The 144,179-nt window shown below is 41.4% G+C and overlaps 3 protein-coding genes and 1 long non-coding RNA gene across 6 annotated transcripts in view; 1 reads left to right on the top strand and 3 right to left on the bottom strand.

Annotated features, from left to right (window-relative positions):
* LOC118173196 overlaps positions 1 to 20,473 on the bottom strand; it is a 76,641-nt gene extending 56,168 nt beyond the window's left edge. Inside the window, exons 1-2 of the long non-coding RNA XR_004754080.1 lie at positions 20,376 to 20,473; positions 3,721 to 3,806 (exon numbers count right to left, since the gene is read on the bottom strand). This is a non-coding gene — a long non-coding RNA (uncharacterized LOC118173196). The remainder of the gene's footprint in view (positions 1 to 3,720; positions 3,807 to 20,375) is intronic.
* Positions 20,474 to 28,282: 7,809 nt separating this feature from the next.
* Positions 28,283 to 63,893, bottom strand: PPP4R2 (protein phosphatase 4 regulatory subunit 2). Of its 2 annotated transcripts, XM_035337270.1 has the most exons (11): positions 63,888 to 63,893; positions 62,977 to 62,981; positions 55,428 to 55,565; positions 54,679 to 54,760; positions 39,375 to 39,545; positions 34,382 to 34,475; positions 32,929 to 32,966; positions 32,612 to 32,686; positions 32,059 to 32,202; positions 31,186 to 31,454; positions 28,283 to 30,634 (listed from the first exon to the last, which is right to left on the bottom strand). In XM_035337270.1, exons 3-11 carry the CDS (start codon positions 55,459 to 55,461, stop codon positions 30,321 to 30,323), a joined length of 1,221 nt encoding a protein of 406 aa, XP_035193161.1. In that variant the 5' UTR covers positions 55,462 to 55,565; positions 62,977 to 62,981; positions 63,888 to 63,893; the 3' UTR covers positions 28,283 to 30,320. The 2 variants fall into 2 exon arrangements, with proteins under 2 accessions (XP_035193161.1, XP_035193160.1); XM_035337269.1 differs by lacking the exons at positions 62,977 to 62,981; positions 63,888 to 63,893 and having other exon boundaries at positions 55,428 to 55,722.
* Positions 63,894 to 63,930: 37 nt separating this feature from the next.
* On the bottom strand, positions 63,931 to 88,917 carry GXYLT2 (glucoside xylosyltransferase 2). The gene is made up of 7 exons (XM_035337268.1): positions 88,553 to 88,917; positions 81,344 to 81,533; positions 80,995 to 81,126; positions 73,881 to 74,132; positions 72,700 to 72,823; positions 69,324 to 69,496; positions 63,931 to 68,220 (listed from the first exon to the last, which is right to left on the bottom strand). The coding sequence occupies exons 1-7, from the start codon at positions 88,738 to 88,740 to the stop codon at positions 68,038 to 68,040; spliced, it is 1,242 nt and encodes a 413-aa protein (XP_035193159.1). The 5' UTR covers positions 88,741 to 88,917; the 3' UTR covers positions 63,931 to 68,037.
* Positions 88,918 to 93,674: 4,757 nt separating this feature from the next.
* On the top strand, positions 93,675 to 139,599 carry SHQ1 (SHQ1, H/ACA ribonucleoprotein assembly factor). Of its 2 annotated transcripts, XM_035337911.1 has the most exons (13): positions 93,675 to 93,685; positions 94,329 to 94,511; positions 95,409 to 95,473; positions 96,286 to 96,408; positions 97,487 to 97,641; positions 98,963 to 99,075; positions 99,360 to 99,483; positions 106,500 to 106,658; positions 108,414 to 108,467; positions 110,409 to 110,532; positions 117,955 to 118,075; positions 138,677 to 139,015; positions 139,304 to 139,599. In XM_035337911.1, the coding sequence occupies exons 2-13, from the start codon at positions 94,369 to 94,371 to the stop codon at positions 139,323 to 139,325; spliced, it is 1,542 nt and encodes a 513-aa protein (XP_035193802.1). In that variant the 5' UTR covers positions 93,675 to 93,685; positions 94,329 to 94,368; the 3' UTR covers positions 139,326 to 139,599. The 2 variants fall into 2 exon arrangements, with proteins under 2 accessions (XP_035193802.1, XP_035193801.1); XM_035337910.1 differs by having other exon boundaries at positions 99,360 to 99,487; positions 106,504 to 106,658; positions 138,677 to 139,599.
* The last annotated feature ends 4,580 nt before the right edge of the window (positions 139,600 to 144,179 follow it).

Genomic DNA, 144,179 nt, shown 5'->3' with positions numbered 1-144,179 from the left:
ATCAGTTGCTAACAAGTGCACACGTTTACCAAGCACTTGTCTTGGTCATACAGCAGCAGCATCATATTGGTCTTACCGCAGATAGCGCATACAAGGACTCCCCAGTCAGCTGAGTTCATGATATGCTGATTTTTCTCATTTATGATGATCTCACTAATTTTCAACAGAGTTACTCCCATTAACAAAGTTAAAATCTTGCAGGTATTTGCAGAATCCGGGCAGTAGACTAAACTCACGGGATAGGGGATGATTTTTTTTTTTTAATTAAGTGTGTGAACAGTGCAATGAAACCTCAATTAAGATCTCTAGAGACTAGAAACATCCAAGTAATAAAGCCTCAATGGTGATGTAGCTTGCCATGTGCAGTTGGCACGTTAGATCCCAGCACACCAGTTAATTATTTTGATTTACAAGAACACACATGCTTACTAGTGGGAAGGGTTTTGAGCTGCCCTTATTGAATGAACAGTAGTCTGTGCACTTCACAGGCTGTGGCAATATTCAAATCACATTTCAAATGAATTATCATATGGTAGCATTTTGGTCTGGCTTCCCCTCTCCGCTCCCACTTTCTCCCACACTCCATGTTCCATTGATTAGAAGTTAACGAAGCTCTGACTCTACAGAACTTCCTCTACGATTCAAGTCAGAAGTATGACCAGGCAAAATTTGAGACAAATTCTAGATAAACATCACACACGTTCACTACAGCTACAAACCTGACACTCAGGCCATGTTCACCCTGGTTTATGAATCTTTGAGTAAACTATGGCCAAGTTTCAAAGAAATATAGACTAAAGCTGTCCTGAAGTCCCAGTGCAAGGGATTTCAAGTGCTTTGGGCAGAAGGCACAAAACTAAACCAGAAGCCGTGCCTTTTTTTTTTTTTTACCCAGCAAATTCCACTAAATTTCAGTTCAGATAAAACCTTAAACCCAAAAATGAGAGTCTGGAAAAATCTCCCCAAAACCAGGGGAAAAATGCCTTGTCCCAGATCAAGCAGACATCTGAAGACCTGGTTTCACAAAGCCCCATTAACCATATTAAGGCAGAAACTAACAGACCCTTGCTGGGTAAATTGCTGCTGACAGTTGGAGCTTTTCCAATGAAAATGTCTTATAAGCAATAGGGACATCTCAAATGAGAAGGATATTGGAAATCCTGCTCTGAAACAGCTGCTATTTCTCATGTTATCACCCACTTGGGAACTCATGTCCTTGCACAAAACACATTTTGCATGAGTAAGCCACGGAGCTGGGTCTGGAGCACTCAGAACAGTGGAAGTGACTCACAGTCTAGGCTCATATGTGACCCATTTGGTTTCCCCTGAAAGAACCCATGCCAGCCACGGATTTGGCATGAAACTGCCCAAAGCCTGACTATCAAATACTTTAATGATTTATGATGAACCTATACAGGCCTAAGTTCCTCCATGCCATTCATCATCTCTGCTTTTGTGCACAACAGAATTGGGGTAACAGGATCAGAAAGGCCTTTGGGAAGCAGGCAGGATTTTTCCCTTCCCAATGAAGTAATCACTAGGAATACCAGCACGTGCTTACATCCCTCATCCTGTACACAGCTTTCAAACTGAAGTGCAAAGCTTTCTGTGGTTAATCATGTATTTTAAATTTTGTCCTTTCTGTAACTGAGGTATTTTTTCTCTGTTTTCCTGGATTAGTAGCTTAGGAAACTGTATATTTAGCTCTTCTTATTATAGAGGCACAATGGAATGGAAGTCTCATTCCTATTTCTCTCTCACCCACAGCTTAAACACAATTAACTTTTCATTTGATGCATTCTTCCTGTCTGCACTCATAACGCTCCCCCAGGAAATGAGAACCAATAAGTCCTCCCCGAGAGTAGAAGAGCAGGGTACTGACCAAATATTGTATAATGATATATTATAGGCATATGGGAAAAAAAAGTTAATTAAAGACCACAGCTATCCTTTGGGAAAATGTTTAATATATTAGGCTCTTGGAGCAGAACAATGCAACATAAACAAACCCTCCCTTTTCAGAAACTGTGAATACCCACGTTTGGAAAAAAAAAAAAAATCCAGCACTATTATTATTGGTCATAGGCTATATTTATGTCTAATAAGATACGCAAAGATCACACCTTCATGAACACCATCATGACATTTTTCCACACAGAAGAAAAATGGAAGTTTGAATCACATGAAGGGAAATCCTAAACATATAGTCTACGTGCCAGCAGGTTTGATGACAAGAGAGAAATGCCTTACCCAAACCACAAAACAGGGGGAACATGCTTTGCAGCAGGGTCTGAGACCCTGGCTGGAAGAAAACAATCCAAACTTCCTACACAGTTTCACAGCAACCCAGGTATCCCTGCTCAGTGGGCCAGTGGCTATGTCTGACACACAGATCCCAGCCAGGAAAAAAAAAAAAAAAAGAGAGAGAGAAAGAGAAAAAGACTACACGCTCAAAAGCAGAAAGCACAGGAGAGACCTGTGAGGATGCAAGTTACAGTGAAACACACCTGCTTCCAGCCTTGGGGAGGGCACACAACATGAATAATTGACAGCATTTACGGTTTACCTTCAGTTTCAAAATTCAAGCCAGAAACATCACAGAACTCTGAAGTTGTGTGTTCAGTGTAAATGAAGAATAAATACAGTTAGAGAATGGCTGCAGCTACACACTTGAACTGTGAGCTTTTTCTTTTTAAAATCACATGTAACATGCAGCTTGCTGTACTTAACGTACTTCCTTAACTGGGACACCTGGCACTTTTTAGATCCTGCCATAAAATTTAAGTGATGTGTACAGCTTCCCCCCCAGATTCTTATTTTCACCAATAGATCTTAGAATACTTTATTTTAATGGGTATTTTACAGGAGGGAGAATGACAACATAGCCCACTGGGGTACTGCCAAAGCTGTCATTTTTGTCTAAATCGTAAGTCTGTGCTGTATCTTATACGCAATGCTACCAGCTCTAATGAAGAGGTCAACCTTTAAATAGGGTACTTGTGGTACTACCAGCAGTGTTAGGCAGGCACCTCAAAGGAATGTCCTTCTTGGTATTTGTTTGGAGACTTTAAAAAAAAATCTCCTCCCACACAAACTCCATAATCTGTACATGTACCATTTTTTCTTGGTTCTTAAAAGTAAACACATACATTTGCAACTGGGCCACCCACAATCTGAAACAAGAGTCATTTGTCTGAATAGACAGCAAGAAAAGCAGTCTCTGTGTTAAAAACACGCATGTATATTCTGTATGTTTGAAGTCAGAGCTCCTCTCTGAACAGAGCTATTGTACCTATGATTTATCAGACAACATATTGGTATTTACTTTTGCAATTACAAGCACCTTTTCCAATAACACTCAGATGATTGTTTCTTAAAAACAACCTCACATGAAAGGAATAATAAGCACAAAATGATGTTTCATTAAGACCACTAAAGAAATTTTATTAGCAGTTCCATCAGATTTAACTAGCATCTTTAGTATATGCACGTGGCTATGTATAATCTTTGTCAGATTTGTCAGCTTTTGATGGATGTTTTCACTCTCACAGTGTTATTATTACTCCTATAGAGTAATACCGGCAGCAGGGACCTATAGTTTATTAGACCTTGTGTTGCATCTGCCACAGTGCCCTGGGGCTGGCGTATAGTCATCTAATCCAAATAATACTCCTTGCAATTACACTTGATTGTTAACTGTATATATTCAGTTCCACTTACGTTTGACTGTTGTTCTCTGAGGTTTTCTTCAGACGAGCCATGCTTGAGCTCCCAGGCAGTAGGTGGGATAATCCAGATAATTAGAACTGAAATGCAGAGTAAAAATTATATTAATTGAAATAGTTACTAGAAGATTAAAACATCATTGGCAACACAGACCAACAGCATGGCTTTGAAACATTTTGGTCACACGTCTTAAAGGCAGCAGGTTAAAAACTTAACTTGGTACCACATGCTAATGCCACCCCAGTACAGCAGTCCTTCAAGAATTAAACCAAGGCAAGCGCACCTACTGCTCTGCAGTGCAGTTAGCTTCTTGTTGCGGAATAGGGGCAATAACTAAGAAGAGGAACCAACCCATCTGCAGCATTTGAATGGAGGTTGTGGAGCTGCTTTGTGGCAGCAGAAAGAATTCTCTCACTTGCCACTAAATATGGCTGCTCTGAATGCATAAGAATAAAAATGCAGTTTTGTACAAAGGAGAAAGAAGAATTCACGTTCTTTTATTTGCAGCAAAGTGACAGCATGCAAGCCAAAAGGCAGGAACATGGAAGAGAGGAACTAATGACAACACTTGCTTTCATTATCAAGTCAGAAAGCTCTTTGCCACAAGCCAGGTAAGCTTCTGCCTCAGGTACAGCAAAGAATCAACAAAAGCCAGAGACAGGAAAACAAGCATTTGCCACTATCAAATTATTTTGTCAAGTTATGCTTAAGGGTTGATTGATGCACTTTAACATCAAATAGCATTAAGTTTGGAAGCTCTCTGAGATGCGTAGTCATCATTCATCAGTAAAGCTTAAATTTTCAGATCAACCAGTGTGAGAGAAATTAATTTGGAAGCTGTCAAGATTTCTTTGTATAATTATGGTTCTGCAGCAATTAGGAAGTAAGTTTACATTATTTGTTAAGATAGATAATTGCTAAGCCTGCTATCAATAATAAAATAAGTTCTCTCTTCAACAATGTTTTAAGCTTCAAGATAGACACACAGACATATTTATTCACATAAACATTCACATTTTTCTGAATAAGCTTGCCTAGTTCAACACCATGAGTCTTGCACACACAGTTTGAATTACTTTACATTCAGGAAAAAAATATATTTTGTAGTTGTACCAGAAGGATCACTGTGGCCTCCTAAAAATAAATAGAATAATTAAATAATTAGTCATACCAGCAGACAAGCAAAGATGGTCTAAAAAATATCAAAAGACTGAAAGCATAAATCATGAATACAACCCATATAATCTTTGACCTACACACAAGCTACAAGGTTCAAAGGTGGCATTGCATTATGTATTTATTGCTTGGCTAAGCCATTATTCACCAGGCTTGATTTTAAGAGGTAGGTATGATGGGAGTCTTGTATGGGGAAGAATATATCATGAAATCGTCCATATACAGGATGGTACAGCTAATTTATCTTTTGTTGCCTTCTTCTCAATTTATGGCGCGGCAGCTTTCTACAAAATGAAGATTCACAATCTGATGCAAGAGCAGAACAAAGTGCAGCCATTCACAGAGCAGCCTTCACATTCACCACCGTCCTCAGAAGATCTACTCGTCATATTGATGAATGAAAAAAGGCAAACCGCACGGTAAGGCCGGAGGAGACAGAACAGCAAAGCACGAGGCTATTTCTACCCCAGCACACCACCACACACAGACATGTCTAGAGTGATAAAGACAGGACTGAAGCAACCCATCTGCCCCTTTGGGCGTCAGGATCAGATTGCTCAGCACTCCCAGTAGCACCTACTGGGGTGTGAGAACAACTACACCCCAGATCACCTCCAACCCTTTAGCCACAATCACACTCTGCTATCTTGTTCCCCTTTCCCTGGGCCTTCCTGAGGGTACCCTGCCTTCAGTGAACAGAGTCCAGTAGGGCTGAAATTCTCTATAAATTGGTAGGGCACCCACGATTTCGACTGCACTGTTTTTGCCCATTTCTTCCACAGTTCTTAAATTCTCAAAGGTCTTTGCTGGGCATTTCTACAGAGAAACAACACTTTTGTTGTGCATTAAAAAAGCAATGTGAGATCAAGAGTGGATCTTCAAAGCATCCATACAGATTTAGAAAGATAGGAACTCCATTAGATCCACACAGTCTAAGAGAACAGCTTCAGGGTCCCGCTGACAGTGCCTTTTCCAAGGCTGTGGTAACAGATAAAAGCCTTCTGTGCATCTCCTGCAGAAAATTTTACTAGTCTGAAATGTTATAAAACCGTAGACAGCCAAGCACCACTTAGAAGTAGCCATAAACCCTAAAACAGAGACAATAGCAACGTGAAAATATTAAATTCACCGTAATCCTAGGTTCTACGTGGAAACAAATTTGAAAATCTTGGTGTTTGTCTTTCTTAGCAACCCTTTGAGAAGTTGATTCCTTCTGGTTTCAATTTAAAATGATGATTGTACATTAGAGAAAAAATATTTTTTTTTCTCATTTCCCTCTGTATTTAAGTCTTATTTTAATTGCTTCATGAACTGGTATTCTATTCTTAAGGAAGGTTTTCAATTTCTGTTGAAAGTATACCAAATCTTTGTAAATATCTTGCTTTTGTTCCACTGGAGGATCACCACCAACACCACAGAAAACCCGCGGGAGAACAGCCGCAACAGGTGACCAAGAGTCCAGGGAAGAAGGGGTAAAATAAGATTTACCAGAAAGGCAAAAATCTTTAAACTGGTGTCAAAAGAAAGCGCTCAGGAACTACCATCCTCAAAGCATTAATTGCTTCCACTCATAATAAGAATATCTGCTTCAGTAATGTATCTTTTTTATTGTGGATTCACAAAATCCCTGGGGTGCTGTTTGCACATTTTAGTTGACAATTATCAGCCAACGAAGGTAGGGTGAACACAAAAGCCCAGCTTCATACAGCCTAAATTACACTTCAGTCCCTGTGTTTCACATTTCCTATTGGCTAAATGGCCTTGGAGGTCTGAAACAGGGCCCAAGGGCCTATGGTGAGACACTGTGCTAAGGGGCAGCACAAAGCACCAGCTGAGAACAGTATCAGTGCAAAGTGACTGCATCGTGAATGCGCAGAGGGTAAGCAAACAAAAACTGTGTGTAGAAGGCTTACAGAGAACCACTTCCCACATCAACGCAGAGCCCTGCTGTTCATGCAACAGACTTGTCACCTTCCAGCAAGCTGCAAGGGTCACAGTGCTTTAAATGTTCCAATTACTAATAATTTGACTCTCTAAGACTTGAAGCTCATAAACTGACATTTTTTCTCCCTTCAAACACATTAAGATATTTTACATTAACTGCCCAAAGATGTTTGAGTTAAAACCAGGATCTGGGGTCAACACACAGTCCTTTCATTGTGGGGGGCAATCCAGATCTTGATTCATTAGAAGTAAATCCCAAATCAAAGTGTCATGTTTGCTAAATAGAACTACTTCTCCCTGAGTTTACCCAGTAGAATTGTTTGTGCTCTTTAAAATCAAGAGCAGCGTTAATCCAGCTTCTGCTAATTCATTTGAAAAACTGGGATCTTGGCTGGTGGCATTTGCAGCCAGCAAGGGGCGTGATTTGCTCCTTATAGAGCTTGTGAAATGAAAAGGCAAATTTTCGTCTTCTCTGTTGATCACAAGAGATTTCTTAGGAGTTGCTTCATGCTGGAAGAACAAGACTACTAATTTTGACTCTATCCCATGGAACACAGGGTTGGTTTAACAGCCTGAAGGCAAGAGATTGTCTCTTACTAGGGAAAACTGAATCCTAACCACTGCTGTGCCCATATTCTGCTCTTGTCAGCAAGAAAACTATGTATCAGACCCCTTAATATAAAGTGTTCATAAAGCATGAAGAAAAAAAAAAAAGAAGAAAAAAAAAAGTATTACAACTCATGTATGAATGGGCACTCAGCTTCCACTGTATTCAGCTCTAACAGAGAGAAAGCAATTTCTGTAAAAACTTTTTTGGTGCATGCTTCCTCATATTGCCTGTGGGCATATTAAATAGCAGTTATTTGCAGTATTTACATTTTTTACCAACTTATCAAGAGAAAATCCAATTGTTCCTAATGACAGTCACTCTGTGCATCTCCTATTCTCATATATGGGGAAGCGTTTATTATCCATTTATAGTAATTAAGGCACTGATGTTATATGGATCCATAAAACCAACTTCATTTAACAAACAAAGGCTTTTTTCAAACTTGCAACATCAAAAATATTTAAAAATAAAAGCTGAATTATAACGTATAGCATATTTTGAATGACAAACTGATATCAGAAAATCTAAAGTAATCTTTGATTTGGAAAAATAAAACCATATTCTCTAAGATAACTCTTTTTCCTAAATTAGCTAGGAAGTGGAATAATTAACCAGCAGAAAATGACAGTGAGGTATATTTTACAACATCTGCCTTTCTTTATTCAAGCTTCTTTGTTACAAAATGCTTAGGCAAACTGTTTTTAACAAGTATGGCCACGTATGACCAGGGGGAGCTGGAACCTTCCCTAGCCCTTCACAGGCTTCACCATTTGTTTCTGATGCACAAAATACCCAAAATGAGCCAACGTTCTGTGTGCCTTGGTGGTGAAAATGGCCAGCCATGCCTGGGGTGCATCAATACATCTGCCACAATATGTCTGCATGTACTTCAGAAGACTAATGGGTCCTCTGAACATCACCACAACATCATCACAAGATCATGAGATGCTAGGAGAAATCCCAAAGCAGTGAAGTCCATGGGAACACTTGCATTAAACTTTGGGTTCCTTTTACGTCTTCATTCTCTCTGCAGAAGCACTGCACAACCACAGAACTTCATGAAATCAAACTGAGGTTTACATTACTTAATTGTAAATCTTCTTTCTCCTGTGGAGGGACCCCCAGTCCACAGGCATTTCTCCAGAAGAAACACAGCTCTTCATTTCTTGAAATGCTATCTTGCTCTCCATCAAGTCCTATTAAATTCTCTCTCTCGGCAGTGCTGTATTTATCCACTGCAACACATGTGAAATTAGAACTGGAATACTTTATAAGTGTTTTCTTCCTCCAGCCATGAGGTAAAACAAACCATGCTCCTCTGTAAATCCCTCCTGTAGGTGAACATCCAGTTCCAAGCACCACAATAGCTGTGGTGTTTTTTTCCTGGAGAGAGACGGAGTTCAAGTCTTCTCATGGCATAGAGTTTAAATGAAATGTTTGAAAGAGGTGTCTCACTGGAGCTTTACGAAGTTTTTGTAAAGATGCCCAAATCCTAGCAAGTTTACATTTCAATATAATACATAAAACTTGGAGTGTGTTTTCTAAGGTTAGCAAATTCTCCAGGCAGACTTGGGCTTTAGTTCAAGCAGATCTGGACTGATTTATACTTTATTTGATATTATGCCCAAAACTATAATTAAGAAAGATTTTCACCAAAACTAAGTGCAACACAATGAAGCGGTCTCATTTTTCCACTGAGATGAGTCCAACGCGTTCACTCCGTAAAAGGAAGCAGGGGTGAAGAGAGCTTCCCCACTGCATATTGAGATGACTGAAAAAAGAATCCAAAGACAATAAAGAATAACATGGCGCTCAGCCCAAATGTCAAGATATGACACAGAAAACCAGCTTTGCCTACATTTCTCCTGATTAATATTCCAATTTAAGAGGAGTGCACATTTCAGTCTTCAGATTTAAGCATAGCACAGTGGGATAAAGAGGTTTGGTACCTGGGAAGGCAGCTTCCCAGCAACATTCCTATTTTATTTTTCCCCTTTGATAATGAGGGGTGCAACTCACAGGAAACCAGATGCTCAGCTGGAACAGTCAATAGAGCACTGAAGTGAGCACTAACCTAAGCCAACGGAGAACTGCTGAACAGGAGTTTACCCCTACTGCAGAGGTGGTCTTACATCTTCTGATTGCCTCTCCAGCTCTCAGTTAATGCCGCAGTGAATCAAACCTGAAGGAAACTGAGTATAACAACTTTCATCCGAGTCATGAAAACAGTCCCTCCAGGGGTCCATGGGACCCTCCAGACTGAAAGAGACAGGACAGGATAGGACAGGACAGGACACACCAAGGGCATCTGTATCAGTTCAATATGCACTGTCGAAACAGCTACACACTACTAGCTCCTGTATAGCTTTGGTAATACCTCATCTTTTATCCTCAACTTCAGGTACCACACAGTACACTGACAGAAATAAAAATATCTTATGGTTTTCATGTTTGATTTTAGCATGTAAATTACAGCTAATCACATGTTAAAGCCTTCCAGTAAATATCCCAAAGGAGTTTAAGACCAGCCAGCAAGTTGTAGGGATGATGGTGTACATAACCTGGTTTTAGGGTCTGCTCCAATCATTATAAAAAAAAAAACATCCTCAGTCTGAATTGGACTGTATGTTTAAGCTGTACTGATTCTTCATTATACTGCTTCACAGCATGCTGCCAGAAGTTGTAGTCTTTATTGTTTTTTCAAACCAAAATCTGTTTAGCAGTTCAATGTCATAATGTATTACATAGAAGTTGAATTACTAATTATCGATGTAATTTATACAAAATTCTACCTCTGTGAAAAGGCTATTTGCATATATATTGAGTATAGTTGGCATTTAAAACTGCAGTCGAAGATACATATTAATGTTCTGTAACAAAGAACATAAATACATAGGGGAAAAGGGAACTGAAATTGAGCTTCTTCAATACCTAAAGTAACAGGTTCTTCAATCCTGACCAAAGTCTATAAACACACACTAAATGTAGATAAATTATACAGTTACAAGATGTTATGGTATTTCAACTTCACATTTTAAAGCACTACATTGCAGTAGACCAGGGTGAATTAGTTTAAGTAAGGCTTGCCTTCAGAAGAGTCACTCCAAAGCAAGATGGGCTATGCAGAGAGGACTGCATGAGAGGACTTGTACTAACTCCCAGTGTGAAGAATTGGACCCCATGTGCACAAATACTGAACATCTTGGTGCACTGTATGATATTGGTTACTCTTGCACAACAAACTAGAGAAGTTAACCTCAGCAACCAACTTAACACACAACAATGCACTTAAATAAATTATCTACTTAAATGTAGTTTGCTTCTGGTCAAAGGGATGCACACATAGGAGAGCACCACACAGCACAGAATGCAGTAGAGTCAAACCACAGGTTTTTCTGTGTTCCTCTCTCTACAGCATCATCTCTAAGCCTGTGGGGTGCAGGACAGGAGAGTGGCTCAGTAAGTAGAACCAAAAGCATCTCTCATTGCATCTCAGCTTCAGTGCTAAAAGGAATTCCAGACAAGAACTTCTCAAATATTTAGTTAGAATCATAAAATTGGTCCCTCAAAAAGCTCAATCTGCAGGTGAGCAAAGCTTACAGTACAAATCAGAACACACATCAGAATCGATGTTATCAAAAATGTTAAGATACTCAGTTTGTACTGGATGTATTTCATTTTAATTGCTGCATGCTTCCTAGGGAGCCAGAGGTTCCTGGGGAGAAGAGTCAGTACAGCTGCTCTACAACCAAGACATCACTGCAGTGAACATCTTTGCCAGTCTTCAGCAAGCCACTTAGGGGGGGAAACAAATAAATAAACAAAATGGTTGTGGTTGTTTCTACCTGTTCTCATTGCTCAGGATGGACATTCCTCCCTGCAAAATCCTTAAGAGCTCACATTCGTATTAACAGCAGACTAAATTATGGTCATTATCAGTGCCATGTATCTCATAGATATCCTGCGGTTTCGTTGCACAGTTCTGCTTCTCACATAAAGAGATGGGAGCTTCCTATGTCACCTTCTTTCTCCCTTTACAAAGAGAGGGGTGCCTTAAAAGCACATCACAAAACTACACTGGATTCAGGGGACAGCATCCTACGGATTTTGGTAGGCTTTCAGTCAAGACTTGAATCTAAATTCACACTGAAATAAAGCTGAAGTTGTTTAGTCTATCTTCAGTGGACTTCCTTTCAATTTAAATCCTTGCCAAGGAGATAATATTAGAAACTGTCTTACACTGAACACACACACACGATTGCATTCAAGGTTAGACAAACCCCTGGTTTATTTATTTATTAAACCAACCTTCACTTAGTGATATTTACGTAGTGGGTCCTGATTGAGTCATGTCTTTATAAAATGAAAAAGAAACGCTCCTATTCTTAAACCAGAGATAAAAAACACACCTGCTTTGCCTGAAATGCTCAGCGTGGTATTGCCAGTAACAATACTTAGAAACATAACTGCTCAAATTATTTGCTATAATGGTGCCTGTACTGGGTCTGGCTGGGATGTTAACTTTCCCTGCAGCAGCCCATACAATGCTGCGCTCTGCACTTGTAGCTAGAACAGCAGTGGTATCACACCAGTGTTGTGTCTGCTGCTGAGAAGTGCTGGCACAGCATCAGGACTCTCTCTGACCCTCCTAGGGGGTGAGCAAAAAGTGAGAAAGAAACATCGCAGGGCAGCTGACCTAAACCAACCAAAGGGATATTCCATACCATATGATGTCACACTCAGCAATAAAAGGTGGAAAAAGGAAGAAGAGGGGAGGGGTGGGCTCTCGTTGCGAAAACGTCTGTCCTCCTCCCGAACACCGGCTACGTGCGTTGAGGCCCTGCTTCAAGGACGTGGTCAAGCATCGCTCATTTGTGGGAAGTAGAGAGGAATTTCTTTCCTCTGCATTTCCACATAGCCTTTACTTGTTTTGTTTAGTTATTTCCTTTCCCCCTTCCTCTTCCCCTTTCCCTTTTTTTTCCCTTTAGTTGAATTGTTTAATTAATAATAATATTTCCTTAATTATATATTTATTTATTTATTTTTCCCTCTTTAATTAAATCATCCTTATCTCAACCCGTGACTTGTTCTTTCCTTTACTTCTTGCCCTCCTCATCTGAGGAGGGGGAGTGAGAGAGCGGTTGTGGTGTTCAACTGCCTAGCACGGTAAAACCACCGCAGTGCCACGCTACAGTTCCTAGCAGAACTGGAATTGCTGAATGCTACGGTCTCCACAAGGAGCAAAATGGTAGTGTGGTACTTATGTGAAAATTCACTAGGAATCAAGGGAATAGTTTCCTCCTGTGATAATGCTAAACATAAAACACACTGAGTTTTAAGGCTGCTGAAAATAAAATTGGTGTGAATAAATGATTATTTATATAAAAAACACACAGTCAAGACATCTGCTACCATCTCACTACTTTGCTACAGCAGGCTTATGCAAACTATTGTCCATTTGTGCTTGTATTTGTCCTGATACATTTGTCCTTTATCATCTAGAAAGACCACTGTCTGCACAGCGTTATTTCATTATTTAAGAGAAAGAGAGATAAAACTACTTTTGGAGTAAGCTGTCCGTTTGCAGTAAGTACAGTGAGAAGACCTGCTCCAAACATTGGAATTTTGTTTATTTTTCCTTTGCATTTGAAGACCACGTTTCCCAGTCATTACTTGCAGCATTACCAAGAATTTAGAACAAAGGAAACGTATGCTGTAGCAGAAAATGGATTGAGTTTAATTTTCACTCTGTAAGTGGCCTCTTGTGCAAGTCATTGCAGCTCCCCATCCTCACAATCTCTGCTTCAACTGAAAATTCTTCAGAGGTAATGGCCATTTGAGAGATGATGCAGATATTAAGAGGCAATCTACTCTGGGGATGCAAGGTGATGTTTTATACAAACACTAATGACACAGACTGTTCCTTTAACATGACACAAGGGCTTTATAATAATTTTAATAAAGGATCTGGTACGTTGTTATTTTTCTAGGAAAGCAGTATCAATTTAAAAGTCATAAATGGGAAAATGACTTTTGCTTAACTTGGGGTCTACTGCTGAAAAACATTATGAAAGCTTCCGTCAAATTGTGAGTTGCTATCAGAAAATATACTTTACACAGAAGCTTCTGGAAGGTTTAAGATTAGCATGACAGTTACATGGATAGATGTAAAATACTTTTGACATGCTTCTCTGCTAGAGCTTGATTCAGGAAAGCACTTCAGCATATGCTCGTGAGCTTTGCTGAAACAGAGCCCAGAAGTGACACCCCTTTTGACAGCTTCCTTATAACTGAAGCAAATTAACCCCTCTTGTGGGGGCCTCTCCCTGCCCTCGGCCACTCACACACATGATGGAACAGATACAGGGTATGACACAGCCTTGCAGTGCTGGGGGACTTGCACCTTACTGGAGGACAGCATCTACTTGCAAATGGCACAAGGGAGCAGATGTACATAGCACTTCCCCTTTGTTTCAAGCAGCACAGTCTGATCCAGCTGAAAACAAACATGATTCTTACTGGTAAGCAGTGATTTTAAACAGTAGCCCCATAAACAACAGCCTTAAAAATGAAAGCTGTCTAATTCTCCCTTGCATTTCAATAACACCCCTATTGACTTGCCTACCCTATTGCATGCTGACAAAGGAGTTATTTTGACAAGCAGAAAGAGAAACTTCAACTAGCTGCCTACTGACTGCAAGTTATTTGTATTCTCTGATGTGTTATCTACTGGAAGCATGGGCTGACAGCGTTCATCTGGTAGAACAGACTCCCAAGAACTTAAGTTCTCCACAGTGTTCAAATGAATCAGCCCTAGTTTCAGAATTTTTCAGTTTTAAAAAAAATCCCATTTCAAGACACACATTGTCTGTGAACTCTGTGCCGCTCATGCACATAGACAGATTCAGATTTTCCATGTCTCCTCATTTCTGTCATCCCAATAATGAGTCTATTCCTTCTTTCTTATTATTCCTTCCTTCCTGACAAGGAGCTACTAAACTTGCATCACTTGCTCATCCCAGTGCAAGAGTCAGAGCCTGCATGGGGGGAGGTGAGACAGCATTTCTGCTTTCTCTAGAGCTGCTCCATATATAAAAAGTTACCAACCTTTCTTTTTCCTTGCTGTTGTCCCAATCTCCAAGCATCCCCAGAAACAAAATGATTCAATGAGCATTGCTTCCATCCACAGAAACATGGAAAAGGCTATGCACAATTGTCTTTTCCTTGTGCTTTCAGGATTAGGAATTTAGTCTACACTGACAGAGTCTGTAAGTAACAGAACTTAGGGTCTGCTTCTTAAAGAGAAAAAACAAGAGCTGGCGGAGGATGTGCTTTATGCTCCCCAAAGCAAAATTTAAAAATCTCTATTGATCAAAGAGTTAACCATCAAATATTACATTTTACACTGTAAAGGGGTGATTTATAAGGACCTAAAGAAACTATAAAAGGAAATAATACTATGACCTATTGCTTAACACTGGCAAGTCAACACACATAATACTTGTTTAAAGCCCTGGTTCATTCAATTCCTGACAGTAGCCCTTATTGAGTGGCTGAAGCCCTCAGCTATAGACTGCAGTCTTATTCCCCAGCACCATCCCTTAATACCTGTCTAGATATAACACTCTTTTTGTGCTATCATTTTAATTGAATACTAAAAAATAATAGTTCACTGAATGCAAGATTTACTATAACGCATAAAAATAAAATGACAATAAAGTCATACACATAAATTAGGCGAGAAGCCCTGTATCTAGTCTGTATCAGTGCTGTATTTTTGTTCATGTCAATGTCTCATTCTTCATCTCCTTTGAAGTGCAATAAATTACCAGTATTGGTAAATATTTATATTCAGTTCTGCAGCATTGAGATACTGACAGTTAATATAAGTCTTCTAAAAAAACCTTTCCATCTACCCGAGACAACAAAAATATTTATCATAGATGCCTTTCTGATCGCTTACGTCTTTTGGGGAATGAGTTTTAGGATTATCTTTACTCTTGTCTCAACAACTTTTAGCTACGAAAACTACAACAAATTAGGACTCTGATAGCCGCGCACATATGAGCTAAAATCAATAGCCTTAATTTTCACACTTAAGCCTACAATTTTCATCTGACAGGCTCAGCAGGTTTTAATGCACACAACAATTTACTTTTACTGTTTTAATTGTTTTTAGTCAATCACTTTTATTGCTTCTCCGCATCTGACTAAACAAATTAATAGAGCTATGTTCATAAATGATTACTGTGTGAAATGGCTTCGTAGATACATTTGCCAGTTTCACCTTCGATTACTGCCAACATTAGTAATATTTATACCAAAAGGTACACTTCTTCAGGTTCTATAATTAAGTGAGCAACAGGAACAGAAATAGCCAAAAAAAATCTATTTTTTGAGCTCCACAGTACCAAATTTCATCTTTCCAACAGCATTCTCTCCAGGACAAATGAAACCCAGCAAGCCCTGCCTGCGGAGTAAGCCAAAAAGCTCTTCCTGGATCACAGGAAGACTCCTGCTTATATTCTTGCATCACCTTTTGGTTGAGAAAAAACGGTGCACGTACTCACTGAAGCAGGAGATCCCGATTCACCGAATGAAACTTGGGGTCAATCTGATGGATCCTCAGCTTTTCTGTCTGCATTTTGATGAATATGGCTCAACTGACCAAAGAGAACACCCAATCTTTCCACGCGCATTCAAACACTGAATTCTAGATCACGTTCCTATTTTGTTTGTTTATTTAATCTAATGGGAGAGAACACCATAGAAACAGAAGCTAAAGCCAAAACAAGAAAGATAAAGCCTTTCATCACAAGCTCCAAAGGGCCCCTCTGGCTGGAGACCTTTTGTTGTGTTTCAAGAGGCAGGTGGGAGACTACCACTGAGAACAGCCTCCAACCCGGGCTCAGGTCTTTCACCAGCAGTAAGAGAAGGGCTTGAACACCTTTAAAGTTGAGAAAAACAGATTTTCTTATCCTTTCTGGAGAACTAATTGAATCTAACCATTAAAATGGCTTGAGACTTGCGTGAGGAATGCTCTCCTTACAAAGTGGGGGCTCTGAGTTAGACCCAGGCATACAGGGAACCCTGACTGCAGTTTTTCTGCTCCTGGACGTGAGCAGTGTTTTCACTCATTCCTTACAGAACTGCCATACAGATATTTCCTCTTCCCACGCAACCTACACCTCATTGTTCACAAGCAAGGAGGAATGAAGTGCCCTCCACAGAACACAACTAGGCCACAAACACCATGAGGGAGAGGCCCTGAGTGGCGGGGAAGCACCCCTGGGCACCACAGAGCACACCACACCGGGCACAGGCCCACATGCCTGGCTCTCCAGAAGCACCCAGAAACCCTCCTCCAGCAGTTAGGTGCTTCAGCCACAAGTAACGTGTCCATCTCTCCTTCTGCCCACACCTACTTTATCACCACTTCTGTGCTATATTGAGGATTAAGCAAACACATCTCATGATCTTGGGAGAGTCAGTCCTTTCCTGTCATTATGTTTTTAAAACACTTTGCCTTGTGAGAGAGGAAATATTTACTTACAAAGCTCTCCTGCCCACATTTACTGAGTGTGTTCTGTCTTCCGATTAGCCCCAGAGTACTAAACCAGCTGCTGCGTTTGTAGAAAAGCTAAAATGATTCCACATTGGTCAAAACTGCTGACATCAAACTAGTTTTTCATTTAATATTCCTACATTATATCACTCACATTTGATTTAAACCTTCATTGAACACATGCCCTCAGAACCATTCTGCGTTTAAAGCTGTAGGAAACTGATAAACTGCATAGCGTGGTCAAAAGGCTTTTTACTATTCTTTTAGAAACCTGCATAATGTTATGTGAAAGAGCCCTGATTGCTAGCTGAGGCTGCTAGGTACCTCATGAATATAAACCAAATATATTAATTCTTTCAGTCCTTAAGCTACCAAGCCAACACTCTACTGCAACAATAAGAAAATCATTAAAAGTATGTATCGCGTCAGGAATGTGTCTTACTAAACATGTAAGCTGCAAAGAATGAATCTGTTTATCTCCTGTTGAGGTCCATGCAAAAATACAATTCAGATTTGTTTCAGGGCTCTCCATTTTCCTTGAATCAGTTCCTTAGTCTAAATAGATATCACTCTTATTTTAAATTGCTTGGGATTAAACAGTTTCACACTCACATGCAGTTTTCACAAACGCACCCCTTCCTTCCCCTTACTTATGTTTGGATGACATACGCTGGAGTACGTCCATGTTCAGGACTCTTCAATAAAAAGATAAATCAAAGAGTGCTAAATAATCTAATCTTCCATCACAGATTATCCGAGCTGCTGCTGCTCTCAGCGGAGACAATAGGAAGAGCAGATAAAGCCAGAGGTGGGAGCAGTATATCCACCCACAGCCAAATGCATCCTTTTGATCAAAGTCAGCCACCGCACACCACAGCAGAGAGAAGCGATCAGCAGAACCACAGTCACAACAGTCTGGGCACATCTGTATTCCTGTGAAAAAGAGCTAGCAAGGTCATCTTCGCTCTGTGCCCTGTGCAGCAGCACAGCAAAGCAGCAGTCCCAGCTCATTTTTAAGCCTGCCTTGAAATGGTAACAAGATTTTTTTTAAAAAAAGTCATTTACTTTTTTGCTGGCCAACACCCTTGGGAGTCCCACAGAACCCTTTGCAGAATGACGAAAATGGTATCCAAATGTGACTCTGAATTACTCCGTACAAAACGCACACAGGTACCATTGGGACGGCTTATTAGCACTTTTCACATGGCCCAGCTAAAGTATAGTTAGTATTTCCATCATCTAATGACATAATTTCATAAACTGACAGAGAAATAGCGGTACAAGATGATTTTAAAGGCCAGTTTTCAAACAAGACAAGACCTGTTGAAACACTGTTCTTGATCACGTGCCCTACAATACCAGAAGACCCCAACCTAAAATCAGGCTACATTGCACTAGCCATACCATGCAGAAAAGCCTTGAGGTCCCTGTCAATGCAGTCTAAATAAATAGGACAAACAGGAAGCAGGCAATTAAAATAAATAGCTTGCCCCAGGACACAGAAAGTTTATGTCCGAACAAAGAAGCAGATACAGACTTCTTGATTCTCAGTCCCTTACATTCAATGCCATCCCTTCTCACTCAAAAAAATAAATACATAAGAAGCAAGGCATCAGCCTACAGCATTACTATCAGTAAGCTCTTCCAGGAAGGCAGAGCTACACCAAAGATCAACCTGGCCCATGGGATTGAGCTGGGGACAGAAGCTAATGCCAGAACTTGCTCCAGTTTTTGAGTTCACTGCTTGGCAAGATCCTTCCTTCTATCACATCTACCTGATATGGAAAAGATTTGACATCGTCTACCATGCCAAGCCCCCCCCCCCCAAAAAAAAAAATATTCAGTAAACTTTTACAGAGTGCATTCCTAACACACATTAATGTATTAGGAACACATTGTTTTCTTCCCCCACCAAGCTCCCTATAGCATAGCAACTCATATGCAACACAGAGCTCACTATAAAGTAGCCAAAATAGATGAAGAAAATCACATCCAAGCTGTAAATCATATCAGCCCATTGCAATTAAACACATTCAAACTCTAAATCCCAGAAAATAGGCTTTGTAATGATACAATTGCTGACTGCATCTACCAAAAACTCTATTGCTGCCCTTCAAACGTGCTCTCCATTGCTAAGCACGCAGAAGCTACTTTACTGCCAATTCTTCCACTGATGGCACATTTTATTGACAAAATACAGCTGAGCCACCTAAAGCAATTTCAGCTACAGAATAACCTTTCACACAAGAAGCTAACCAGCTCTTTCATCCATTCGCAGTAGGTTTAGATTAGCAAACAACACACACAAATTCAGATCCTTTGAACAGCCTCATGTCAGCTGACGGTTAAGGACAGGGTAATGTTGTAACAGTATTTTATTCTCTGAGTTCTGGGAAGCAAAGCCTTCTTTCCTCAGAAATAAGAGGTTTGGATTCCCACTCCACCACAAACCATTTGATCTATCTATACGTTTTCTCCCCTTTTCCAGTTTCCCCTTTCCTTTGTCTTACTGCTTTCCACATAAGTTTCTCTTACACTTCTTAGTTTAAATAATGCCATTAGAAGAAAATAAATAAAAGTTGCACAGTCTTTCCACAGGCTTAAGAAGTACCAGATGTACACAAGTCCATCACAGGCACAACCCTGGCACTGGCGCTGCTGTGTGTAACAGCTAGCTAGCAAAATGGACGCTGTGCAGCCACAATCAGCCAAGTTGCCCGTCAGTTAAATCCTATCACTTCTAAAACCAGGAGGCTCAGGCATAAAATTATTTTAAATACAGCTGTATAAAGGGGGAAAGAATTTGCTCTGTATTACTTACAGAACAAATCACAAATCTTAAAACACGTCAAAACTGGGAGCTCTGCATTAGAAAAGTTTGCCAGGAAGAGAAAGTTTTAGAAACTACTTTTTTTTTTTTTTTTTTTTTTTTTTTAACACAGCTTAATCCTGCATTCCTGTCAAGTCTGTCCTTCTAGTGAGTTTGCCTGATCAAAGATCTTACGGTTGACCTCTCAGATTTTGTCCATCGATCACTCAAAGTGCTAGTTTACTACCAGCTGCCCTTAACATCTGGCCAGTGCTGACTGTCCTGCCCTCTCCAGCTGCGCGCGTGGAGAATTCCAGGGCTTGGTGGAAAAGGGCAGAGACCATACAGCAGCACGTGCTCCCGTGGACTCCTGCCTAAAGCACTCACTCTACCAGGCAGCCAGATGGAAGAAGATAAATTCACTAACGTATTTGTAGCAGTGTAAGTCCCAAGCAGACTGCTACAGAAGTGCAGCTGAGTAGCGCCTGGCATCACCCTGCAAGTTTCCACAGCAGCATTAGGCACCCGTGAGTGCAAATACCTACCACGTGAAACAGCCAGAGCCTCGCATGAGCAGCTCGTGTGGTTCAGCTCCATTCTCAGACGGAGAGCACGCACCAGAGTGCCAGACGCAGCAGCTAGCAATCTGCCACTAATTGCAGAAGAATGATACATCTGCAACAGAGATTTATCCCTGCAGAAGGTGCTACATAGGGAAATCATTTCAGCCACAGGAGGTTGGCTGACTTTTCTCAGACTTTTTAATTAACCCCATGAAAAAGAATTCAGGACTCACACCTAAGACCCCTCTAGCGTTCACAGATCAAACCCAGTTTGTTTCAGGATGTACAAGCAAGCTGAAGCTGCTGCTATCCCAGATGAGCTGTTTTGTTCACAGCTCAGTTGGAAGGAGCAAAATCTGGTTATTTATTCCTACATGTTAGGAACTGACCAAAGTCACAGTTAAAAATAACACTGAAATCAAAGCCAGGTCTGACAGCAAAATGCCCCATAAAAAGAACAAATCCATACAGTACTTGCCCAGGCCAGGAAGGCACACGGAACAGCAGAAGTCAAGGAGCACACAGGGTAGGTCGTGCTGTCGCACCTGATGGCTGGATGCTTGTTTCTCCGGGCTGTGCAGCTGTACCAGGTCACGTACAGTGAGCTCAGACACTTGTTGCACGGCTCTTTTGGAGATCACAGACGTACCAGATGGCTGGCAAGAGAGCTCACCTGTTCCTCTGCCTATGCTTTTCAGCTCACCTGCACGACATCAAAACATTTATTTTAAGCTCCATGGTAGCCACATAGTTCACACCTTTTCTTTTCTTTTTTTTTTAAATGCACTCCACTTCCCCAAGGTCACCTCGTTACTTTCTGCATAACCCAACGGTAACACAACAATCCTGCACAGGGCCTGAGGAACCACTGCAAAATTGCTTGCTAATGACTCATGAGGAAAATATACTTCTGTTTGGAAGCAAGCGTACTAGTTGTGTTCCTTCTCTCATTAAGGAAAGCTCATCAAAGCCATACTGCTCCCTCAAGATTTTGCACTCTTTAAACTATTGCAGCTTCCTAAAAGACAGCAGTGGCTTAAGCCCAAACAGCTAAACACACGATGGGCCGTTTTCAAATAACGTTGAGGGGAAGGCTGTTGATCTTTCTGTGATCTGCAGGTTTGGCCAGACCAGAACTACTCAGCCCAAATTCAGCTGGAGTAATTTCAGAGCTGGACTTCTTTTCTCCTTCCCATTAGAGCAGGGTACACCTCCCCAGCCCCACTGAAGAGCAGATGCTCTTCATCAGGCTACCTCCACAGTCCTTTCATCTTGCTTCCCACAGGGTGTCCCATGATCAAGGAGAGGAGGCATAAAAATCCCCCCTTTGACACCAGGCACCTAACCCTCTGCCCCAGGATTACAAAGTATTCTTATTAGAAGCCTCGCTCCCATCTCTCCTTCCAAACCCACGTCTCTCACCTGCCCAGTGTCCCAGCCGTTTTATTAACGCATCACGTCTCACCGCATCACGTAGCTCTCCTCCTGGCAAAAACAGAAAAGGCAGGTTTCATTGAATGAAAAACAGTAGCTTGATTTTCACTACGAAGGACAAGGTCAAGGAGAAGACATTATCATCATTACCCCTACAGAAACAACCGAAATGTTGTAGAAGCCCAGCCTCTTTCTATCCTTCTCCAGTACGGTGAGGCTGACGAGTTTCTACCACTAGCAGCTGACAGACACACTCCCAGCTGATGGAAATGTGATGGTTGTAGCGAAGATCCTCACTACACACTCACATGAAGAAAAGGGTTGCTTTCAAAGTCTTTGCTTCCTCATTGACTAATTGTTTTTTATCTCTAGTTTTGTATTACTGTAGAAAGTCCTGACTAGCCTATTTTATAAGTGTCTGAAGATACACTGCTAGGTGTTACAAAAGGAACATCTAAATACTGACCCTTTTACAAAGATGGTGAAAAAATGCAAAGATTAGGTTAATGTTTTTCATTATGTTCCTAAATTGAAAGTTAATTTTATTATTTAAAAATCATGCAAGAATGTAATAATATTAAAGTTGAAATTTCCACTGTAAACATTTTAAATGGACGGGAAGAAAAAAATCATGTTTTAAAGCTAGCAACTTAGCAACTCCAAAATAACTTAGCTCTCGAACTTGGTAATTCTCCAGGCTCAGACACAAAGACATGAGACAGCTATACGTGCCTACGGAGAGTATTTACTCTGAGAAAGCCTGCCCAAGGGTTGTGAAACAACGGAATCCTGCAAGAGTACCTCAGTAATGCAGAACTGCTGTGTTTAGAGAACAGCGCACGGATCACATAGCCAAGCCTTCTATTTTAGCAGCGTAACTGCCAGATCTCCAAACAAAGACTCTGCACCTAGTTCTAGTCTTTGCCACACACAGATCCCTCTGAGTACATAGATTTAAACAACACAGCCAAGACCTGCAGTTAGGAAGAGAGATCTGAAGAGGAGGGCCTTTTGTAAATGAAGCGCAGCTCTTTGACTGAGTTGAAAGTCAAAGAGAATGTAGAAAGGAATAAATAATCAAAGGAACAGAAGTAGAAAGAAGCTGCTAAGACTCTGAGAGGTACAGAGGTATTCTGATATTCCTAGAGCACCAAGAAAGCAAGGCATTTCTTCTGTTGTTGAAAGTAGATTTTGTTGTAAACTACAGTGTTACATAGAAAGAAATGCCTCATGGTAACAAAAGTTTTGTATTGTCCATATGATTTTAATTTATTCCCTATACAACAAGAGAATCAGAGCTGTATGCGTTTAGAAAAAAAAAAAAAAAAAGGAGCAAGTGTGGGCATCACCCAAAAGCCCGGTGATCAGAGCGGTTACTTCAGCTGGGAAACAACGTATGTCAACATCCTGCTCCCAGGTTGTTCAGGAATTTACATGAATCACTCCTAGAATAAACGTGGAGCGTAGTCGTTTACCTGGGACTGGTGTGGGATGAGGAGGCCCTGGTACCATCACACCTGAAGGCAAAGTCCTGGGTGTGGAAAGCACATGGAGTGAGGCCCATGTAAACACAGACAGCCCTTCCTCGCTAAGGTTCCCAAGGAGATAACTGGTGCCAGTGGAAAGTAGGAGTCTCTGTCTCACACATAAACAGTCATTTACCTTGACGGAGAAGCTACCCTGCCTCCTTAGCATCTGTACAAGTTATTATTAAAATGGAACACGGACCCAGAAGTTCAGAAAAGAGCACCCAAAGTAAGTGGGACTGATTTATAAGCAAAGATAAAAGTAAATATGAAACAGGTGAGGGGAGTGGCTCCAGAGGGAAAATGTGGCACCTAAAAATGTATGCTGGAAGAACGAGGAAACTTTTAAGTATATCTTGGGGGAAACGGGATGAAAATAGTTTATGAAGAACATCAGGAAAAGGAAAAAACAATCCTGACAGGCAAATACCTGAGAGAGCAGAATTGTCTAAAACATCTCAAGCAACTGAGCTTTATCACATCTCTTCTGAAACTAGAGTTGAAAATGCTTTAGGTAACAAAAATAAGAGATAAAAAAGAAATTGTCTAGGGACAGCATCAGCTGCATCACTTACAACTACCCTGGCACCTGGCCTCTTTCTCTATTGTCTTCTAAATCCGTAATTCCTTCTCGTAAGCACTATGGGCAGAAAGAATAGATCATAACCATCTTTTGGCAGCACATCGTGCTGAAAAGCTTTCTGTTATTCAAAGTGGTTTCACGAGACCCCTTCCACTTGCTGCAGGGGTTTGTGTAATTCGGGGGACTGTCAAGAGGACGACCACAGGTGAGGATCTCGTGCACCGTATCCCTTCCCTCAGTTTCTTGTAGCTGAATCCTTGCCAGGACTGGTCCAGCTTGAAGAAACAGGAGTTTAACTTCCACCCTGCTGTAACCTGCAGACACAGCACCTTCCACCTGTGGGCTGGGAAGGAGCAAAGCCTGCTGAAATGCTCGGCCCCCAGGGTGGTAGCCCTGCACCGTTGCCAGGGCCCGTTCTGTGTTGTAAACGCTGCATCGGGGCGTTTATTTACTCTAAAGCTCCACCTCCTGGAGAAATGGGTTAATACCGAGGCCGCCTATCTCACTTGGAAGGACGGCGCAGGCTAAAAGTTTGCGAAGGTATGAAACTTAAAGTCTGGGGCAAGATTGAAAACGGTACGAGCACCCCACGTTTGTGAGGTAAAAAAAAAAAAAAAAAAGGCAAAGACAAATAAATAAATAAATAAAAGAGACAAGTTCAGGAGCCGACCTCCTGACCTGGGGGGAGTCAGTTTAATTACCCGGCGGCTAATTTTCGACAGAGTCGCTGCAGCGGCTGCGTTCAGCGCCGCGCTGGAGCCCCGCAGGGCCCGGCTGCCCCCCGTGAGGAAATGGCGGCGCCGCGCCCGGCCCGCAGCGCCCTCTGCCGGCAGCGCCGCCCCGGGCCGGGCCGGTTGTAAGCGCCTGGCCCGAAGGGAGCGGGGTTTGCCAGGCCTCTCCTGGCTATGGGCGCATGAGCTTTGTTGTCACTGCCAGCCCTCACGGCCCCCTCGCTAGCTGGCAGGCTGAAATTTGGCTGCTGAGGGAGCCCGGCCCCAGGGGAGGCCTTGCTGCGGTTCTGCCAGTAGCAGAGCCATGTGTGGCAGCAGTGGAGCTCAGGTTTCCATTGCTGCCATAGTCCGAGGCCCAGCACCTTCAGGTTCTCACATTCTTCCTCCTGCTTGCCCTCATGTTCCAGAGGAACTGGTTGCACACAGGATTTTGCACCCTGCTCACCTATTCCAGGAATCCGCGTCCTTCCGCTGGCCCATTGACGCATGTGTTCTTGTTGACCTCAACTGCACTGCAAGCCACATTTTGCTGGGTTAACTATCCCCACGCCTGTTATAGTTATACCACATCTGGCTGTGGTGCTGACCATGAGGGCTCTGCTTTCTCATCGGCTTTTTTTTTTTTTTTTTTTTTTCCACTCACCATTTTCCACAGGATTATTGAAGAATTTAAGGAAGTGAAGAAGTGCTGTTTGCCAGTCTGCGGCCTGCTTTGAATCCTTTTATCGGGTGTCCCACAGAAAACAGAATTGTTTAACTGCACAGAAATGGATAGCAGAGAAGCAACTGCACAAGAAAAACTCTCTTCCCCATCCTGCTTTTGAGCTCCCTTTCCTCATCCCTCTCCTGTGACCAGTGTTCAGAGGCATAAGAACATTAACAAGTGGACCTGGAAGACTTTTTGGTGCACATCTGGAAGGACCATGGAGCACATGGCAAGAGAGGCAGCAGCTGACACGTTTTTGTGTTGACTTTGACATGTTTGTGGCAGCTACCTCTGTTGATTTGATGTCACATTGCCAAGCACATTGCAAAGGCACGTTTCACAAGCAGTGGTAGATCTGCTGCCAAGCAGTCCCAAGGCATCTCTACCAGATTACTGCGACAGACTAGTGACAGTGAGAGGTGAATGGAGCTAAAACTGTCTGAAATCCTCAGTGTCACGGTGAGGGATCAGACCGGCCTGGGCAGCAGGAGCTTACGGCTGTAGTTGGAGCTGTTGGCTGCCACCGTTAGCACGTCCCACCAGGGTGAGCCCTGTTACACAAATATCAATGTACACTTCTGGCACTGAAGGCCCTAACACAACTTACTGTGCTTTTTGACTAAATACAATCTAATGGTGCAAAAGTAGAGCTCGATTGTTAAGATAAAGATCAGACCTTCTGCTTTCGTTAGCCCCCTTCCTTGTCCTTATTCCCAGCACGGTTTAAGGTCAGTTTGATTCCTGCTCTGGGTCCAGCTGTGTCACAGACAAGACAGCGTGGTAGCATAAATATCCCAGAGAGCAGGCAGAGCACAATGGAGTGAGAAGCACTTACACAGATCTTATGAAACTATTCAAAGAAATCTAAAAATAAATAAATAAATAAATAAAAGAAAAAGGGTACAAAAAACTGCAATGCATAGCTGAAGGGAGACGAGCAAAACAGGACTCTTAATGCAAAATCAAATACACACCACAGGACAGCCTGGCTCAGAAATAACTTGGGCAGAAAATGACTTGGAGATTATGGTGGACCACAAATTGAATATAGTCAAATATCACTTTGAGACATGTATACAGCACAGGGGAGGCATTATTCCACAGTGCTTGGGAGGCCCCAGCTGGCATACTGTGTCCTGATTTGGATTTGGCAATTTAAGGAAGAGGGAGACAAATGGGAGAAGAGCAATGGCTCAGAACAACACACAATATCAGGGAAGGTTGGAAGGATGGAGTTTGTTTAGTCTTGCAGGCAGAAAACCGGGGTGGCAGGCTAAACTAATAGGATTTCCAGTGCACAGGGGAATTGTTGGCAGGAAGTCTGTCAGCAGGCTTGTTCTCGCTAGTGTGGGAGAGGAATATCAGCTTAACTTGCTGCCAAGACAATTTATCTTAAATATTCAGTGAAATCCTCGCTGCAGGGTCCCAGGGGCTGCCTCTCCTTGTGGGGGTCCGCAGGGACTCACCGATTATTCTGTGATCCTGCTCCATGACCCTGCCTGTGAGGGCCCCGAGAAGCGGCCGCCGCGGGCCGCCTCGTACCGCCAGGTGGCGCCGGCCATGGCCGCAGCCGGCGGGGCCCTGCCCGGGCCCGTCCGTCCTGGGCCCCGCCGGAGGATACACATAAATATACATAACATCTCTCACAGACCGAAGCAGAACAGGAAATATTTCTCAGGTCGTCGTTTTCTGCATCCCTTAGGCTATGCATAAACTGAAGTGCAATTCCAAGTCTGTTTTCCAGCTAGGAATATTTCCTGCTAAAAGGTTTTAAAAAGTTACAGAGACTTTTGCTACAGGTGGAGGTTACCTTAGTCTTGAAAAGTTTCTACACACAGTTTTTTAAATTATTAAATATACATATATACTTTGTTCAAGCTAGCAGCAGATCCAAGGGGATGTAAAAAAGCAATTCAAATTTATCCAGGACCTAGTCAGCAATACAAAAAAAAAAAAAAAAAAAAAAAATAACAGTGATAAACCTGGCCTCAAAACTTCATGCAAACTCAGACAGCCATACAGAAGAACAAAAATCTTTGTTCTGGCCTCAGTCTGTGAGATTTTCCTGCAGCACCACAGCCCCCGTTGGACCCTTGGCCACCTCCTGGATGGGCACCAGGCAGCGGCGGGGCAGCAGCCACCAGCAGGCCGGGCACTGGGCCTGGCAGAATAAATTAGCCCCAAATTGCAGGAGCTTCTGCTCCCCTCACTGAAGGACTCGGACTCCAGGGCTTTTTTGAACATTTTAACTTCAACACACTAGTATCTACAACACCATAAGCATCCTAATACTTAAAACAAAAACACTGAATACGTGCTCTAGTGGGAAGCTACGAGGCTGACCTTTACCTTGCAGTCTGAAAAGTAAACTCCATCATTTTATATTCTAACTACATATAAGTTTTATTTTTAAATAGGAAATACAGCTGTGAACAATATAAAGCACCTGTTCCATGGTATCTTGGGTTTAACCACACACTTCGTTCACAAATGGAAACAGAATGACTGATTCTGTCTAAATCACTGTGTACAGAAACATGCTCCTGTGGCACATGTAGTTACAAAACTAACCACCCAGATTCAGAAAATGGATTCAACACCATGGCTCCCCTCACCCTGAGAAGCAGTTGCCTGTATATTTAGTGGCACACAGTGCTTCTGACAAATTGGGAAAACAAAATAGTATATGCAGCCTTTAAATGTAGGTACGTATTTCATATTAAGACGCTTACTGTGACATTAAATCACCATTTCTTATTAGCTATTGGAAAAAAAAAAAAAAAAAAAAAAAAAAACAACAACAAAAAATTATTGGCAGATATACAAATGGATCCATACCTCAAGGTTCTTCAAGTCCTTATGACTGTGGCACTAGTGCTGCTGAAACAAACTTATCAATGGGTCGCAGGTGCTTTAAGAACAAGTTTATTGACAATATCTCCACAAATAAACATTCTAAAGAAAAATTCAGAAATCTCTAAACTTAGAAAATTTAAAATTTTGTTCTCATTGGCAAAATATTCCCTGCCAAAAAAATGAATGAGAAATGTAAAACGTCACTACATTCTTAAACTTCCCTAATCCCAACATTTTGGTTCAGTCCTTTCAATTTATAATACACATCCAACCCTTCAGCACAGTGAAAATAAAGTACAATTTTCGTTCTGTAAGGGAATCTCAACAGGATTTTTATTTATTTTTTTGGCAAGCATCTCCCTGAATCCTCTGTCTGCTTAGAACTTAATAGGTAAAGTCTGCAAGAAACAACTTTACAATTTTCCAACCAAGCCAAATTATTCTGGTAATAATCCAAACCTAGATTTCTCCTAAATGATACAAAGCATACCATGTAGTACAAGAAACTATCAGCATGCATTTTAGAGGTCGTTTTTGTACTTCAGGTATATGACTTTAAAACCAAAAAGGGACAATTCTGATAAAAATGTACTCAGGTATTTCATAACATTAATATTTATTGCTTTATATGAATACTGTATTGAAAGCCCAAGCATTCAGTTTACACACAGAAATTATACAATTATATACCGTTTCACAATGGCAGTGAGCACTCATTACAATCTACAAAAATCTACTTTACAGAAATTTAAAAATCCTAAATATCAAAAAGGTACAGTTGAAGAAACAGGTATAAATTTGGCAGCCAGTAATTGTGACTGGGAGGTTGCAGCTTGCATGTCTTTAAATATGGGAACTGGAAAATATCGAGAGTAAAGCAGTAGTTGTGCTTTGAGCTGGTTTGAAAAAAATGTAACACTGGCTGTCAAAGTAGCATGTTCAAAAATATTTAGTTCACTTCCAAAATGTTATACAAATCATGGCGATTTCTATGCACCTCTACACCTTTTAGTTTTTTAGCTCAGGTACATAACTACTGTCATATATTAATTCTTCCAATACAGTGATGTGATCACACCAATGCCATCTGCATACCTTAGAATAATTCTGAGACTTCTCTGTAATATTCACAATGCTTTGAGAAGCACTCAAGAAGGCAAGTACCTGTTAATTTCTTCCGAGATACTTTCTTACCATACTTTCAAACATTTCTTCTACAAAAAGTTTAAGCTAATGTTTTGATTACAACGTTCTCAACATAAAGCACATTTTCTCATAAATAAATGAAATCCTTTCACTCAGGCACCTCAGAAGTATACAAAAGTGTTGTAATCTGAACAGTTCTCTTGGAATGTGTTTACTCTGGTGTTTTCAACAACGTTCATATTTCCAGGGTTTCATATGGGCCAGATTTCATTTGCCTTTTTTCTTCCCCAGAGGCAAAACAAAGTGCCTTGAGAGGTGAACTTAGTCTTTTCCTATAGAAAAAGTATTTGCTGTATTTATCTTTTATAGAAACAGAAAAATATAACATTTCCCCCTTAGAACAGTGAGGGTACACATACGTGTGCATGCGTGCATATGTGTGTGTGAAATGTAACACATTTTAAACACACAACATAAGGTTTCATAGTGTGTATTCAAATAAAAATCTGGAAACCAGCATGAAACCCCATAATTCACATGTTAAATGTTGAAACTGTAACCAAAATATGAAGTAACTGCTATAGCTGTCAGAAAATGACAAGACAAAAAGCTTTCTTGCTTACATACAACTAGGTGTGGTAATTTCCAAAAAAGTTGTCAAAATTATAATTACCTTCCAGTTTAAAAACTTTTATTCTAAATAAAAAAAACTATACACAAACCACTGATTTGACCAAACGAAAGTTCAGCGGTAAGCAGGACCTGAAGGAGCTGGTATTCACAGTTCTTATCATGTACAACTCTTTCAAGGTTCGATCCATGGAGAAGTTTATTTTACAACCTGCTTCTTTTTGTAAAACTAAAGGTCCACTTTATTACATAAAATTATTTATACAGTGTAAAACCGGAGCCTTATGGAAAATACTGCATCTAAGTGTATTTAAATTAGTCTTGCTCCATAGGTTCATCTGCAACTTCTGTGGCTTCCTCACTGTTTTCCATAGGGGTCTCTGATGAATTTTCTGGAGTTTCACTAGCATACGACCCTAACTCTTCAGTTTCGCTGCAGTCAGCTCCACTACTGCCAGATCCACTAATTTCACTGCTGTCTGAATGTGAATCCTTCTCTGATCGGGACTGATCAGACTCCTCCATTTGATCGCTCTCCTCAGAGGTTTCTTCATTCACAGTTGAGGATTCAGTGTCTTTTTCTTGATCTTTTCTGTCTGGACCAGTGTTTCTGGGAGACATGAAGGACTCTAGAAACAGTGAAAGGACAGTATTAGTAAGGCAGCTTTTAATCCTGAAAATTTTAATCCTGCTACTTTCTATTTGTGGCTATGCTGGGCAAAGTTTCTACAACACAGACAAGGACAAGAAAAATTGACAATCCCAGCTTTTATTAAAAGATTTAAAGTATTAGCCAACCTCATCAGGATAGCCACACTGTACTAATATACCATAAAGTTGTATTTTGGATTAAATAGGTAGCTTCACTTAATAAAATTTCAGTGGATAAAGACAGTCTAAAAAACAACAGATAACTTCTTGCTTCCACACATTTCCTCATTTGTCCTCAGAATTAGTCTTCTGGAAATGCTGAAAACATTACTGCTTCAAGTATACATCAGTCATCATCTAAAGGAACATGTTACAAATACAGGATCCACAAAAATAAATATTAAAAGAAATCTTGGGAGAATCCAGAACAGGAGACGTTCAGCAATCCCAACCGTATTGGCCTCCTGCAAAGGAAATTCAACCTTCTTGGAAAATGCACCAAACAAATATAATGAAAAATCTGAAATACCTTCCTCCTCTTCCTCTGTACAGTGCTGTCTGGCACAAGTAGCATCTTTTTCTTTATCCTGAGATGTAGAGGATGTTTCTGTTTCTTCCCCCGTGCCTAAAGAAACTTCACTGGAAGCAGTTTGATTAGGTGCATCTCTGGCTTCCCCTTCCTTGTCAAATTTAAGTCTTTTTACCTCATGCTCTTCTGCTTCTGCAGGATCATCTTCAGAGTGTTTATTTTTTACAGGGCTACTCTGAGCACCTTCTGATTCAGATGCTGGTGATTCACTATAAACAACAAAAGCAGCTGTAGGGTGTTTGGTTTTCTTTTTTTTTAAGTTTTTGTTTTAGAAAAAACATTCTGTAGCTTGTTACACTTCTTTTTTAAAGTAGCTATTTCAAATTAAACACTTTACAAGAAAACGGTAAAACTTGCTTCTTTCATTACATGACAAAACCTCAAAATCGTCACTCCAGCTTCACCTGATTGTTGATGAAAACAGCAATCATACAGCTCTGGAAGGTCTCAATTACACACGGTTCCTACTGCCAGCATTAATGGCAAACATTTATGGAATGTCGTGTCTGGTTAGACTTCATCATCCTGGCACAAATACGATAACTGTGGATTTCTGAACTCTATTATTCACTCTACAGTTTTACTATACATGCCATACGCTTACAAGATGCGTTACTACAGCTTTGAAAACTTGAGCTACTATTTAGACAGCCCAAACAGCAGTAAGCACACAAGGGAATCCTGCAGACATTCTTCTGTTAAGGCTTAATTATGCATACCTTGGAAGGCCATTCCCTTTTAAAATGCTTTTAAATTTGCAGGTGAAAAAACATGAAAATTATAAAAACTTGAAATGCATTACTCCTCACAAACCTGTGTTTCTTATCTTCCGTTTGCTGCGAGCTTGATTCTTTATGTTCCGTGCTGTCTGGCAAACCGTTTGTTGTCATAGGAGATGACAAAGAAACCTTCGGTCGATTTACTGGCCTGGGAGTTCCAGGACCATTTACATTAGATCTTTAAAAAATAATAATAAAAAAATTAACAACAACAACAAACCCCATCCTTTTAATAAAGAAATTTGTTCCTAACAGAGAGCAGCTATAATATAGTTCTTAAAAGAACTGGGTGGGGGAGTTTAATTTCCTATTTTTCAATAAATAAAATCCCTTTCCTCCAATGGAACCAATATCACCAAAACTTTACTGTAAAGAAAATTCTAAACAAGCTTACAAAAACTATCAAAATAACACATGTATCCCCAATGACTCCTCTTCTCTCCTTCTCCCTGTAATCCATATCATATCCCAATTTTGAGGCTACCTATTCAGGATCAGAATGGGCAAAGATAAGGGATTTGAGCCAGCTATTTCCATAACAACCTTGCTTTTATCTTGAAAAAATTAACTCCTGAAGCTAAACTTACCTGTCAGAGTAGCCTGGTGAATTTCCCGGGAACATTACACCATTCATACGGTTTAAACTATTCGAGTTATTTTTCCTAATAAATAAAGTAAGAATCAGAATGTTAGGAATAAAGGAATGTTTCCAAACCACTACCCCTAACACTTACTTGCAGATCACTATCACTATTGTTGGCTTAACTATTGATACTGAAAACGGAACTCTGCACGCCCTACTCTGGGATTCAGCTACTGTCAAGAAGCGAAATATAGGACATATGCAGACACACAAACTAATGCGATCTTGAAGTTCCAAGAAATTGGAGAAGAACATACTTACTCTGAAGATGGATATACACAGCTGACAACCATGACATTCTGTAACACACAAAAAACGCATTAAGAGTTCAGAAACAGAAACTTCTGCACCTGACAACAGTCCAAAACTTAGAGGGTTACAGGATATTGGCCATATCTGCTGAAGTAGCTTTCAGATTATTTTTCTTTAGAGATACCAACACATTAAAAACATAAAAACCATCTTGGCTCCCCTTCAACAAGACCAGACCGCAATTACATTAAAAGCCAGTATTTTTGTTAGTGGGTCAAAACAAGACAACCACGCTAAACCCCAGGCCCAAGTGTTTGTAATTTCTAACTGAAGTATCCTTGGAAATCAGAGCAAAATGTTCTCAAATGTTGAAAAACTCCTGAACTGGTGAAGAAATGTTCTATTTGTACATATGAGTCCTATATTGGAAAGCATGCAAGCATTATTAGCTATTTTTGGCACAGCCATACTTCATCTGCTCAATTATTTTGGCCCCTGCATAAAAAAAGGGGCAGAAAAAATGATTAATTCAATGTGTTTTGCTTAGCCCCCTCCCCGTCTTGAATGGCACACCAAACTAAATCTTTAATATCTAGAAACCTCACTTTAGAATGAGCCAAGTTTCTCTTTTCTTATCAATGCTTAGTCAAATTATAAATGCGACCTTTTCTGCAGGACCGCTTAAATACCTAGACTAACTTTAATGAAGGATCTCCATAAAACTTGAAGTATTGTTTCACAGCTCTCACTCTGTCCGATTTTTGCTTTGTGAAATCCCTGTTTCATCACTTACTGCTGACTTCCTCTTCCAAACTTGCAAGAACTTATCTGACTGTATGTGCTCTAACAGTGAAAGCAGCTCCGTTTAAAAGTTAGACTTTTTTTTTTTTGGACTGAATAGTCTAAGTAGGAATCTCAAGCTAATTTTGTTATCAAGAAAATCCTACGTGGAACTGCATTGTAATGGAAATACCATTAACTGACATCTGTATGCTTTTATGAGGATTCATTCCTCTATACAAGAGGATTTAAATACTGACATAAAAGACACGGGGGAAGGGAGGTTTCCTCTCTTCCTCATCTAATCTGACCCCAAAAGTGGAAGCCAGCATCAAACCAAAACAATCAGATTATTTCAAGTGATTATTTGATCAGTTTTAGTTAGGACTCAATATTAAGGATGACATTACACACTCCAGAAACTACAGCCTGAGTACTGCACAGTAATTAGGAAACAACACTTACATTTCTGAAAATGACTTTCAACTTTTAAATAAGTCCTTTCAAACTGCTCTTACGGTGTTAAAAATAAAGGAAGAGACAAAGTTACAGGTAGCTCTTAGCTATTACATGACTGAGAACCATAATGAAAACAACAGACTTTTGGTAGCAATTCAAAAGTTACTTAAATTGTTATTTCAATTGTAACTGTTGAGCTGCATGTTGTCAGCAAAATACGTACCTTCTCCACACCTCTTAGAAATTTGTCTGTTCCTGTGTAATTCCTCCTAGGATCTGTCAGCAACTCACAGAGTCGCTGAATAGTGAAGGGGATGCTGCAATGAAATAGATTTATAACAATTTAATTTGTTTTTTATGAGTATGACTGCTAGGAAGCAAAAACTGTATTGCTTTCCTCCCCTTATTGAGAGTACAGAAAGAAAATAGTACAGAAATTTGTTGTTATTAGCAATACAGGGTAGTAACTCAAAGCCCTATTTCCCTTATTTCACGCACTGAGATAAGGCACTGTCTTTTGTGCTCACCATGACAACTCTTAAGGAGCATCCTAAACGCATCATCCCACAACTCAATCCACTAAAATGATGAAAGGGAAAGCGGTATTTAAATTCAGAAATCAGATCATCAACAGTAAAATAGTTTAAGACTGCATTTATTAGATAACTCAAATAGAACAGAAATGGGAAGTGATTCAAAAGAAATTTGAGTCATACACGCTAGATCTAAAAAAATTCTCAACTTGTAGTTTATTTCATGTTTTACAAAATACATTTACAGAAAAAGCATTAAATGGTGGAATTGCTAACTTCAGCTGTTACACACACTGTATTTTGCCACAACTGGACAGTATATTTATCTATCATGGAACACCTCGGTAAAATCATTATAAAACTTAAAAGTTACACAGATCCATAGCATCACATTCACACTATTTTCTGGCAATTCTGCACTGGGTTTCCTCCTACTTAAATGAGAAACTGACCTTTCAAGCAAGATATTTTACATACATCCATCGGTTACCTGAGATGTCATACACTTTCACTGAAAATTCACATACAATGTCACAATTTAACAGATTTCTATGATTTTTGACAGAATAATGAAATACTTTAGGTTGATTCGATAAAATAACATTTATGCATTTTTACAGTTGACTATTTGAAATCGAAGCCATTAACATTTCAAAAATACACCTGAAAGAGTATTTGATACAATGATATTTAAGAACGAGTTCTTGATCGAGAATATGACTGATACACCAAATCCAGAGCATGAGCAATACACGTTTGCATACACACGTACATACAGCGCTACACTGGAATTTTTTAATTTAGCTTTTATTATTTTCTAAGGACCTCAGCACACAGTATCTTCAGCCTATTTTGTTAGCTAACACAGCACCTCGAGCTTATCTCATTAGCTAAAAAGCCACGTTTTAAAGATGCGCAGATCTACCACGGGGTCAGCAAAGACGTCAGCACACTGTGATTACTCACACTACGTGACAGTTCGCTTCAACGCAAGCAGCGAGCAGGAATTGAGAGTGACCAAGTATCGACAGTCTAATCAGGTTTTCCAGAATTGGGTATCGTGTCACGGAGGAAGTTACAACCCGCAACTTGCAAACGGTAAGGATTTATGCTACAATACAACCACCCTCAGCCCTAGCTCAACTGCTGCCACTGGAAAAAAAACACAGACTGCCTACCACATCTACCCTGCCAATGAGTTAATGCCTTCCCTTGCTCTCAGCCCGCATTACACCATACCAACTTATCTGTACTTGATTTCTAGGAATAGGAAGACAGTCGGGTTAATTTCCGTCAGTCAGCCGTGGCAAGTTAGAAATCAGCTGACAAAGCATTAAATACGTTCAATACTTGCAAAAAGAAGGCGATTTCTAAAGCATTTGTTTTGACACGATTGCTTAAAAGCAAGTAAAACAAACGGCAGAGAACTAATATCTTGGCACACAGGCAAAATACACCTCACCTCCCTATTTGACCCAGAATTATCTCTTTCCAACCCCGTAGTTTGGTAAGAACAAGCTAGGAACAAATGTTCTTTTTCATGCAGTTTATTACACAAAAGCTCTTGGGCTTGACAATGGATCTCTCATTCTGAATTTCACCAAAGCTGCCTTAGTGTTCATCAAATATTGCTGCTCTTTAGCAGCGTTTGGTCGGCTAGTAATCCTTCTGACACCCAAGTTCTTCACAATGCTCAGCTTCTTTTACCCAAATTCCCACCTCTGTGACTCAGTCACACCGAAGGATTTACCTGATCTGTTAACCTCTCCACACAGGCACAGCACTAGTTGTAACTACTGTTTCTCACTGATGGCCACTGTGCTTTTGGGTTTAAAAGTCCCTTATTAAAGTGTCTTTGTAAAGTTGTAATAGACTAGTGTCCGTGCAAAACCAAATTATTTCAGAGAACCAACAATACACATAATTTTAAATTATTTTTCATCAACCAAACGTGTGAAACATTCTGAAGAACCATTCCCAGGCTAATTGCTATTTAGCTGCATCCAACTGGGCACTTAAGACTACAAAGACAAAGGTACAAAGTAGTTTTGCACATCAACAGAGTTCTGGTTACTTAGAAATAATCAAGAAAATGCGTAGTCTGAAATCGCACTCCTATTTTACTCAGTTATAAAATGTTTAAACAAAAGTTAAAGCCAGTTCATTTTCCTCCAAAATTTTCCACAGCAAACTGAACTTTGTTTACCAAGCAGCAGATGGCACCAAGTGTCACGCTATCACCTCCTCTGCATATCACTTGTTCAACATCTGCATATGCTTTAGTTTGCAAAACCCAACCAAAGTTAACTTCACCTCCAGTTAATTATAAATTCTTTCATATAAAACTATAAATTAAAAAAAAAAGTTTAATATGATTTTAAAATAAAAGTAACCGAAATTGGTGTAAATCTGTGTGTAAACACCAATGTGAAAGCTTGTGTGCAACATGAGAACTCATCTTTCCAAATGCTTAGGAAGAGGGTTAGTGCAGGGCAAGACCAGCATGACAGTCAGCCCTTATCTGCTTTCCTAAGCTAACCGCCTAAAATTCCCCAGGAAGACATTCGTAACTGCACTTCCTAGCCATATTGTTCAGAATGAATTTCAAACTAAACATTCTTAGACATATAGACAGCAGTCAAAAAGTAACAGGGAGGCAGGGATCCCATAAGTTTAGAATCCTTCTAAACCCAGCTGTTATAACTAAAAGGTCCAGTTCAAAACGAAGAGCAATTATTGGACATACTGTGTATTTTACATGTGATACTGAGGAAACATAGGAAGCAGAATGAACCTGCCAGAATGCAAAACATGTAACTGAGACCTTGGATTAGGATTATTAATACATCTTTTTTTATTATTATTATTTATTTTTTTTTGGTGCTGTGAAGACTCCTGTCACCTGAGATCTCGGATAACTTACCTTGGAACTTTCTGCTTCATGAGCAAAAGATAAAGAAAAGAGCACGTCTTTCAAGACCCTCCTACTCCAAAGCAATTCTAAAGTCTAGCACAAGAACCTGGCTCCAGAAGCACATTACACAAAGCATGGTAAGACACAGTGAGGCTAGAACAGCCAGTCTGAGCTTTAAAAGTCACTTCACCTAGAGAGACCCACAGGACACTTCTTCATGTGATTCAGCTTTCACATCCACATCCTCCCTGTAGGAATCGTAGTATTTACTAATGGACTATTCTACAGCCCCAGACTCTGGGACATCCTAATTTAGGACTTTCTTAAAGGTAGCTGATGTACACAGCTTGCTTCCCCACAGACCAGGTGGTTCAGCTGAAAGAACGAGGAAGTCAAACGCTTTTCAAGTGTTCAGCACCAAATGAGAACAGCACAGCCACAGAGCGAGCTGCATGCTTGGGTCACCCTGAGGTTTTAGTGCTCTTCGGAAAAACAGCAGATAACAGCAGCCCATTCATTAGCTGTCTCAACATGAGAACATTACAGACTTTTGGGGCAGTGAAGCATTAACAAAAAGCTGGGGGAGGTAGGAGAGAGACAGACTGGCATAAAGGACAGGTTTATTTTTAAATTCCTACAGTGAAGCAGGCTGGTATAAATATTGGGCAGCAGAGAACACACTGAATTTCACATTCTTAGGATTGTCTTATGTAAGAGTGACCTGAAACTTTTTTATTTTTTTTTTTAAAGGGAACCAGGCCTGACTTACAAAAGATGTTTACCTTTTAAGTACATAACATTGCATGGAACAATGACAGTAAAAATTAACCTAGCATCAAAATAACATGCTAAGGACATGTCAGCAGTACCTACAAAACTGAAATCGGGAAGTAACAGGGAGGTAAGCCTTACAGTATGCCCACTTTCTGACAAGCTGAGAAAAAGGCTGAGTAAGTCTCTTATAAGCAACTATTGAGACTCAAACAGAACGACTCAGCTCATGGTAAGCACGTAATGCAGTTTAGAAACAAGAAAAATAACTATACGGGCTATGAAAGCAATACAGCAAATAAAAGACACCCTTGACAAAAAATAAATTAGGAGCTTTATTTAAAATGAAACAAAACTTCCAGAATTACAAAACCAACAAAGGGTACACACTTAAGACACAGTCAGCAACAGATTGAATATCACACATCTCTCGACTAGTATCACCTGAACTATAAATTGGAATCTGGCAGAATTTAACACTTCGAAACCAGGTTCACTTCGCCTCCTTGTCACACCGTGTCTACCACAGCTTTAGTTCTTCAAAGCCTACTGAACTGCCACAGACTTATAAAGAACTGAACACCTAAAGAGTTCTTTCAGCTAGGTATTGCAAAATACATGGAAAGAAACCTGACTTTAATAGCTATTTTACCTGTTACGTGCTGGTAACGCTATCCTGCGTCATTGGAGGGTATTAATACAAACCTACCCATGTGCTGGAAAAACTGAAATGACTGACATGTCACAAGATACAAATAGTTTCATTCAAATATTTTATTATAAATTATTCTAATATATATTAAGAGAAATTATGTATCTAATATAAATATATATTAAGAGACAGTTTTGAAACTGCTGTAATGTATTTCCAATGTATAAATTTGTTTCTGCTCATCAGTTCAAGGAAGTATAATAAATGGTCACCAAGCAGAATACTAAGGTTAAAAATTAAGAAAGTATTTTTCTTATCCTGATTTTAGGCAACAAATGTTACATACCCATTAAATCCAGTGACAATTTTCAGGATTCTTTCTTTCATCTCTTCGAAGGGGATATACTCCACGTTTGGGTTGGGGGGCCCTCTTGGCTCAGGAGCTGAGGTTCTGAAATCATCCATTACTTTCTCCAGTTTGAAAATAAAATAACCTTTAAATTGAGACCACTGAACCCTGCATAGGACACAAGAAATAAGAGATATACAGGTCAGCCCCAGAACCACAGAAAAACGGTGTAATTTTACAATTGTAAAAACAAAATTCAGGCTGGCATGGCAATCCTAAGATAAATGTGGCGACTAAAGTATTATTTTTCTTTCTGAATGTAAAGCACGATAACTATTTAAATAATTACAGCAAAACAATCTTACACCAGTTAATTGCCATTAACAAGGTAACAGGATGAGCCAGTTCCTTGACAAACCATTACAATTCCAACCTAAAATTGCACAGGGTATGTGCACGTCACATTACCAGGGAGCTTACACGCAGCCTGAAGTTCTCGCTCAGCTTACAGAAGAAAAGAGTTTCACGTCTGGAAACCACCCAGCATTGTCTGTCTTCTGTTATGAACCTTTCTGGTTTGGGCCTCTTGTAATTAACTGTTGGGTATCCACGCATTTCAAAGCATTTCATGGGACCTCTTGCTCTCAGAAAGGCAAATACATTTTACATCAAAGTCAGCACCTCACGAATGTTTGAGCAAAACCATTCTGACTTCTGAAAAACACAGCCACAACAGTAAGTAATCTAAGAATATCAGTTACCTTCTGCCTTACAACTTCCAGTTTTGCCATTTATAGAATTCTGAGCACGCCCTGCTGCACCGAGCAGCCCGCAGCAGCCCCAGAAGCGACTCTGGGCTTCCTACCGCTGACGCACGTCTCAGCAGCACAGGCAGCAACCTGCAAACAACTCATTTCCTTCAGTCACTACCAATTGTAGTCTGTCCGTGCTGACGCAACGCAGGAGCTCTCGCAGCTACCGGATGACATTTATCCACACGTGTGATCTGAAACCAACAGGCCCCGACCACACGGGCACGGCCACATCTGTGTGAATCCAGCGAAGTCACACCAGCCTCATTCCACAACAGTGCCCTGTTACCTCCACCTGAATTTTCTCCTTGTTCATGAGATGAAAACAGGAAAATTTAGTTCTGATTTATCTAAGGATGGAAAGACAAAGCCTTGGTCTTTCATTAGAAGTAATAAATTGGCAAGAATGGGGGAAGAAATCCGGAGAGGAAAGGCAAACCTTCCTTCTTCCAGGAAATCATTAAGCACTTTGGTGCAGAGGGGAACGCAGGACTTGGTCACTAACTATAAAACCAGAAAGCAAAATAGAAGGAAATAAAGGTCCCTAAACGGAATGTCCTGGACAGATTGAACAGAACCACTGGTTCTCGTGGGATTATTGCTCCAATTAGCAGTATAGAGAAAACTATAAAATACAGTAACTTTTCTAATGTACACTATTAGACACTACTCCTGCAAAGCTGAAATGAAAAAGCTCTCCAATTACACACCATGAGACCAAAGCTTTCACAACAAATCACACACTTAATACATAAGCACATCACAAAGCACGGGCAGAACAAACCCATCAATAACCTCATGCCAAGGAAGGATATCATGCCAAGGAAAGAATCGTCTTTTCATAGACGATTAACCCATCAGCATCGTGTTGCTGAAATAACCCAACACAAAACAGCAAATATGATTTAAATGTGAATCTACTGCCTGCGGGCAGCATCCACCACCTCCTCTTCCCAGTGCTGAAGCTCTATGAAAACAAAGCAACCTTTTAGCCCTTTAGAGACGTCTAGAAAAACGGGCTGATCTTTTATCCTTATCCTAGGATAAGGAATGTCAGAACTCAGTTAAGCAGCAGGCCCTTTCCCTCCTCTTTCTTACCTCATCCAGCCTAACGTTGTGTCTGCCAGGCCGCTAGGAAGGGGTCAGCACTACACGCTCTTCTCACAGGAGGAGGAAAATACTTCAAAAGGCATGGGGGCTTGAACCCAGGTGTTTTGGTTTTTGTAATTGTTTATGAAAAATTATACTCCAACTATAGAACTTGAGAATGCCTGGCTGTGCATCTGAAGAAAGAGATTGTTAAAATAATGAACTTCCTTTTGACAAAACTATCGTCTCTGTACAGGCAGAAAGATTTTTCTTCCTACTACCTATTTACTTCAGAGAAAGTGATCAAAAGTGAGTGTCAGAGGAGAAAAGTCAGCTTGCTTGTTTCCCCAGTCTATGAAAGTGACAAATAGAAGTTGGTGTCAGCTGCTCCTAACGTCCTGGAACTCACCTGCAGCTCAGGTATGGAGAAAAACAACTGGTTCAGAAATGATGGGTCTGATACCTAATACAACACAACAGGGAGGATTACAATGGCTTACCCTAGTACTTTGCAAAGCAATCTATAGCTACTCCTCTGGATATTTTCAGTTATCAGCACACACACAAACACTAGGCACTTAGCCAGACAACGGTAATGAGAAGAGATAAAGGAGGAGGAAATACCTGTTTTCAAGGAAAAAACGATATATATTCCACATTTCACGTGCTCCCTCAGCATAACTCTGGCATTAGTGCACAAGATCTCTATTACAGCTGCTTTGGTAAAATGGGAGACACTAAAAATGAGCAAAGTTTGCTAAATGCCTTCTATAGTTAATGGCCAACTGGAAGTGAAAAACTTCCTTAGAGCTTTATGTACAGCCTCGTTAAGCTTTATACACTGGAAAATAACTGGCAAACAATTTAAGCTCTGTCAAGAAAGCAAACTGAAGAAATTCCATGGCAGAAATACTATTCGTGCATTCTTCTGAGCAGACTTGTTTATAGAAACTTGTTCTTCCCACTCAGCATTGTACAGAAACAGCCTTCGCTAAACGCACACCCAGTCTTCTAAACCATGTTTTTCCTGTCCACTAACCTGTGATTTTGTGCTACCAACTTTGCTGAGAACTTTTAGAGCAATTCGCAAATACAAAGATCCCCGTGAGCGCTGAACGATCTGTGGAAACACCTTCAGGAGGAACACTTCAAAAAATGAGCTTATCCTAAGATGCTCTGGTACTGCGTATTCTCACTGTAGAGAATGAGCAACTTTTAAGTTATACACACCTTATGTACATCTAAAGCATCCTTTGCTACAATATCTGGGTCATCCTGTGTGATTCTGCCTGTACAAAGACAGCTCCCCTAGGCTAATGAGCCTGGAACTTCACAGATACTCCACATCATTGTAAACTGGTATTTCTGCTCAAAGGAAGAATCCTCCTGCTTCCCTCCCACCCGCTCCTGCACCAGGCTTCCGTCAGCCGAAAGGTTCTGCTCTGACATACAGAAAATTAGAGCGGAAAAAAGGAAACTGATTTTATTAAACAAAACACACAGCCAGGAAAGAAGTCACCAGAAGCAGGAATGAGTGGCTGAAAGGAAGCAAGCCCAGCCTGCTTCCAGAACTACAGCTTGTACGGTACCTGTAGCACAGCAGGGCCACGCACCTCAAACCCTCCCAGGAGGGGTGTAAATGCTGCTATTATATATTCCAAAATTTTATATAATAAAAAGAAGTGTAATAGTCAGGTCACAGATGAAAGCATAGGAATTAACACAATGCAACCGTTTAGTTTGTCCTTGTGAATCACTTAAATACACAATACTCTGTCCTAGGTTTGCTGGTAATTACGCTGCGAGGTATGACCAGATGTTTAACACCGTAATACTGCACCATCACGGAGCCCCTGACCTTGCACTTTACATTAGGAAGGTAACAGAGAAATGTGGATGGAAAAGACTTCTGTGTTTGAAGCTACTCAGCTGCGTTTCACAGAAATTGAAAAAACAGGAAAGTAGGCAGCAACTGATCCAACAGCCAATAATATGAAAAACAGAAGCAAGATTTGAGAATGTTTACATATAACTTGAGAGGAAGCATGAGAAAAGGCTGAAAATCGGTGGGGGGAGAAAGGTCAAATACAGAAGATATGAAATGAGCACACAGAGGTGAAATGAAATGATGTACAAAAAGAAGCACAAGAAATAAAATATTATTTTAAAAAAGCCACCCCTCGCAGCCCTGCAAACACCCCCAGCCCCTAGATAGGAACACAATTAGGTGAAAATAAGAAGTTTAAGCCCTATGAAGAAAGACACAAAGGAGCATAAGCCAACCCTACCAGTAGGACAATAACATACTTGTTCACTGCAAGTTGATGAGGCAGCAGATGTCCACTGCATGGAGAAGAATTACAAAAAGATGTAACTTTGCAGCACCAGAGCTTAAACAAGGGAGAACACAACCCCAGATAGCGTTTCTCTAATAAAAGCAAACTATTTCACACCTGGCCTTAAACTACATGATTATCTGCTGGAAGTAATCCATTACTACAGATCAACAGAAGTTTGCCAAGCAACATCACCCAGCTTTAGAAATCCACCAAACCTATTTGATAAATAGCACAAGGGACAGAGGTGACCTTAGACAGAAAGCAGCTCAAGTAATCTGATGCTGGGCCTTGGTTTAAAAGAATTACTAGCACAAAGTTCCCTGCAAGATAAGATTGCTTCTCTGCTAACATGATTTGTACAGAACTCATCCTTCCAAACATGCATAGCAAAAACAAAATTGCATTTTACATGGAAATAATCTAATCCTATCACTCCCACTCTCAGGGAAAGGGAAGCAGTCAAAATGCAAAAAGACTTCCCCCCAATTCCCTGATCTCCTGCGTACTTAAATATTTGTGCTGATCAAACTGAGACAGCAGCCTTCTCCCGTACTGCCCTGCAGGACAGGAGAACCATAACTCGCACTATTAAGAGGGGTTTTGTAGGTGAGAGGAGCTGCTATTTGCTTCCTACCGCTGGACAAGTTTTATCATCGATTCTGCTGCCCTTCAGGAGACTCGAAATTTCAACAAAAAGAGCAGGAAGACAGAAACGTTCAGAGTTGTTCAGGCAGGATTTGACAAATACTAAAAAGCAGGTAACAAGTAAATCTGAAAGGCTGCTGGGGAAACTCAAATGGAGAGGCAGAAGTCTGGCAGCGCGGAGGCTGACAAACACACATGGACTGACAGGGAACAGACCAAGCCAAAGAGGGCAGCTGCACCTGCACTGCCCCTGCCCCTTTGAGGCACACCGAGCTCTCCCTGCTGCTTTCAGGAAAGCCTATACAAAAACTCATGGGATCCCTACCAGTGCTACCTGCCTTGGATATTACATGGAGATTGGCGTGCAAGCTCCCAGAAGTGCCTAAGAAAACAACAGAACGTTAGCTATCTCCCTTTTCTGCACCTCTTTTAAAGCATCCGATTTAACACTAAGCTAGTACACGTGTCTTACACACTTTATCTAAGCTCTACAGGATTTTAAGTTACAAATATCTGTAAGACCCATGGAAGCTAAGCCAGGACAACACGTAAAATTAACTAGAACAGGAGGAAGAACTCAGTATGCCTGAAATAGGGCCACCCCCTGGAATGAAGGTACTGCAATTATTGCATAAACCTTTCTGGAATTGCTTCACAGATTATAGGTGTAATTAATAACAACATTATATTGGAGCGATGTTAAGCTTCTGGAGACCTAACTATGTACTTAAAACATTAAGAGTCCCGGTGGGATGGCTGTCCTCAGATTTCACAGTGTTGAAGTTCATTACAAATTCACTTGGTTGAGATTTTAAGAGGATGCCATCTGTTTTGGAGAGATGCTGTATACCAGAAAGTACTTAATATGAACAGGAAAACCAAAGCACATCCACTACTGATTCTGTTAACCGAACAGGCCAGAGAAACATCACAACCTAGTATTAGGCAGAAGCAAGGAGCACTTCCCTCTCCACCCTCCTTCTATTATTGGCATCCTAAATATAGTACATTTAGGATGCACTCGAACCCCTCTTATTCAGCTAAACTGATTTCAGCATAAAGTCCCCAAGACACAGAATGAAAGAACCATCGGACAATCTCAGAGGACTTCTCTTAACTTCTAACAAGAGACATATCTCTCATATTAGCTTCCCCCAATTATTGTTGATTTAGATTACATTCCCACAGAGATTTGCTAGTAGGAAACAGGTGTTTTTTGAAGTGAAATAACTTGCCAACTTCAATAATTTTCTTCTCTTTTATGCTTTGCTCCAGAGCTCATAGAAAATGAAGATAGCCTGTAGAACACAATAATCCTCCTGTGCTGTCAGAAGTAAAATTAAATTCTCATCCAAAACAAGTTAATACCTTTCCTCTTCTGGTCTAGGAAACTATTTGAAAAGCCAAAAGGCACAGAAAATGAAGTGCACCCAGCAGTCACGTACCCAGTTCAAATTCCCTGTGCCAGCAGCAAACTTCATGGCATGCTCTCCCACAACCTCAAGGACACGTGCATCCAACCTGAAACACCACGAGCAGAAGGAACAGGGCAGTTCCTGCAGTGCTAGATTATTTTTCAGTGTTCCTGAACGAGCGGTAGGTTTTAAACTGTAGGTGATACGGTACTGTGAATTTACTGGAACATCATGCTTTGTTGCACACTTCTGTTAGGAAAACACACTGGCAAACACTCTTCCTGGGGGAGCGCCCAGCCAGCACCCCCACCTCCTAACTCATGTAAAATTAAAATGCTCTCACGTTATCTTCAGCAGGGTTTGACCTCATTTTACCTTTCATTTTAAAGGAAAAAAAATACTGAAGAGCTCAAAGGAGGAAAAACTGCTATTTCCCACAAGCACAAAAGGTATTGTTCTGTTTCCATTCACTCGTTGTCAGCCTAAATAAAGTCCTTGCCTTCTTTCTCGGCGAGCACGACAAGCTCACTCCAGAACCACAGAAACAGGATTACATTAGAGGTACATCTACTGTGGTAGTGAGTGCTCACCTCCCTACTGCTTCCAAGTTACTACTGTGATTGCCAGGAACAGCAAAGACTAAAACTTAGCTATGGAAACAGACAGCTGACAAAGGCATTAAAGTACTATCTGTAACCATCAAGGGACTAATTCTGATCTCTCCTGATAAATACTTGACTGACTCCAACTGAATACAGCTGTTGTGCAGAACATAGAGACTCTGAACTGACCCTGAACATCTCAGGAAAGTGTATTTCGTAATACAGTTATCTAAAGACAAACAAACCCGATTACCTTTTGTTTTCTTTTATTTTAAAGGCAAAAACTGACCACAGAACAAGAGTACAAACATTCTATTTATTTTTCTTCATTTGGGAAATAAACTCCTTATAGCAGAGTTGAAAGCAATGCGCACACAGTAACTGCAAGCCTCCAAAACTTCCACAACCACAGGCAGTGGCTTATCTATGAAGATAAAAGTAAAAGTAGATGCTATTTTCATTACATTTCCCTCTTTCACTTGAACATTTAAGTCTTCTGTGGCTGACAGGAATAAACTGATATATTTGCTAAAATATTCTGCTTATTGGGCTTCTGCACTGTGTTAATTCTGACCTTACTCTGATTTCTCCTTCGTGTACTTTCAGTTACGCGCATATTCAAATAAAATTTATTATAAATCTCAAGTTTTATTACATGTAGAACAATTACCTCGGATACCAATGTTCCTATAAGGTACACACCAAGTACGCAGTGCTGCAAGCCTTATGCACGCAGACTTCTGGATGAGCATCAAAAACCATCCAAGTCCTGCCATCTAAGCAGCACTGGGTGTGTATTAACATATTTATGACTTACTTTTTTTTTCAAGACTTTGACTCTGTTATTGCTACAACAAGCTACCCCATGAACAATTACTTCAAAAAGGAACGATTTCAGTGACCACATTTTGAACTTCCATTGTTCTTCATTAACCTTCAAGTAAGGGACAATCACACCAGCCTTAGGGTTGCGAACACCAAGGCCCTAGCACAGAAGTTTGCAGTTGGGGTGTACCCGACTTCTCCCTCTCCCAAGTGCCAGTCCCACGCAGCCCAAGAACACCAACATTCAGCTGCTTTCCACAGGTAACCGTGGCTGCACGTCTGCAGCACTGGCCGAGCAGAGCGGCAGCAACTGTCAGGTTTTGTCCGTATGTCAGAACGCCTCCTGAGAACCACTTACACAGTGCCCAGACCTGCCTTTAACACGACTGGACATTCCGTTTAAATTTAGACGACCGTAATTATCTCAATGCTAACAATTCTTTGCATTGTTCCTAGCTTTTACTCATTTCTATTTCAAACAAAATTTCACTGCAGATTGATGTCCACTAAGGCACGTTTCAAAAGTGATGCTATGCATTGTATCATCGAGACTCTGCAGGAATTCCACACCACACTTCAGAGTGCATCCCATACAATAGATATTCTGCCAGAAAATAATCCGTCAGACAAAGGCACAATACACTGACAGTAGTCTAGAGCTCCTGCAGGGAGTACAGAAACAAAAAAGATTGAACTTCCTCAATAAACATGTTTAGCAGAGAGTCAAATTTAAGCAAACTATTATGCAACAACCAACATGTACTTTAAAGTCTTCCTGAATTTGCACCTAAAATTACTATCTCTATAGAAGCTGCCTCCTAAGTAAAATCATTCTGAGTAATGTAACTTTAATCCAAACACCAAGTCTAGGCTGAGACAGTGTATGCCATCTCTCTCTGACCTGGTAAACAGCCATCAGGTGTTTTGCACCATCATCACAGTGCTGCTTTACCACTTCGAAGCACAAAGCCTCATCAGGTGCAGCCATCTTACCCAGGGTGCTGCTCTACCGCTCCTGAAATCTCGTAGCTGTCTTCAGGCACCATTAGCTCTGAACCTGTGAGACCTGCCAGACACATCAGCTTTGTAGAAAAGCAGAATCAGTTTCATTTAGGCACAAACCAGATAAACCACACCACCAAGCCGACCAGACTGCTCTGTACCCTCCCTCCTGCAGGCTCCAGCACCTTGCTCCCTCCCAATGGATGCCATCACGAAGGAACCTTCCCAAAACCTGCAGGAAGAACAAGGCTCATCAGTTACAGGACCAAACCAGAAATAAACATCCTTGCTTCTGTAAAATGTAATACAGAGTAGGACAATACCCAGTGGTCTGGGGAAGTGCTTACATTAAATAACAATGAGCAAAGCCACCACAAAACAGTTGACTCGAGGCCCACTGGAAAACAGAGATAAAACTGAGGCAGTGCAGATGTGATGAAATAGCACTAAGAGCTAGAGGTTCAAACTGAGAGAGGAATAAGGAGTGCAGAACTGAGCCTGAGTAGAAGGACAACAGAAGAAAATTAAAGGTAATGGTCAAAAGCACATGCAACTGTGCTAAGTGGTGCAGAGTAATGGCGGGGTGGCTTTCTGTACAAAGCAGTAGTGAACTGCCTGCACAAAGCCTGCTGCTACGAACATGACGATGGATGCACCAAGGAAAATCTGCTTGCACACAGTTGCTTTTGCAGTTACAACAGCCCAGCCACTGCAAAAAGTCAGCACGATCAGGATCTTGTCTTTCCTTTTTCCTTTCATGTCTATTTCATACAGAGACTAAATTTGTTAGGATCGGTTCATCATGCAAATCTGACACTGGGAGTCTGACCTTTATGCTACAAACCCCACTCCCAACAGCTAAGGGGCATTTAAAATAAAACAGAACAACAGCACGCAGTCCCTAAAGGTAAATCGGCAGGCTTTTCTACTGGGTTTCCAGTCCTTTGGGGGCACGAGTGGATTCCGAGGCAGAAAACGCAGTACGAGTAGAGGGGTAGTTGGGGAATAATAGCAGGAAGCAACACAAGGAAGTTTACTCACACCTCTCTCGCTTCGCTGGTGACCGTGGAAATGGAAGAGGCCTGCGCTAACAAAGGCACGCAGGCTCCCTGCAGAACATACTAGCTTGTTTGTTATAGCAGGAAACTGAGAACTGCTTTATGTCATTTTTAAGAAGTTCGTAAGGCATTACATTCCCCCACCAGTTTTAAAGATTTCTAGATAATGAAACTCAGAGCAAGATTTCCAAAATATATATATATAAAAAAAAAGCTATCACTCACGTTAAGCACCAAATCTGAGAGTCAAATAAAGCCCAACAACATAAAAATCAGACCTAAACTTGAGCATGTTAAATAAGCTAAAAGAAATGCGGCTATAAGCATTTACATGTTTGTAACAAATTACCACACAAAAGGTCAGAACACATCCCTAAAACACTGAAGCTGAGAGCAGGAATTTATTCCTGTGTGCATTCAGTGCTACCATCTCCACTCACACCTCTTCAGCAGACGACCAACTATTTCACCGCTGTAACAAAATAAAAGCTGGAGGGATCCAAGCCAAAGAACTGCACTCAAAAAGAGTCAGAAAATACAATCTCTGCTACGCAGGGTACGTGAAACAGCATCAAAGGGCTGAAAACGCCTTTTGCTGTTATCTTGGAGAGAGCCGTGGTTACATAACTTACACTTATGTAATTCAGCAACAGCAAATCTCGCCCGAGCAAGAGGCCTGACTTTGCGACGGAACGCCTCGCTGCGGCCAGGGGAAGATCCGTGAACTCTGCTTCGTGGGACCTCAGCAAAACACACAGCGCTGCCTCCCGTGGTACCTCGGCAGCTTAACTGGACAGCTACAGGCTTGGCAGGCAGCCGGCCCCCCGAGCAGTGCTCAGTGGTGTCTGAATCTGAAGTCCTGCCTCTAGAACGGAGTAAGCCCATGCCACATCAGGGGTAGGTGCCAGCGAGGCAACAGCTCCATGGGAAGAAGCCGGGGTGCCAGGGACAGCGAGCTGAACGTCACTCAGGGTGCAACGTGTCTCTGCAAGGACAACCCCAGCTGGTTATGAGAGCCACGAGTACCGAGACAAATGGTGAGCGGTCAAACAGCAAGTCAACAAACACAGGCTGTGGAACTGCCATCACTGGAGACCTTCCTGAGAAAATGAAACCTGAGCAAGCCCATCTGCCTTTGGAGTTTGCTCCCCTTGGTCAGACTGGCTGCCCTCCAGAAGTCCTTTCCAACTTCTGTTACTCCACAGTGACACTGAAGATGCTCCTATTTGCTCTACAACCACACGTACTCAGCTTCACCCGAGACACTTTGCAGAATGGTAGTTATGTTGATCCTCCCGGGAACCAGTGAAGTGACAACTTCTGTCCTCAGCCTTAGAGGAGTCACAGCCTAGTATTTCAGATGATCTAGGAAAACTCGGAGGAAAGAATTCGTCTACACAGAGGAATGTGCAGTCAGTGTGTTTGAATGGCTCTTTATTCTGCATCCAGAGCACGACCTGGTGTAATTACCTTACGCCCTGGCCAGGCCAAGTATTCTCTGCTTAAGCAGAGAACTGTGTTAGTTCATCACTTCTGCATATATACTGTCCTTCTCCTTATTTTGGTACCTTACCACTCATTTCTGCGTTCCTTCACTGCCAGTAAGGAGCTGTATTATACCCTGCATTGCAGGAAGACGTTAAAACTGTGCTTCCTAAGTTGCCTGCCCTAAGGCAGCAACAGGGGAAACTCAGAAAGAATTGACAAATCATTTTTTGATCTCATTTCTTTTCTACATTTTATTTTTACCTTTAGAACCAAAGGAAAATTCCAGTTAAGAAACAAATTGGATCTTCTTCATGAAGAACCAAAGTAAATGCATCTTTGCTACTGGACGGGCAGAGTGATTTTACATCCAAGATTAACTTCCTAAAAGGTAAGAGACCATTTTAAAGCCAAGACACTGCTAAGTGATTTTCATTTCTCTTTTTGTAATAATTCTTTATAAAAACTGTACTTCACTTTTGTGTTCTGCTTCTAGTATTGCAGTGTGGTGAATTTTTGTACCACCTTTTAAAACTGTTTATACCTTCGAAATAATAGATAAAAAGATAAAAAGTAATTTTTATGCAAAAAAATAAAAGCACAAAAACATATCCTGCTTTTAAAGTCATCTTTCAGCTACAGTTATTTGTTATTAAGAATAACAAATTTCATGTCTTCCCCTTATTCAGTTCTGCAAGTCATGCTGATCCTTTACGATCTATAGAAAGACACGTTACAATGATCCTCCCCTGAACCTCCTTGGTCTCGCCAAGGAAAACCCATGTTAATGTCTCAGTAAAGTCAAGTCAATTAAGGAATATATAACTCCTTTAAAAAAAATCCTAAAACTCAACACAGGATTAAAAAGGTTTGAGCCATCTACTTTACATTTCACCTGAGGCTAAAGTCTTACCATATTAACTGTTAAGAAACAGAACTTTCAAAGTAGTCAAGCAATCAACTACTGCAAAGTAGTCGAGCAATCCATTTTTTGCTTCTGTTGAGACATAACAAGGGAAGTTTAGACCAGCTTTTGCAAACACTGCACATAATCTCACAAACAATTAAGTGAATGGTTAACTATGCACAAGAAGATAGTGTTAGATTTCAAATGGATGAATCTAACACAGGTGGTTGTATGACGGGGCTTTTACTGCAAGGTACTGATAAAACATCCAAGTTTACGCTGGTGACCAAATTTAGCAACACTTTTATTCCAAATCTTCAGTGTAAATAGAAAAGACTTTATTCCTAAAGATACTCTGGGGGCCTTATCACGGTTGCGTTGCTGGCTCACACGGCTCTCACCCTTTGTCCCTCCCCTGCACCGCCTCGGCAGCTGCGGTGTTGACATACCAGCCAACACGGGCACGACGAGCTGGGTCTGGGAACCGATCCCTGCTAAAAGCACTATTGCCGAGGAGAAAGTTACAACTGCGAGCACTTTCCTGCTCTAGGTTACCACGCAGCTACATAAACAGTTGAACCAGCACAAGTGAAGCAGTGACACAAGGGCTGTATTAGCCAAGACCGCTGCCAAGAGAAACAAGGGTAAAATTACAGCCTAACCTGAACCTGCATGTACCTGTTCTTAACTCCCGGAGATGAATAAGCACATTGAAACAAACAGGGGCAGGGAGGCACCCCATGGCCTTACAGGAGTGAGACTGGGCTTCCAGTCTGTCGAGCAAGTTAGGTATGCCATGATCACGCTGCTGGGAGAACCTTAAAAATCATGTTCGTTTACTTTATTAGCATCCTTTCAAACTAATTTTACCATTTTTTTTTACAAGGTTTGCTGCAACCACGTCAGGAAGAGGTATGGGGGGTGAGAACGCTGCGTTTTAACCCAGGATGGAGACTGCAGAACACAACCAGCAGTCATCAGAGCAAGTTACAGAGCAGAGCAAACCTCCACGAGCACTACATAACGCCACCAGAAACAACAATAACTCAAAGCAAAAATACTTCACATTTCACTTGTCCTTATTTGCCTTGGTCCTCACTTGTGCGGGTACTTTTTGTTTGTTACTCTAGGAACAGGCTGTGACTGAATAAGACCCATTGTTTTTCAGTAAGACTGCAAACTGTGCAATTACCCAGCTTAATCACCATTTTTTTTCCAAACTGAGCTCTGAACTTCATAAAAATCCTAACTAATGTTACTACAAATCATGTTCTTAGACTTCATGTTGCCAGACAATCCATTTCTTACTGTTTTGGATTTCTATTAAATAAAATTATTTTTGCACAACATGAAATGAAGAATATTTAGCTCGTTTTGAATTGACACATTTAGCAGGTCCGTATTCAGGAACACTTAGAATACTTCTATCACAGTGGTCAAGAGGTACTAGCTTAAAAATACACCAGGCTCTTATAAAGGTATATTACCCGTCACCAGTCTTTACATTACGTCCACAATGAGATTTTAATTTTTACTAATTGCCTCCTGATACTTTGACGCACAACACATTGAAAACAGAAGCATGTTATCTGAAGAAATAGAATTTAACAGGTAATGGGAAGCAAATCAAATGCACTGGAACAGCATTTCCATGTCTGTCTCCAGATTACATTGAATACTGCTGATGCTCATGTCTGACGCTTTTTAAAAAACAATTTAATGTAACTGAAAGGTTTGAGAATGATGTAAAAATGGTACAGACCTAAAAAAAAAAGGAAAAAAATCCAAAGAAAACCTTGAAAACAGGCCAGGGCCTGTGTGGAGTTCCTGATGACTCCTGTTGAGGCTTAAGCTACAGTCTGTAATAATCAAAGAATAATTTTAAGAAAATCTGGATTTTCCCAACGGAAACAAAATGAAGTTTATTCAAACTCCAAGTTTCACCCGGGAAGGAATTTTGTGAAGGACATGCTCCTTTACACTCACTTTTTAAAACTGCTTTGGAATACGTGTGTTGGTGGCAGAAACAAGAAAACCAGCCTGGAAAATATTTCTGAAGAGGATAAAAGTTCTGTATGTGACACTGACCCAAAGGCGGCGGCGGAGCAGGCCCGCACTGGGAGCGGTGCGCCCCACACCACCAGGCCCTGCGGGCGGGCCAGAGCCTCCTGCTCCAAGAGCAACGTGCACCTCAGGGCTCGGTGTTCGCTCACAACCAGCGATTGTACAGGGCCAGCAAAGGGAAGTACCCTGGTACAGGCTGGAGGGGCTGCAGAAGTCACAGCACAGCCCCACGGCGGGGGGGGGCAGCACAGGGCCCCGTCCCTGTGTCCCTGTCCCCAGGCCGCGGGGGCAGAGGCAGGCCGGGTGCCACAAAGTGAGCACAAGCACGCCGCACCCGGCGGGGCCCGCCCGCTTCCTGCCAAATAGTGAGCCGCAGGAAGTGGGCCGGGGCGGCCCGGGGCGAGCACGGCGCGCGGGGGGGGGGAACAACGCGGAGGAGGAAGGAAGGGGGAAAGGGAAGGGAAAGGGAAAAGGAGGGGAAGGGGAAGGCCCCGCAAAGGGTCACGGCAGGCTGGAAAGCGAATGAGCATCAGCACTGAGCGGGGAGTGAGTTTTGTGCCTCCCCAGCAGAAAACACCTCCTGGTCTCCCCTCCTGGCGGTTCCCCCCTTGGCCAAAGGGGCTCGGATGCGATCACAGCACTGCGTGTTCCTCACATGAAGCTGTGAAGGCCGAGCTGCGCCACGCCAGACCACGCTGTTGGCTGCTGCACGCAGCAGGCGTTACAGCAGATCCGACAGCAAGCAGCTAAGGTCCCACCTGAACCCCCCTGCCCGTCACATACACACAGAGAGCAACAGCTGTGCTGCATGGGGCAGGATCAGTAAACCCCGACTGATACCCCCAGCATGGCCTGCACTCAAGTCCCCTCTATCGGATAAAGCCACCTACCAGCACACAAAACTAACCCATCCAAAGTTAGCGTGAGAACCAAGGTGAGCTTGTTTAGCTCAAAAACCATGCTGCAGACACAAAAAGGAGAATCCAGGTAGCCTCTCACTCCCTTAAAAAGCAGGGATCCTGCAAGGTACAGCTGAGGATCACCGAAAAGTCACTTACATGGTCTCTCCAGTCTTAGCAACATGACAAAGAAACTGATCCAGTATTGGACACACTTCCTTCTTCCCTCTCTTCTCAAAGTCTGTTGGCATGAGGATGACACAAGAAGAATGGAGAAAGAAAACAGAACAAACAAACAAAACACACAGTTAAAAAACACGGTAATTGATTTAGCTGCCGGCACAACTCCCACCAAAATATCCCCGCGTTTCACAGCGCCAGCGGCTCCACCAACTCCCCAAGCCCGTACAGCGCTCGGCATTCTTGTGAGAAGAAGCTGCGCGCATCCGAGCAGCAGAAGTTGGTCGGCAACTTCTCTGGAGCGGCCCCCGCGGAGAAGGAAAGGGCCCGGGTCTCCTCGGGGGGCTGCCGGCAAGGGGCTGGGGGTGCGTGCAGGGCTGCACAGGGACGAAGGGCGCAGGGCACGGCCCCAGGCAGGGGCAGCCCCGGGCCTGCCGGGGGGGAGCCGCAGGGGGCCCCCGGCCTCCCCCTGCTGCCGCTCGCCCCTCGCACAACCCGGGGGGCTTCATGCGGGGGGCCTCCTGGGGGGCTCCAGGGCAGGACCTCGGCCCCCCCTTTCCCCACAGGCCGCCCCCGGCCCCCGTCTGCTCCCCCAGGAGCTACCCCGGCCCTCACCCTGGGGAAGGGGAGCAGGGGCAGGGGCTCCCCCGGCTCCCCCCCGGGGGCTCAGCCCCCGCTTCCCGTCACCGTGAGGACCCCGCTCCCCCCGCCCCAAGCCCCGGCGGCACCTTTGAGAGCCTCCTGCAGCCTCTCGACATCCATGATCCGCGCTGGGCTTCTCCCCGGCCGCGCTCGGCGCCGCTGCCCTCCGGCGGCCCCGCCGCACCCCGCGCAGGAGCCGGGTCTCTCACACGGCCTTACACACGCTCGCACACCCGCACACACACACACACACCCGCCCTTACACACCCGTACACACACACACACACACACACACACACAGAGAGAGAGAGAGAGAACCCGGGCTCAGCAAGCCTCCAACATGGCGCCCGGCCGTCCCCGTGCGCGGCCCCGCCAGCCCGCCCTCCTCCTCCTCCTCCTCCTCCTCCTTCTCTTCCTACTCCTGCCGCCGCCAGGCGGGGCCGCCACGGCCCTGAGGGAGGGAACCGGCCCCTGACCGGCCTCGCCTCACGCCGGTGCCCTGCCGGGGGCTCCTCCTTCGTCCTCACCGAGGCTCCCCCCCGGGAGGAGGGAGGCCATCGCGAGGCCGGGGGCTGCGGGCGGCTGCCGCCAGCCCCAGGGCTTCGGTGAGGCCGGCGGGTACGCGGTTGTGCTAGGAGGGAAAGGGGAAAGCTCATTTTTGAAGAAAAAAAAAGTTGTAAGGAAGGCAGCCAAATAGCTATGCCGTTTGTTTTTCTTGGCGTATGGCAGCTGGGGTGGTTTGCTGTGAGGTAAAATCCTGGTACACAGCTGGGCCGGGTCTGGGGGCGCAGAGGTTTCCTGCTCCAACCTCACAGCCTCAACAAAAAAGGGATCCTAAGGCCCAAAGGGCTCCCTCCTAAGGCCTGAAGGGGTCCCAATGTTGGCTATAGGTCAAGGCCCATGGCACCTTCTCCTTCCTCTCAGGTGCAGCACAACCACCACAAGGGCTAAAACAGACCTGGCACCTGTGGCAAGCACAGTCCTGCTGCAAGCAACCTTCTGGGCTGCCTTGTCTTGATTTCAGCATGGAGGACTGAGTACAGGTGTGGAATTAGTGGTCTCCACTGGCACTGTCATCATACAGAAACGTAAGTGTTTTACAAAGGATTTGTCCATTTGGTGCCATGCCTCAATTGTCAGCTTATAAAAAGGAAAAGGGTATTCCCCAGTGGACGTCAGTAACATGAAAAGTCCCAACGATACTTAGGAATTGTCATTTTTACTTACTTGTATGTCTGTTGTGTTGCCTACTCCCTAGCAGCCAGGCAGCATCATTAACTAACTCTGTTAAGCAAATAAATGACCAGAGACAAAGGTATGCCTGAAACCCTAGGCCAGACAAACAAACAGCACACTGCACGAGATGGCATTAAAACCACACTGAATTTAGCTGTCATTTTTCTTCTGACCACTTTGCTCATCATAGAAAAAATTAGTAATGGCAGAGTTACAGAGAAGGCAAATGAACATAGAGTTGTTTGTCCCTAAGTTAGCCAACAAGGATCATGTTACCAATTTTATTATTGGCTATCTTGCCCTTGCAGCTCTTCTACTATGACTCCTTCTGCGTCATACCCTCGGTGGTATGCTCGCCTTCCTAGCATCAGAAATCTCTGTCAACGGAAACTACATTAATCTGCTTTGATACTTGGATAATAATATCCTCCCTACAGCATTAACAACATTCTCCCCTAAAACATCAGTTGGTACTCCACATGGTAAGCAAGTGAAAAATCTCAACATGGAAAAACCTGTGTTGAGAAAAGAGTTGACAGGACAGGGGAAGGTTTCAAAGCAAGTAGTGGATATTGAGCTGAAAACAGAAGTGTTAAGTGCACACAGGTACACTGATGATAGATAAGGGCAATGCAACTCAGATTACAAATTACTCTATGCTCTTTTCCTGGAGGTTCCCTTTATTTTAAAAGAGGTGTCAAAGTCCAATTAAAGCAGCAAAAATAATAGCTTACCTTTGCAACCTTAAGTACAACAAGAGTGGAGGACATACCTTTCCTAAAACAGTTTCTCTTAAATAACTTCTATACCCCAGCTGACTGCATTTCCCCTCACATACCACATCAGCTCGCATCCACAGCACAGCCTGCTCTCTGTAACAATTCTTGGAGGTGGTCACGTGCTCTCGATTTTCAGTTTTTCCCAAGAAACTGCATTTCCCAGCATGATTGCTCTTAAAGAATTCCACCAGCCAAAACAAGCCTAGAGAGGCATAAACAACCATTTTAAAGACCAGTACACTTCTACAACCTACTTAAAAACTGTAGGAGACAAATTCAAGTGTCCTAACTGGTAAAACATTGCATTCCTTCACTGAAGTTGGGAAAAAAAAAAAAACTTCATCTAAATTCTTGTTCTACATTCTGCACAGAAATATGGAACTAAGTACTAATTTTGTAATAGAATAACACACACTTGACCTTTTTACTAAGCACTTTAGAACTACTTCTTTGCACACAAAGTGAAAAGCAGTAGCAGAATGTTTGATTCTAATGCTGCCCAATGTGGTAGGTATGCTTGCAGTCCTCCAACTTTCTGTACCCCCGCTGTCAAGTTATGAATTTCATTGGCACCGTGCTGTAACAGATGCTGCTCTGAAGATAGGTAAAGCCAAAAGGGGCCGCAACTCTCAGATCTTGTCTCTAAAAGTGAGATACAAGTTAATATAATACTTTTGGCAGGATGTAATCAACAGGGAAAAGCGCCTCTGGTTTCACTCCAATCCTTTTAATTTCTGTTTTGAAAAAGTGGACTTGTATTATATGAAGTGTAGCACTTACATATCATATAATTTCATTTAATAGCAAAGGATACTAAATAAGATGTTGGGGAATGACACTGAAGGAAGATCTTCATTTTACAGTGCGACAGAATCCCAAGAGTCAAACCAACTGCATGCTAACATGAACTCTTCATTATCAAAGAACTTTCTTTCTACTTGCTCAGACTAGAAAGCAAGTCTATTATAGTTCCACATCTATTTTTACCAAGTAAAAATGAAAACATTTTGTATTTTCACAGATAGTTAAGTGACACGTGAGGAACACTGAACAATGGCCTGCCATTTAGGCAGTAGCTCTGTTCAATAAGCTTAATTAAACCATTGCCGTTGGTGAGGTCATGCCAACTTCCTTATTGTTAGCCAGGCAAAACCAACATTTTTGGAAGACTGACAAAATGTTGTGTGCTGGTTACAAATATCTTTGGACAGTTTTAATTCAAATGACAAAACACGGACATTTGACTAGATTAGGCCCTCTTCAAAATCATTTAAAAAAGTTGTCTATGTTCTGAAGATAGCAGTAGACTGGGAAGCAATGCTTATTAAGATCAGGAAAAATAGCTTATGGAGCAGTTTCAGTTATACAGTTCGATGTGCCTTTGAACCCTTGCATGCACTGGCACAACATAAAATGTCTAATTTCTTTTTTTTTCAGTCCTCTTTTCCATAATGCTCACTGATACAGAACATGTACATAAATCTATGAAAACTTACCCTTTGCACTGACAAAGTATTTCAAAGAGACAGCAACCTTTCATTTTTAAAAGTGTCATTCCCCAACTTGTAGAAAATAAGTAGTAAAGCCATATTCCCTGTCGTTTCTCCTCCTTCCTCTTACCACAGGAACAGTAAGAGAAAATGCTTTCTATTTTTCAGCCCTCTCCTCCCTCCCTCCTCCACTAGAATTAATAAGAGACCGTTTTTTCAAAAGTATATATTTCCAACAGCTTTTTGTTTTCTATTGGAAAGACATTTTCATTGAAATAGATTTTTTATAGAAACAAAAAATAAAAACATGGAACTATGGCATCAAGAAGTCTTGGAAATTTAACCACACACTTGCAAATTAAATGAAAACACCGTGGGTTTTTTGTTTGTTTTGTGTTTCGGGGAAAATGTTTAAAGATATACAAATAGTGTCTACCTCTTTCTTAGAGGACAATCATCTCCTCTGGAGCAGGAACAAAATAAAAACCGTAATTATTTCTCTGGAAATAATGCAGAGAGAGCACACAAACGACTTTGGGTGTTTGTGTGGTAACAAAGATTATTTCAAATGCATTTTAGGATGAAGCTCGCGTTAGGGGAGGCCTGCATGTTTTGAAACCCACATCCCCACAGCTAACTGAGAAATATTTCAGTTCACAGCAATTCATATTTCCCTTCTACTTTCAAAGGAGAAATATTTAAATATAATCCTAGAAGACAAAAAAGCTTGTGTGTGGTTTCATCATTAATACATTGTGTGATCTCAACCAAATGAGTTAGGCAATCATACCTGAGTTTCTTCATTAATGAAACAGAAATGTTAATTACTCTTTGAAAGGTATTTGGCACGCCTTGTAATAAAAGCATACACAGAGAGCCTGATTTCATTTTGTGTAAATTCCCAACGCTGCTTGTGGAGTATTTACTGAGAACCAACAATGAAAAAACTCGGGAAAGGAGATGTGGTGCTTCTAAACTCATAACAAAAGAACGATGAGAAATTTTCCAATCCAGATTTTTTTTTTTTTTTTTTTCATTAAATTTATGTAAGGCTATTTTAGATTTCTTTTAAACTTCTGCAAAACATTTCTTTTTTTTTTTTTTTTAGAATTTTTAAAGAAAGCAGGACCAGGTCCAATATCTTAGCAATGTGAATCCAGTTCTGCCTGATGCAGTTGGACAAATCTCATTAAAAAAAAATGATCTTACACTTAAGAAGCTCAGATCAAGCATTGATTTGGTAAGAATTATGTTCATACTCATCAGTACTCAAGAAAGATACACGTAACATAGAAATTGTATAGCATAATCATGTACTTCCACGTTCTCATCTTCCTAAAATACCAACTGAAATTAGAACAAACTGGAAACCAAGTTACAGCAATGTAACCACGCCACACTTCGCAGACAAAAGACAGAAACCAACATTGCCAGTTCTGATGAATCTTTAAGAGATTAATGTGCATTCCCCAAAAAGAACATTCCTGCACTTCCTGTAACTTCCTTTGCATTGAGCCAGCTGAAAACTATTCCTCTTGCAAGGCTGGCTCTCAACACCAGCAGCACATCTCGTGCAGCAGCGTGGCCAGACCGCTACCACCAGGGAATCAACAGTGGCACTCAGGGGAAGACAAGGAAGGGAGGATTACTGCCCACAGCAGCAGCAGGGGCTCAGGTGTGCTACTTTTCCTCACTGCCCTGGAAGGTCTTTACAACCAAAACCCAATTCTTGAGCTTTACGTCTCTAACACTCCGGAAAATTTGCACAGAATTATACACCATCAAAGCCCTGGGCACAGATCAATGGTTGTAATGCTGAATGCAACAATGTAAGACACACGATCTGCAGATACCTTTACTTTCAGTAATGAAGCTTAGATTAGGTACCTAGAGATTCCTGACCTAACCTGGCTTAAAGTAATTCCATTCACTGATGTGTGACAGCAATTTGTAAAGTATTTTAACTCAGTTTGAACCAAAATTGATTAGCACGCTTTGAAAAAAATCTGTAGCAGTTCAGTATCAAGTGCAATGCAGCAGAATATGAAGAGTGAGCATAAGAAAATTAGAAGAATCCTGTTTCAAGACCCACTTAGATCTAGAAAATATATATATATAATATACATCATAAGATTTACTGAGGAGGTTAGGGTTTGGGTGTTTTTATTAAGTTTAGAGTTGCAGGAACACCAGCACCATTAAAGAGAAATACACTGAAAAGTTGTGTATTTATTACTTAAAGTACCTGATAGCCACTTCAAGACAAATTACATCCTTCCTCTGAGGAAATGCCTGAAAATCACTTAATAGATCCGGAAGGCCTGGGAGCATCAAAGGATGGGAATAGCTCAGTTGGAGTGCTTGAAATCTAGAAATGGCTGAAAACAAAACTTGTATTTGTGGGAGTTGGGTTTTTATCTTGAAAGTTCCAACAGCAAGATGAAAAAAAAAAAAAGTTACATTGGGTAAATATTCTAGGCTTTAGCTAAGTTAGCCACTGGCCCCAAATCTAACTCGGCTCAAGTCCCCCTGATTCTCTGGAACTGTGAGAGCTCACAGCAACTCAGGGCCAGTGTACTCATTCCAAGCTGGCTTTCTCATACCTTCCTCCCTGTACATCCCTAGGACACAAAGCTGCTTTTACGCCACCCCACGAACTAACAGATCGTTCAGATTACCAGCAGACTTGTTTTTTCACCTGGAGCCTAAGGTGTGAGGCAGCTGGTATTCAAAACAACTTGCCCTTCAGAAGAGCCAAGCAGAACAGGAAGGAGATCTTCTTTGAAAAGCGTGTACACCGAGCAGGCACCAGCTCTACACAACCCTAATCAGTACAGCAGGTAACTGGAAGGATTCGGGAACACCCTCCCTTTCATGGAAAGATTTCTGCAGGAGCAGGTCAATCAATGGCCTTTTTTTAAAAAAAAAAAAAAAAAGTGCATAATTTATGACCAAAATATTGTAGTTCTAAGACAGTTGCACAGTTTTGGACTTTACTACAATCTTTACAAAATAACATAAGCAATTATGGTATATTTATAGAAATAAAAAAGCAAAATGTTTTACCTCCAAACATTAACAAAGTGTTTTGTTAATCTTAAATGATGACTCTTGTTTTGTCTCAATTTTCATTTTCACTTCAAAGGAGGTGTTGACAGGTTGTTTTTTATTCCAGTCCAGAATGAAAGCAAAATTTCCAAACACTGCTGTGTCTTTTGAAGCACAAACAATTCCTTCTCTCACAGCAACTACCGTTCTTTAGGAGGCTATAGTCCTCGTGGATCCCAGTACAGACAGGCATTTGCCACAAGAGCCCAGCGTTAGAACGCTTCCAGCCTCCCTGGGGGCTCACTGTAGCTGTGCTGTCCCATCTAGATGGGTCCGTGGTGTCTATTGGCCAGGAAAATATTGGACTATATCCAACAACGGTGCAAAACATTCTCAGAGTTAGCTTCTTTATGGTTACAGGTACCTGGCCCTTAGGAGAGGAATCTCTTCTTGAAGTGGGAAGGAAACCACTTGAAATTAAATGATCAATGGTTTGTGTTAAAGCTGATAATATGTCAAGATTTATTGCAGTATGAAAGTCCCACATTTTTTTCCATTACTGGTACTTAATTCTCAGCTATAAATGTCACAGACAAGCAGAGTTATCTCTACTAGGATCATACTTACAAGGATGAATATAAAATCTTATCTGAGCTCCGTTTATACTCAGCGCTCCACGTGAACGCGACGGGGATGTCTCCTAGCGTCAGTCATGGTTATCCACATGCGTACAGCAGCAAGAGCAGGGGAGGGGATTTGTCCAGCACCCAGGGCCCCCAGCTGTGCTAACTGAGCTCCAAAGGTGTGTTTCAGGGAGCTCAGTCTGTGCCCAACAGGGCAGCTGCAACCAACAAGGTTCATACTGATCCAACAAACCCAGCTGGACAGGAACGAGGACATGGAATTCTCCCCATAAGTTTCAATACTGACTGAAGCCACGCTTGCTAGTAAAAAATCTTAGATGAGGACAGCACTGCCCAGGCTGACTATGGGACATGTAATGAAACACCACCCAGCTACACGCTTCCCAGGCCAGAAATGACGAAACACTGTACAGAGGACTGGTCTACAGCTGGCCTTACCTTTTCTCATGAATATCAATGGCAGTTTTATTCTGGACTTCAAAGAGAGCGTGACTGAGCCCAACATACCACACAGTTGAGCAATTTGAGCAAATGAGAAAACAATTTCATCACCAGGCATTCAACTGGTTTGGCTGCAGAGCCAGCTCACAAGCTCCTGTCACACACAGGTGTAGCAGCAAAACCACAGACACTGCAGCAGTGACCATACAAGTGTCAAAGAACAAAAACAACAACACAAAACAAACAAGAAGGAAAGAAGGGAAGGCAAATGATGCCCAAATCCTTGAAGTGCTGCAGAGGCGGTAACCTCAGTTTCCTCTGAGACTAGGTTCCCAACTCTGTCACCACAAAACAACTGGTGTGGAGCAGGACTCCGCGCCACTTTGACTGAAGCTAAACATATATATTTGTCTCATTCAGTGGTACATCCAGTCTTACATTCCTCCACTATGGCAAGAGTAATATGGTAAAAGAGGAATGGTAAAGCCCAGTGTTCTCTGCTCGATGCAGACAGACCCTATACATGCATGGAGATATTTCAGCCAGTTGTATCTCTCTCTCCACTTCACTCTCCATTACCTCGGCACAAGCCATGCAGCCAAGTACCGTACCTCGCTGGTGGATTTTTGTGCTGCACTGCAAAAGCCATGGATTTTACATGCAACACCAGGTGAGAAGACAACACTTCCTTGAGGCCATACCCCTTTTACCTCAAACAAGAAAAAGAAAGGCTACAACATACCAAAGAATACAGCCGCACTGAAAGCAAATTTAAGAACAGACATCACTGAATTCTAGTGTCAACCACAGATAAAGTAACTAACTCTTCAAAATGGACATGGACAGAAACGCTACAATGGACACTTAATAGCACTAGTACTGAACTCCATCCCAATGAGACCCAGTACACACACACACACTTCAAAATATATATAAATAAAAATACAGAGCTTGCTTAAAATTTCATTTATTTGTACTGTAAGGCAGAGGATCTTAATCAACACAGAAATGCACTGCTATGCCTCCTTGGGAGCTATAAGCAATTGGTGCACTTGTCAAATAAAAATACACAAGAATCCGATGATACAGAAAAGGTACGCAGCTCTGTACACATACACTCTTGCTGTGTAGGTATGCACACACACACAGCAGTTTCCAGTTTCCTCTTGTAAGAAAAAAGAAATGATAACAAAGCTATCTAAGCCTCCTTTGTAATATGCAGGCAAATAACCTAGAAAAGCTCTCACGTTATATAAATGATGCAACCAAGTGCTTCCCACTCTGGCAGTTCTTTGTTCTAAAACGTGCATTTGTAACCTGACACTTTCTTAAATGGCTTTGGGCTAGAAGGAGGTGCTCAGCAGCTCTTAATATAAAGCCCCTATTTATCTATCTTCAGCAAGTTCAAGTATAATATAGCAAATTTTAAACCTGAATATTTGACGCTGATGCAGCAAGGACTTAGTTACACACTCAACTTTATGCACTGCATATAAGCCTACTGACTACAGGCAGAATTCAGAGTTATCAAACAGTCACTGGGTCCAGGCTTACCTTCATGTAACAAGGGCACAGCTCTGCGGGCTGCACCCTATTGCTTCTTTCTGAGAAAGGTGATTCTTTGTTATCAACACATTCAGCGTGCTGGAGTGTCTGCTTCTTTACAGAAAACTATTTTGGTTTTCCCTTCTCTGTTATGACATGCTGCTCAATGTGTTACATTATTCAAAGGTGTTTTGGTTACATTATACCACTGGAAATAGCTAAAATATGAGAGGAAGCAGAAAAGAGGATACAAGGTCTATGTAAGTATTTACATATCCCATTATTAAAATAAATGAAGGCTAATTTACATGAATTAGCCACAAGTATGAAATATGACATGAATGAAAAATGGTTTCTAAATAAGATTAATACTAGAACCAACTACTGTTAAAACCAAAATACAATATGGTTTTGAAAGCTGTAATAGAATATAAATTAATAATTCTAACAACAGCAAAATCAACGTTACATAATTGTTTTAATACACTTTGGAGAGTTCAAATTATAGCTTTTTTTCCCCCCTCGGAAAAAGCACAGCGGGGGGAACTCCCCCATTCTTCCTGATACTGTATGAACAGACGTCTCCATGTTAAAGCATATACTTCATACATTGTAATAGCTGTTGCGAACATAACACAGTTCCTCCTAAAAATAATGTAGCACCTCCTGTAAACATAAAAAGCAGTTTTAAAGTCTAATCAGTTTATATGTAATTATGCCCTTGTTTTGTGATTAATTCCATTCCTTCATTTTAACGCAGGGTTTTGCTGAATCATGGCTTACACAATCACAGCCTCCTAAACTTCAGAGACTTAGCATCGGTATTGCAACTGTCTGGGCAACAAGACTTTTGCTCTGCAACTTTCTGTGGCTTGTAGATACCATGGAAATGAGGAATTCAGAGAGCCCAGCATGCGTCTCATTTATCCTCATTTGACCTACAGTCAGCTTTACCCTGATACTCAAAAATAAAGATCAAAAAGCAAGCTAAGATTTCTACAAGTTCTCAGTATTGCTAGCCTAAAAGGTTTACTTATGTTAGGCTTACATTAATTTAAACTTTTTAAAACAGCATGCTGAGTTTTCCTTTCATTGCCTCCTGGTTTTGAAGTATTAAAGGTCCATTTGCATTATGTTTTTAAACTTTGCTCTATCTACAAATGTAGTGTTTTTAAGTGGCAACTTGCTAATTGAATAGAAAATACTGAGGCGAGTTGTGTGAGAGAGTAGCATCTACACTGAAGCTTAAATGCCTCTCTGGTTCCCATTAGGAAATTCTGAGCTTCCAATCAGAACAGATGCAGAAGGGCCTCTGTCTTTACAAGTCAATTTATGCTTCTGTGGCAAAGACTGTAAGATAATGTCTCTGCGTCACAAAACGCACAAATTGTCGACTGGAATTTGCAGCACAGAAGCGCGAACAGCAGACATGTCTGTGTGTCGGGCCTGCTTAGGGCTAGCACAAGCCTGCAGCAAAATTGTCAGGACCAAGACTGCACACCCCCTGCTTTAACACCCCCTCTGCTCAGACGATTGGGTAGCGATGCAGTTCGCCACGCCGTGCCATTCACACATCACGCTTAGGGATGTGTCACAGCCACTTTCACACCCCGCACATTCGGAAAAAGTTTGTCAGCACTTAATCCCGTGTGCAGCCTATCTGGCAGCCTGCGATGCCAGCAAGGTCTGTGTTTTCTCTCCTCTTGTGAGCTGCCACACAAGGAGAGGTATGTGCGCGCTAGGAGTACCTTCTGCTGGAGGCTGGTTTTTATGAAGCTGTGCATCTGTCCTGACTGGATAGGGCAGCAACCTCCAGAAGTACAGTTCTTCAGAAATCCTACTTTTTAAACTTCAGAAACACATCATACCCCTCATCCACACACAACAGATATTTCTCTCTAATAAATGCGTGTTATGTATACAGGATCTGCAAACTGTATCCGTTTTCCTTTCATTAGAGGAAAGTTTCAGGCACCTCACCTTCCGCACCCCTCTCCTACTTTGCCTGCGAGACATAAAACGCCGTAATTTCAAGGGTGAATTTCTTTTGCTGAACAGACTTGAAAAGATCATTCAATGCTGTTTTCTACACGCTCCCACCTACATGCACCCATCAGGGCTTACACTTAGAAAATGCCCTCTGGGAGTCAGCTCCTGTATCACTGCTCTGTAAGAGTGTCCTTACTTTCTGTTCCCCAGTAACTCATCCCTGTCACCTCTTGGCTATTGCAAGTTTTAATAACTTCTTGTCTGTGCATATCGTATCATGATCATACTTTTGACATCTAAACTCAATGAAGTACTTTTAATACACGTCAGAGCCTTCTTGTATCCCCTTTTCACTTTGAGGCTACCAATTATGACCCTAGCATAGAACCGTACCTCCAGGAAGGAAAGTGCCAGGCAGTCACCTTCCTACAGCCCAGGCCTCTGGCAATGCTGTCTGTGACCTCTGCTTTCTGCATTCTCTGTCTCCCAACCTAGGTACAGAACAAAGGTTCTCCGTAGCATATCATCGTTACTGTGCAGTAAATAGCAATTAAAGAGGATTAATTAATTAAAAATAGATCAATAATACCTGATTTTGGACTCTTCATTCACAATATTCTTGTACTGCATCTAATGCAATGCGCATTACCGAGTTAGGGAATACATTCTTAAATCTGTAGGAGTGGAGGGGAAGACCAGGCCTGTACTCCATGCAAGAAAGGATTCTCTTTATGTTGTGCGTTTCCTCTGCAGGTGCCACAGCTTCCACTGCATCCCCTTCCCATTACTTGTATGCTGTTTATGCTGTGATTATTTTCCATCGATTTCCTCTGTGAGAAGCCCTCATAAAATTACTGAATAGCAAAGGGTAAAATTGACAATCACTAGATAAAAAGTGCTGTAAAATAAAGGGGACACTTCTATTCCCCTAATCTTTGTAAGAGAAATCTTAGGTCCTACGTGTGAAGAACAGCAAGTATGTACCTTCAGACAGAACTTCAATTTTAAGCAAATGCTTTCCCTATACTACAGTAAATTTTAACTCATCGTATGACAGGAGTGACCTTTGCTGTAATTTAGCATTCTTATGACAGCCAAGAATATTTGCCTCATCATTTCAAGAGTTATTTCCCATACATATTAAATAGCTCAAACTGTCACTTCTTTGTTGAGCTTAAGTTCAGTACAAACTTCTGCACAACTTAAAAAAAAAAAGTTACCATGAATACAGCTGTCCTGAAACAAATAACCAAACTGAACTCATCAAACCAAAGTGAGAATCATCAACTCTCTGTGTGGCAACCAAGAGCAATGTAAGGATGACAACAGAATGCCTAAAAAAGGACAGTTTAGGTGGATCTCTAGGATTTCTTCTGTTTTTGTAGTTTTAGAAAGTTATTAAGAAATTGGATATGGAAAAAATATATACTTTTTCTGAGTAGAAGAGGTCACATTCTTCATGTAAATGCTTCATGATGTCTGAGTGCAAGAATGAAAAACTCCAAGTAAAAAATGCAGCTACATTTAGTATCTGTGGTTGGCCCCCAGGTAGACAATGACACGATTTTCATACACCTTCTTCATAGTTTTCTCAATTTGCTTCAAAAACACTTGTGGAATTCTCCCACATAAAGTGTGCACTGTGTCCAGAAACTTAGACTGAAGAGGATAGTACAAAGACTGGAAGAGATTGTCTTCAAATGGAAACTAAAGAAAAGAGAAAGAGAATCGTTAGTTTTCAGTAGCTATAAAATCACTTTTTAGAAGGCCTGATTTAGGGTAGGCGATGACCTGCACCTCACCCTTGCAATGTGCCATTAAACTTCAAACATTTGAACGCTGGGCTGCTTTAGACTGCTTGTTTTCAGAAAAGTTTGTCTGGGCATAGTACCCGAAACAGTCAGCTTCCCAAAACTGCATTTCTAGAGTCCGTACTTCAAGGAAGGTCGCTAACATAGGCACACTGTTATGAAACATGTTTTAGAGGAGAGTTGTACACATACAAGTGAGGCAGTTACTTGAAGGAGCTTATTTGAAAAGCAAAAACTGAAATCCTTTTGGACAAAACTGAAACAGGATGAAAACATCCTGTAGGAGCATGCTTTACACATTCCAACTGCTACCAGGCTTCCAAGCCCATAGGACCAGTCCCAAGGCAGCTTGAAACAAAACCTCTGAACACTCAGACTGCGGATACCAGGTCATCAAAAACAGTTGTTTGACTTCACGAGTCTCTTCATTTTCTGTTGAGCGACTTTTAAGGAACTTCAGCACAAATCCACGTGGCCATGCACATGCACTTTATGTGTAACCACATTAGTTGGTGACAGCGAATGTATTATTTTGTATATGGACTAGGCAGTCTACAACTTAAACTCTTCCTCATCGAAGACAAAATATGGACCTGTGTATCTGTACATGAGCCACTGAAACACTCTTCTACCTTCCATGTGCCTACAGGCTCCAGGTACTCACGGAGTACAAGCTTTGGGCATTGGCATTTATGGACCAGATCTGCCGTGCCAGCAGGAAGAACTCCATTCAAACACTACTTCTACCTCCGGTATCACAGAAAAGCAATTTATTGGACTCTTTGATTAGAAGTTTGTTGCAATATGAAGGAAGATTGTTCAAATCATCTCAGTAAAACAGGGCAGGCCACAGCAACCTCATTATTTGTGACCAAAGGGTGTGCATGAATCACAACTCTGCTCAGCCTGATCTGCTGGAATAGCAATCTGAGTGACCTGCTTAAAGCTAAAATCTACATGGAAAAAAAAGGACTGCCTCTATCAAAAGAGGAGACTTACATCACGTATCACTTCATAGAGTGCCTTGAACGTAGGCTGTTTGTCATCATGGTAGACACCTCTATTTCCATGCAAAATGGAGACACCTTCTTCTTCTGCACCTTTGCAGTTACTTCCATACATGCAGTGGTCAGGTCGGTAGTTCCACTGACATGGAAACACGTAGAGACACTCTGCCAGTGACAGTTGGGGGGATTGGGAGGAAAAAAAGGAGGGGAGAAAAAGGAAAAGAAAAAAGGAAAAAAAAGACACATTAAATGAGTTACAACTTAAACCACGTTTCTGTGGAAAAGCTGGGACTGATGATCAGAAAAAATCGGTTACTTTTTACAAAGGTCCAAAGCAACAACTAGGCACAGAAGCTTCCTTTCCGCAGAGGAAGGCTATGCCTCTCTCAGCACTGCTAGACTAGAAATGATCAGAAGAGAGGGGAGGGCAATGAAAAGGCAGGGTGCAAATATAGACCAAGAGTATATTTACAAGGTTAGAAATGACAGAATCAAACCTAGATAGTACAAGCTATGTGGATTTTCTGCCACAGGAGGAAGTTTCCAGAGTTACAGAAATGCTGGGGGAAGTACACAGAGCACTGATGGCTATGCAAAATCCTGAATCCCTTTGGAGATAGCAGGGGAAGCTTGCAAAGTATATCCAGTGTTTGCTGCTGAAGCTTTCATTGAGGCTATGGCAATTTGTGAAACTGAGACACAGCAGAGCATAAGAGGCACTGTATTTTTATCCATAGTCTTCCTAGGAGTTGTCATTCATTAATTTCAAAGGTCCGGAATATATTAGAGATCAGCCTGATTTCTCAGAAGGGCTTCTAACCTCACTTCCCCTACTGACTTCTTTTTTAAGCTTTCTCCATACACCCACAGTATTTGTAACACGCTTATAATGAATCATGCCACTGCCTGTGACCTTTTTGCTACAGAAATGGAGCACAATGAATCATTCCACCAGGCTGGCAGGTTGTGTCAGAAGCACTGAAGACTGAAGTTTCCACTTGGCCTTCCCTAGCTTCCCAAGAAATGTGCAGCAGGTCCTGTGTGATTCTTGACGAAGTGACAGAAAATGTTTTTGAAACAGCTCTTTCCTAAAGGCGTCTCTAGCAGGAGACTGCTCAAGACAGGGTAGATTGTAAGCGGTCTCCATTCAGTCTGACATACCACGCATCCAAAATCACTCCCTGGTGTTGCTGGAAGGACAGGGAGGGCTGTGAATCCCCAGTCCAAACTCTGATCCCATTAACGGGGACTTTCCAGGAAGCCTGAGCAGATGTTTGCAAGTACAACCACTCAGCAGGCCACTACGGGGAGAGGATGTCATCAGGTGCTTATCAGCTTCTGTACATGTTACTTGAATTCTCCATCTTCTTCTCACCATGAAGCTTTCACACATTTTTTGCTGTCACAGCTGGGCTTGACCTCCAGCTGCTCTACGAGCCTTCAGATACATCAATCATCAGAACAACCTTGGGAGAAAGGAAGAAGGGGGCATCTTTCCAGGCCCCAAGTAGCACAGTTCTGTGCAGTTTAAAGCCAATGCACTGCATCTATAAAAAGCCATCTGCAGCAGTTTCAACTGATTCCTTCTTAGGTCAGTTTCAACAGTCCTGCAGTTCAAAACCTCAGGAAAGTCTAGTTTGCTCTTTTAGTTGTATCCACTTACTTTGTTTTCTTTTCCTTGTGCAGTCTGATGTTACTTGATTTGTAAAAAGTTATTTACCAGTTAGAAGGAAAAGGCAGGTTATGGTGCAGAACAGAGTCTCAACATATGGATTTGATAGAGAACTCATCGTGCTTTTTTTTTTTTTTTTCCTCTCCACGCTTAAATTAGCGACTTGAGTTTGACTTTACGACCCATCTGGCTTCATCTTTCTCCAGAAGACCCTATTCTCATAATATTTATGTCTTTTTGGAAATTAATTTATAATTTCATTATGAAGATTTCTTCCACTTTACATTTCCCCAGGATTGAGGCTAATGCATGGTGTACCAAGGACGCTGATGTTTGACATCTGTCTGCAAAAAAACAGATGTTAACTTCCTGCTTTGCTTTTGCTCTCCTGTATTTTTTTGCTCTCCTGTATTTTTGGCTGGATTTGAGTACATCCAATAACCTCCACTATGACTCCTTAGAGTAAAAGGGAAGGGGACAGAATAAAGAAAGATAAATCCAAACTCGTTCTGTTTTCAGAATAAGTATTATTCACTTGTGGGAATACAAGGTAACATAGGAAATGAGGAAAAGCAAATAAGAATGAATGCTTGGCACATTCCGAAGTGCGAAATAAGGTTCTCAGCTTCTTTGGAAAGCACCTACTATGCTGCAATTTTGAAATCCTTGCATTTCTCAGATGTTACTGTTTTTGGAAGAGCTTGAAGTCATTTCTGTGTGATCTTCAGGGGAGCTGAACTTCCAGAAACTGCCTCAGCATTTGTGGAAAAAAGACACACCCTTTTAAAATGAAGAAGCCAGTTCCTTGGAAATGCACACTAGTGAGTAAGACTGAAAATCAAGAGGACAGTAAGGAGAAGCCAGAAATGTTGCAAATTGTTTATGGAGACGTTGTGCAAGAGTGACAGACAGGAATCTGATATATTATTTTGCTGTGCTTCCAGATATATACTGATTGGTCATGCTAACTCTTTGTCTGAGCCTTGCAGTCCCTTGGATAGCTGGGGTATGCTCTCCGACTTCTGACAACATCTTGAGAGACAGGAGGTCCTCTAGAGCTCTTCATAGCACCAAAGCAAGCAGAATGTAGGAGGAGCAGAAAACACACAGCTAACCAGCAGAATATAAATGACCCCATTCTGGTGCTTGCTGAGGATGACTCATTCAGGTGAGCGGCTAGAAGCACGTTCCTCAAAACGTCACTTTCAGTGAAGGAGGGCAGCAGGCTTTAAAGGAGGTATTTCAATGGCTGTTCCTGTTTTCTGTTTATAGTAACACAGTTATTTGCATAAGTGTCAGAATTCAGCTGCATTTCAGGAAAATAGACCATCATTTTGCAGAATGTTTGGCAACCTCATGCTCAGATAAACATCTGAAACAAAAATATTTTTCAGCTCGGCCCTGGTCCAGTGAAGCTCTTAAGCACATATGCAACTTAAACTTTATTTCTGCATTTGATCCTGAAACTAATGTTATACTTATTTTCTCACAATCTCCAGAAGACAAATTTACATATTCATTAGAGCCAAGTATGAGCCTCATTACCCACACCACTTTCAAAAGTATTTTTATAGGTGGTAAATCCTACGTGCGTGTACACATGATCTTCATGGCAGAGTACACTACGCGTATCAAAAGTAACATTTTTTTTTAATTTAGTAAAGTCAAAAGTCAGTAAAAAAGAATCCTTACTTACCTGGGTTAAAGTAAAAAATAATATTTAGTAGATCCTGGTCTCCCCACGTAATGTAATTTTTGTACTTTTGGTATAATGGATAGAGCATTTCCTCCCAAGTCAAACCACTTGGTATCATGCTGTTCTGCACGAAGAAAAACAGAAGCAATGGGTTAATCCTGGGTACAGCGATGTGATGTGTGACTCAGAGCGTGGCACCCACAGATTCCTAAATCTGCTAAGCCATGTCAGATACCTAGAAAAATGAAGAGCTGCTACGAAGCATTGACCCGGATAGGGTTGGAAGAGCAAAGCTGACGGTGCTCTGTTAATCTAACTGAACGGGAAAGCAAGGTCTCCTGGGTCTAGCTCTGATGTCAGCTCCTGCTATTGAGAATCTTCCTATTCTGAGCAACAGGAGGGAGAAAATGTGGAAAAATGTAAAAATGCACGGACAAGGTGAAAATTGAGGTATAGAGTGAGGAAAAAGCAAACTGACAATGATCTTCCCTTCCCAGGGATTTTGATATTAAAAGGAAGTTTGTTTATTTTCTTAATCAAGCTGTTCCTGTAACGGTATGAGTAACCCCTGGCCTTGACTGAGGAACAAGACCACTCAGGGGGTAAATAAAGTTTTAAAGAGATTACAGAATACATACTCAACAGAGCAAACAAAATTTAACATGTCAGGTCTTTCACAAAATTGGAAACATGTCAGTTTAAAGAGGGAAAACATTCCCTTTTCATTTATATCGATTCACAGAATCACTTTATCTGCAGCAGGATACAAAATCTTATTTACAGCAGATGCAAACAATTACAAGTGTATCTGGATATTTACATCAAGCTTCTCAATTTTAAAACAACATAGTGACCACACTGAAGGTCCTTGAATTTCTCCTTTTATATATCTGCAAAGAGAGAATGTGAACTGTTGAAGATGACATTTTCTCTACTGCTAACAGACTGCTTCATCTGCAAGTTCTCAGTGCTCCAGCCCCATGTGGATATTTCATTTGTTTTAGTGATCATTTTCACAATAATTGGGTTTAGTACCCACGTATGCATTCCATATTTTTTAGATTCTTTATAAGATAAATTTGATATAATTCCCTACTAATTTTAATTCTTAATATGTTTCACTAAAAGATGTGAAAAATCCATCAATCACTGCTTTCTGCAACAGCTGCATGTCTTCTCACCTTGAACTGAGTGTTGCGTATCCGTGTTAAATTCATTAGCATCACTCCGGAATTGACTCCAGTTGTCCCGTAATACGGGTGACGCGCAAATCGACTGTACCAGCCAATCTTTGGTATTTCGTGTTCTGGGGCCATAGCAGCTAGCTGTGTCGAGTTAAATTCTTTCAGGATGTGCCAGATGTCATCGATGGGCCTCAGGAAGAGAACATCAGTGTCCACATAAAGGAGAGAATCCACATCCTTTAAAATAACCTTTTGGGTTTGCACAGTGAGGAGAGGAAGGAAGGAGCCAAATAGACAATAAAAAGGAGGATTATTGGCAAAAGGTCAATACTTTAAACTGATCATTTAAAAGAGCTGATCTATCAGCTAAATGCAGTTACATACAGGAACAACAGTTAGAACTTGTTTGTTTCAGCTGCAAAGCAAAAGAGCTACCAGACCACAGAAGCTGGATTCTAACCTTTATATCCAACAATAAACAACTTACCTCTCAAAAATGTCTGCAAGGCCTACTTAGTATCAGTTCAGAAATGAAATGCAAAGAATATATATTTCCATAATTTTGTTAGCTCTTTTAAAGAACTGTGTTATGCTTGTACAAAAAAAAAAAAACAACCTACAAATACATTAACCAGTTTTTGAAAACATGTAATTTTTGCAAACTGTATGACAAGGATTCTGAAAGGGTTAGTATTGAAAATTATATACCATGCAGTATAATATACATCTGCTACTCTGTATGGATGTAAAAGATGCTTTCAGAATCAGTCACAAAACCTAATTTGGATCATTATTGTGCAGTCAGATTGGCTACCACAGACCTCGATGAAACATACAAGCTTCCACCACAGACAGCTCATGTAAAAGAAAACTTTTCATCTCCATTTGGGATTATGTTTCCCCTATTACAACCTTGTGTTCCTACACAAGGAGACTTACATTCAATATTAGTACCTAAAAATGTTTTGCGTTAAGAAGACTACTAATCACAGAAATGTATACACAACCTCCTGAAGAACAAAAAATTGCTTGGTGAATAGAAACGTCCTCTTAAGGCTTACCAGGTCCCATTCTGATCTCTGTTATCAGACTCTACACCAGGAATAAGCACAGTACAGTTAGTCAACTCACAGGGGTGTAAATTGTAAATTAGATCCAGGATATTTAATCTATTCTTGTTGACAATGTTCCCCCTTGTGGCTGTCCAAGTGCTTACACGCTCATTCATTAATTTTGGTAGGGCAAATTCTATAGTGCTTCAACAGCCTGGGAAAACTCCCTTGCGGCTTGCACCGGCTCTTTGTAATGCTGTTTGTTAGGTAGTAAATACCATTAGCTAAGGTTCACCATCAGGTCCAATTGAATTTGTGTTGCTCTTCTTCATTAATTGCTAAAACTGTCCAAGGATTCCTGAAGGACTGAAATTTTCTTACTGTGGTTCTCAGCCAAAAAGGCCACTTCTCTCCCTCTCTTTACTTGAAAAGCAAATCCAAAGGGCTACTGAATTACAGCAGGCTGTGGAATGGAACCACCAGTCACGCATCCAACTGCAATGATATTTATGTCAAATTCTCCTACTTATGCAGACGACTTAATACTACCAAATAAATTTAATTTTACATTAATTGAAATGTATCATGATTAAAGATTACTTGGGAAAGACAGAGGAAACAATAGGATTTTGAGCAAGTGAAAAAAATTTACTTTTAAGTACTCTCAGCAGGCATTAAAATGCCAAACATGCGAGTACAGATTTGAGTGAGATTTTTCACCTGACTGCACACTTTGGGACTCCAACGGACATTTAGCCAAGTTTAACAAATTCCTGACATAACTAAATGTTCTTCCCACATAGCAGGACAAGCAGGGGAAGGCAAACATCTGTACATCTGCTTACAAGAAACTGCACATGAACAAGTCCAACAGTCAGAGCACTCTGCTCTGGAAGGTTGTAGCAATACACCATCAGGACTTCTTTTTCCAAATAGAACAGCATGCGAAGGTACCAATAATAAATGATACTAGTAGTCCAGTAACACACTACAGAGCTGAAGTCCAATACTATAAAAAAAAAAAAAAAAAAAGATAAAAACCCAAAGAGATAGGTACTTTAAGAGTACATCAACAGAAGACAGGTAGTTGAAAAGATGAGAAGAATGTTTAGCTTAAGGGTATTCTGGATATTGCATGCTATTCTGTAGCCCTGACACGCCCTGATTCATAGGGACCCACTGTGTGAATTCATATAAAGAGGAAAATAGCAAAAATAAAAAAAACTCTCCGAATTTAGTGTGAGACAGGTAATAACATTCAAATATGAAGAGCACGGTAAAAAGCTATTTGCCTGATGGACCCACAGCACACTGAAGACCAAATCAGGATTTTTGTGTATATATATATAATTACTTTATATATATGTGTATATATATATACACACACACACATATATATATACACGGTGTCGTGGTGGAGAGACAAGTTTAGGCATTTCCTAGCAGTTAAGTGGGGAGTTTAATGGGTACATATGGGAACTCCTCTCGAGCATAACTGACAATGTCAGCACTGCCTCTGCCAGCAGAAAATATTTTTTCAGTAACTGCAAACATACACAGAAATTTAAGTCTGTGGAAGGCTTAAACAGACTGTAACAATTCTCCAATATATAAACGGATTCAAGCAAGTATTCCAGTTCCTTGTCAAGTGGGTGCCTACAGGCATTCGACCCCATGCCTTCCGCCTTCTCTTCCTCCACTTAGATTCACACGCTTTTCTTTCCTGGTCTGTCAAGATTGCTGCCTCTCTGCAGTCTGTGGTGCTGCCCTGCAGGGACACCCAACAGGCTGAAAGAAAAGCTGCTCTCCTCCTTCTAAGCCCTTCACACTTTCCTCTTTTGCATGCGAAGTGTTAAGACTTATTTAAAACCTTAACGACAGTTTGAATTGATCACATCCCTGTCTTGGGGTGCCTTGGGTAGAGGAATTTAATTTCAGAAATCACGTCTGTAGAGTTCCTTGCATAGCTCCCTGGATTTCAATGGAGCTACACTGGGAATAAAACTTCATTTAAATAACTCTGGCATTCCCAGTGTCCCATAGGTTTCAGGCAGCTCTGTACCCAAGCTAAATAGAGTTTTCAGAAAACTATGTTGTGCTTTACACAGACCTTAAAACAATATTTAGCCTTTCCTTATTCAGAAGCAAATGAGAGGGCAACACGCATTTTTGACTGTTGCTTCTCAACGTCGAAAGCAGGTGGGCAGCAGGAGGCAGGCGGCAGTAGGAGACATTGCTCCAGCTGGCTCTGCCCAAGCCAGGCACCATGCAGCAGGGCTGGCAGCGCTGAGCCTGCCGGGGGCTCACCAGGGGACTTGCTGGAGAAGATGCACATCCGACCTGCAGCATAAGCAGCACAAGATTGTGTCTGGTACTCTGAGTTTATGCTTGCTAGCACGAACTATGTAGACATACCTGACAGACTGCGATTTTTGAAACGAATGGTCAGGAATATGGGCCGACTGCCTTGTTTTTTTCCTCGCACTGCTGGCACTTACAGCTCAGAAGAACTGTGATTATTTTTTTTCCTCATTTGCAGCTAGATAGTATTCTTAGTAAATCTGTCAAAAAGTTCTGCATAGAACTTGCTATATTTAGCCTGACACTTCACATAAATACTCAATTAACTGCAATTTGATTTCACAACTTCTGTCTCCATAGTTAGCAAGGTTGGCAAGTAATAACACACTCCTGTGTAAACACATATTGGCGTATCGAGAAGCTGCGTTACCTACTGGTTTGCAACAGCTAGCGTGTCAATTTAGCAGAGCTTTATGCAAAATTAGGAACAAATCACAATTAAGCTTGCATCTCCATGCTAATGTAGCAGTTCCGTAAAGTTGAGTTAACTGCTAATTACAATTAAGTTTAATAACTCAAGTTACAACAGAGAGAATTTTGTCTACATAAAGCCCTGGCCTCTATTCCCAGCGCTGTCACCGATCCACTGGGGAGGCTTACTTAGGCATCCTCAAGAGGACACCTATAGAACACGGATAACGTTAATCTACCCTAAAAGCTCTTAAGTAGATTCAGTGTTTTGAGAAAGGTTATAAATGTTAGTTAGTATAATAATTAAAATCATCCCAAAATCCCTCAAGCATTTTACGATAGTTCAGCCGGTTGTTTGGGTGGCTCCAGAGCAGCAGTGCAGAGCCAGCTGAAAGCCAGCTCTGTGGCACGCAGCATTCATGCGAACAGAACACAATTTTTCGCCCTGTTTTAACATCCATGTCAATACTACCAAACACTTTCAATATTTAGGATAATCCTCAGCGATCCTATGGTCCAGTCAGACTAACAACCCACACAGCTATCCAGAACGCAGAATAAAAACTGGCTTCGGGTGATTTATTTATTGGGAGGAAGGGCGGGGGAAAGGCAGGAAGGAGAAGAGAATATAACCAACTTGGCATACAAAAGGTGATAGATGAGAAGTCTTCGCCTCACACTTCCTGTGTGACTTTTGGAACAGAGAATTTCAGGGAATTTTTCAGTTTCCACATCTGTGAACCACACACGGCATTGAGCTGTATCACAGGGATGTTTTCTGCCAGTCTTCCTAACATTGCACAATAGCTGTCTCGGGTTGTATATAGCTGCCAACTGCCACAATGTCCGGGTACCCGGAATTTGATGGCACAAGGACAAAAATTCTGCTTGGTAAGGAAGATTTTCCCACCCTGCCTTCCTGTTAACAGAGATGTCAGGTAGTGACTACTGAGAGCATTATTCTCCTAGTTTATTTTGAAGGTTTCATTCTGTGCTCATGATGATCCACATCTTCCTTTTTCTGCCTTTGCAGATCCCACTGACAATTTTATTGAAATAGACTGCAGCAAAAGGTTTAGACTTGTGAGATTACACGGAGCCTTCACTTCCCCTGCCTCTATGTAGCAAACATAAGATCAGATGTCACAGAATGCCTCTACAAAATGTAGCATGCCATATGATCTTCCTTAATATTTAAGAAACCCAAATAGATTCAACAAATTGGGAATGTGATCTTCAACCTCTTACCCAAGGCAGAGCACTTCATTACTACAGGCTGCAGGATCACATCCCATAGGCTCTAGCTTTATCAGCCAGTAAAACCACCGAAAGATTTTCACACAGTTTTCCTTTAACACATTCCTCGCTCCCTCCTGTCCACTTTCACATGCCTGCTGTCGCTGCTTTGGCAGGAGAGGCACTTGTGAGTCAAAGGCTCGCATTCCACTCAGGCTCAGCATTATCAGGAACAAGACAATTTGCACAACTGAGGGCTCAACAGCTGATCAACTCAACCACTGCTCTCCTGGGGTCCTCCCGAAATCCAGGCACATTTAGAAATGTAGAAAATGCTTAGGGCCGGGAAGGAGGGAAGGGGGATAAAAAGGATATTGACATCCTGTTGATATATTTAAAAAGTCAAAATATTCCACTATACAACAACACTAGAAGACCTCTGCTCCTACTGCATGCAGACTGGACTTCTACAGCTCTGTCTCATCCAAAGGGGACATCAGAGCCGGGTCATGGAGTAACAATAAACGTGACAGTGGCTGAAATTACCCAGAGTAAGGTTCTGGCAGGTTGTGAACTTGAGTGCAGAAGGCCAAGTGGACACTTGCCACCTTCGCTATTATTACAACCTACTTTCCTTGCTACCTCCACATCAACGTAGTGTCAGCTGCAACTGTTCAGGGGCAACCCCGCCTATTGAGGGCCAGACACCTCGGCCTGGCCACACACAACATCTTGCAACTGCCCCAGGAGAAACAAACATTTACAGTTCAGGCTGCCTCATAACTTTCCCAAGAAAACACCTAACAGACTAACCATTCCCTGCAAGAAGTCGCTGGAGACACCCAACTTCAGCAACATGCGAGCGACAAAAAAAGAGCCAAGAAAGCACCGCCCAGCCTCAAGGAATTGTCATCGATACATAACCCTTTTCCTGTCATCAGACAGCTGATGACAAATTTAAGTGAGACCGTTTCTGTGACAGGCATCTCTACCAAAGTGACGAAAAATACCACAGTCACAGGAAGAGCAGAGAATTGTGTTTTCCTAGTGAAAACAACCCCATGCAAGTAAATCCTTAAAACCGATCTGTATAGAACAAGCTCACACTTGGGGATTATTTTCCAGGTGATCTAAATATTTACTCAGGGAGCAGAGGATCCCTGCTGAAGTTGGAGTTACTTCCAGCCCGTCTGGCCTTTGTACATTTGAAAATCTACCCCTAAATGGCAGATAAACAGAACTGCTGACAGCACATATTTTCTCACATATGTATTCACAGGCTAACGTATCTGGACGTGCAGCTGTCTCCTGATTGTTTCCATCTGAGGAAGCAGAGATTTCTTTGTCCCCCCCATTTCTCATTAGACAGCAATGAAGAAATCTGGACCACAGGAGCAGCATGTCACTTCACTGGAGTCACCCCAACCAACAGCAGTGCACAAGATAATTTGTTGTTTGTTCTCAATTCCACAGAAATTGCTTTATGCAGAAGTTATTTCCATTTTGCATATCTCTGCATATGCAAAATTGTTATCAACACCTTACTTCTCTCCAGCAGCCTTACATGTTTTCCAAGTTTACGACTCTAAGAGCACCCTGGAATTATTACCTTAAGGGCAAATCTTACAGTCTTGGAAAAAGAAGTACAACACGAGAAAAGGGATTCCTGAAAGCATCAGTCTGAGGACTAACATATGGAAAGGGAGATAGTGGATGAAGAGGATATGACGACTGCACGCTGAAAAGGATGTTATTTATGGGAAGCACGCAGCATCTACCCTGAAAGAGCTCTCGCGCTGAGTCTTAAGTGGAAGTTCCACTGAGAGACTAGTGGAACTGCAGACAAATAAGAAACACATTTTTGCTAGCATAAAAAAAAGCAAGGCTGGATTTCTGGTTTGTTATTTTTAAGTGGCAATAGCGCAGATTAAAATATCTTTAAGCAGATGTTTTAGCCTGAAAATCGTTTTAATATTATATCAGTGAAGCTTTCCTTCTGTGGAATTAACCTTTTCTTGAAGCAACCTACTCAGAAAGCCAAGGTGCCTTACCGGAAGAAAAAGGCGCTGGGCAGCACATGGTTTGAATAACTTTTTCCATTCCTGAGCATTTCCTACTGAGAAGGTTATTGGATAAATGTTGTATTCAAACTTCTTTGTGTATGAGGAGGGCCATTCCTGTAACTAGAAGACATGAAGGGAGGAATTACACGTTATATTGCCTTTCTTTTTGTGTTTTATTATGCATGTACAAGGAATTTAGAAACCGCTTACAGTAACAAAGTACTTACTTGCTACTTGTTGATGTCAGTGCAATTTTGCTCCAGGATTTGCAGCATCTAAGTGGCTCGTGTATTTATTTACCAAATGACCAAAAAAAACAACAAAAAAACCCACTCACCTTCTTCTCGAATTCGGGCTTAAGAGAATCCTCAGAAAAAATGTGAAAACAGAGCCTCCTGTTGCTGAAGAGAACTGCTGATTTCAGCATGATTAGCGTCTCTTCCAGCCGGTCCCCACATGCCACAACTGCCAGATGCATGCATTGTAAAGATGAAGGTTCTTTCGAATGTTTTTGCTCTCCAGGCTTCCTGAAAATTTGTAACAGACATATAAAAAAAATACTGAGGTAAATAAGAAGATAATTTTGCATCAAGTGATGAGGTTTTTTTCTTCCTCTCCATGATGTAGGGGATCAGAAAGGTTTTTTCTGATTAGACACCTACAGAACATGCAAGTGGGAGGCCACATTTTGTTAATCAAGGCAAATCAGGAAACTTAAAATTACAGCAAAAAGAAATACGCTATTCCCAGAAATTTATCTGGGTTTCCCTATGTTTCCGGACTGGCATAAATCACCACACTATATCCACACACAAAACTAATTCAATGGCACCTCAAAGCAGACAATGGCTTGCTAAGTGCAAATGATAGCTTTTCTTTCCAGCTTTGAGGTTACAAAGGCAGAATGGGCTTACTTCTACCTAGCCAACCTTCAAACAGAGCACAGGGTACAGAGCTGTATCCAGTAATTTCATTCCAGGACCGTAACTTTTGGCTAGATTGGCAGAGGACAACCAATCATAAAATGAATAAATAAATAAATAAATCACCCATCCATATGCAAATTATTTTAACAGTTAATTAATCTGGCTTTTAAAAATGCACGCCTTAATCCTGGCCTGAAGGTACTGGCGTAGTTTCAAAGGACTGCTCTCCATTTCACTGGATGGAATCCCTGAGATTTTACTAAAATAAAGATTTTTGAAAAACAAACACATTTATTTGTCCCAGATGAATCAGTCTGTATTCCACAAGCAGCGTAAGGCCAAGCTAAGGGTTTTTCACTTAACACCCATCCATGTGGATATTAGAGAAATTTCAGCCAGACTGGAGGAGAATCTGCATGTAAAAGGCACGTTCAGGCTACTTGCTACTCAGAAAAATCAGAGTCCTTTTAGGGACCTGAAGACGTTTTGAAAATGGGGCCTTTTGGTTGTGTCCTCCCCCCTGCAGTCAGTATGGAGGTAAAAATCACATCCTCCAGGAACGCTGCTACTGTATTGTATTCACATTCCAACACAGATTGCATTTATGCTCCGTTAGATGGATTCATGGTGACAAAGGAACTAAATCACAAGCATCGGAATCATTAAAGTTCAGAAGGCTAATCATAGATCACTGCCAGCTCCTGACAGACCGCCGAGCACAGGACATCAGCCCCTGCCTGTTCTCTGCACATAATTCCATACGTACAATTAATCAGTGAAGTTAATACTACGAACAAAAGTTCTAAATAAAGAGAAGAAATTACAGTTAATAAAGCTGTCATTATGCTTTCCCACACATTAAAGTACAGCTGAGAGTAACAGCAGCGCTCTGTACCACAGGGTAATCCACTTCTCTGTTGAGGAATACCAGCCTGGCTAGACAAAGCAACATGTTTCATTAATGGTTTAAAGTCTTGGGCTTTAGTCTTAATTAAACCCCAATTTCATCAGCGTATAAATAATAGAACACTACATCTATGTGAAGTGGTATTTACTTACCAACCTATTAGCGTAAAAACTGCTGAATTATTAAAGTGAATAATTAGCTGCTCACACAGATCCCACTTCCCCCCCACCCTACCCCCATCTCTTTAATGTTTCCTCTTAATTGAGTCTCTAAATCAAGCCATATGCAGGATGAGAACTACTCTGATACAGCTTGTGGCACTGGAAGTCACTGGGAGAGGGACTAAAGCTTTTCCTGTGACATTCCCAAACTCTACACCGAAGCGCTACGACTTTTTGCCAATGTCAAGCACAGCGAACTCGCCATTCTGCAGCTGTTTGGTATTGAGAAACCCAGTACATGAAGACACACGCTTCCAACAGACTCAGCAGAAGAAAGCTCTCGATGAAAGCAGACAGCCCCATAAGCCCAGGGGAGCCGTGGAGGAACAGGAGGCACCCCAACTGCCAACACAGACACCGACCTGGCTCCGGAGCGGAGGAGAAACCTGGGCCTTGCAGTAATTATCAGTCACGAGGAGCTGGGCTGAAAGCATTCAGGAGTTTGCAGTAGTCTAAGCGGGAATAAAAAGCCTGAGAAAAGGAGCAGGAGGTAGTGTTTGAGCTATCTCATTAGTAGTCTGGGACACCGAGGGCAACAGTTAGCGAAGAAAGCAGCAACGAGGAGCAGAGGGATGTTGAAAGATGACAAGTAACACAAGATTTTGTCTTTTTCTAATTACATTAGGAAACCAAGAAGGCCATGAGAACAAAGGTGAGCTGGAAAGGGAGGTAAGAGTACCGCAGCAGGAGGCATTAACAGGAATTTTAGCTTAGCCCTTATACAGTTATTATCCAGAAGCCTGAAAAGAAGCAGAAGTAAAGGCAAAGTCAGACCCCAAGGAGGGCAAAAAAGCAGATTACAGCAAAGAACATCACAACCCTCCTTCCCTCGTCTGCTCACACATACACGTGTACAGGGCAATGAGGATGGGACAGGCAAGAAAGCACCCGGCTGAAAGGCCGAGTAGAACCAGCAGGGTGCAACGTGCTCACAGCAGAACAGCTCCGCTCTGACCGACAGCATCCAGGATGCTTCTGCTCCAAAGAGATGGGCATGCTGGCTTGTCTGGATCGCCTCTTGGATGTAGGACGGCTTCCTGTATTACAACGCACAGTTGTCTCCTCTCGTCACAAACACTCCCCGTGCAGTTACTGGTGGCTGATGCACACCGACTGGGCAGCCTTTAGTTTTCTGAACCTGCCTGCTCAGATGCTCCTAGACCTTACAACAAAAGCGACAGACCAAAGATGCACGCTTTGTTTTCAAAGGACGCAGCATGTCAAATACTACAGCGAACGGTGCAGAGGATGAAATTTGTTACACAAATTAAAAATCAGCTGGCAAGCAAGCAAGAATATATTGCTAGGTTATCTGCACCAAAGACATTTGTAAGCGTTTGAACCAGAGAAGTACTCGGGCAGTGGCTGAGGGTGAGCAAGCACCATTTGGGGCTGTTTCACTAACTCAGCCCCTACAAAGCTTTGGGTGAGTCGTTAATTCCTCGTGCTTTAGTTGTTCTACCTGTAAAAGTAGGAACAGCTGTTACAGTACTAATGGTTGCCTACCTCTAGAGAATTCCGTACATGTTAAAAAAAAAAAGGCACACAGATCCACAGAGAACCACAATTATTATTAGCAAATTCTTCCTAACATGCATACAGGCTTTCATTCATTTATAGTCCAACCTACTGGTTACAGGTACAGTCTAAAATTGGACTTCATGGCCTAAATTAAATGTTTAAATGCATCTAACACAATTAATAACCTGGTCCTTTAAATTTAATGTTTGACCAGAACAAATAAAGGAATTACATACACCAGGTCTTTGCTCCCTTGCTCCCCATCTTCTAATTTCAGTAAAGAAATGTAGTTTGTTGATATATTCGCCATCTAACTAATATAACATTATCTCAAACCCTCTGCTCTGCTCCCTGTTTCCCCCATCTGTTCAGAGAAAATAGCTTCCTGCTTTCCCTTTCCTTCTGTTCCCCGTTATATTATTATATGACTTTAAAATTAAGAACTGCTGCCTAAGATTAAGCATTGCAGAAAGCCTAACAAAATACTAGCAGAACAGATCCCTGAGAAACAGCTGAAGCCAGACTTGGTAGGATGTAGCACGATAAAATACTCATGGCAGAGGTCTCCCAACAATACAGACCAGCTCCTATCCAGATGCCCGATGGCATTTTATTTACTGCATACATTTTTTCCTGACAGGCATGCTTGTTGACATCGCAGAAGAAGCCTGAGTGCTCCAGCACAATAGCATACATTTCTAGGCCTTAAAGTTTGGATTACATGCAATTTTCTTATTAGTCACAGCCAAAGTGTCTCAAACGTAATTAACCCAAAACCTGTCTAAATCAATCCAGATCCATTCAAAATAATGCATTCCCATCTCATTACGGAGCCTCCTAACCTATTCAAACCTTCAAATTTATTCCAGGGAGAAAGATAATGCATGCAGCTTCTTACAAAATGCAATATAGTTGTTAGCTTTGGAAACCTTCTTCTTATTATGATCTCATTTACTCCCGCAGCATAAACAAGGTTAGATTTAGGCAATGTATCAAAACGTGATTCACTGTATGGGCTCCCCTTCCTGCGCCTCAACACTGAGTCAATGCCCCAACAGTGGCTCTGTTACACGAAACACTCTCTTACACTTTAAAATACAAATCAGAAAGGCTCAAAATGATTAAAAATCAAGTTTTCTCACTTTAATGCAGTTGCACAAAACTGACTGTAGTCGCTGCCAATCAAAAAACTGTTGAAACCTCTTCCTACCACTCAGACAAAGGGGAGAAAACACTCCAAAGCAGAACGGATGTTTGTATCTTCTTCTTTTATCAAGGGTGCTCTTTGTTAGAGAAGTGTGAGGTATTGGGGCCACCACCGTGGTATTATGGGCCATCAACCTCAAGCCAAACTTGCATGTGTGCACACAGGCTGCAATGAGAGAAAAGGCGTCTTGACTGGTTGCCACATAAGAGATGTTTTGCTTTGGGAAAGTTATTTCCAGGGAAGCAAACATCCTGGCAGAGGTTCACTTCCCAAGCCTTGCCACGCTGGTTTAATAGAAAGTGTGGTCACATCTGCCCTTCAAATGTAAAATAAGCCTTTTGCTTTTTGATGCTTTGCACACATCGGTCTGGCACGTATTTGTACGTACACACAGGAAGAAAATCTTACTGAAGGCCCAGGACTTCTCACTTCCGAGAGGAAGGATCAGTAAACCCCAACAAAACCCAGCTTTCAAAGCTAACCTGAAACTCCAATATAATGCTTATCTCCAGACTTGCCAAAATCATCTAGTGACCGAGGCAGCACACGTACCCGCTTCCTATTCCTTGCCAGGTCCCAGCCAGCTGGGACTATGTGGCTCATAGAGCTCTTACCATGGATTGCTACTTGCATCAGGAGAAACTTGCACTTCTTCAAAAGCTGAAAACAAACATCTTCTATTGTTCTCATGAAACTACAGAAAGCAGCATTAAAGACTCGGAGTTAAACTACAATTGTGAACCTGCAAAACTACCTTGCCTGCAGCATAACTGGTTCTTACAAACCAAATGCACGTCCTAGACTAGGCATCAGGTATTTCTGAATTCAGACCAAAGCCTGACTAAACTACACTGATCAACTCAGCCAAACTGAATTAAAACAACTTTTTTACATTTACACAAACACAACTTCGCTGAGGTTATGTGACTTACTCACGCAGTCTGCATATGAACGCACACACCACAGTCAGACCACAAGATCTTACATAGTCATAATCGGCCTTTTTATCCTGCAGGAATCAGCTAGATCACACAGAGTCTTAAAATAATTTTGTAAATCTCCCTTGGCTTGTAAGGAGTAACTAAAACAATCACTACATAGGAGAGGAGTGAATTGGCAGTAACAACCCCGATGCAGCGTATCAGTTGGATGTGCTTTTTCTCTAAGGACATGCAGAAGCAAAGCCTACTGAATGAGCGGGAATACTCACTCCTGAAGTCAGTAACCAGTTCAATTACTGTCAGTTTTCCTTGTTCCCGATTCAAGCCCCCTGGAAACAGCCTCCACACTGCTTTCAGTGTATTTTGGATCAGACTTTTTACAATAAGCTGATCCTCCCACCTGATACCTTCACCATGCTAGCGTGGATGTGATCTGTACTAGCATGGCACCTGTGAGCAGGTGCTGCTTCCTTTCCAAGAAGGCAGGCACCTCCTCAACTTGGACCAAGCTATGTCGCTCCCCCTAAATTATTTTTGTATGGATACCCTCAACAACTACATTTTATTTTGGTAGTACCTAACACAGTTTTTCAGCAAGGATCATATTTGGGCCTTAGAATTGTGCTTCTCAGCAATGCAAACTCTAGCTGGTGTCAGTGGTGCAGGATCATATGCTGCCAACAAATGTGAGAAGAAAATAAAATAAAAACAAAAGTTCAATAAAAGTTTAAATACATCACTCCTCTCTTTTGCTGTTATTGTTCCGTGCTGCAGAACAACAACAAAAAAAAGTTTGTAACTTTTGTCAAAAATACTTGCAAAGTCATCAATAAATAATAGAAAAGTCAGATAACGTCAACTTTTGGAACATGAAGATGCTCGCTGAAAAGCTCATTGAAATGGAGCAGTTGTTTACAGGCTAACAGAGTTTCATACTTTCCAGGCTCCTTCCCTCAGTGTTCTTCTCAATTTCCATGATAATCGCAGAGATATGCCTTAAAGAAAAATGACTTCAGGAGGTACAGTTGCTAGTGGAAATAATCCTGCTTTAATACACGCATTTGAATTCTGTCCATGACCCATTCTCAGCCACAGTAAACATCTCCTGCATTCAGCAGGGCAACAATGCTTGTAAGAAACCAACTGCTTCAGCAAGTTAAGGAATAAGAGCTCAAAAAAAACAGGAATAGTTTTCATTCAGAACATCTCTGTGAAATCACGAATCAAAGGCACAAAGACATACCAAGTTAATTAGATATATGAGGTCACACTGACCATAATAAAGTTGGAATGCAACGGGGAACACAGTCCTCCACCCACTGAAAGCACACATTGCCTCTATCTTTTTCTGAAGTAATTTTTGTTTTTTTTTTTTTGTAAATATTCACATTTTTATTTTTTAAGCATTCCATCTGTCAGGTACTAGAAGAGTGAATGCAAGACAGCGTAATCTCAATCGGTTATGATAAAGTAATTTACGTGTAAAGAGCAGTTAAAACAAGACCTGGATAGCTTAATACTGTCAGTGAGCTGTTGGCTCGCCTGTTCAGGACACGGCAGCAGCACGCAGCAGTTACCAGCCACCTCACATTTTCTGTGGCACTCAGACACCCTCCCAAGCCACGATTTCTGCACTGACAGCACCTCACCAGCCGGCGAGGCCCTCACCTCACCCCAAACCCATCCCAACCCCGGGGAAAACCCTCCCCTCCGGGGCACACCGCTGCTCTACACCCCAGCGGCGGTTCCGAGCCCCCCCCCCCCCCCGCACCCCAACTTGTGTCAGGGGTTTGCTCCGGGGGAGAGCAGCTCCGGGGCTTTACCTGGCGCCGGCTCCCCCGGCCCCGCTCCTCCGCAGCGGGCTCCGGCCGAGGCGCGGCTGGCGGCGGGCGGCGGGGCGGGCGGAGGGCGGCGGGCGGGGGGCGGCGTGGCGGCCGGCCAGCAGGTAGAGGAGCAGCAGCAGGCCGGCCAGCCCCAGCAGCGCCGCCGCCACCTTGCAGGACAGCCGCATGGCCGGGGAGGGGGGGGTGGCGAGGGGCTAAGGGCCAGGGCTCGCCCCCGCCGCCGCCGCCATCGCCCCGAGCGGCCCCGAGCGGGGACGTGGCCGCCGAGCCCCGGCCGGCAGCGGGGAGGAGCCGGGCCCCACGGCACGGCACGGCCGGGAGGGGCCCGGGGCGGGACCGGCACGGGGGAGGTGGCTCGGGGTGGTCCCGCTGCCTCCCCCGGGGGAGGAAGGCGGCCCCCGGTTAGTGCCCGGCCCCGCTGCTCGGGGAGGAGGGCGGCCCTCCCTTCAGCGCCTGCCGACGGGCTCATGTCGTGCCACCCGCTGCACGGGGCGAAATAAAGTTAGTGAGGGAACTCACGGCTGTACGACAACGGGTGTGAGCGGTATCTGACTTCTGGGACTTGTGCTGAAGGGACTGAGCGGTTCCTCGGCTGTGCGGCATCAGCAGGGTGCGCAACACGGCCAACCTCACAGAAGCACCAAGGTTGGGAAGGGCCTCCAACATCATCGGGTCCAACCACACCCTACCACCAGTATCACCCACCAAACCATGTCCCCAAGCACCAGCACCACATCCAGCCTTTCCATAAACACGTTGGGCAACCCCTTCCAGAAATAAGCTTCAGAAATAAATTAACATAAATAAATCCTGCTTAGTTTTGTAAGCTTATTTATCTCTGTTACATGCATACTATGACAGAAATACAAGGATTCTTGCTGCCCCATGGAGCTGGAGCATAAGCTATGCAAAGAACAGAGGCACAAATACCAGAATAGGGAGCAGGAGCTGTAGCTTCACCCAGCCCTGGTTGTCTTAGTGCTTGAACTCAGCTAGACTCATTTCAGCTCCAGGGAATGAGCAGTACAACAACCGTGAGCTAATGAGCTGCACTGGAGCAGCCACGCGGCTCATGCCCAAAACAGCTCTCCTGCTGTCCCTCACCTCTCTGGAGATGCACTCTCCATCAGGCTATTTGGTCTGCTAGTCTTAAAATAAATCCTCAGTGCTGCTGCTGTAATGTGAAGACCACCACAGAGGCCACAGTGCTACCTGAGAGAAAGCACGCCACTGCAGACAAGTAATGGCAGTCTGTGAGGCCAAAGCCTCTTGAACCTGTGGGTCAGGACCTTACCAAGGTAAGGATCAGTGTACAGTAAATGATGCACCTCATACAAAAGGGTGAATCTTCTTGCGGCACTGCCCTGCTCTGTAAAGTCATATTTACTTTGAGGCTAGGTCTCCCAAGAACTGGTCCATCACTACTAAAATGCATTTAATTGCTGGTGAAGCTACGCAGCTTGGCCATTTGGTACTGATGTCACAACGAGTCTTCACCAATGGTATCTTAAAAATACTTAGCCTTACTATCAATGGAGATGTGAAGAAAATGTACTGTTTCAGAATTTCATCCAACTTTGATTCTGAGCAGATGTCAAAATATAAATTACTTCATGCAAGGAGAAAATAGCAATACTAAATGAGAAGCTACAGAAAAACCACAATGTATAACCATATGCTCTCATCTAAGAATATATGTACCACAGCAAAACCCTACCAAACTTCCTTCTTAATAAAAATGATTATCAATAGCAATCCCATGAAATCCTCAACTGGTACAATGTGTGATTTTATACTATTTATCAATAAAATTTATTTTATATATAGGAGATGTGCCAGCAATGCCTGCATAAAAATACCAGGATAAACATTATGAAATCTGCAAAACATTCTAAGAGATTTTTAGAGATTTTCCCCTTTGTTTGTGTGATATGCTACAGTGCACGCTTACCTGTCTATTTGCATCATTTTCTTTCAAACTTTAAGTTGTGAAGATATCAGTTCTTCTGGGCTACCAACATGCACGCTCAAATAAAACCAGTTCCATTACCGGACTGCAGAAGAATTCCATGGCACAGTTTCCAGTCAGCACTGCTAAATCCACTGCGCTCTCCAAAGTGTTCAACTTTGGTGGCAAAGCAATGGACCGGTCACTTCTTACATGACGGTGGCTATAGAGATAATCAAACAGATGGCTTAGGTCTGCGAAAAACAAAACAAAACAAAACAAAACAAAACCAACACTAAACGCATGCTTTAAGTAAAACTTCACATACTTTAGGTTTCATTTGAACAAATTTATTAACACCAAGTGTGTTATGCATATTTTATATTGCAGCCACGCTACCATGACATCATATGTATTGAGAGGCAAATCATTCAAAGGCCTGTGCTATACCGTAAGATTTATTACGTAGATCTGTAAGGAACTAATTTAAAGTACAGTAATATTTTGAGAAAAATTAAATATGGAGCCTTAATAGTAAATTTAACCTTTGGTTAATGTGCCAGTTTCCTTACTGAAATCAGCATATAAATTTTCTTTTACAGGCAAAGTATTACCAGTCAAAAAGGGCTAGGAGTTATTAGAGTCTGAAAAAATAATTCTGAAGCAGTCTTGGAAAGCGGCAGTTAGACCAGAATGAACTCTCTGATTAAACTTCTTATCTTTCACAGACTTGTCTTATGTGAATTTGAACTTATCTAGAGAGGACGGTGCCTAGTGGTTCATAATTTAGCTTCCTGTCCAGCACACTTACCATAGATTGTACTGGCAAGGCCCAAAAGTTAATTAGTGCTTAAGTTCTCTGGAAACGCATCAAAGGCTTCTGAGGCCTTGGTCTAAGTCAAATCAGCATCTGAAATTACATGCCATAACTTCTTAATACAAAAAAATCATTCTATACACAATGCATCTTCAATTTCTGCCCGTGAAAAAAATGGGTCATGGGAACATTGAGGCTGAATATTAAAACTGTCCATCCGTTTGAGATCATCGGGGAGAACGATCTATTTTGAAGCAAGTATTTGCTTTTTGTGCATGTCAGCAACACACTGCACAGTATTTAAACTGCTGTTTCAGTTCTGTATGAATGAAGATGTTTTCTCATGAAGAGATGCCAAATCCTTTGGATTTCCAGCAAGAAAATCAATCTTTATCAGCATGGAAGAATGTTTGTCTATTTTTTTATTTTTTATTTTTTAAAAAAGCTTTGTCAGCAGAGGTTGTATCCCTTCAGGACAAACATTTGAATGCATGTCACAGGGGACAGGGAGAAGAGAATCAGTAGCATTTAAAAACGTAGAGAATTATGTGGAACCAGAATACCATTCACAGTAAAATGACAGAAAAATTTTACATTATATGCTATATTTAAAGAGATGGCTTTTAAACAGACTTTTCTGCTTTTATAAATTTCCTTGAGCCTCTTGTATTTTGTCCCGAATGCTGTTTCCTTGCTGTCATCAGGCTCTGCCTCTATTCACACGGACAATCTGGTTCACATCTGCCTGCTCTCCTGTGAGACACTTACGGAACTGGGCATCCTGTTCCAGCAGGACTTGTGGGACCGATCTGTGCTTTCCAGCTCCCCTGAGTTGCTCTGCATTTCAGCTCTTGAAATCACTTTATCCTTACTACCCTTACTACCATAATTCAAATTACATCAGGCTCAAACCTTCAATTCGTACTAATTTCTCAGCTTGCCTCTCTCCAGAGGTATTTCTTCTCACCACATGCTGTACTTACACATACAAGCAGTTGTATTTTGAGCTGCGGCACTTATTTTACTTTCAGCAGCTCGTTGTATTCAAGGATCAGTATCTGGCCATGTCCGATTCCAACACTTCCAGCTATCCCTGTGGTTATCAGAGGAAAGCGCTGGGGTGACGTGGGCAGCCTTCCCCCCACAGCACTCTATTCTCTGAGAAGGATTTTGCCAGATATATAGGCTTGTGGGTGACAGTAGTTGAGGCTTAGGGCCTTAACAACATCAAATACTGCTTTCACTTGTTGAGACCGTTTACACAACCCCAGAACCAGGACGCCAGGGGCACCAAACCACCACACTCAGTGCCGTGGCTTCTCTACGGAGAAGCGGGGGGGGGGGGAGCCCGCGCCATGCTGTGAGGGGAACACCGGGCCCAGGGCCGGCAGGGACGCCCTCGCATCCCTTCCAGCGCCCTCCTCCGAGGGCGGGCAGCTGGCCGGAGGCTGCCTGGGCAGGACAGCCCTGTGAGGGACGGGCTTGTGGGACCTATGCGGGCCGGTTCTGTGCGAGGCCGTCCCCGAAGGCGGAGCTGCCGCCCGACTGCCCGCCGCCAGGGCTCGCACATGCGCCGCCGCCACAGCTCGGCACTGGCGGCCTCGGGCGTGGTGAGTGGCGGCGGCTCTGCCTCGTCGTGCCTCGTCCAGTCCCTCTGGCGGTGCCCCGGGTACGGTCACCGGGCCTTGCCCCAGGGCTGCAGCCGGCCCCCGGCCGAGTCCGCGCCTCCTGAGGCGGCTGCGGGGGCCGGGCGGGCAGGCGGGGGCCGTGCGGCGCCCCGGGGGAGAGGTGCGATAGGCAGCTCTTCACGTGCGCAGCTGGGCCGGTTTGCGTTTTTTAAAGAAAAGGCCAGGAAACGTAGTTATTCGGGAAAACACGGCGTTAAGCCGGAGCAGGCCCTGCTGGGGATGGGGTGGTGTGGGGGGGCAGGGGTTTGGGGCTGGGGGGCGGCATAGGGGGGAGCCGCACTTTCAGGTGGTGTTCCGCGGTTTTTTCTTTTATAGGTAAAAAGTTTTTTTTTTTTTTTTTTTTTTTCTTAAGTCATTATTATTATTATTATTTTCAATTGCAGCTGGGTTCTAAGTTAAATAAAAAATAATAATCCTGCATAAGGAAGCTTCCAACGAGCGAGACAGGTTATATATATCAGATGGATGGTACTTTGTAAATTCCTTCCCTCATTCAAAATATTTACTTGCCTACGTACAAACATACATCTGATGCTGCTAGATGATGTTTTAAACCTTAAAAAAGCTCTGTGAGGGAGATTCCAAATACAGGTAACTTAATCCAGTGCAACTTGTATTCAGGTGCTCTTTGCTCACAAAACTGCAAAGTGATCAGAATAGTAAGTGTGCTTGCTTTGGACCTGAGGAAATCCTGAGGGTGTCAACTGCTTGTGTAGCTGAGACAGCTCTTGTGGGATGAGCCCACCGCACAGGAGCAGCTCTGCCTTGCTCTGCACGTACAGTCCCCGTGGCTTATGTGTGAAATGTGGCACGAAGGGCAGTACGCTCAGCTCACCTGTGTGGGGTGTTCTGGGTCTGTTGCTTGTGTTCTGGCTCACCTGTGCATGCCACCATAAAGGACAGCTGTAGTTATAAAATACTGCTGTTTTTCAACGTTTTTAATCGTGGCTTATGGTGAGTTTGCTGTGAAATAGTAAACAACGATTACAAAAAATAGACAAGTTTTAGGACTGAACTTGGTGTGCTTTTTATGATGAACGTAGCAAGTTCTTTTGTGTGCTCCAAATGTTTGCGTTCTTTTATGATAAGTTTTTATTATGATGCAGCAATATGGTACCTTCATATTCTTGATAGGAACGCGTTTTTTGCTGTTTTCATGAGTGTTTTCTTTTTGAGTATGTAGAAGATAATTCTGTGAGAATCTGAAATATTTTTCATACAAGATTTTCAACAGACTCTATTTACTGTCATAAAATGGAAACTACAACATACTAACCTTTTCTTGTTTCCCTGTTTTGATAGGGCCATATAGTCAGTGGTTGCTTTGCCTGCGGCATTCATCATGATAACTCCAGCTTTTGAGCTGAGTCAGGATCCGGATTTTCTTACAATAATCATTGAAGTACCTTACGCGAGAGCTTCAGAGTTTGACTTGTATTTTGAAGGGGAAGATTTTAAATTTTATTCTAAGCCTTACTTTCTCAGGTAAGTAGTGGAAGCACTAAAAAAAAAAAAAAAAAAAAAAAAAAGGTTGGCTTCATCAGATACATAAAAGTCAGTAGAAAATGAACTTTGTGTGGGGTATTTCAGATCATTTGTCATCTACAGCTCTGACATTCTCGACTTCAGGCAGCCCATTTTTATGCAAGGAATTACTTTTATGGATCCGTCCACTTTCTTTCCAGACATTAAGTCACCTTAAAAGGAACTTAACTGCTTTTCTGAGTTTATCATACCATAGAGTTTTAGTTGTGAAATGACAACACAGTTCTTTGGATGCATGTAAGTGATACAGAGCTAGATACAATATATTTGATGAAGAATGTATTCTGATGCCCAATAACATAGAGAAAAGTTGCGTGAGTACAGGTGGTAGGAAGTGATGTTCCAGTCTGCAGCTTGCAAGTTCCCCGCTATGCTGCAGAAAAGGAACAAGAGGCAATCTCAGTATGGAATTACTAAGGGAACCTTTGGCATGTAAGAGCTGATGAGAATTATTAACCCTTTTTATTTTCTGTTTCTTGTGTTCTTGGGTAAGCTTCCTCAATACACGTTAGCAAACCACAAGGGGTCTTAGTAGGTTGGTAGAATGCAGTGAATTAGTTACCTCGTGTCACATCACTGTAGATTAGCTTAGACTTTTTAAATTATAGAATCTTAATGATGTTTCAGATAATGCCAAGCATGTCGTTCATCTCTGTGGTGGCTGTGACCCTGAACTACATAGGGATTTAGCTTCATGGCTTCCGTTAGTATCAGGAGGAGTCATGTAGTTAAATGGTTTGTGCTGCTTTTGGAATATGCCTTACATGTGTGTGTGCTGACATGTTAAGTTGCAGAATTAGTCAGGCATTCAGTCATCATCTCACTTCTTGCCCATAGGTTGACGCTTCCTGGAAGAATTGTGGAAGATGGTAGAGAAAAAGCATCTTACGATGCAGACAAACGTATGGTTAATGTTCTTAGTATATTTGTTGTTAAGAACGTTACTAATTCTCCAGTAACTTATACTTCCTTGCACTGGAATTACGTTTAGCAAAGTATATGATACTGTAAATAAACTTAAACCTTTTCCTATGTTAGGTGGTATAAAAAAAATGCTGGGGATTTGCTGTACTTAGGCTATCAGGAAGCACAAATGATATTCCATAACCGTCCTAATAACGAAAAAAATAAGTACAAGTTCCCTTCAAGCCCATAGGGGCCAGACATGTCATTGTACAAAGATCATTATTCTTGCAAATCCGCAATGAAGCCAGATACTACTAAGTAGAAATGAGATAATCCTGAGGCAGTCTCATGACAGTCTTCTCTCTTAAGGTGGATGGTGTTTCTGGAAAACGGTATTTACCTTTTGGAATAAACACATTAATAAACAAAAGGCTTGCAAAGCCTTTATTATGCACTGACTCGGAACGATAATCAAAATGCTGAATAGCTTCCGATGATCTTTGTTGATGACTTGATTGGTGGAAGGATTCAGAATAAACTCAAGCTTGTTTTCTGTTGGGGTGTTATGCAATGTGAGGCAAGAGACCACTACTCATTAAATACTCTCCTCCGTGCTTTATCATAAAAATCTTTGATTTCTGTGAAACTTGTTAGGGGTGTTTAAAAACATGCACAGAGATTGATGCACAGTAAAATGCTACCTGAATGTATCCCAATTTCTGCGAGCCTTTTTCATTATAGAAAAGTGCACATTTCTTGTTTGTCATGGTTATTTTAATATCATAACTATATCCTGACTTCCTTTAAGGGACGTTGACAATTCGATTACCAAAGGAGAGTCCTGGGCAGTATTTCGAAGGGCTGGATATGGTGACATCCCTTTTAGCACCAAAAAAATCAAGATCAGCAAAACGTTTAGTGGAGGAGATAGGTAAGACAAAAAGCCTTAGTTATATTATTGGTACAGTTACATAATAAAATAGTTAGGAAAACAGATATATCTATCTATCTATATATATATATTAAAAAAAAAGAGTATTTCTACTCTTACCTAGTCCAAGGTACAAGCAGTATGAATGAGACTGGAATTACTAGTAAGCATTGAAAGGAATGCCTTAAGTTGAGGAGTTAGAGGTGCTGTATCTGTAGGCTTAGTTGTGATCAGATTTTTTCAAAATGTGTTTAATATATGCTAATCCTCTATAGATCTCTGTACCCCTCTAGTGGCTGTATACAGTGGAACAATGATTTCAGGCTTTTGAGTGAGTGTACTCAAAAAGCTTTAGTTCTCCTCATCTCCATTTTTGAAATTTGTTGAATCTAGAGCAGGGTCTTTGAATCATCTTGTCTGAAACACTTCAGTAACCAGTGAATGTCTTTTTTCCTTTGTTCACTAAAATCTTCTGTGATAGAGGCAGTCTAGTCCAGTGTGAACTGCGATATAGACACGTACCACCCTTCAACCTTATGATGCAATTGGAAGAAAAAAGGGGCTTGTGTGTGTGAAAGTGATACTTTTGCAGACTTCAGGTGACAAGAGTTACAATTTTTTGGAAGACTGCCCTTTGGGGATAGCAGCACAAGAAGTCCAGTGAAACCTCACAAATTTTGAATGTCCATATTTGGGAATTTGTGCATTGCATCAATAGGAAAAAAAAAGAAGCTTTTTTCATAATCTGTGTTTTTGCCTTGTTATCTATGAATCTAGTCGGTTACAGCTAATTTTCAAACTCCTTGGTTTATTAGGTAGGGAAGTTCTCAGGATGCTCTCAGTCAAGTGGTTAAGATAAAGGGAGATTTGAAGGTGTACTGTTCATGTTTGTCTCTGCTGCCTCTGTTTTTTACCCTCTGTTTTTCTGGAAGTTATAGCTGACCCAGTGTAGTAGAATATTTCTTAAAAGATGTAACAATGAAAAATGCTTATTTTGTTATTGGTGTGTGCCTTTCTATTAAATTATATATGTTTCCTACACAATAATTTTGTTCCTTTGACCATGCAATATATGCAGGTGCTTCTGCTGCGTTGTCGGAGGAGGAGGAGGGGGAAGAATTTGAATGGGAAATAGAGCAGACCCCTTATAGAGAAACTGCACAAAGCTTTCCACCGCTACAGTACTGCTACGGATTTGGGAATTTGCGTTCTGGGGTGTTCCAGCGGCTGCAGGTAGATGCATTTTTATTTTTCCTAACAAAAGTTCCAGGTAGCTTTCCTGTTGGATAAGCTTCCTCGCTCATTCCATAGTCAGGACGGGATTGTTAGGTAACAGTTCTCCGTTGTCCCATTCTGAGGCTGAGTGTATTATGCCCTTGCATGTGGTAGTACAGACAGATCTTTTTTCTGCGAAAATAGAGTTGCTTGAGTGAGTTAATTGTGTATCAGAGTTACTTCATATTAGGCGATTTTTTTTTTTTAATTGAATGAATACTTAGATTTAAAAAAATGCAGTGAAGCCCTTCTACTGTTAGACTCATAAAATATTTCATGAAGAGGGCAATGCCTAGCTATCTCCTATATTGAATAAAATAAATTGAAATATAATTAGGTGGCATTTACTGGTTGAGATCATGATTCTTCAAGGTGTTCCCCACCTGGTTATCTGTTAGATTTACTAGGGTTATACTAATAACCCTAGTAACTTCCTTTTGTGGATTAGCTGGCAGGGCAGGAGCTTTAAAATATGATTACTTTGCTATTGTACATTCAGAAGTTCTTTTATTTCATGAATAAATGGAACGTAATCTACACCCAGTAACGTGCAAGGTAGAATACCTTTCATAGTGTACAAAGCTTTTATTGAAGTAGTAATTGATAATTTATTTTTTATTTTTTTTTTTAATGTTCTGCTTAAGTTCTTACACCAAGCAATTTTGGCAGTAAGTGCTTAAAACAAATCATGTAACTGTAAGTTACTACTGCATGAATTGTAGGGTTTTAAGGGTTTGGAGCAGAATGATTGCTATTTATGGAGAAAGTATTGGCATTCTGTTCAGATATATACACTGGTTTATTACCATGAAATTTCTGAAGAAGTACATTTCCCATCAGCATTGAAATACCACTGCTTAATGATGTTTAAAAGGGCACTACAATTGCTTGTTAATTAGTGTATGGCCACTTCAGAGTGTAGCACTAATCTCAAGAGTCACAAGAACAATATCTATGATTTTTATCTTGTCTTCTTGTGGTTGTGTGCTTTTGTTAAACCTTACAATTTTCATCATACTGCAAAATAACCTGTCTGCCTTATGGTAAAAAGGCGTCATAATATTTGAAGCTCCTTAGAATTTGTTATAATTGTAACTTGTTGGAATTTTGATGTTCTGTTTGCACAGCAGAGCCTGAATTTGAAAGATTTGAAAGGGAAGTTGGAGAGCATCTAGGCTTTACATTGTAATGCTTATAAGCATCCTTCATAAACTTTTACTAAACAAATCCTGCATGTTGTATCTGCAGCTTTGTCAACTCACTCTTGATGCATTTTCAGGATGAACTCAGTGATGTTGTAGACATTAAGGATCCAGACAAAACTCCAGTATGTGAACGTAGGAAGAAACGCCTGGCAGCAGAAGCTGCCAAGTTCGATTCTGATCATTACCTGTGAGTACTGATTTATTTTACCTGGTCAAGTAAAAGTATCTCAGCTGAAATACTCACTTCTTCTATGGATGCTTGGTTTTAAGAACACTTGTGGAATAATAGCTTTACTTTTTATCTGCCCCGTTGTCTCATCACAGTAGCTCTCAGTGGATGTTACAGAGAGCAGCCCTGAGGAGAAAAGGACATGGTGGTGTTGGTTGATGAGAAGCTTGACTTGAGCTGGCAATGTGCCCTTGCAGCCCAGAAAACCAACTGTGTACTATGACTTTTTTTTTGTCCCCCAGAGCTGACCTTTTTGAAGATGAAGCTATTCAGCATGTTTTGAAATACAAACCATGGTGGGTCGAGGCTCATGAAAAAATGATAGCCTTGCAGGGAGAAAGTCATCAGAAACACGACAGCAATACATTTGGTGAGAGCATTTTTTTGTGTGTGTGTATTTATGTACCTATTACAGAATAATTGCTGTGAAGCCTTATGTTTCATGTTATCATTCTTAAAGGAAAAAGTATGGTGTTAGCCTATAACTTTTAGTCTGGAAGACAAGTACTCTGTTACTGTCTTGCTTCTTTGAAGGACGGTTGTATACTGAAATCTTCGGGAGGAGTTGTGTATGGAGCAGTTCACAGTACATTATAACATGGTCATTTAATTTTAAGTGTTCACCTGTTAGTTTGTGGAGTGTAGTGCATGATCTGGTTTTGGTCTCCATAATAAATTTTGGAATTAACTGTTCTTAAAGGCCATCTTAGAATTTCACGTGTCTGCGGGGGGGGGGGTTCCCTTTTAAGAGTATGTTGGGACTTTTCAAGATTCTAAAGGAGCTGCCACAGTCAGCAAGCCACAGCATCTGAACTCAAATGAAGCCCGTCTTTGTGTTGTCATTGTATTAGAAAGTGAGTCACTTGTTTGTTGCTGGTGCTTATCCCCCTTTTTTTCAGATTTTTCAGGTAATTGTTTCCCCTTTTCTAGTTGTGTTTTGAAAGAAGAGAGAATCTAAACTGCATTTTGCGCCCACTTAAAAATGTGGTGCAGACATTTCACAGCAAGTTTTCCAACAATCCGTTGTGGAAGACTCCTAGTGTCAGCCCTTGTCTCTGTTTGATGGTCATGTCTCCTGTGGGATGTTCTCATTTTGTTTATACAGTGGCACAGACATTCATGGTACTTACTACTTAACTGTTTTTATAGTTCCTAGAGACTTTTTTCAAGGGAAAATCTTTGTGTCAGTTTAGAAGCTAAATCGATGACCTTATAACAGTACTGTTAACAGATAACTGAGATTACTGTTCTCAACACAATGATTGTAGAGACTATTACAAGTTACTATTATACATATTCTTTTATTGTCCTTTCCTCATTTCCTCTATAGTATGAAAATCTTATGTTTCTGAAGCAGATAACGATAATCCCTTTAGCAGAGGTTCTGTAACAAATAAAATATTAGCACACTAATAATACCTGCGCTTTCACATTTTCTACAGGGGTAGAACAATGGAATTGGGGTAAATGCTGTGTATTTTACTGCAAATGTAATCTGATCTTCATTACTGATTTCTCTTCAGCCTTTGAAACCAGAAATTAATTATATCCACCGTAAGTGTTTGATTTAAAAGGCATTGGACAAAGGTACAAGAGGCTTGAAAGCAGAATGAGTTCTTTTGTTTGTTTTTACCCATTCGCTCCTTAGTGAATGAAATGTTGATAATGTTTGTGTATAGGAGTATAACGAAAATGAAGAGCTGCTGGATTATTTTATTGATAAAGAATGTTTTTTTATTCCAAATTAAATTACTAAAACCCACACGCATATGTTCTCGGACTTCAGGGGAAGCAACAATACAGAAGCTGCACAAAAGCCTGGCAAGCCTGCTAAGGAAAGTTATACAGAAATTGAGACTTCACAAAGGCTCATCTTTTCTCTAAAGTATGTGTTAAAACAGGCTTTTTTTGTAATCAGGATGATCAAAAAAAGCTTAGCGTGGCCTTCATATGGCAGAGCGAAGAGGCTCATGTAGTTTGGGGGGATCTTGAGTAAATTTGAGTAACATAAGTGGCCATCTGGCGTTTGGGCTAGGTAATGACAACAGGCCCCATGTGCCCTCCAATTTAGACCTCTGTTCTGGGAACAGGGTTCGGATGGCAGCAGCAGCCAGCGATGGCTTCAGATCCCTGTTCTGCTATCTGCTATCGGAGGCTGCTAAATCGGAATGAGTTGTGGTAAAAGAAACCACCATGAGAGGGAGTACAGGTTCCACTTGAAGTTCTCTTACGTGGAAATAAGGGCAGGAGGGGGTCCAGGCTATTCGATCTGGAATCTGATGATCAATAGGAGGATTAAAATGTTATTTTATTGCTCTTAAGGTTTATCCAGTTGAAGGGATTGGATAATCTGGGTTACAGATCCAGGAATTCTTACGAACTGGTTGCAATTTGATTGCGTATCTGCATTAATATGTTTTCTAGTGTGCATTTTTAGTAAATGGAAATGACACAGAAAATGCACCTAGAAGAAATAAGGACTGTGCTGAGTAAAGGACCTTCTTTACTACTTGAGAAACTTTGCATCATTTCCATTAGAACTGGGGAGAAATCTGAATGCATTCCACCAAGGCATGTTACATAGGAAGGATAAGGAGGCAGTTGCTGGTATTAGATGGTGCTTCTAGTAAGAAGCCTTTGAACAACTGAGAGGGTGAGGTGCTTCCATGCATACAGCTTGCTAAGAGACGACAAGTTTCATGGTGTTTAAAACTGTTTATGACTGATATGACTGATAGGTATGCTACCATGGGCTGAAGGCTGGAGCAGCTGATTTTCAGAAGTCCTGTCTGACCTAGGCTGCTCTATGGTTCTGTGAGTCTGACCACTGAGTTGGCTCTCTCTAGGTAGCACGTCATCTCAGTACCCCTAACGCATGCAGAACCGTAAGTTCCACATCAGTCTTGAGATACAAATATTAGTCTCTTGAGTGCTGAATACTCCATACCTTACCTAGAATTGATGTGATCAGCTGTATAAAACTTCAGCCACGCAGTAAGAAAGCACCCTGTTACTGTCAGACCTCATTGTCCTGTTTAGAGATTAAATTGTACTTCCTTGACAGTTGGGTACCGAGGAGCAATTTGAAATGTGTTAATGAGAAATGGTAGTTTAAAAGAAGTAAATGAAGCGATTAAAAAGTGAGGGTAGTCTCAGCATAGCACTAAACTTGTATATGAGATTAATTTGCACGATTCATTTAGATGTGCGTGTATGAATACACCGTCCTGCTGTAGCAGGAAGAGGCATGATTTTGGCAGTGACAAACATACAAAATGCTTTAAAATCAAAGTTAAGTTGCAAATTTAGGATTTGATAAACAGCAGCAGATGCTGCTTTTCAGAAAGCAAATATGGATTGTTGTGGAGGCATTGTTAGATAAAACATTGGTAACGCCAATGTACAAAGCACAGGCTTAATATAGCAGAAAATGTAATTGTGATTTTACTTGTTCTGATTACCTTGTACTATACACTTGTATTTTTGAATTAGGAAAACAAAGTAGGTGGTGGTTTTGACATGTTAATAATTAGTTTTAGGCCTGGATAATTTATTCTTCAAGATCTTTAAGGAATTGATAGATCTTTATTTATCAACTTCAAATATTTTCTCCAGAGAGAGATTTTATGAAGAACACCTGGTACTTTGCAGTAACTAAGTTAATGAACATCTTGTAGCATTTACCTTTGGGAATTGTCTGGTCTTGTTGCTTCTTTGCTCTTGTCTAGTTGACTTGTTTTTTTTTCTGTGATTATGGTCCAGTTGTGTATGTTGAAATGCTTCAGAGTTTGCGTTTTAGAGGAAGTAAAGTCTCATGTTTCATGAAACTCAATTCACAATTCCTTTGCTTTCTACTTAGATCCATTGTTGACATTTTACATATAGCTCTGGAATACGGATTCTAGGGAATCTAACAAATATTCAATAGTAGAATTTAAAATGTTTGCTCTCAGTGTTGGGCTGTTTCTTAACCTGGATGAGAGGTATCTCATTGGTAACTGTCATCAGCTGTGAGACAAATAGCCACTTGTAGCTGTTAAGTCACTGACTAAGAACAGGTGAGTTCTCAGTAGCAGACCCAATACTCAATACTCAATACCCAGTACTCAGTAGCAGACCCAGTACTCAATATAGTGAGTGTTTAGAGGCGAACAGAAGTGATCCTGATGCATGTATCTTGGCTGCTAATTGTAGCAAGCATGGTGAGATGAACCTAGAAATCGTAGAGTGCTGGGGTAAGTGTCTCGCATCCAGCAGGAGATGTATTCTGGGATATAATTCTTTCAAAGCATGAGAATCTTTAGTTTCTTTGTAACAAACTGCTTTACTACTGTAGGCCCTGGAAGTGATTTTAAGCTTTATGAATGTGATGTGACGTAGGAGTCTTTCCTTACAAACTTGGGCTTTCTTCCTTTTTTTTTTTTTTCTATTAGAATTTATTTTTCTCCTTCAGCTTTGGTTTCACCTTTGCTGTTCTGTGTTTCTCTTCAGGATGAAAGTGCCACTTGCATATACTATTAATAATAAATTGTGTTCTACTCCAGGAGAGGGTTTTCTGTGGAAAGCTTGTTGAAATTGGAAATGCCTTTTTTCTTCCCAATTGGCTCTCCTAACTGTAAACACCCTGTTGTGATACCTCATTAAACCCACCCTACTGTAGCAACTTCCAGAGTGGTTTTATGCTACGTTTTTCAGAAACTAATTTTTTCCTGTGTGCTACAACATCGCACATATGGTTTTATGGATAATTTTAATATGAATGATGGAGGTGACTTGCTGAACAATCGATGCATTTTAAGAACTTGCCAAGAAATTTGCTGATAGAATATAGATGCGCCATCTCTATTGGTGATTTAGGGGATAATACTGAGCTGCATTGCATTAATGGGAAAACAGAGTCAAACTGCCACAGTCTGACTAAATTGTCATTTTGTACAAGATCATAGCAAGTGGAAGAGATCGGCTTTCTTAAGATGACATAAAAGCTGGAATTCTTTTTGTGGGAGCTTGTAAATAAATGGAGACTGGCTTAGCTCCAGAGAAATGTTTTAGCTCATAAAGAAGTTTCCATAGGAATTTAAATCAAGTATTTCATGGTTATGAAGCTGATAGAAATGTTTAAAAAGTTCATAAAGAAGAAACATTCAAAAATGTTTTTCTTAATTTGTAATTTGATGCCTCAATATGAGGTGTGTGCATATGTATGTGCCTTTGGTATCACAAACATTTGTTTCAAAACAGTCATAAAATTAGAAGTCTTGTAGAAAGCTCCTTGGATAAAGAAGTTCACGTCTCGTAGAGGGGTAACATCTCTGATGTGGATTGTATAAATGATTTGAGGAGAAACATCGCTAAGCACCTTTGTGATCTTCATCCTTACAATAGAGAAATGAGTAAAGGATGTAAAAATAAACTTGGTTTACCAGGAATTGTAACCTTTTCTCTCTGTAAGCTCTGCTCTAAGCTCTCCCGAGGGATTTATTTGTGATAAGTCCCAGCCGCATAACCTTGGTTCACACTGTTGACAGCTGTGAGAAAGTCCACAGAAAAATCAAGAGTGGTAGGATTACAGGTAAGGTTGTGGAGACAGGATTGTTAGTGGCTTAAGGATTCCAGAGGTAACAGTGATGTGGAAAACAGGGAGACGAGGTGGGAACTGTTGGGTTATCAGGTCAAGTTGTTAGTGCTAATGAAGCTGGTGGAAGATGGCAGCTCAGTAATATTCAAGGATCTGTCTTGCAGAGCTGCAGAAGCTGACCTTTCCCCTCCTGACGGGTGCCTGGCTACCAAGGACTCCAGGTGCTTTATCAGGGCGCTGAATGTACTAGCCAGTATCACCCCCTCATCCTGGTGTGCTGACCAATAATTGCTTCTTGTTTCTAAGTTTGAATGCTTTGCTTGCAGCCTTTCTCTGCCCCCAGCTAAGTATGGCAGAACACGGTGACTCAAAAGAGAGGTGGTAAAAGAATAATTGAAGAGAGATTTCAATATTATAAGGTGGTGTTTTTTCTCCTTTCCTAGAATAAATCAAATTCACTAAGCTAAGGGGCACACCATGCATCCACCCTTGTGCTTAGGGCTCGTTATGAAGGTGTAATGAGAGCGCTGCATTAGGCTTGTACCCATCTTCTCAGAAATCTCCCTAAATGATTGGCATCTTTAAACTCAGGCTGCTTCCAGTTTTGCTGATACTTGTAAAAATAGTGGAGTGGGACTTCTGCAGTGCAACAGAGCTGGTAACACAGCTTTCTACTGTCAAGTCGCTTTGTGTCTGTAACTTTCTCTTGTGGTGTGACCAAAATGTGTCTGCCACATCCATCCGACTCAGTAAATCAGAGCCTGTTGACACGGAATGCCTGCACTCCATGCTGCCTGGATGAAAATCTCTTAGCTCAGGCTTCTAGCTGTTTTAATTTTACTAAATGACTTCTTGATGTACTTCGAGTTTGTGTAGAGATGGCTTTTAGTCAGTTATCTCCTTAATCTGTGCTGTTATTTCGAGGTAATTTTGACATCCTTTGTGAAGTGCTTGAAGTACTCTTCAGAAAGTTTGCCATTCAGTATGCTACTTCAGCTATCCATGCCTGCACCACAGATCCCTAGAGAAAGATTTTGATGCGTTATCGCAGCACGACTGCTGTGGTGGTGCCTTCCTCTTCGTGCATCCCAAAGAGAAGGTGCTGGGTGAGGTGGTTCGCTGCCTTGGCTCGGTATAGCTGTTGTTAACTAAATGAGGTACACTGAAGGTGAGCAAAATGCGATGGTCACTGACAGTGGAAACCATAGCTCTTTGGAAGGAATTGTAGCTTTCATCCTGCTATCAGTGGGATAAGTTTTCATCTTTTGTTGATCTTCCTTAAGCACCAGGAGGATATGTTCAGACAGTGTAAATGATGCTCCTAAATTGTACCTAGGTCCTGAGTCAAAATTTGATGTTTAGAAATACAAAATTGTCTTTCCTTTTTTCCTTCCCTATTTATTTAGTTCTTACACTTCCCTAAATTGAGAAAAAACACTTGTTTTCTTCTGTGTTCTTCTTATCCCATACAACACGGACTTAGTAAGTTAAAATTTCTTGAGGTCCCGATTATGCATTTACCGCTACGCGAGTTACCAACGCATCCACGGAAATCCTTTGTGCTTTCTGAGGGCTTCAAAATTGCTGGTATATACATGCAATCCTTTCCAGGGCTGGAACTTTGCTTTGCAAAGAGTATACCAGAGTTTAATAAATAATAAAGATTGATTTAGGCTTTTTCTTGAGTGATGAGTGACTTGTAAGTAGTAATGCTTCTTTTTAAAGATACTGTCGAAATAGTATTACCACCCATTAAATCAAAGTGTCAGCTTTAAATTCATAATCAATTATCCTTTTACTTTATGTAGTTGTCTTCAGTGAAGAAGAGAGAGAGCAGCTGAGAAGGTTCACAAATAAATCCTATCTTCTGGATAAAAGAAGCCGTCATCACGTGTATCTGAGCTTAATTGATATCCTTCTGGCGTATTGCTATGACATCTGTGTCAACGAAGGAGAGCAAAATGTAAGTAATTAAAAAAAAAAAAAAGAAAAAAGGAAGTGTAATACGTCTACAGTAACCTGTTGCCAGACCCTGTGCTGTTGTTTGGATAGCTTAACTTTCAAAGTGAACTTAGTCAATTATGTATTTTTAAACACTTGGAACTAAGTTACAACAAAAGACATTCCATCTCTAGGTCGAGTTGTTGCAATGCTATTAGGGATTATTGCAATTTCTAAATCCTTCTTCTGGAGCAGAATTTTAGTGATGGGAGCAAAGTGGAAGGAGATGCAGAAGAATACAGATACTTCCCTTTGGTTCTGGTTTGATGTGTCTTGTTTATGTAAGCACAAATTTCATGAAAGCATTCTTACATAGACAGTTCTTCAGATTTTTTTGACAGTTTCATAATAGATATGTTTGATTTGGATTCCGAAAAAGCATGGGAAATCATTAATTCTGTAGGATTGAGACTATGAATTCAGTGTTTTTTATGGGTAATCAGTACATGCTTTTAACAAAATTGAATTTTTTTAAACTGATTCATTTTTATTTTCAAGCTTGTGCAGTGAGTATAAAAAATGTTTGAGGCATTCTGGAAACTGTCATTAGGCATTTAAAATCTTAAAATCAATACACATTTAAAAACAAAACAACAACAAAGTTTTTTTTCTCCAGTATTCAAGTCCTGGAGGGAAGTAGGAAAGTGGTTTCCATTTTCAGTATTCTGGTGTTTCTGTCTCTTGCACAGAACAGCAGCCAGCTTTATTTTGTGTTTTGTATCCTAGGCTTTTTATAGGGTATAAAGCAAGAAGAAAATAGCACAAGTTTAGTATGGATTCTGTGCAGTTCTTTGGAAAACTTGTCTTTTTAAAATGGACCTGCTTTCCAGATAAAAATGTTAACATCTCCTCTGCTGATACTAACCAAGGAGATGTTTTCTGTATGCTTTTAATCAAAGTATTGCAACATATAATCAAAACCATTCTGTCCTAATCAGACTGAATTGTGAAGCATGGATTTTAGAATTGCAGGCAGAACTGTGCAGACCTGCCTGTTGAACAGAGTAATCGCAGGACTCTTGTATTGTTTGTTAATGTTGCGCTAAGATGCATATGTGTGAGGAACACATACAAATCTTGAGCTTTGCAATAGTCATATATGGTATATGTAGAAAACACATTCTGTCTTGTTTCTCTTTAATAGGAAGACTTAAGACGTTCAGGCCACACAAATCTTTACAAAAGTCAGGGTTATAGTTGAAGGCTTCCTGGCTTTTAGCCATAATCATCCCCCCAGACCACGCTACCACAGAAATATTAGGAATCTGCCACATCTTAAGAATAATGACATTTCATGTGTACTGCTGGCTTTAGGATACCCTCTGAAAGCCAGAAGTCTGGAGCTGTTTTCATGAAACAAGGCATTTTAGCTTGATCTGTATTTATGCACTGGGCAGATTGACGTTTCTGTTGCTTGCTGAAAAGGGACAGAATTCCACAAAAATAATTTTTCTCTGTGATTGGTGTTGTATTTTAAAGGCCTTGTGCATGGGCTAGATATTCCCAGTAGAGAAACAATTGCAGATATTTTAACATCTGCATTGCAATAAAACTTTTAATGCTGTCCTGTGACCATTTCAATGCATATAATATAATTACTTCTTCATGTTCACAAAGGTTCTTAAATTGCTGCAGGAATGTTATCTTAAATAGTTTGCCAGCAGTCTTGAATGTTGAATTAGATGATATTTGTTTTATGGTCTCCACTTAAAATCAGGTTGAATCATCGTGGAATGTCAGGAAACTGAGTGCAACATTGTGCTGGCTGGAGGTGAGTTCAGACTTATGCTTTGTGTTACCTATTTGCAGTATTACTTCGTTCTTGGCATTGTACCTTGCATTTGAGGAAAGCTTACTGGTTCAGTATTGAAGCTAAAATAACTGTATATCCACGTGTTGATAAATACTAGAAGAAATTGATCTGACCTCTGGGCTCCCAGTTAGTAATAGTCCCAAGAGGCTCGAGCATGACTTCTGGTCTGTCTCTTGGTGCTGGGCCTTGCTCTGGACTGTTGTGGAAGAGTTGAGCTCAGGCAGTACAAAAAAGCAGCTTATCTGAATGCTTTTGTTTCAGTTTTCTTGCAAAGTTAGCCAGTCAATGTGTGTTGCTTTACTCTGACCCTTCTTTTCAGCACTGTTGTCCCATTACTTGTGGGGATTTGCTAGCCCTTTGAAATCAGCATAGACTGGAGGGAACAAACTTTTTTTCTATTGTGTGCTTTCACATTGTTTACTGAAAGCTCACAGGCCTCTGTAATTAAGTTGTCACACAGCTGGGAGTGGAAGGGACATAACCTGGCCTGTGGACATTTACTGCTCGTGATGGCAGTGGGCTAGAAAGGTCTGGCCCTCCTTCGTTCCTGAAATTACTGAGCCACGTCTCAGTTTGCAGGATTGAAAATGAGATTTCTGACAGGCTATTTGGATTCAGTCCTATGACCACTTCCAGAAATGGTGAGAGATGTATTTGGTAACAAGACCTTGGTTCTGTTCACAATTAATTTTACAGGTCAGTCAGTCTTCCGTTACGTCCAGATGGGTGTCCTGTGGTAGCTAGTTACAGAGTGCAGCTAAAATAGGGATTGCCTTAACTCTCAAATGGTTGCAGATCCATACCCTAACACAGCGAAGGAGTTTTCTGCATGTGCTCATCCTATAATGTAGCAGTTCTTGGCGCAGCCTGCGCCAACAGTATACTTCACACCCAGGAAATTCAGCCTCCTGGCACCAAGCTGTTAATAACTATATCTGTTACACAAACCATGTAGAGGCGGGTGTTTTCATCAATCTGTAAACAAAATTGCCTCGGCTATGGGTTGGTTGAACTGACTGCCATTTTTGAACTGATTGTCATGTATATGCACCTTCGACTCAAATAACAAAATATGATTAAACTGCTTATCAGCAGTCATTAAAATGAAAAATGAGTTGAAGTGGTCATGTAACACAAAAAAAGTGCTCGGTGTCAGCAAAGCACTTTTATTAATCTTAATAAATTGTGGATTCAAGGTGAAATAGGTATTTTTATTTGAATTCATAAATGGAATATTTTGTATTTTGAAAAGTGAAAGCTGGAAAAGAAATGGCTCTTGTAAGAGAATATGTAATAACTCATTAATGCCCCTGGTCTGAGTAAATTAGAGGTCTTCCTCACTCATAAAGGAGGACAATGAACTGCTTTCCCCAGGCAGATATATTTATCCTTGTCTCAAATATCTATAATTTTCATGAAAGACAGAGTCATGTATCATTTTTAGAGATCTTACATGTACACATGTATTTTGTTAATATCATGTGTTTTTAATTTTTCTTAAAAGAAAAAAAAATCTTAAAAGGCTTTTTATAGCTTCTCCTTAATATAAATAATAACGTGGGGCAGATGGAATTTATTGCTTTAATCTAAAGAATGACAAAGTCTCAAGTTAGACGTTGTATTCTAATGTTCCCTACTTTTTTTTAATTCAAAACCACTGAAATGTATAGGACTTCTGTTATTCTGCTCTGCAAACTAACTGCACAGTCTTGTTTCTTTTTAACATGTTGATTTTCATGTCTATCAAAGTACAGATTTTAAATGCATAACACACAAACTACTTTTTGTCTGTGCTACTTTTCTTTACATATATAAACTTTTCCTTATATATAAAAAAAAAATAGTTCTTTGTATTGAAAAGTACACAGACTAATTCAGATTTTTCATTGATACATGCAGTGTTTCTATGACATTCATGATGTTCTGGTATGTTTTGGAAGAAGAGTGCTCTGCTATCCACTGCACAGACATTTCGACTTGGTGACACGTGCCTTGAATGATACAGTCATGATACTACAGCTAGGTAAGCATTCAACTGCATTGTTTGTATGTGCGTTGAAAAAAATCCACACAAACCAAAGAAAAAACAACAACAACAAAAACCACTTTCTAATCTCTTGGCCAGTTTCACCTGGACCTGACAGATAGCCACATTTCTGGACATCTGCTGGCTTTGTGAAAAGGGGACTGGGGAGTGAAGGGAACAAAATCAGTGTACTTGCCAGGAAAGAGCCTGTGAAGCAGCTCATTAATTGGGCAGCAGATAATGCATGCAGTTGGAGGGGGGAATTCAGCTACGTTATTAACACCAGAGAATCCACACAAGTGTTACGAATATCTCATTCTCAGAAAAAGCTTTGATCAGAGCTAGTATCTTAACAAATCAGTGTAGTCCAACTGTGATTTGCAAAGCTTTAGGGAAAAGGTCTTCAGAGAAAATGATTGTCATTATTAACATGATGTTGAATTCTAAAGTATTTTTCTTTATAATGTATTTTTCTGTTTTTAAAGATTTTTTTCTGTTAGTAAATAACATTAATAAAGCTTTTTTATGGTAGGTTAGATACTCTTAATTGTTTTAGACCCTCTTCTAAAGTTGTCTTATGTTTTTATTTCTGATACATTTCAAAGCAGAGTCACTTACTGCTACAAATGTAGCAGGAGTTCTATTGTTTTGCTGCTCTTTATGTTCTTCAATTACCTGACTGAAGGCCTAGGAAAGGAAAGACTAGGATTTCTGATAACTTCTGTGGTTTGTCTCCATTTAAAGGCAGTTCTTCAAGCATCCTCTTCAGCTGTTCCACCTGATCAGTTTGTTCTGCTGATCACAGTTTGCAGTCATGAATCTGAACAGCTTCCTTAGTAGCTTGTATCGTTTGGAAGATGAGTTATTTTAATTTAACCCTTGTCAATCCTGTTAGGATTTTGACAGAAAGGAATTTTAACGTAACATTAAATTCCTGCTCTCCTTGCCAAAGGACAAACTCTCAAAACCGTGGTTATTCCAGCTTCACTTGTGCAGCTGTGCGCAGCCACAGTTGTGTACCCATCAGTAACCAAAAGAATAATAGATCTTGGACGTGCGCCCTAACAGGGGTTCAGGATGGGGGCTCCGGCTGCCTCAGCAGCTCTGGAAAGGCACGTGCAAACCTCACAAAAAGGGATGTGTGCCTGTTTCAGCCAGAGTTGTTAACAGTGGAGAGGAGGGCGATATCTTGAGCGGGAGCAGTGATTATCTCCGGGTGCTGCCCAGGAAGCTGACACAAATATGTGATTTTCTTCGTGTGGCCGTAAGGCTGTTGGGAGGGATGTTAGCAAGTTAGCAGCGTGGTGATAAGAGTCGTAGTGATTATTACTGGCTGTTGTGAAAACTCTGGGTTTTATGCATCAAGTTAGTCTTTCCTATTACTTTCCTATTATCATGTGTGTTTAGTGTGAAAAGTTTTTTAAATAGCCAACTACCAAAGTATTGGGAAAGCTAAAAAATGGAAATAATACTTATCTATAGTCAGTGGGGGGGAGAAGTGTTAGAAGAAATGGGTTTGTAGATACTGCTTGTACTGCTGAGGTCTGTTCAATGACAATGTTTTTGCCTTCAGATTTCACTGGAGGTCAAGCCATGCTTTTGAGGGATTTGTTTTTACAGAATACTGGGCAAACTATGCAATGTGCAAAGCACAACAGTTAAAGCCAGACAGCATTAAATGCTCTGCTAGCCTTGTTGAGTGCAAGGGATGCATCACCAGCCTGATTCAGCACTGTGTGGCAATGGAGGTGTGATGAATGCAGGTAAAAATGACGGTCAGCTAACAGGTAATGAATGCAGTTAGACAGGACCACAAAACTACTCCTTGCTATGCAAGAGGGTAATTGTTTAACTCCAAGGAAGAATTGGGTTGAGTTGACCTCATCCTTAAGTTTTCTTCTCAGGGTGCTGGTAACAGAAGATGGGTTATGTAATGTTTTTGATAATAACTCAGGGTATTCTGGGTGCGGTTTGGTCCAGGTGTGTTCATACGTGTATGTACTAATAATGTGCTCAGAATTTTAGCTGCAGATTTGAAATTTTGTGTACCAGGACTGGAATGATCCAGGTGTAAAATGAAGCAACTTAATAGACAGGTGTTAGCAAAGTCATTTCTATTTGAAAGTTTTTTCCATACAATTTTTGCACTGTTAACAAAATAATTAAGGAAATGAATATTCAGCTTTTAAAAAGTTCTTGTATTCCAAAGAAATGAACACAGTAAAAGAATTTATTGAATAATAGTAAAGAATTCTGATGGGATTGAACTGTTATATGTCAAGCTACTTGACTTTATTTTTTTAAATGTTGGTGCTATCTTGATGTATCACTTCCAAAATACAGGATACTTCATTTTTAAGGTATTAAGGACTTTGCATGTGGTTGAAACGCTTCTTAATTTGAATTATGACTTCCCACCAAAGTGTTAATCATAAGACAAAATGCATTAAGCTGATTAATATTAAGGACTTTAACAGATTTTCTCGTTCTGTTTCAGTTAGCAATAATACGTAAAATACTTCAGCTATACCGTTCAAACTTCAGTGTTGTCTAGGATATGTGCTGTGTTGTTCTTTGGATAATTAAAAAAGAGAATGAAATAGTGGCACGTATTAGCTACAGTGCTATTTCCAGCAAAATCTGTGTTCTGCATTTATGGAAATATATGGAGTCCCTTTTCAGGAGACTTGTAGTAAGTACGTGGCACGAGCTGGTTCTGTCAGTATTTACTGCCATTGTGCTACCATTGCCTAATGCTGATTTGGAAGCCATCATCTATGAGCTAAAAATAGGGGACTTACTTATCCGCTGTGACATAAAATACGCTTCGCCTCTTTCCACACAGAAGTTAACGCTCATAGATTTAGGGCGAAATAATTATCGCTGTTGGCTGCAGGGTAAGTTTATTGCCAGGAGATTTTCATTCAGAAGTCAGAGTCCTTTTCTTGTTTTTCAGAATGGCATTCTTCTCTCTGCTTAACGAGACAGCAAAATTCAGTTTATTTCTTTAGGTGAATATTCCTTCTTGCACGTGTGGAAAAATACAGGCTATAGGCAAAATAGTGTAAAATAAAATAATGAATTTACTTCTAAACAATCAGTATTTAAAACCAGTAGAATTTCATGATTGTGTAAAAACAGTAGTTTTGATACCAAGTGGCAAATAGCTGGGGTTGAATTCTATCAATTTCTGAAGTCATTCGTGGAAAGAACGGAATTCCTGAAACAATGCACAAGTGAAGTTGTGGGCTGCCCCCTGCCAGCTGTGGTAGCAGTGAACTCCAGCAGAAGCCAGTGGTCTGCAGCCGTGTACTCTGACTTCGGGAACTTCAGCCTTGGGTGCTCAGCCTCTCTGCTCTTCTGCTGAGGCTGCAACTGCCTTCATCCTGTGCCCAACAGCAGTGGGATGATTTTTAAACATCAGGAAATGAAACCACCTTTTCTCAGAAAAATGGTTAGTACTTAGGTTTGATATCTCGTCTTTACAATATATCCAATATCAAGCTGATGTTGTGCTCCTTTACCTCTAACACTGATCCTTAGGCTAAAGGTAGAGGCTGTTACCGTCTGTATTGTCAGATGCTTTTAGGTTCTACGTCTTTAATAGCTTAGAATGAAAAATACTTGAGTTTCCATTACAAAAGTTGAAGTCTTTTTATGTGTACTTTTAAATATAACTAGTGGGTTTTAAACAGTCAGAAATAGTATCCGTACTTAAAAAGCATTCTATTTAATGATCAGTATAATGCAGAACTGTAACTTTACACAGGTCACTCACGTCTTCCTGAGATTCTTACTGAAGTTTCTTGTGCCTGCCTTTAAACATTTAGCTCTTTTTTTTTAAATAGATTATTTTCCATCCTCACCATTGAACTTCAGTGCTTGCCTCTTCATGGTATGCGAAGAAAATGAAATTGGTTATGCTTGATACGTCTTCGTGTTCTGTTCCACGGCTCGTCTTCAATGTACGGTGAATTTAAAAAAAAAAGAGAATTCTAGGGCTAGAAAAGAAGTGAGACTTTTAAAACTAGCACGTTTAGGTTTGCTTTGACAGGCAACGTTTTTGTGAGTTGGATGGACATAACTGCCAAAAAATTCCTGTACCTGTTCATCTTTTGGTTTCACCAGTTCCCTGTTCCAGCTTGCTGTATGGTTTCACAAAGGCTGCCACTGGCACATCACAAAGAGCTGTGCAAAAGCAGGAGGTGCAGGAGTGCAGCAGGGCACTGAAGGCAGAGTAGGTAGGAATGGTGCTGGAGACTGAGCTGCAGCCTGGAAGTTAAGGCCTGCTGAAGACTGAAGTAGGCATATACAAAGACAGAACTTAAGGGTATGGGATTTCACAAGAATTGGCTAAGAATCGTCTGTGTGTTACAGGATACCCTACTTCAAGGCTTAAATAGTGTTTATTCTTCAGTGCTTATTTTTGATTCCTGTGGTAAGGAGTTTTGTATAAGGACTTACTTACCGGGTACATGTGTAAGATGCATATCGTGAAAGCAGAAGTTTGTTCGCTGTGCTTTGTGTTCCTCCTTTGTAGGATTCCCTGTTTGATGTACTGCATGCATGTGCATACATAAAATCTCCGTGTGAATGAACCCAAGCAAATCCATTGAAGAGCTGTTTTTCTTTTCCATGTGCTTTCATTTTGTTTTAGTGTTGTCTCCTCAGCTGAAGATCATCATGTGTATGTTGCTGACACTTTCATCTTTTCCTATCTTTGTTACCACATCTGAAAACCATGTTTGTATTCCTTCAGCTATTTTATTGCCGTTGGTGATCGACAGCGGTACCAGGCACTTGCTCTGAGCTCCCAAAGGCAGGGAGACGTCCTGTCACTTCTCGGCCACCTCCTGCAGGACTTGAGCTGCCTGAGGAGGGTGGCTGTTCCTAAGGGCTGCTGCAGTCAAGCAGAGGGAATGCCTACCTCCAATGTAACTTAACTGCACTTGATACAACTTTCTGCTGACTTACTTTAAATCAGTGTCCCCTGGAACGTCAGGACTGGGATGGAGTTGCTGCTGGCAGTGTCACAGAGTCCTCAAGAGCCACGTTTTCACCCTTGCTGTTGCCTGCCTTCACCTTCTAGCATTCCCACTCGTGTATCGCTCAGACACAAATATTTTTTTTATTCTCATAACAGAAGAGATGTATGATCTTGAGAGGCAACACGATGAAAATTTAATCTGCATTAATGTCGGTGTATCTTAGCAAAGAAGGGTTGGGCTGCCAAAAAAAAGCAGCTGTCTTGTTTCCCATTCTGTCTTGGTATGTGCAGTGTGACTTAGCAGAGATCATTTCCACAATCTGTAAATTAAATATGAAGTTATATATTTCATGTCCAGTGAAAAAAACCATAAGGTTACAGAGTCAGTATGTTAGTTGTAATAGCAAATTGGCTGAAGAGTCAGAAAAACATCCCAGACCATGAAGACGGACTGTAGTGCCCTGCCTCTGAAATGCTTTATCTGCATACTTACTCAAAGTCAATTTTGTAAATCCAGTGTAATCTTCTGCTCATGTTTCACAAATGAAGTGTCCCGTAGTGATATACAAAATCGTATTTTTATTACAAGAACGTTTAGTATGTTTTAAATATATACGGGATTTGGAAGTGTTCCAGAGCAGAGGTGAGGTATGTAGTGGACATCACTGAAACCGTCCCTGTACAGGAGATGCCGGGCTTCACCCATGCATGCAGCTGTTCACTGTGCAGCCCTGGGCTGAAAGGGGAGATGCCTCTCTGCTAACACAGGCACAGCTCTGGGGTTCCTGAATGCCCGTGCTGAGCAGGGATTAAGGCTGGCTAGAGCTGCAGCCTCTGTGAGGACAGAGATGTTAAGCTACTATAATCTAAAATTGTAATTAATGAAGAAGGACTACTTCTTTGTTGAGAAGTAGTGTTCGAGTCACTAATTTACATAGTTACTTGGCAGTTGAGTAAATGTAGTGGATGTTGTAAATGGTTCAGGCTGGCAGCTTGACAGCTAGAACCAAAAAGTTGAGCAAAATTTTAATTCCATGTATAATTTCTTTTTAAAAGAGCATACTTCTTTGTAGTCAAAATAGTTTGGTTTGACAGGTTTGGGTTGACAGGCATTGATGGTGATGGAATCTGAAAGTTCAGCAGTTATGCTTGGGATTGTAATTTCTTCTGCATTCTTCCCTGACTTTTCTTCAATTACTTATTTTCCAAAATAGTACTTTTTATGTTCATTTTTTATTTTTGTTTGCCATTGCTTTGTGCTGTGTTCTTTTTTTTTTATACTGTGGTCTTCCCCCATCTTTCAACTTTTTTTCCCTGTATATTTTTCAGCTGGAATTACTCCACAACAACCAACAAACAAAAATGTTGTGCGCAAACAGCAGGGGGAGTTGTGATCTTTTTTCCTTTTTTTTTTTTTAATTCTGTAAAATGTAATTTCATCCATGTTCAGGTTTCATAGCCTAGGAGGAGCCAGTCTCTTGGGAGAGGGTTATTAGATTCCATTTGCAGTAGTGGCTGTTTTCATTTGAATGTTTTTTCCCCCCATTAAGCAGTGAAAATATTTTTTTTGTTGTTTAGTGTTCCAGCATTTAACCCCTTAGCAACTTCCATCAGAAAACTAAAGGAGAAGATTTTAGTTAATAGGAATTTACGTGAAGAAGAGAAGTTACTAATAAGGAATAATTGCATATGAACAGAAATAAACTGACTACGGAAAGATTTCTGGAATGAGGAAATGTTCAAGGCTTTATCTTTTTCTGCATTTATCAACTGTACGCCAAAAGGCACTTTCTTGAGCCTGAAGTGAATTTTTCTTTCTGGAAGCTCAGCTTGCCAAGTTACTCTGTAACTAAGAGCAGTAGGAAAAGTTCTACTTAATTTAAAGCAATTGTTAGCTGTTAGGCAATGGTATCACTTACACCGGCTTACACAATTGCTGTGGCTTCTGAGTGCCTGATCCTGCTCTGGGCTGTGGGTTTCCTTATTTTTTCCCAATGCAGGTGTTAGTGTAGGCATACAGAGAAATAGGCTTTGTTTTTTTTAGCAGGGGAATGATGATGGGGCATCACCTTTTTGTTATTTGTGAGTTGCTTTCCAGCGTGACTTTTTTTTTGATGTGGTATAGAGCCATGCAGTGAGAAGAAAGGAGAGGCAGGGGGAGGGGGCTTCTTGAGCTGTTGAGAATTACACGCATGACTGTGCCTCGAGGCTTTAGTCTTGCAGAGATTTTCTGGCTGAAGTCGGAGGCTCTGCATCCACAGAGATGTGGGAGCCGAGGGGCAGTCATCTGACTGCAATTCTGAGATGGTGAATCAACTTCAAGTTACAAGATGGTTGTAGATAGCAGTTATTAAAGTCTCAAAGGTGGGAAGAAGATAGAAACCGTAATGACTAATTTTTAGTGAATTACAGAAATAAAAATCTATTTCTAGGAAGAGCTGCGGTTTTGAAGTGTCTGCTGGACGTTCACAAGATTTTTAGGGAGAGCGACCCTGCCTACCTCCTTAATGATCTCTTCATTACCGACTACTGCGTCTGGATTCAAAAAACCAAGTAAGTTCTTAACTTGTTATTGATGTGGGAAAGCTTTTTAGCATACTGCATGTAGGAACAAATAATCAGTAAAACCAAAATACACGCTGCATCCTATAAAGGGAAATGTTTTCAGTCATTTCATTTCGTAACCTTGTTATCCAGGTATTCCTACAGCATGGGAGAAGACATCCAGTTCATTTTTTTATGTAGTGGCATCACTGGAGAAGGGAGGGAGGAGTTGCATTTTAAACGCAGGTGTGAATTTTCATTGATTATTAATGGTTTAGGGGAAAAACAGCTTTAGGGGAATTTTCATGCCATTGCAATCCTAGGAGTAAGAGATTTTAGAGGACTTACGTAACATTTGGAAGATGGTTGGAACAAATCCGAGTTCAACATTGAATTTATAACTTCTTATAGAATTGACAGCTTCCAATTCAGGTCAAATTCACATGCCGACCATGTAAATCTGTATGAAACAGTTGATTTATGAACTATAGCAGGTGTACCAATTGATTATTAACACCAGAGTAAGTGTCTCAAATCTGTGTGCTGTATGCTGTTGCCCCTGGAGTTGCTTGCCAGCTCACTCTGCCTGGCAATATGCTTTGGCTTCCACTCCTCTGGAGAGGAAACAGTGACTCTGCCACTTCCAGATTAAATCTGGAAATCACGGCCTTACAAATAAAAAAAAGTGCCGTTGTCATGTTTGATAATAGAGCAACATACAGATTTCCTAACAATGGTTAAATGTAGTCTTTGCCTTCCAGCTCACAATTCAAGAGGAGTTACCTGGGGTAAAAAAAAAAAAGTCAGTGCAGAAGATACTGAAGTGATGAGGGGGATGTAGAGGGAGCTTGATAATTCTCAAGATCAGAAAGGGCAGTGTGCAAGCTGGCTCACTTTTCTTTCATAAGTTAAAGGCCTTTTGTTCACAACTGCTTCTTACGTACTAGGTGCTTCTTATTCTTCTCTATATGTTAAAAAGATCATGCTCCTGCGGGTGATGATGCACAAAAGCAACAACAGATGTTTCCAAAAATTTTGTTTGATGAAGCCTGGTTAGTTACAAGAACAGCCAGTTCATTCTAAATCTAAAATTTTTGAGGGGTCTTTTTCACTCAGACCTTAAATACCAGTATGGGGAAATTCAGGTTTAAGTTGACTTGAAAAAGTAAATGAAAGAGAGAGTTATTTCATGATCTTTCACAAAGAAATGAGTCACAGAACAGTGATATCACTGCTGCCCATATCAGTGAATATAGTGATAAGGAAGTCAGTCAGAAACCCCAAGAATTTCTTTAAATGTACCAGAAGAAAATGTAAGGTAGCTGTAAGTGACTGATATGTTAACACATTTACTCCCAGACACATACATTATGTACCAGCTAAGCAGAACTGACAGCTTCTGGAAAGAGGGTAATTAAGCTATCTCACTGTCATAATGACATGGCACAATAGTTGTCTGTCATTAGGAGAACAAGAGAAAGAGGAACAGTAGAAACCATTGCCTATTTTTAGGAATGAATTTGCCTGAATCAGGAAAGCATTTAAGCATATGCTTAAGTCATTCCTGGTTCAGTTTAGCAGTGAAGCATATGCTTGAAGTTAAGCATGTTCTAGGTGAATGGGGGCACTTTTTTTCCTCTTGTAAGTGTTGAAGGAAAGTACTGGGTCCACTTTTCACTCAGAAAATACCTAACAGATCTGGAAACAGGTGGTGAATGGTCTGGTAAGAGCAAGGGTTCCTAGCTCCCCAAGGTGAGTATGGTGTAGGGATGGGAGGGTGGTACACATGCCATTCCAGGGGAAGACAGTTGTTACAGCTCTCTGATAATTGCCTCTGTGGAAAAGAGTTCTGGGAGGGGAAGGAATTTATAGGTTTCTTTAGTGGTCTTTTAATGAAATAATTTGCATGCCCTCTCAGTTTGGATACTTTCTCTGTTTTGTTTCTTAGCTATTCTTTGCTCTGTATAGGCTTCGTTAACCATCTTTGTCTCCATTTTCTCCTCTATTCATAGTTGTAGTCCCAGGTTACTCTCAAAAATCTGTGAAGGGTTTTTCTTTTCTTCCTCTCTTTCCACGATATGTGACCAGGTCCTAGTGGAGGTTGGGGCCTCTTTGTTTAAACAGTTAAAACAGATTGTAGGTTATTTTTAGTGAAGAATCTGGGCACGTTAAAACAGCTGGAAGCAAGATTTTTAGCTCACCTGTACTGGCAGAGAAAAACTCTGGGAGTCATAGGTTTAGGAAAAAAACTATGACACAGGCAGAAATACAACGGATATATCATGTGGTAGTAAGAGAATAGTCAAGACGAAGCCTTCAGGAAGGGGACACCACAGGTAGTTACTAGCTTTTAAATTTCAGAGTGGAAACAAAACCTTATAGCCAGCAGTGTGTCAATAGCGGATTACAAATTTGGTTTGAGATCATCGTTTGGCTGTGGCTAAATTAGATGAATAAGTGAATGTGTCACTGGGCTGGCAGAAGATGATTTATTTTAAGCACAGTGTGTCTGGAATTGGAAATGATTAAGCTTCTGAATAAAACCAAATGCAGGTGGCTAATAGTCAGTTCGACATGGTGAGTACAATCCAGTTCTTTAAGGATTTTTTGAGAAACTGATTTTATTGAGGTACTTGTTACTAAAAGTAAATTCTTGAAAACCTTAGGTAATAAAAGATATTAGCAAGTATAGTTAATAGTTTCATCTTTTCTTTTGCAGTCTTTAGTTTTACCTGCTTTTTAGATTTCTAGCTTGCTTGTGAAGTTAGTATTGTTCTATGGTATAAAATGGCATAGAAAATCATTTTAACTTCATTGTGTTTTGAAGGAAGGGAGCATGTTGCTCCCTATCAGAAGAGAGAAAAGTAAAGGTTAACCTGGGTAACAAAAGCTAGACAAAGACCTATGCAGGCAGCTTGTAGTAAGTCTCGGCAGGTGGTGTCAACATTTATGTTGAAAAGCCAGATGCAGCCAGATGGAAAATTGCATCTTTAACCCCTGAGGTCATAATGACATGTCATCACTTCATTTGATCCCCCTGCTAAGTGAGCTTATCATCCACCCTGCTGTCACTTCTGTTACTACTTTCATTTCCATAATAAAATTAAATTTAATTGGTTTGCATGCTTTTCTTCTTTAGGTCAGAGCTGTTACAAACCGCTATGATACATATGGCAGCCTCTCCAAAGTGAAGTTACAACTGAACTTGTATTACAAGTCTGAGCTTTCCTCTAGCTTTCGTGCCATTCTGGTATAAAAAGCAGAAGATGAGGGAGAGGAGACAGAGCTTTGGGGAAGCTCCTGGTCGTCTCATAGCTACGTATGGGCTGTGAAGAGCGGGGAATCAAGTGTGGGTTTATTGCAAAAGAACTTCCCTTCCCTTCCCTTTCCTTGCTGGAGGACAGTTCTGTCTGTGACCCCATAGGAGTTGTTCCCCTACAGATAGACGTCAGAGTAGTTCACCCACTGACTTCTGCTGTGCTGAGGTTCCTTTGTGTAGCCTGATGTCTTTCTCCAGTGCTTTGTACTCCAGTTTGCACCAGTCTCTATTTGTAGCTCAGCCGTGTGATGCTGCTGGCTGTAAGATCAGTGTCAAAGTGCAGGGCTCAACAGCTTCGAGTTGTGGTGCAGGCAGGCAGTTAAGTGCATGCTGTTCTGTATCCCTGTGGAAGAAGACAGTTGAGCCCACGCCGATTTAAAGTATGTTTACCTGACATTTAAATACATGTTTAGGTTTAAACATATACCACTTCATTATTGGTAAACGTATGTTTCCTGTGTTCCAGAAATGGAATCGAAGCTGTTAGGGCCCCTGGCAGTTCTCCAGGGGTAGTTACACTTAGGCAGCTTTATAGTTTATACATCTCCAAAGTTCATGGGTACAAGGAACGCAGAAGAGTAAGATGTTTGATCCCATATAATTTGCGTTGTATTTTCAACAGCATGATTTTTATCTTACCATCTCATCTTTTTTCATGATCTGTTCTATTGCAAAAAAAATCTAGTCATTATTTACACTGTATTGCTGTAGATTTGACTCACAGTAAAGCAGATCTGTTACGTTAAGAGGGATGAGCCACTAAATTGCTTCAGCATGTCCCATGGAACTGTGCCTGCAACTTGATTTATGACACCTGCGTACAGGCTGCTTTGGTATGTACATGCTCTGCAGTCACACCTCCTCGTTGCAGAGTACATATACTTACACCTACGACAAATGTAATCTTGCTAATTTTGATGACTGTAGGTATAACGTGCCAGTTCAAGCATGGACTGTTTGCTTTAGAGAAACCTTTTAAAGAACCAGGATCCCTGGTGTCATTTATGCAGCCTCTGTAGAAGCTGGTATCTTTATTGGAACTAGACTAAAGCCATCTCAATATTCCTAAACACGTTAGGTTTGCTTCTGTTGATTTGCAGGTTAGACATACCCTAAAAGATATCCTAGCATCATAGCTCTGTTTTCCTTTTCATCTCTTTGTTATAATCAAAACCTAGTCCTTGTTACAACATAATTACCTAGTCAGAAGCCAGCAGGGAGTTGCTGCTTGATGTGTAGGGTGTGAAGTTCTCTAAATAAATGTAGGATTAATTACACTCACAGTGTGTCATTGAGGTGATGAGATTGACTGTGATTGTTCAGCTCCCCTTTTCTTTTCCCTAGGCTTTCTGAATTACTGTTTTAATCAATACAGTGTAATGTGGGCCTGAAGGCTTACGGGCTGCTGTTGCAAAGGCATCAAGGAGTACAAGTCTTTCAGAAAAAAGTAAGATCAGTGAGACTTAGGGTTTTTAAGATTAGAAATGATGAAGGCACTAAAGTAGGGGAATAAGGATCTCAGCCTTCAGCATCATAGTTTCAGTCCATTGCTGTGGTTAAAGTTTGGTAGAGGGAAGATTTCTGTATATTGGTTCTGACCTCGTTTGTTGGCTTTAACTGATACTAAATATTTATTTTACAAGAGATCATCTGTTTATATTTGGAAATAAAAAGGCAGCCTACTAATGATTTTTTTCCAAATCTGCATTTGATAAATCAGAGTGGTGCTGATAGCTTGCTGTTGTGTTCATCTAAACACATTGTACCATTGAATTGTCAAAAGTCTTTCTTCAGTTTATTTAGCTGTTAGCATAGCTGGATACGTCTATTATTAATTTGTGTTTCTTCCTCTGTGGAGCATCTTACTTGTAGTACTTTCCTTCTGTTTTGTTATGTCAGCTCCCCCATATATTCTTCTGTGCTTGATTGTAGGGCAAAGAGCATTTAAGAGCAGCTCACGTATGACAGCCCTCCTGAAAGAACTGCTTCAAGCTTTGGCTGGATTTGAGGAAAATATTTTATAACATATAACATCTTAAAGCTTGTGTAGACAAATATTATGGTCTTTAGGTGAATATAAAAAGCTGTTAAAAATTATTTGTGAAATTGATCATCCATCTGCAAACTTAAAATTTGACCCCGTTACTATTTGCTGAGATCTGGAAAACTCTGGAAGGCTGTATAGAAGCTACTTTGTGCCATTTTTACATCTGTTTCTTGGCATTTTTGTTTTCTTCTGTGGTTTGGAAAGATCAAAATACTTTAATAGAGGAAAAACAAACTTTCAAAAATCTTTTGGTCTGTGCTTTTTTGCTACTCATAGGGTTAATGTTCATGAAGCCCTATTCTCTCTTTGTGGCTTTGCAGCGTTCCTAGGAGTAACTTACCTGTAACATCCAGCTAAAGACTCTACCCTCAAATGAGGGGTGAATGGAGCAGATCTTGTTGACTGTGCACATCTGTGATGAAAATACTAAGTTCAGAAAGAAGGATTCAGGAACAAAACTTTCCAAACAGACTGTTAAATGGTATGCTGCTAGCAAGCTAGTTTATTAAATCTTCCGTGTGTGTGTGTCTATGTGTGTGTGGGGATCATTAGCAGAGAAGAAGTATTAATCAGTGACTCAAAGCATTCTCATGTTAGAAAAATATGCTAATTTTCAGCTGTTAACCTCTCAGATTCAGCAGCCATGATTCAGAAGAACAAAAGCATAAGCAGTAATATATTCTGGATGAAAATCCTGTTTCTTGGTTCTGTGGGATTAAACTGATTGGTATAGTATGTTTAAAGCACTTTCTACAGTTAAGACTTGAGGAAGAATACAACTTACAGTATTGTATTTTATGTGAATTACACTTCCATGGTCAACTGCACTCTGCTTTGGCTGTAGCGTAGGTTTTACTGACTTTCATTACTGCCCAAATTAAGCTTAGTTTATTGAAAGATACAGTAGTTTCAGGTTTGATGAAATTCCAGTACTCCAAGTAGGTGATGCAGAGAAAAGTAAAATTGTTTTCACATTGCTTTGAAAGCAGCCTTACCATTAGCATCTGCTTTTAGCGTATGCTCTCATGTAGCTGGTTACATTATTTATTAGTCAACAACCTCATTGCCACCATTACAAAATCCCTTTTTTGGATGTATTTTGTAGTTAGAGAATTGTATTTTTCACTCTCCTTCTTGATTGGTACTGTTATTTGAATACACTGAGGCCACTTAATTTCCCCCCACATGCCGTGTAAAACAAAACAAGTTGTTGGACTGTGGAGTTCATTCTTTGAAGGTTATTCTTTCCTTTGCTGTTTCCACTTAATATTAAGATCCATGCAGGTACAAGGGATAAAATTAAACAAATCTTGGTGTGCTGCATTGTGAGCACACTTTTTCAATGAATGACGTAAGAAAGCTGTTTTATCTGGTTTTGTAGACTTCACCCTTACTATCCTGTGATGCCTCGCAATAGTAGCGCAGTGTTCAAGGTAATACCGGAAAAAGGAAAAAAACTGGGTAAAGACAAGTTTTTTTTATTTCTTTATGAAATGAAGATCATCCATTATCTTCGGGGTCTTTGTCTGAGTACTGCCTGATAACTTAAGCAATCTGTAAGAAAATACAGTGTATGTCTCTTTTAGATAAAAATTTCTGGTGACATTTAAAGTTGTTCTTTTTCAAAGTAGGAAATAATGATTTGAACAGATGAGTTGCACAGACTGACCCAGATTGGCAACATATGCTTATTTGAACAACATGCATTTTAATACAATCAAGTAGAAGATGGCACATTTACAATAAGAGATTATAGATCATGGTTATGAATTGAAGAACATAAGACAGTTGAGGGCAGGAAAAATTGCTTGGGTCATGCTTGAGAACAGTTAGAATTTGAGTACCTATTCATCTCTCAGTAGGTAAGAGCGTGAGTACGGTGTTTCACTGAAGAAGCAGAATGGTATTGTTCAGGAGAAAAGTGGCACGACCTCAGACTGCATTATTTGTGAGCCTGCTAACAGACCGACTAATTCTAGTGTCTACTTTTAAAAAATGTTGAAAATTGGTGAGAGTTACAGGAGAAAAGGCTCCATGAATGTACGTGTCTGAATGACCTATGTTACGGCAAGAAACTGGAAAAACTTAGTGGGTCATTCCTAAGAAAGATTGATTTTTTTGACGTCTGCAAGTATGCAGGGGCAGAGATTTGTTGTTTAGCCACTGTGTAATACAAGAGCAACAACAAAAATACAGCTAAAATTCATCTAATAGAATATGAAACAGGAAAAATTCAGACCAGCAATTTGTTGAGTTGCATCATTCTCTCTGGGTTGTTGGGTGACTTCTGTACTGTTTTATCAGTTTCCATCAAGACAGCGTAACTCATGGTTCATACCTCATGGCTCAAACACTGGCTATGGATCTGGTGCAGAAAGTATTTGAGATTCCTCACAATTTATGTTACTAAAATAGGCTTTTCTAATCTTTTTTTAGAAAAGCCCATTTAAAATAAGTAATTATTTATTTTTATTTTTTAAATAGGAAATGCTGTCACTTAACACTTAGAACTTAGGTAAGGGCTTACCAATTTATCAGAGTGCACAGGCTGCTGGTGCCTGAATTTGGTAGAGAACCCAAATTTTATTTATTTCCATGCCAAGTCATCTGCTTTTAATCCTTAGATCAAGGTTCTTTGATTTAAAAATAGTAACTAAGAATCTGCAAGCACATTATGTGTTTGTCTCATCTTTCACTATTTTGATGCATGTTTTTAATATAGTTTCTCTTTGTTTACTGTCATCCTGAGCTGCCATGCTTCTCATTAAATATTGCATCTTATTTAGGGCCCGAGGTGTCGCTTCAATTGTCTGTAGAGCAGTAGGTGTACACGGAGCACTTTGTAAATAACAATGCCCAAGTAATGTAATATACTGACTTAAGAGGCTTAAAGCAAAACAGTGTTTGCCCTAAAGGCTGAAAAATGTGATAGACAGGTGGGTATAATGCCAGAAATTTCCTTTATATATGTTTTAGCAAGCCCTGTAAAGCATGGATTTCTAACAAGGGATTTAATCTCTCCTCCCAGCTGCTAGCTGCAGTTTCCTTTGATGTTTTCCTCTCCTTTCCTCTCTTGTTTTTTCCCCTATTTATTCCATCGCTTTTCTATAGCTCATATTCCTTCAGGCTGTGTCTGCATGCACCTTGCTGTGGGTAGAGAAGGGGAAGAAGAAAGCCTTTTTTTCCCCCCCTCAGGCCCTTGCTTTGATTTCCCAAAGTTGTTGGGAGGCAGCTCCTGTCTGCCTGCCGAAGGGTCAGCGCTCGGTGCCGTGTCTGCAGTCGGCACGTCTCAGCTGGCTTCTGCTCCGGCAGGGAAGGACGGGCTGGGGTCGTTGTTGCCTTTCTGAGCAGGTGGAGCGTGCAGCTGTGATCAAAGCGGGGAGCCAATGTGCAGCCTGATAATGCCTTCCTGTTGTGTTTTCAGCCTTGTCAGTGCTGCCTCCGTCTCTTCCGCCTGCTCCCGCCCCTCGCAGTGATTCCCCCGTAAATCTCAAGACCGATCAGCGATGGCACGAGAGAAACCGTGCTGAAGGGGTTGGGTTTGTGTCGTGGTGAGGAGCCAGGTGTATGGCCATCTCGGTGGGATGTGGCCTTGTCGCCACCAAAAGGCGTAGGAGGCGTGATCCTGCCCCAGGGCAGCCGATATAAGGTGTCCTGCAAGCGCTGGGTGTTGGCAGAGGAGACGAGAGGAGGCTGTAGTGAAGCCCAAGCTATAGGTAACGGCAATTAAGAAAATTTAGAGTGAGGTGATGCTAATGTGGAACAAGTGTCAGTGTTCTGTCACACAGCCAACACTTGCTATCACATCTTAAAATCTGTTCCTTTCTGTGTCTGTTCTGTGGTGTGTTCCTATTAATCTTGCCTTATTTTATTTACCATATAGAACTTTGGAAGCCGTGCAGATGCTGGATGTTTAGGCTGGTTGTAACTTATTGAAGCTATTTTGGCAACACTGAGCTGTTTCTAAACTCAGTTAAAGCATTCTTAAACCATAAACACTGTTCAGTTTCTTTTTATAGTCCAGTATTAATTACAAGTCTGTTTTTTTCTTCAGAATATTTTCGTAGCATCATATACATAAGCTGTCTTTGATTTCTTTTTATAATCTATGATATGTTTAGTTTCAACTTATCAAAAGACCAAGTAATGAAAGTAAAATGTAACACTGGAAAGCGTCATCTTTTTTTAAAATATTTATAAATGTGAAGTTCAGCTCAAACAGTATTTAGATTCTTTATGAAAGAAATGCTGTGGAACTACAGAATAAATATGGCGGGAAAGTCACTTGAAATATTCAGATTTATTAACAGAAAGAAGTCACTTAAATTGAAATGATGGTGCTGCGTTTTATATTCAATTTATGTTTAACAGCCTGTAATTCTTTAAGCTCTGTAGATAGCAGTTCATGTTTACAAGACTGCGAGTTGGATTGCAGCGTGAGTACATCGCTCTCAGCTTCAGAATTCAGGCAATGCCCTTTGGAAGCCAGAATTTCAGGATGAAAGCTTTTTCTGTACCCATAAGCCTGTTGGATTCTTCCACGTCAGCCTTTGTTTTATGCTCAGGACTTCTGTCTGTCACCTGAAGACAAGCAGTGGGTTTCTCTTGTCTGTTCTCCCTTGTAACGGGAGGCTTTTTTGAACCCAGTGCTCCCATTTTTACGGTGTGATTTTCTTATCTTTAAGATAAAGATTCAGTGAGCAGCGAATACGTTTCCAGTCTCCACTTTGTCTGATGTCTACAAAGGAAGAAGGGAGAAAAAAAATTCTGTAAACTTTGTACAAATCCTGTCCCTGTGCCCTGGTTTCTTCTCATCCCTTGACACCTCCACCAGGCAAGAGGTAGCAGCTGGTCTGAGCGCTGATGGGCTGGTTGGTACAAGCAGTTAGGATATGCGTGTTAGGGTCTCCCACCAACCCAGCACATGCTGGTTATGTTCTGCCTTGCTTTTCTCATGGGGCTGTCTACTTCTGATCTGTTTCTGCTTATTTTCCTGAAATAGGCAGGACTTCAAAGGTATTTGTCAACCTGTAGTTGCTCTTAAATTTGATTGAAGTTGCTTGTTATTTCCAAAATTTGTTCTAAAGGAAATAATTAACAGTAAGTACAGAGAGAGACAATATAACTGCGTAGACCTAAATTATTTAGGCTAAAAATCAGAATCCATTCTCTTGAGAAATGGAAAAACTGAATGCTTACCTGCACTTGCATAAGATATCCTGAATAGACTGGGCGTGCTGCTTTAGCAACTGGCTTTTTGTAAGGATGTTTATAAATGATGTGGTTTTCAGTGCTGTGTTCTGGAGACTTTTTTTTTTTTTTTTTTTTACCCATAAAGATAGTGGTTAGTCTCATACTAAATCGTGTCAACAAGTGTTGCATTGTTTGTGTTCTGTTTACACCCATCTGTCTTCCTTTTGCTGTAGATAATGTAGAAGATTAGTTAAAGTTTAGGTCAATTTTTAGCCAAGTCCTGAAGAAAATGGTCCTGTTCCTCCTTCACAAACACATTAAATTCAGCTTTGCTCTTAGGTTAGCTTTGGTACGCATTGATCAGAGTTAATGAGATTTTAATGGTGTTATTTATTGGTTCTGCCTCTTACTATAAAATATGTAATAAACTAAGCAGCACCATTCAACGGTTCTGTGCACTCAGTTTATCTCACTGCCTGTTAATGATACCTTTTCTGTGATTCTTTCAGATCTCCTAAGTCAGGTGGGGTTATGATTGGCCACCTTTCAGATGGTGCATCTCAGGAAAACATAAAATAACAGTAAAGGCTGGAAACAGCAACTTAGTATGTTGCCTGTTCCATGAAGGAATGGCTTCCTGTTTTACTCGTACAGTGAGAGAAATTTTGTGGGTAGATGTGCCATTTTTGAAGAAAGAAATGTAAAATTTTAGACTTCGGGACTTCTCTGCTCATTAGGAACCGAAGGTATTGTCTGTGTATGGAGAGAGAGAAAAATACTATCTGTATTCTTCCGAATGAGTGCATTTCCTTTCCACGAAAGGGTTGCCCTTTGGCTCAGTTAATGCATATTTTTCTTTTCCACTTCATGCCTCAGACTTCAGGGTAGTGTTGTTCTGCTTCGTTAAAGTTTTAGCCCTATTTCACAGTAGAGACCAGTTGTGTTCCCAGAACTGGATAAAATCTGTGTATAGTTCCCCAATTCTGTGAGAAATGGGGGCAAAGGGGTATGTAAGGTAGTTTTCAGTAAAAACAATGTAAAGTCAGGATCGTTCTTGCAGTTTGTAATAGAACAGAGTGTGCAGATAGGCAAGCTGTTGGTCATGTTTAAAACTTACCAAGACTGCAGACTCTGCTGTGAATTACTTTCAGAGCTTTATTTGGAGGGGGGGCTCACTCTTGGTGTATGCATTACTGCTTCTAGCAAATAAACATTGCAAAAAGTCTGGGCTAATTCTGAGCTTGCTTTTTCAAAACCATTTCTCTTTGGTTGGAGGTCACTGCATCGAGGATAAGTTGAAGCATTCATTAGGAATAACCTTGAAAGTGGAATAAAATGTGGTGAAATACGGCGTCTCATATAAAACATGCTAAAAGGTGTAATTGAGTCAGAGACTCTTATCTCCACGCAGATTCTGGGGCTTTAGGAGTAATTTTGGCAGATGGATGGTGTGTTTAGCGTGATGAGTTTCTTAGGATTGCAGCTCAATGTCCGTTTGTAAGGATTATGTTCCTGGACTGAGTATTTTTTTGTTATCTAATCTGTTTGACCATTTATGCCTTTTGGTGCATGTTGACTCTAGGTGTTTCTACATTAATGAAGTCTGCTTTTCAGTTCAATGTCATTTTTGTTATTGCTTCTGTGTTTTACAGTCAGGGTTGATCAAACCTAGCCTTCATGTCTTGAATATTTTATTAAAATCAAATTGTCTTTCAATTCTCTATCATGAGAAATTATTATTTTTTCTTATGAGCTGTTTGGTTTTCAAGTGTGGAGGGATGTTCAACTTTGTTAGTTGCATTTCCAGGGGAAACATGCTCCTGTTGGTCCAAAGCCCTGAAGTTTAAGTCATGAATTACCATGTTAGGGTAATTCAACAGTGTGTCTTCCTCTCCCACCTTATCCACCCCTGGCTGTCAGAGTATGCTTTTCCAGTGATTCACCACATTACTTAAAAGGGTGAGCTCAGTTACCATCTTCAAGAGGCATTCCGTGAAGATCTCCACGTTGTGCACACAGGACTGGATGCAAGCTGACGTTTAAATTTTATGTGGAGGAACAATACGTTTTCTTCTCGAGTGTATTTAAGAACAGCTGGGTGCTCGGTCAGCTGTGTCATTCTTGTATGGACTTTCTTTTTGATGTGGTCAGCTGTAACTTACGGAGTCCTCTGCTTCAAAGAAACTTCAGCAGTAGATTTGCTGCCTTAGGGAGACTAAATTTTCATCCAGATCATGGCAGAATTCCTGCAGGAAGTCGGTGTTGGCATTATTGATGGGCTGAAGGTTGAACAAGGTCTCTTCATACCCCCTGTGTTGCCCCATAAGCCAAATTGGGCTTGGAAGACCGCTGGAATCTGGGGAGACCCCCAGTGGGCAGGAAAAGGGCTGAGCTGCAGGGTCTGCAGCTTCTGGTCACTGTTGTCGGTGCTGAAGCAGCAGGTACGTCGGATTGCAGCCTGTCCTCCGCTCATCTGGGGTAAAGCAGAGTTCCCTTATCCCTCAGAGCTTACCTGGTGTTCCAGTGTCCTGCAGGTACTTGAACTTAGGTGCCCTCTGGGTAGCTGGGGCTCTCCTTGGGGTTTCTATCTGGTGATGCCTGAGATAATATTAACTCTAGGGTTGTTCTGATACTTACGGTGCCTCTAGCTAACAAGTAGTTGTGGGAAATGGTAAGCGGTGCTGCCAGGTCTGTCGTCTGGAGCACCTTTAAAGTGGTTGTACGGGCTGGGTGTGCTGCTTGTTATCTTATCTGTTGTATCTGAGAAAAAGGATGTCTGTGAGGCTTTCTCTCCTAAGCCTGAATTTTGCCAGGCCTTGTCAGGAGAGTGTTTAAATATAGACTGATGCTTTCTCCTTAAACTCAGTAGCTTCTTGTGGAGCCATCCCAGAATATGGAGGCAGTTGGAAGATCCAGCAGACGGGAAGCCTTTAGCTTAATGCAGCAGCTTTGCTGTTAGATGAATACTAGCTGTCCGGAGCTCCTGTCGAGTGGAGATAAGTTATTTAACTGCCCTTTTTGTATCTGTCAGCCCTGCTGGCTGGCACAGCATGCTGCTAGTTTGTCTTTGAATGCATCTCAAGGAGCTGTAAGCCTACCAGGGGATGGCTGCTTAGCAGTAAGACAGGCCTGCTTTCTTATTTGGTGGAGCCTACAACACTGCAAAGGCAAGTCTGCACTTGAAGTATCTACTGTTACATTGAGAGTTGTTTATCTTGCCTGTGAGGCTTAAATATAATTAATGGAAAGTGTTCTACATGTAAAACAGGGCTTGTCAGCTCTGTAGAGCCAAGTTAGGGCATTGCTAGGGACTGATTCCCATTGTAACACAATTAACAGGCCCAAGCCACATTCGAACAACCTCATACAACAAGACTTGAGTTATAAATCTTAGCTCCAAGACCAGTTAGGTCGCATTCAAACACCAGGCTGGTAACCAAAGCTGTTGTCACTGTTTTTGATATACAGGTTCCCGTGTTCTGTTGCTTTTGAGCTATTCTTGTCCATGTACAACGCAATCTGCCATGGCTTAGTGCTCTGTGCACTGCCTTGATTGTGATTGAGCGGGGGGAGATGAAAAGAAAATTCTGTTGTGTTAAAGTTTTGTTAGTTACTCCTAGTTTACGCCACAGACTTGAGAAAAGTGGATGTTTGTATACATCTGTAAAATGCAAAACCAGGCCTATGATTCAGTAGAAATAATTTTTCTATTGTTTACAAAAACAGGAGCAAGCTAAAGCTTGTACCAGTACAAGAAGACACCCTTCTCATTCCTTAGTGAACCATTGCTGACTCCAGTTTTTAAAGGCTGTCATGCCGATTGGGCTATTTACTCATATGTTTGCAAATACTTTGCACAGCATTTTAGGTATGCAACTCACAATGCTGTGATCGAGTAAGCAGTGCCACACGTCGTGTAGAATGAGGAGTAGAATGCTGATTTTCATATTTTCAAGTTCTTTGTTTTCTTGTTTGTTTGTTTGAAGATAGCTGAACTGCGAAGCAAGAGATTTGGATGCAAGGCAGATACCAGGCAGATGGAAAGGCCTGGCCCATTCACACTTTTTCTTTAAACCTTTTCCTTCCATAGTGCTGTTTCTGACTGATGAGCATATTACACAGAAGCACTTTTTTTTTTACTTTATGTTTGGTGAAAACTTGCTTGTTTTATGTCCCCAAATAGAAAACTGTTTGGGGATCTTACGTCTGGATGTATCCCCCCAAGTCCTGTGTTCACCTTCGATGGCTGGGTAGGTAACTTTGGTAGGTTACCATTCCTTCCAGCTAACATCAGCCTTACTGCAAAAAATCAAGTCCCTGCAGTATGTCTTCTTCTGTGAGACATCTTCTGGTACCTCTGTGTTCTGGAGATGGCAGGTATCTTCACCCCAGTGCCCTCTTTATTCCCTAACAGAAGGTAGAACCAGAGCCTGTGGGGCTGTGGCTGGGCAAGTCGTGTCCTGCTTCCCAGCCAGCCCTCGTGTCGCCGGGCACTGCGCTCAGTCCCCAGCGCTCTCACCTCTCCTGGTGGTCATCCTGGATGATCAGCACTAGAGGAGGTGTGGAAGTGAGGGAAATAGAGGAAAGACCATCTCTGTTTTCTGAAAGGCCACTGAGGCGGGAAGTACTCTTACAGTTCCAATACACCAGTGTTAATGTAGACTGTAGCTTAATCAAACTTAGTTTTGTCTGTTGATTGGTCCTTTAATTGCCATCCTACATGCAGTTTTGCCTTTCCTGCTGCCATAATCTGCTTTTTTTTCCTGTTCTATCTGTCTCCCTTTATTTACCAAATCTCCTTCAATTCTTTGTTCTTTTCACCCCAGTTCTACTCTTTTATAAAAAAAAAATCAGATCTGTGGAACAGCATCTATTGTTTCTTTTAGACAAACTTTCCTGCTGCCTAGGCAAGGATTACAGTACTTCTGTCTTGAAATTCTAATTTCAGACTAAATGGACAGGACCTGAGATGCCTCTGTTGTTACCTGTTTCTTGAAGCTGTACATTAAACAAAACATGCATCTGATCAGCTTAACCTGTAATTAGGCATTTTCCTTAAGCAACTGACGTCTTGATAACTAATAATTATCTTGTGTAGCACCTTTAAAGCTTATTATGCAGGTTTATGTAAGAACACCATTACCATAATAATAAGATATCATTACCACGATGTGCATACGGAATGAGCATGTCTTAAAGTAATCATGCGTTTCCATTAATCGTACTTGAAAAAATTAAAGTATTTGCTGTTTAATCTCGAAAATGCTACTCAAAAGATTTTGGAAACAGCAGGACCTATTTACTGCAAGTCTCTCACACATCGTATCTCACTTCTGCTGTCTCACTTCTGTTTCCTGAACTGTTCCTTATCTTTGAGCCAGGGAAATTGTCAGCTCAGAGACCCACAGTATCCCTTGAAAGCATTTCCATGCCCTGATTTTAATGCTGCTTGCCTTGTTTTTGTCCAAGAAGTACTGCCACCTTTTCTTAAGGCTGATGTGAAATGTGCTCCTGAAATTCAGTTCTCCTTGAAATGAGATAGTTCCGTTAAACAAGATGGACTCTGATAGCTAATTGCAGTTCTGTTAGTCCCTTGCACAGGAAAAGAGAAGGGGGGGGGTGACACAATGCAGCTCTTCGAGTGCCTTGTTTTTTTTATATGTAAAAGATTGGAAAGTTGGGGAGTGGAGTTTGCTGCTTTTATGTATAAATTTGTCAAGAGCATGACAGTTGGAATTTACTTACCATATTTGAAATGTTGAGCTCTGTAGGCTTTCCATTTTATCCAGAAGGAAGAGACTTGATGACCAGAGTCAAAGCTGGGAGGAAACAGTTCATCTGCTAAGAAATCTGAGTAACTGAACAGATACTTTATTCATGCTCTTTGAAGTCCAGTTAAAATCAAATAGCCGATGCAGCCAAGAGCTAAAAAATAGTAATGGGGCTTCGAGCAACCTGATCTATGGAAGGTGGCCCTGCCCGTGGCTGGGGGTTGTAACTAGATGATCCTTAAGGTCCTTTCCAAGTCAAATCATTCTGTGTTTTCTATGAAAATATGTTTTTAGACATTTTATGGCTTACCAGAAGGCTCCTACTCTGGTTAGTGTAACGGGATTCTTGGGTTGTTGGCGGTGCAGTTAGAAAAGGTGGTGCAGGTGTGCATAAAGTTTGCACCCTTTCTTTTTTCTGAAACGTGCTCTGGGACCTTGTGCGTTGTGGTGGCCATCACACTGCTCCCTGGGACCCCATGGCAAAGAGCTGAGGTAAGGCAGATCTGGAGAGCAGGAGGATGGGTGGAATTGTTGGCCTTTCTCAGGCATTTACTCGTTCCAGCAGATACCTGTTTGTGAGGTTGAATCAATGCCGCGTTTTGGTTATCTTTTATAAAGATGAAAAGCATCTCCTCTTTCAATAGTTGTTGCAGAACTTTTGAGGAAGGAGGAGTACACGTGAGTCTGGAAGCCACAGCTGTTTTATAACGTAATTATCATTATTTTGTAGTCTACTTTGATCACTCAGGAGGAATTAAAGCGAGATGTTCAGGTGAATGCCTTTTGCAGTTTTACGCTGTCCAGTAAGACAGATGTTCACTGCTGTCAGGCACCAGCATTTTCATTCATTCTCTTTGAATTCATTGATAAAAATGCATGCGAGCGTAGAGGGCTGAAAAACTTGCTGCTTTCGAGGGGCCATTCTTCTATCTGTCAGTGGTACCACACATCTAATTTAGTATAATAGTGTGTGTTGAATAAAATGAGCGTACCGCTGTATATTCTCATCTGTACCACTTGTCATTAGTAATCCGGAGCACAGTGGAGTATTAATGTAAAAATGTACATGATGCCATACATCTCCTTAATACTTGACTTGGTTATGTGGCATATTTCTTTATCTGAAGTGTTAACAGCATTACAAGAAAATAGTAAAAGAGGAGGAAGGAGTTCTTAAGGAAGTGATTTCAAGGACAGAATATCTTGCAGGAAAAATACGCGTGAAAAGTTAGAGTAACAGAAATGAATACCAGCCAAAAAATGCGTACAGGATTGGGAAACAGTGCCAGACGTGATAGAAAAGGTATGTGGATAAACAGGGCTTAACAAACTGATTTTCTATCTATAATGCCAGTAGTAAAACAGGTAGTGAGACTGAGGTTGCTGGAGTTGAAGATGTGTCACCAGAGGAAATGGTGCGTCAATGAAATGAAAAGGAACCACGTATTCTCTGCCACGATGCAAGGAAAACAATATTCTCTGCCACAATGCAAGTTGAGCTTGTGGGGCTTGTCATATTCTTGTGGACAGTCAGGTAACAGGACACAAATAATTGTGCCTTCATGTAGTTAACAACCCTTACAGTGGGAGGGGGCACACATACGTACGTGTACGTGCATGAAGTTGGAAGGAAGGATGTACACTGCTTCAAAAGCAAGGGAGAAAGATGCTTTTTGAAAGGGACATAAACTCTTGTGAATTAGAGCATAAACCAGCTTCTCACCGGTGTGTTCAGGAAACAAATTTCCTTGCAAGCCAGTTATTCCTGTATGACTTACCTGCCAGGCCTTAGGAACCTTCCTGTGCATCGCTTGGGGTTTCTTTCTGCCTTTCTTTTTACTTAAGGAGTCAGGAAAATGTTTCCTTTGTTATAAAGTTGGCAACTTCTCAAATCCTCTGGAACTTATAAATAAATAATCAGGTTATTGATTTTTTTTTTTTAAAAAAAGGTATTTTACCTAAATAAAATTGGGCTTGTTTAGTAAGCAGCTTTTTAAAATTTGAAACCCGTGTTTGCGTTGGAGGCTCATTGGATTTGTAATTTAACTTTTAGCTTTGGAGTTAAAAGTCCTAAAAATACCATTTTTTCTGTTGCTTCTGTTACTTCCTGTAAACACATTTCTTGGTTTTTACTCAGTGGGCTGAGCAAAGGAAGGTTGCTGAATTTCATTCCAAGTTCAGCTTTTAAATGTTGCGCTGTGCCTAAAAACGTGTAAGAAGCTGCGTTAAATTTCCCTTCCCCCAGTTTTAAATCCAATTCCTTTAGGAGCGGGGGGGGGGGGGGAATTGAAGAGTCTATGTTATACTGAGTAATTATCCCCCCTGGGAAATAGAATATAAAGATCTTTAAAATCATTCAGCTGAGAGAACAAGCACTTTAACTTGTGCCTCGCAGGAGTCATGTATTACATTATCAGCTGCTTGCTCCGGTGTCAGCGTGTCGTGCCTTGCAGGTTAGCAGGTTTTGGCAGGGGAAATGAAAGCCAGTCAGTTACTGCAGGATTTATAGTAGACCTGCTGTTGCAGGAAGTGGTGAAAAGTTGATTGATAGTCTGGGGCAAAACTCTCCAACAAGAAACAGGATGTATGCTTGCCATTTTTATACCTGCCTTCTCCTCTGTGTGGTGTTGTCCCCCACCCCGCCCCAGCTGGAGGCATTCCCTTGCTTTTTGTTCTGTTTTTAAATCCACGACGCGCTTTTCTGGTAAAGCACGTGCTGACTTCAGAGCACTTGAGGAAATGGATATGGCTGCTCCAAAGATGAGGAGCTGAGGTAACGTGCCTGCTTTTTTAGTGGTGCCTATCTGAACGGTCCCGATAACTTTATTCACTTACATTTCAGCTGTCGTACAAATGCAGGGTAAAGCACAGTGTGGTGAACACCTCGTGGATGCACCAAGGTAGCTGTGAAGCAGGAGAATATATCAGAGAAACGAAGTGTAGGATAAAATGGCGTAATTGCAGAATATTTTTCTCAAACTTTTTAATGCAGGAAAGATTGATTCCGGGAGGCCTGCAGTATGGTGATGGGTTCTGTCAATATATCCTGACTTTTTTTTAACTATTGTCTCGTTTTGTGTTAGTAAATGCACATAACTCAAATCTAAATTGCGTGCTTTTTTCCTGAATATATATATATATATTTACATAAATCCTAGAAAGCATGTATGCGTTTTGAGAGAAAGTGAGATTTAATTTCAAATAACCTTTAAAACGAGGATTGTTTCCTCTTTGTAGAGGAGGGGAAGGGAAGATCCGCTTCCTCTGAAGAGGCAGCTTTTAAAGAAGTCTTCAGAATTAGCAGAAGAGCAGGGACGGGATGGAGAAGAGCAGAGCTTTAAAATAAGATTTCTGAAATGCTTCCTAAGCAAACAAAAAGTTTTGCGGAGCACATAGAGTGGAAGATGGTCACCAGGAGCTGTACGTTGGAGGGAACTAGCGTGAACTTTTCAGAGGAGAAACTTGCGATTTCAGTTAGAGAGTTGTCGTGCTTTTTGTTTGGAGTTGCAGTGTTGAAGTTTGCAATACTCTAAGAATACAATTCAGTGTAGTGAATTATGTACGAAATGAGTGTCCCTTGGTGGCATACAAGCAAATAGAGCCGTGTTCCCGGAGTCTGATGATGCTCGTTTGGAGTGTGCTGTTCTGCAGAGTCAGCTTATTGTTGACTGTCATCTGTGCTTCTTAGAGAGGTCAGAGTTAAGAGGTAGTTAAACATGTAACTAGTATAATATTTGCAAACAATTTGAAGGCATCCGATAGTTCTGGGAGAGTTAACGGTAAAAAAATAAGCATTTAAGTAATGAAGATAACCCACTGAGATGGACTTGATCAACTGTGCTGTCAGTTCATCTGCATTTAGCAGACATCTGGAAGGGCAGTAAAGCAAAACGATTCTGCTGCATGCTAACTTAATCCAATAAGCCAGATACTGCAGAGTTCACTGCTAAAGACAGCAATCCTGAAAAGGTTTGTTCTGAGATCAGTGTTCTGAAAATCACTGTGAAATCGGTAGTGCACTGTGTATTGCTGAAACAACAAAGCAGTGTTTTTTCCTGAAAATGTCACTGAAGGCTTTCAGTGGGATATTGCTTAGCCAAATGAGAAAAATTGCTCAAAATAATATCAGTGCTTCGGATACTTTTGTGTATCTTTTACAACTATAACTGAAATAGGAAGTTGCTTGCAAACCAAGTGAATAGTAGGAATGTTTGATTTGTTCTCATTATCAAATGGGAATGTTCCGTTTGTAACGTTAAATGTTTTGTTCTTGTTTAAAGGTCAAAAAAGTTGGCTGCACTTTCTGAATCCTTGCAGAAAACCGCAGTGGCTAAGTCCCACCTCGGATTTGAGCTGGAAGAGCTGGAAGCAGCAGCGCGGATGGTACAAGAAGAGGAGAGCCAGTTAAAAGCTGCTGCTGCAGTTTCCAAGCAACAGCTGCCTTCCTCTGAGTTGGAGACAAGTGACTCTGAAGAATCGAGCAGCACTTCATCTGAGACAGAAGGCTCTGATTCAGATGAGCAAGAGTCCTCAGCCGGTGAAGATGGGAAAATAAATTCTTCACAAGGCGTGCTTCAAGAGGAGGGGACAGCTCCACTTATTGACTGTAATGGATTAAGGCAAGTCGCAAACACTCCGATGGTTGAGGTTAGTGATGAAAAATCAAAGGCTTCTTTGCAACCTATGTCTGTTCCTGGAAAACTGATAGAAGAATTAGGAAAGCAAATGCACACTGCAATTAATCTTTCAGAACAGCCCGAAGAACTGGCTGCTGCAAGTTGCATTGCTTTACGGGAACAAGAAGAAAACCACGTGTCTGAACCTGACAAGTATTCAGAGGTTTCTACTGGGAAGGGAAGTTTCTTGGAGGTGCCTTCAAAGACAAATCCTTTGCTTTTTCTTTGCAGTACAAATGAAGATGAAGACTAAGGGACCATGTTAGAGCAGTGTGACCCAATAGCAACACAGCCCGTTGCTGTAATGAGGTGTTCCCAAGGCTATCCTGAGCTGCAGAGACAAGTTGATATTTTTCTTCTTTGTGTTGACAGTCTGGAGGACAAGACTGCTTTGATAAGAATTGATGTGAGCGTATGATAGCCTCACATTGTTTTATTTTTGTTCTTTGGTTTTACAGAGTCAGGTTTGATCTCTACATGAGGGAACGTGTAATTTCAGTGAACTTACTAAAAAAAGTTTTTGTTAAGCTTGTTCAGTAGAATTACGTCCTTAATCACAACTGAAGTCAGTTGCAGAATCATTCAAGATACCTTTAGATGTTGGAATTTACTTGGAGAAATACTCCTGTTACGTTTGTATATCATGTTTTCTGCTTTTTTCATTTTGAAATGGTTTGTAGTTAACCACTTCAAAAATGGTTGTTACGTTAAAAATGTAAATTCAGTTAAATAAGATATTTTTCTATTTTTGTGCAAAAATAAAGGAAATTTTTCATGGCAAGACAGCTTATAGCTTATTTCTGCAGTTCTTAATACATTAGAAGTGCTGAAGTAACTTCATTCTTAGATCTGATTTGAAATGTTTCCACACATGAGCACAGCTATTGCTTTTTAAAGAATACAAGTCCTAATTATTTCTGTGTACGCTCTTCTCACTGAAGTAGTATTAACCAAAATGAAACAACATCCTTCACTGCTCTTGAGTATAGGACTGAAAGCAAACCTGCTCTGTCTCGGCCTAGCTTTGTTACTTACCTGTTGAACAACTTTGGCCAGCTGGTTTGTTCCTTTTTGTCCTCAAAATGTTGAAATAATCACTTAGCCTATATCTTTTGTGCTAACTTGTTAACTCTAGATAGGTCCTTGAAATCCGGTGGCTGCTGCAAGTGATGTGCTGCTGTTCAACCTACAAAAGGACGTGGGGGGGGCAGGACAGGATGTGGAGCACCAGGTTTGGTCCCCCAGGTGGACAGAGCAGGACCATCAGATTCGCCCCTCTGGAGGAGCAGGCAGTGATTGAGCGACCCGGTCTAGTGGGAGGTACCCCTGCCTGTGGCAGGGGGGTTGGAATTAGATGATTTCTGAGGTCCCATCCACTGCAAACCGCTCTATGATTACTTTTCAACCTTTTTATTATTATAAAACATAAAAGTCCTGTGCTTGAAGACTTGTTCTTCCCCAGTGCTCTGTACCCTGCTGGAAAGCAGCAGGCGAGCTCTGTTCAGTTCTGTTCCTCTGCTGACTCCTTTTCGGTGAGAACTGCAGCCCCGACCTGCTGGTATTTTTTATGTCCTTAAATACCTACCGGTCGCTTAATCAGCCTCTGTGTTCTGTTCCCCAGGGGAGGAACCTTTCCCATCGTGTCAGGGAGCACTTACTCTTCTAAATGCTAGCAATAAAATCTACGCTGCAGCTGCAATTACGTGGCGTGTGTCTGAGTGAAAAAACGTGTTTAAGGGAAAAAAAGTAACTCTCCTCCCTCCCCAGATTACAGGTGTGAACTCTGAAACTTCCTTCAACTGAACATGGGCTGGAGAACCTTAAATTAGGATGAGTTAGGAAATATACACCCTAAAAATTAATAGGCATTTGTAATACCTTGTATCTTCAGCTCTTTTTTCTTCCCCTTTTTCCAGTTTTGTGGCAGACTATTAAAAGTACCTTTTTCCAGTAGTCCCACTTAATCTGTGGAGACTGGCTGCCAGTTAGGGAGGACAACATATTTAATCTCCATGTTCTTTCCCCGTCTAAAAGCATGATTTCTGAATGCCACTTGTCAGCCTTTTGCACGATGTCCGTGGGAATCCAGTTTGGGTGTGAATACCCTCAGTGCCTATAGGACGTGACACCGTGATGGAGTCCGGATGAGAACAGGGGGTGTGTGCACGTGTTAACTCGCAGAGAGCTTTGATGCCATCAGGTCTGTCCTGACCTGAGGCCCTGCACAGGTGAGCTCTGTTTCTTTCTGTCTCTAAAAACATAATGGTGCCTGTGCTGTTCTTGCAGGTCTGCTGCGTGCTGCCTGTCCCTCTGTCTGCTCCTGCTGCTCCTCTGCAGGGCTCCACCAGGGGAAATGTGCTGTGTCGTGGGTATGGCAGGACCCAGTCCCGCGCCCAACTGGCTTCCACCTGGGGTCATTTTGATGTTCATCGCTGCCTTTTTCCAAAATCCCATTCAGTGGCTGTGGAGCTGACAACGAATGTTGATTTTTATATTGATTGGCGATTTTACGACCGCTGGAAGTGACTTTCGTAGCAGCGGGATGCGAAGTTTTTCCTTACTAGGGGATGGGAATTCCCCGTGGCTGTGTTACCCAGCACGTCTGTGTGCTTGGCAGCAGCAAGGGGCAGCACGAGCAGCGTGCGGGGCCAGGAGCAGTCCCTGAGCATGCAGATGTGCTTGGGTTAGGCTGGCGCTTGATGCACTTTAGGAATAGGGTTAGGTTTCTGTGATAAAAGCAGTGGACTACTGGAAACAATCAGATAAAACTACATTTCCTCCTTCTCTTATTTTTTGGTGGAGACAATGTCACCTGCAGGACACTGCCACCTCTTCATTTCTCTCCTGAAAGAAAAAAAACGGAGCTGAATTTTTCTTTTCCTTTTTTTTTCCCCTCCAGCCAGCTCTCTGAAAAGTTTATAGAGACTTTGTTCTATATCAAAAGAAGAAAGCATCGATTAGGCTTGATTTACTACAGTAAATGATGAATATGGCAAAGAAATTGATTCACAGCCCTGGAGTGAAGGGGCCAGGCAGCCCCCGCCACTGGCACAGCTGAGCTGTGTCAGAGCTGGAGCTGATTGTCTCAAGGCTGGAGAAAACAAACAGGGAAACACATGTCAAACAGATAAATAGCTCTGCTGTTCATAGCTCTCCGTGGAGGCCATTTGTCTCCAAGATAAGGAAGAATGCACTCCAAAGCCGTGAAAAGATAAGCCGGGGGAACGAACCGACTGTGGGATTGCTGCGGTCGTATCTGGTGGTGATACAAACCCGGTGCCCCCTCCTGGGGTGTCCCGCGGGCATGGCCAACATCCCGGGTGAACTTGCAAACTTATTAAATATTTCAGCCGTGGATGGTGTTGGGACCTCTCTGGTCAGCAAAGCAGATCAGTAGGTTTAAAGGTTTGCTGTCGTGGAGCTGTTTCTCTCCTTTTTCGTGGTGAGTGGCTGCAGGCTGCGGTTATGCAGGCGTGTGCGAGGCACGATTTGGCACTGACAAAATAAATTGGGGGTTGTAGAATTGTGGTACCCGTAAATCAAACTATTTTTATATTCCTAGGCTTTGGAGAAGTGACAGTACGATTTCCACAACTACTGCGTTTGCAGACCTGGCTTAGATCGTATCTGAAATGAGTTTGGTAATGTTGGTTTGCATTTTATTAGATGCTCTCATATTCAGAAGCCACAGCACGGCTCAGCAAATGAACGGTGCTTTGCAGGATGCTCGAGGACAGGAACAAAAGCCGTGCGAGGGCTCGGGCGTTGGCAGAGCTCTGTTCCTTCACCCGGGTGGCACGGGGCAGCGCTTGGTGGGGAAAAGCACCCCAGGTTTGGCAGTCCTGACCCACTTCGTGAAGTCACGACCAAAGACCAAGTTCTGCAAAGGTGCTGGAAAACAGTCCGCAAAGCCAGAGGAGAACAAACACCAACATCCGAGGGCTTGGCATTTGTCCTGCGGCATATTGATAGATCTGTAAGTGCCCTCTGCCCAGTGGGACGTGTGAGGGCCGCTCACCGTTTGACCAGCACTGTGGTGCTCTGGGGGAAGGTCTGGGCTCCTCGGGCAGTCCCCTGCATAGCCTTGCTCCAGTTAATAGGCTGGGATAAACCCCGCTGTGTGTGTGAGGCTGTTTGCAGCACTGGAAACACACCCCTGGTGTTTCCTCTTGGCAGACGGAGCCCCTTCTCTGAAGAGCCAAGAAATTTAATGGCCTCTCCACTTCTCAGCACCGCTTTGGCTTGCACTGCTCTGCACGTAACGCCGCATCGGGCTCAGCCCCGTGGTCATACACAGGCACGTCCTGCGTCCCATGCCTCCCCTCTGCTGCTGGAGGTGGGGAGCCCACGCCAGGCTGCCCGAAGCTCCTCGCAGCAAGGGTTTTGCAGCCTTCGGTTGTGCCGTTCAGCCTGGTGCCAGCAGTGATGTGAACGGCGGCAGCCATCACCCTGCCTAGGTTGGGTGTGCGAGGGGCTGGGCGTGCAGCACATAAATAGAAATGGGTGTTTGAAGCATTAATCATGTGCCAGGAGGAGAACAAACTCCCCTCGGCCGTGCCCTGAGCCGCCTGGGCACCTTTCCTGCCGGTGCTGTCACTGTGTTTCGCCTCGTGCCTGCAGGTTTTGGCAATCAGGCTGCAGCGTCCCCTTTCCTGCGGCAAATAAATCGGGATTCGTGTTTTGCCTCGATGTGGCTCCTCCCACTCTAATATGCTGCATTGTCCACTGATTTGCCTAATTACGTGCATTACCGCTGCGCCAGGCGCCGGGTAGCAGCGGGGGGCCTTGCGGGAGGAGGAGGAGGGCGACGGCTCCATCTGCTCCTCGGGCTGAAGCTGGGGAGCGAGGAGGGAAGCGGAGAGGAGGAATTACCATCGAGCAGGTGCCTCTGGCAGGGGAATCCCACCGCCAGGTGCTGACAGGCGGCTCTGCGGAGCTCCTTGTGTACTTAATTACCCTATAGCAAGGCTTCCCATTTAAAATTAGCGCAGGCAAGTGCGACTGAAGCCTTGGAACAGACCGGGGAGCGGAGCTGCGCCGAGTCTGTCTCCCTGCTGAGACCCGCACTTCTCAGTGAGTGAGATTCATGTCCCACTCGGCGGAATTT

Source organism: Oxyura jamaicensis, chromosome 12, assembly GCF_011077185.1.
Source record: "Oxyura jamaicensis isolate SHBP4307 breed ruddy duck chromosome 12, BPBGC_Ojam_1.0, whole genome shotgun sequence".
Lineage (NCBI taxonomy): Eukaryota > Metazoa > Chordata > Aves > Anseriformes > Anatidae > Oxyura > Oxyura jamaicensis.
The sequence above is the reverse complement of the archived record's forward strand: the minus strand, read 5'-3'. Positions and strand labels throughout refer to the sequence as shown.

Bases quoted from the DNA above. Each gene is read 5' to 3' on its own strand.
- PPP4R2 (XM_035337270.1), bottom strand. From the start codon at position 55,461: ATGGATGTCGAGAGGCTGCAGGAGGCTCTCAAAG. The intron at 39,546-54,678 runs GTAAGTGACTTT...TGTCCTATGCAG, and splicing joins GCTAAGACTGGAGAGACCAT to GGTTCAGTGGTCTCAATTTA. The intron at 32,687-32,928 runs GTAAGTATGTTC...TTTATTTATTAG, and splicing joins TGTGTATATCCATCTTCAGA to GAAAAATAACTCGAATAGTT.
- GXYLT2 (XM_035337268.1), bottom strand. From the start codon at position 88,740: ATGCGGCTGTCCTGCAAGGTGGCGGCGGCGCTGCTGGGGCTGGCCGGC. The intron at 72,824-73,880 runs GTGAGAAGACAT...TTCTTCGTGCAG, and splicing joins TACGCAACACTCAGTTCAAG to AACAGCATGATACCAAGTGG. The intron at 69,497-72,699 runs GTAAGTAAGGAT...TGTCACTGGCAG, and splicing joins TATTTTTTACTTTAACCCAG to AGTGTCTCTACGTGTTTCCA.
- SHQ1 (XM_035337910.1), top strand. From the start codon at position 94,369: ATGATAACTCCAGCTTTTGAGCTGAGTCAGGATCCGGATTTTCTTACA. The intron at 96,409-97,486 runs GTAAGACAAAAA...CAATATATGCAG, and splicing joins ACGTTTAGTGGAGGAGATAG to GTGCTTCTGCTGCGTTGTCG. The intron at 99,076-99,359 runs GTGAGTACTGAT...TTTGTCCCCCAG, and splicing joins TTCGATTCTGATCATTACCT to AGCTGACCTTTTTGAAGATG.